Below are 144179 nucleotides of genomic sequence, written 5' to 3'. Positions count from 1 at the left end.
GCTTTTGATATTTGGGAAATCAGCCTAACCAGTTACAGGACAAGTGTTGGTCACTTTTTCATTATTCCTCAAAAAGTAACACCATCTCCCATACTTTTGGATGTCCTCTGCCCTATCATAGATCCATCTCCTAGTAGCTTACTCTACCCTCCACCCTCTTGAAGTCACAGTCATACCAGGGTGAAAAGGTAGCAAGAACTGAGGGTTTACAGGAAAAGTGAACTCATCTATAGACTGCAGGGAGAAGAGAAACCCTTCTGAAGGAAGGAAGATCCTGGCCTCCAGATCCTCAGTGAGGGTAACAATCATTCCAGCAGCTCCATTAGGGGTGCCAATTTGGGGAACTGTGTAATAGGAACTGAGGGAATGAGGAGGAGGAAGAAGAGAGGGAGGAGAAGGGGAAGAGGAGGAAATGGAAAAATTTCAAAACGTTCCTCTTTGTTTCTTATAATTATAGACTAGGAAAAAAACAACAAAGAAACTTGAGAAATGTAATGCATTAGTGAGGAAAGAGAAGAGTAAGTGAGCAGTGTGACTAAGTGCCAGCTGAGACCCAGAGCATGATGAGGGGACCCTGAAACTCTAAAAATCCTTAAAGGAGAAAATCTCCTTCAACTCTGCCTCAGTGAGGGACCCTGCCTTGAGGGAAAAACAGTTTCACCCTTGTGATCTAGGTGGGGTGGGCTCAGTCCTGAAACTCACTGAATTTAATTCAAATTCCAGCTCAAACTGAAACCCAGTGATGAACCCACTTGGGACTCCACTCACGGGCCCCTTCAGCTAAAGCTCCCATCATAAAAGAGCCAAACTAAAACCTTCTCTTTGCAGAGGTTCCAAACATGCTATTCTTACTATGCCAAAGAGCCTCTGTCCACTAGAATATTCTTTTCCAGTGCCACCCTCTCTTTATCCTCACCTATTTCCCTAACCAGACTTTATGCCTCTCTGTCAGGATAATAAACCTCTTTTATCAATCAAGGTTTTCGAGTCTGTAAATTCTTTTACAGAGAACCTCCACACTGCCAGAAGGGAGTCTTCAAAACTCCCTATCTTTGCACCGAATCCCAAAGGGTTGCAGGGGAGCCAAACCTCTCCACTTGGTTTCCCAAAGCTCGAACCTCCCACTAGACCTTATCATTTAACTCCCTGACCACCAGAGACCCTAATCTCATTTTGGTTCCTTAAATCTAAACCTCATCATTTGAACTCATTCTCAAAATAATATTTTTAAAAGCATAAAACCAAACACTGCAGAGGTCAATTATTTGTAATAGTTATTAAAATATTAAAAATTCTAATTCCCAGACCCCAGGTTAGGAATTTATGGTTTAATCCATATTAATATTGAAGAGGGAGGGAAACTGTTCCCTTTACTGAAGCTGTATTCCCTTTAAAATTATCACTGTGAGACTGTGCCCCCTTTCTGATCTCAGAGATCAGGATCTCCCAGGCTCCAAGAAGTCTAGAGAAGGCCCATCTTCCCAGGATAAGAGAAGCAATACTATTCAAGGGCAAATCAGCTCCCATAGATCTTTTTGAAATTGTAAATTCTCATTCAATTGAGAAATGCTGGTCTGATCAGTTCAGGCTGTCCCAGCTCCCCACCAGGATGCCCATGTAGCAGGCTTCCTTCAGCTCAGCTCCTTGCAGAGGGCCAAGCAATTTGCTAGGATCTTGCCCGCTGAGCATTCTCTCAGCGCCAAGATTCTATTTCCCAATAGGACTCTGCCACTATAGAAGTCAATCTCTTAGCAAACTGATTTCTACCCAACAAATTTTCATTTTGCAATTAATAATTCGGGAATAAGTGAATTCTTTCACTCTAAACCTGCGCCGATTAAAGGGGATTTTTAACAACTCTCTTATTGCCACTAACCTCATAGGAATTGAGGTCATTCAAACCTCATCAATATGACAAATCTTGAAAGTGAGGGAGTTTAGGATTATCTGTCACTTATATTTGCTTATAAAGGAGTTTGTCAGATCCCCTTCTGATGATAAGATAGCATTACATATATATGTGTATTTGCGGGAAGGATGTCAGCAAACTAGAAAAGGGATAAGAAAGAAGGTACCACTGAGTAGGAGAAAAGGCACAATTTTGCCAAAAACCCAGCCCTAAATGAAAACCACCTTTTCCTGCTCAAGGGCCAAATGTGGAGCAGAGAGAAACCTCAGCTAAGACATGAGTGAAAAAAGGTCAGATGGAAAAACCACAAGTACGTTTCTTGCCCTTATATCCTTCCTGTCAGAGGCAAGTGACCACATCCGTTTTATGCCCACCCTAGCCATCTCCTTTTTGACTGGTCTTTACATTTGCTGACCTGAACTGGGAGCTCGGTATCTGAAGTCGTCCTTCGTCAGGATGCAGAGGGCCTTCCCATTCATCTCAAACTTCTGCTCCATCGTCCGTGGGAGGGAGTATTCCTGTTCAGCCCATTTTAGCCAGTGAATCACATCCTCCTTACTCCACAGTGAAGGGTGAATTCCTGTAACCAACCACACACATAGATCAGAATGGGAACCATTGATGCCATGAGAATGAGATCATAGACTTGCAAAGGGACCTGAAAGGGTCTAATTCTGCCTCTTCAACTTTACGAAGGAAAAAGCAGAGGCCTGGAGAACTCACTTAAGGTCACATAGAGAGTATGTGACAGGATTTTAGGAAGTTTACATGGAAAAACCACAAATAGGTTTCCTGTCCTGAGGACTTCCTGCCAGAGTCCAGATAGCCTAGGAGTTCTCATTTCATGGATCCAGAACTAGAAGTGACCTCAAAGATCATCTTGAGCCCAATTCAAACGTCAGTGCTCTGATTCTATGTATGCTACCAAGCCGCCACTCTACTGGCTTTGAGTTGGAGATGCTGCCAGACCAGGGAAGTACTAAAGAAGGGGAGAGAAGAGTTCTTCTTGATGAAGTTGATGGGCCACCTTTCTTGATCCCTTAGTCAGTCTTTGGAGATCACCTCAAGAGGACTGTCCTCTTTTCTTTCATTTTTCCCCATCATTTTCCTTCTGTTATGTTTATACTATTAATTACTTGAGGTAATCGATTTCAAAATTTTCCTTATTTTATTAGCATCAGTGTGTCATAATGGAATGAACATAAGGCCTAACACCAGGGAAGACCTGAACACAAATGAGAATGACTTGCTCCAGAGTCAGAATTCGTACCTAAGTCCTTGGGCTACAAATCTAGCAGTCTTCACCACCTTCACAATTTACATGGAACCATTGCTTACCCAGAGTGGCAAACAGTTAATTCAAGCCTTCCTTACAGGTTCATATTCTGCTTTTGATGTAGGATGACTGTGTGACCCTGGGCAAAACACTGGACCTCTTAGAGCCTAAGCAAATGTTTAATGAACCTTAAAATGCTTGGAGAAATGAGAATTGTTATATTTAGCATTGTGTGGGCTTCCTTAGGCTGCTTCCCTTGAGGAGTACTTCATCTTCCAAAGAACCATAGAATCTCAGACAATTTTCTTGCATTCCTCTTTGTCTGTCATCCCAGCTGGAAATCACAATTGAACAAGACTCTCTTTTTTTTCTCTGCCACAAAGGATGAATACTAAACATCACACACTTCACATGCTGTGATTAAAACATTAGACTTGGAGTCAGAAAGACCTGGGTTCAAATATCACCTCAATAACAAAATGTTTGTTGATTGACTAAAAAGTGCTTTAAATACTACATAAGTTCCAGTTATATATACTACTCCACTGGTTCTGTTTCAGAGACAGGGACTAGTGATTCCAAAAAAAGAGGATTTGCCCCACTCTTCTCCCAAATTTCCCTTATTTTCCAAAGAGGGAAACAAAGATATAAATTTATTGATGCAAATAGGGAGATGAAGATGAGGATGTTGGACCCAGCCAGTTCTGCTATTGGGCCATGCATCTCTACCATGGTCACCTCCTTCCATAAGGGCAAAACCCTGAAACTATAAATAATGTCTTAAGAGTCCTTAATTTGTTCTCCCTAGCCACATGATTGTGCAATGCTGTAGGATAAATTAAGAGAGAAATGTAGGAACTGGGAGAGAAGAGGAGGAGAAAGAGGAATAACATCCAAGCACCACTTCATTATGAATCAAAAAATCATGTAAGACTGATTTTGTTGTTCTCATTTATTGTTTCCTGCTGTGAAAGTAAAACAACATGGTTAATTAAATTCTCAGTATTAGGAAGCAAGGGGTTGCTGGTTGGTAAGAGCAGAGGCTAGTGGATTGCTCCAGTTCAAGAGTTCTGAACTGCAAAGAGCTAAGCTGATGGAGTACCTGCACTAAAGAGGAACCAATATGGCAAACTACAAGGTGGGAAGGAAACCACACTGCCCAGGGAAGGGTTTCTAAATTGGCCCAAGTTAGAAACAGAGTAAATCAAAGTTCTAGCCTGGGAGATTGGGCTGAGAGAGGGTTGCTGCATTTTCAGCCTGGGTGAGATAGGGGGACCCAGAAAAAGAGGAGGAGGATGAGGATGAGGAGAAGAATTACAATAACAACTGAGAGAACCAGGAGAAGGTGCAAAGGAGGAAAGGAAGGGGATGAGGAAGAAGACCAAGAAAGACAGATGAAACAGATTATGGAGAAAAGGAGTTTATTTTTGCCCTTCCCCTAAATACATCTTCACAAAATTGAAATTTGATAATTGTTCTGTGTGATACTGGGCAAATCACTCAATCTCCCTGGGTCTCAAGGAGGTTCCTCAACTATAAAATGAACTAGATAAACTCTAAGCCTTCCTTCCAATTTGCAATCTGTGTTCAGATGTAGGAGGTGGGAAGGACAGAACAGGAAGAATTAATTCTATAAATTAATTTCCTATAGTGTGATGTATTCAGAGATACCACAGAGAGAAGAGATTCCTGCACTGAGTAGGAAGTTTAACCAGGTAATTTCTAAGGTCTGAATTATCTCTGAATATATAATGTTGTGACTTTCAGCTCAAAAATCTTTATAACATTTAAGTCATTTAAAAGTGGAAGACACTACTTCAGAAGGCCATGTAGATCCCTAGAGCTCACAACCTTTAGGAAGAGACTAGATGACCAACTTTCAGGGACATTGATCAATTCTACAAGAATTCCTGTTCAGATACAGATCAAACCAGCTCCAATATGCCATAAAAGCTTCACCTTCCCAATTGTCAACAGTTCATTTATTTATATTCTTGCTGAGAATATGAAAATTAATCATTATCTTTACCTTGTCTGTGGAAACAGTTAAGTATTTACCACAAAATACAACTAAGGTACTTTCAGGGGAAATTAGGTGGCACAATGGATAGAATGCCAGCTTGGAGTCAAAAAGACTCATCTCCCTGAGTTCAAATCTGGCCTCAGACAGTGCCTAGCTGGATAACTCTGAGTAAGTCACTTCACCCAGTTTGCCTCAGGTTGCTTATCTATAAAATGAGTTTGACAAGGAAATAACAAACTATTCCAGTATCTCTACCAAGACAACCTCAAAAGGGGTCACAAAAAGTCAAATGTGATAAAAAAAAATTGCCAAATAACAATAAAAGGTACTTTCAGAAGCACCTCAATGATGCATTGATTCCTGCATGAATCCTCAGATGATGTGAGGAGCATCCCAGCAGTTCCAATTTGATGTAAAATGGGGCACTCTGACTACAATATACTTCACTGTCCAGGAATAGAACTAGCTAGGCAATGAACTCCCCATTCTTAGAAATGACATAAACTTCAGGATCATCTATCTGTGAGGGATATTGTAGAGCAGATTCCTCCTGCATTGTATACAACATTAAGCTGCATGACTTTTGAGGTCATAAAATATTTAGGTCAGTGTAAATAAGTTGAAAGTTAAAGGCTTAAATGTCCATGATGCATAAAAGCTTGAAATATCGTTCTACTATAATAGGACTTTGAACTGGAAGGGATCAGACAAGTCATTTAATTATACCCTTAGTGAGGGTCTGAGAAATGAAGTGACTTTACTGAAAGGTTACATTGGCACCTAAGTTGTTCAATGGATAGAGCACTAATTAGAGTCTGGAAGATCTGAGTTCAATTTTTAATTTATGTAACCCTGAAGAAGTCTGCCTCAATTTCTCTCTCTCTCTCTCTCTCTCTCTCTCTCTCTCTCTCTCCTCTCTCTCTCTGTGTCTCTCTGTCTCTGTGTGTGTGTGTCTGTCTCTTTCTCTCTGTGTGTCTCTCTGTCTCTGTCTCTGTTTCTCTCGCTTTGTCTCTCTATTTCTTCTTCTGTCTCTCTCCCTCTCTGTCTCTCTGTCTCCGTCTCTCTCTGTTTTTCTGTCTCTCTGTCTCTATCTGTCTGTCTGTCTGTCTCTGTCTCTCTTACATTTTGAGTTGTCTTTCTCCATCCCAACTCTGGATTGGAGACAACTAACATTTGATATGGATATATGTTGTTGCTATTCAGTCCTTTCAGTTGTGTTTGACTCTGTGACCCCAACTTGGAGTTTTCTTGGGAAAGATATTGCAGTGATTTGGCATTTCCTTCTCTAATTTATTTTACAAATAAGGAACTGAGACAAATAGAATTTAGTGACTTCCCAGAGTCACACAGCTGAGTGTAGATTTGAACTCAGGAAAATGGATCTTCTTCCTGACCTCAGACCAGGTACTCTATCCATTGTACCACCTAATAGCTCCATGGATATATATATATATATGGAAGCATACAGTTTATACTTCCATATATCAGTTATTTCTCTGGAGGTAGATAGCATTTTTCTTCTTAAAGTCTTCACAGTTGATTTTAATTGTTCATATATATTACTCAGAATAGCTTAGTCAATCATAGTTACTCTTTGAACAATATTGTTATCATATACAACATTTTTTTGTTCTGCTTATTTGACTCTACATTATTTAATGTAAGTCTTTTCATTTTTTTCTAAAATCAATCTGCTCATCATTTTTTATACTACTGTAGTTATTCCATCACAATAACCACAACTTACTCAGTCATTCCCTAATTTATGGCCATCAAATTTATAGTTCTTTGTTACCACAAAGACAATTGCTATAAATATTTTAAAATATACAAATTCTTTTCCTTTTTCCTTGATCACCTTGGGAAACGGACTTAATCATGGTATGGCTGGATCAAAGGATATACACAGTTTTATAACTCTTTGGGCATAATTCCAGATTGTTTTCCAAACGGTTGGATTAGTTCATAGCATATCAGTGTCCCTGCCTCCATTTCTTTACCTATAAAATGGAGGTGATAACAGCATCTACTTCCCAGAGTTGTTGTAAAGATCAATCAATTATCAAGCATTTATTAAGTTCCTACTATGTGCTAGGTAATGGAAATACAAAAAAAAGTCATAAATAGTCCCTGCTCTGAAGGAACATTTTTGAATACAATTAAAATTATATATAAATAAGCCAGATACAGGATAAATTGGAAATGATGAACAAAGGGAAGGCACTCGCATTAAGGAGGATGAAGAAAGTCTTCTTGTAGAAGGTAGGGTTTTGGCCAGGACTTTTTAAAAAAGGAGATAGAAATAAGAGGGAAGAGAATTCCATATGCTATATGCATATACCTAATGAAAACACTCAAAGTTGGGATATGGTATATCTTATGAATAAATTCAACAAGGAGATCAGTGATGCTGGACAGCAGAAGGAGGGTAGCATAGGGAATAAGATGTAAGATGATTTGAAAGGTAGGAGAAGATTCAAGTTATAAAGAAATTTGAATAGCAGAGGATTGTGTATTTGATCCTGGAGATAATAGGAGTCACTAGAGTTTATGAAATGATGGGGGGAAGAAAAGATATAATCAGACCTGTGCTTTAGGAACATGAAATGAACTAATACTTGTAAAACATTTTACAAATTTTAAAATACTATATAAATGTCATTACTAAGAAGAAAACCCAGGATTTGAAACCTCTGCCTCCAAATCCAGTGTGTTATTCATTACATGACCTGACTCTCCTAAGATGTAGGAAGGCCTCCTCAGAAGAAGGCTAGAAGCTTCTTAATGTAGGGACCTTTAAATGTAAGGGTTTGTTTTTATTTTCTGCTCCTAGCATGGTGGAAGGAACACTGGACATATAACATGAGATCCCAACTCAGTTTTCTCCTCTCCAAAATGAGAGGGGTTGGACTAAATGATTTTCAAAGATCCCTTCCAGCACAATCTCCAATTCAATGATTTCCCCACTCACACACATTTGGTTTTCATAGCCCATGGAATGTTAGGGCTGGAAGGGATAATTCCACTCCCTTTCTATAAAGAGAAAGAAAATACTTATTCTCCATCAATATCATGCCAGGTTCATATATATCATAGGCAGTCAAATCCTCTAACAGAAAGAATTTTAATTTATCTTTTCTGACTTCATCTCCAAAGAAAAACTAAATAAAATGAGGGCAGATAATGCAAACTAGGGATAGGAGCCAATAGGTTTACCTTGGAGAGAACCAAATGCATTTATCTTTAAAAGGAAAAACAAATCATCATTGATCTCTCATCTACTCACTGAGTCTGCCTGGTAACTTGCAGATCTCCTCTTCTTGGATAAGTTGCATTCTAGACTCACATTTGGCTTGGAACTGAGTGACTGGGGGTGATGTTGCTGACACCTGAATGGAAGAAGAATTAGTCGACTCTTCTCACTAGAGAGAAATGAAACAGAACAAGACAGTTGATCATTAACTTACTCAAAAAAGTATTCTTTTTTTATTAATCTAACCCAGTAAGTTTTTTTTTTAAAGAAAAATAGCTACTTTGTTTTTATCTAATCCAAACTTGCTAGTATACATTATGACAAGACCCACTAGAGGACTCCTGGATATAAATTAATTTCCAATGCATAAAATCTTAGGAACAGAAAATATGGTTTGAAATACAGATGGTACTTCCCACTGAGAGCTTTTAGAACCCTTTAAAAAGTACACCAAAAAGAGCAGTCAAGGTAAAGACACCTTTACTCTGGTCTCTCCCTTCCCCCCAGCAAAGTGATACCTCCATTTATAGCATTTCAAAATCAGTTTAACCTAAAGAAGTGACCTAGCCACTAAAATAATGAAATTATAGACTCTAAAGCAAGAAGAGACTTTAAAGATCATTTCATCAAGGGATTCTTAACCTGGGGTCTGTGATTCAATAGACAGATAAACAAACTAATAGATAGATCTAGATACAGACAGATCTAGATCTATGTTTTCTTTTCTTTTCTTTCTTTTTCTTTTTTTTTTTTTTTTTTTTTTTTTTTTTTTTTTTTTGCTGAGGCAATTGGGGTTAAGTGACTTGCTCAGTGTTACACAGCTAGTAAGTGTAAGTATCTGAGGCCAAATTTGAACTCAGGTCCTCCTGACTTCAGGGCTGGTGCTCTATCCACTGTGCTAACTAGCTGACCCAATGTATGCAAATTTAAAAAATTTAATAGTATTTTATTTTTTTCAATTAAATGTAAAAACAATTTTCAACATTTATTTTTAAAAACTTTTTGAGTTCCAAATTTTCTCCCACCCTCCCTCTCTCTCTTCCCCCTTTCCAAGATGGTAAGCAATCTGATATAGGTTATACCTGTGCATTGATACACATATTTCAACGTAATTGATTTCCTTTGTAGTTCCTTTAATTTTATGCATTTGAAAACTTTGTTCTGAAATGGGACCTACAAGCTTTATTAAAATCATATGACTTTAGTGACACCAAAAAAGGTCAAGGACCCTGAAACTAGTACAACCCTTTCTTTTGACAGTTAAAGAAGTTAAGGTTTAGAGGAATAATGACTTGTCTAAAATCTCAGGGATAGGAAATAGCAGAACCAGCATTCAAACCTCTGTCCTTTAGCTCCAGATGTAATGTTCTCTCCACTCTATTCTGATGCTGATAAAGGGGTTCAGTATTGGGTCTTGTTCTTAGAAGCAGACAATCATTTGAGGCTCCTTGCCAACAACAAATAGCTAATTCAAGAAAAGTAAAAGTGAAACTAGTTTCAGATTAAATATCAAAACAAAACAAAAGCAAACTTTCTACTCTTTTAGCAAGAATCTTCTAAATTTGTACAAAAAGATTCTGAAAATGATGGGAACAAAAGGATTTGATTGGATAAGGATTGAACCTGCCATTTCAATGGTCAAATATAGTTTAGTGACATTTCCAATGTAGTTCCCAGGGAACTTCCAGGTAAGGAAACTTCTATTATAACTTGAAGTATTGTCAAGAGCACAAAGATTGAGTGACTTATCCAAGGTCACACAGCCAATATGCCAGAGATGGGCCTTGAACCCAAGTCTTCAATACCCAGGTGGCAAAAAAATCAACAGAAATGAATTTAGGGTTTAGTTTCAGTTCCTATCGAATTTTCATTCAAGTCTTTTGGTTGTGGTTTTGAGCATCAGTTTCATGCACAATTATTATTACTGGTTTTCCACTTAGAAATGAGAGTATTTCTCCAGGAAAGAAAAAAAAAATCATCTCTCCCCTGCAACGCTGACTGTAGGCCAGGTCTCCACCTGTTCTTGGATTGAACATATGCATCCAGTGTTTGCCTCCTTCAACTTCTGTCAAGTAACAACTGCTAAAGATAGGGAAATTCCAAGACTGCTAACTGCAAGGGAAATGTGATCCTAGGAGTCTTAAAACTTCTGGCAGGAATCAAGACCCTAAAGAAAAGTATTGGTGGTGAAGACTCTGAAAAAGACATAAATTATTGGGCAGTGGGGTGCAGAGGAGGGAAGAATATGATTAAGGGATGAGGGTGAATGCCGAGTGTGAGTTCTGATGAGTTAAATGGATTGAAAAATTTAATGGGTACTGGAAGAATTGGAGCAAAGTAAGTGAGGACTGGTGAAAGTAGAAAATATGAAGAAGCAAACTGACTGAGGCATTGAATAGGGATTGTGGATGGCAGAAAGGGGAGTGGTGATGCTATGTTTGAAAGTGGGAATGGATAGAAACTTAATAATATGGTTGACTTTAGAGTTAGAATAGAATTCTTAGAGATTATCTAGTTTAAACAGTTAATTTTGCAGATGTGAAAACTGAGGTCCAGAGAAGGGAGATTATAGAAAAAATAAGTAAGTAGTAGAATTAAGGTTCAAATCCACCTCTTCTGACTCCAAATCAACAGTACAAATGTTGGTGAATGAAGCACAGTGGGAGTGCAAAGAAAGAAGTTGGAAAAAGTGAGTATAGGTTCTATGGAGAGACCTGGATAGAGAATAGCTTCCTGTGAGGTGGCAGAGGAGGTTTAAGAAGAGGAAGATGAGTCTTCCTTAGGTCAGGGATCAGAGCCTCTTACCTGCATTACAGGTGAAGAAGTGGAAGCCCGACTTTCTTTAATGAAGGTTGTGCTGACTCTTGTTGCAGGGGAACCTTGGTCTTCTCTTTCTGACCCTATTTCCATCCAAATCCTTATTCCAGACCAGGAAAACGAAAGATGAGAGAGGGTAAGAAAACGATTTTGAAGCTGGAGGGGCGTAGAGACGCCGGAGCTCGCAACCGAGCGGTAATGGGTGCCGGTAGTCGCTATCCTTCCGGGAAACGAAAATGAAAGAGCAGGATCTCCCTTACCCCCCTCCCCTTGGAGGCGGAGGACAGGAGACCGGGACAAGACTCTTGCCCTCCCCCAGAACTTCCACATTTGCTCCTGTGTCCTACCTCTGTCGGGAGGGATTCACAGTGGGAGTTCGTTGAGCACTTACTCCCTTTCATTTCTCTCTTCCTGAAGCGCCTGTCCGAGGTGCTGCCCGACTGAGAAACCGCTCGACTAATCTTTCAATCTGAAGTTTCCAGAGAACTTCTCGCTACAGGCTGTCTTGACTATCTTGTCCAGTTTGTGTCTGGCGCATAGTAGGCACTTAAGAAATAAATTTTTAATTAAATAATTTAGAAGGACGGGATTTGGGGAAGCAAAAACGCGCATCTTGACACTAGAATGTCATATACATTGGGCATATACAAAGAAACTCCATTCAATTAATTCAACTTTTTTTCTCAATAGTTTTTTATTTTTCTGAATGTAAAGATAATTTTCAACATTCATTTGTATAAGATTTTGTGTTCCAAGTTTTTTATTCCTCCTTCCCTTCCCATATCTCCCCTCCCCAAGACAGCAAGCAATCTGATTTAGCATACATGGACATTCATTCCTTTTAAACATATTTTCATATTTGCCATGTTGTGTAAGAAAAACCAGATTGAAAGGAAAACAAACAAAAACGGTGAAAATACTGCGGTTCCATCCACATTTAGTCTCTACAGTTCCCTCTGGATGTGAATGGCATATTCCATCCTAAGACTGGGATTTATTCAATTTAATTCATTTGTATTCAGTACCTACTACATGCTAGTTGGGGAGAATCAAATGCACAAAGTACTGCATGTACAAAGACAAAAATAAAGCAGTCCTTACCCTCAAAAATCTAGCATCTATTAGTGAGATACCATGTATGTAGATAGTTATAGATAAGAAGTTTTTAGCTTGTTTTGCGGCATGGACTACATTGACAATTTAGTGAAGTGGATGAAACCCTTTTCAGAATAATGTTTTTAAATGAATAAAATGAAAGAATAGGTTTACAAAAGAAAACAATTATATTGAAATCATTATAAAATGTTAAAAAAAAAGACAAATTTGTTAAATAATTCACAAACTACCTGAAAATGTATTTAAGGATCTCTTGGGGTCTTAAGAACCCTCCCTACAGAATCCAGCTTCTTAAATTGTGGTAGTCAACCCCATAGGGAGTCTCCTAACTGACTGTAGGGGGGGTATGAAATTACAATTTATTATCAGTATATATCTATATACCCTGGAGTCATGAGTGGAAAAAGTTTAAAAAGCCCTGATATGGAATAAGGTAATTTAAGAGAGAAAGACACAGGAGGAAAGATCAAGAAAGACATCTTGAAAGAGCTTTGAAGGAAGATAAGAATTTTGAGTCATACATGATGAAGTAGTTATTCTTCAGCAGACCATTTCTACAGTATCATGATCTTAACAACACCTTTCAGATAAGTTGGAGAGTATCTAGAGGAAGGCCACCAAAACAGGGAAAGGCTTCAAGTCCAGGCCAAATGGAACTGAGAAGTTTGGTCTGGAAAAGAAAGCTATTCAGGAATGAAATAGATGGGCTTCCTTTGTTGTCTTTTTTGCTAGTCATGAAGTCATTCAAACAGGAATTAATGACCACTGTCTTGAGTATGTTGTAATAGGATGCCATGTTTGGATATAAATTGGACTAGATGACCACTAAGGTCGCTTACAGATCTAAAATTCTGTGATTTTTAGCGCATTTCATGCACAGAGTTTAGCTTATACAAAGGCAAGAAGGAAAGAAATAAAATATTGGAAACAGCTAATAGTCCAGTTTGACTTAAATCCAGAGAATAATGTGAAATAAGAATAGAAAGGCATATAGATGCCAGATTGTGTATAAAATGCCAGTGAAGATTTTGAATTTTACCATAGAAACAATAAAAATGTTTAAGAAGCGATATGATTAGATGTATATATTAGGGAGATAATTTAAGTAGATATGAGGAAAAATTGGAGAGGGAAAAGATTAAAACAATAAAGAGATTAATTAGTAATCTATTATAATTGTATAGGAAAGATCTGATGAAGACCTGAATTAGGGGGATGGCCATGTGAATTGAGAGAGTTGAATAGAAGAGAAATTGTGGAAATATGAACAAGACATGGCAACCTACTGAGTGTGAGGAAGGAATGAAGGGTAATGAACCTATGATGACTATTGAATTACAAATCAGATGATTGAAAGGGGATAGTAACCTCAACAGATAATAATTTTGGAGGATGAATAAATTTACTGGGGGGAAAAATAAGTTTCATTTAAGACATCTCCTGCCCTGCTTGGTTTCAGCTCCATAGTATAAGATGTCATCACTTTTAAACTCACTACCATTTTGCCTTGACTTTACCTCCCTCAGCCTCACCTCCTTTGTGTTTGAGGGTGAAAGGAAAGAGACCTAAACTCTTCCCAGTGCCTTCCTTTATGGAGGACTGAAACTAGACTCTCAGATCTCTCTGCTTTGCATATGCTGCTCTACCTGATATCAACTCATGGAAAAAGATGCTCCCATGCTGGTTATCACCTGGTGTTCCATCTCCTTAACTCCTACCCTTGTTTTCCCACTTCCTTTTGTGTGTTTTCCCCTCCTTTAGATTATAAGCTCATTGAGGGCAGGAATTGTCTTTCTTCTTATTAATTGTATCTCTACAATTTAACACAGTACCTGGCACATTGTAGGTGCTTAATAAATGTTTGCTGGACTAAATTGGGTATGTTTACAAAATATCCAAGTGGAAATATCCAGCAAGCAAATAGTTTATGAATTGTAGAGGATTAGAGTTCAGAAAAGGGCTTACTGCCATATGAATATATAGATTTGGGAGTCAAATGTTTAGAAATAACGGAAACCATGGAAACAGATGAGATCCCCAAGGGAGAGAATGTAGAAAGAAAAGAAAGGTGATGATTCAGCAAAAAACAAACAACAGATAAATGAATGAATAAATGAATAAGCCTGAGAAGAAATGGTCAGAAAAGTAAGAGAAAAGTCAAGAGGAAGGTGACTATCAAAAGATGTGGAGAAGTCAAAGAGGAAGATGATTGAAAAAGATCACACAATTAAAGGTAAAAGATTGTTATTAACCTTTCAGACAGTGGAGTGATGAAGTCAGAAACCAGAATGCAAGGAATTTAAAAGTAAGTGAGTACTAAGGAAATAATCATCTTGATTATTGTTTTGATTCTTATCTTCCTCCTTTACCCCACCTACCCGAAGCTGTATTGGGAAGTGAGAGAGCTGTTCAAACACCAGAGTGTCTCCAGAATAACATAGCCTTGCTATGTGCTTTGGATTTTCCAGTCTGATTCTGATTCCCTTGAAGACAGAAAATACTTTTTGTGTCCTTGTTTTTTTCTTTCTTCCTTGGGTTCCCAACTGTTCCTATGACTTCAATTGCTGTGATTGAGTCCCTGTCCATATTCCTCATCAAAGAAAAGAAGAAAATGAGACCTCCAGGGGAAATTAAGTTTACAAAAAGTTTACAACAAAAGTTTACAAAGCGCTTTCATATATTCTATCACTTGAACCTGAGAGTAATTTTTAGAAGTGATATTATTATCCTCATTTTACAGATGAGGAAGCTGAAGCTGAGAGATGACTTGGCCACAGATAATTCTATAGCTGTTATATGAGAAAGTCTTCAAATTTAAAAAGATTTAAAGTCTTCCTGACTATTATTAAAGTCAAGCACTCTATCTATTGTACCTCAATTCACAATTTTAAAATAAAATATTGGAGAAATACATCAATATATTCAAAAAATCTCTCAGCATAATTAAGTTGGCTATATGCCAGAGACACAATAGTTCAACATTGGGGAAAGCATTTAATTTAATGAATCCTATTAAAATCAAAACCACACCAAGACACATAATTATATCACTAACTGTAGGGGGAAAAGCCTTTGACAAAATACAAAATATTTCAGCTAAAAAAAATTCTACAAAGCATAGGCATAGAAAGAAGGTTTAAAAATTATTTTAAAAGTATATAAGTAAAACCAAAGTTAGCATTATATGCAATGTGGAAACACTAAAGATTTCACAATGGATATAAGAGTAAAATTAGATGTCCCCTTTCTCTAATGTTAATATAGTTCTAGAAACGGTAATAATATGTCAATACAAGAGAAAAAAATTAAAGGCGTGATAATCATAAGCAAAGAGGAGGCAAAACTATTCCTATTTACTGATAACACAACTTGAAAGATTCTGGAGAATCAGCAAAGAATTAATTAAAGAATGGCTTCAGTAAAGGAGCAAGATACAAAATAAATCCATAATATCTACATCATTTCTAAAATAGCAAATAAAATTAGGGAGGAAATGATAGAAAGTTGTCTTAGTCAAAATTGTTACAAAAACAACTAAATTGCTAAAAAATAAAACAAAAAAATTAACTTATTAATCTACCAAGGCATAATCAACTTGGATAGATACAATTATAAAATGTTCTTTTACAGAAGAGCATGTTACTTAAAATGCTCTTCTGAGCATTTTGATTGAGCCAATATTATTACATTGAATTGAATTTAAGTTACATTCTAATGGAATGAGAGCTTCTTCAGAGTAGGGATTGTTTCACCTTCTATATCTTGGTTCCCCAGTGTAGCACAGTACAGATATATAAGCCTAAGAGTCATTCATGAACAGATGGCTAAAGATTTTGAACAAATATGTATAAAGAAGATATGCAAATTATCGATTACCCAATTGTTCCAAATCACTAATAATAGAATAAATGGAAATAAAAACAATTCTGAAGTTTCCAATCACATCCAGAAAATTGGGAAAGATGACAAAAGGGGTAATCAATGTTGGAAGGATTGTAGAAAGAGAGGCACACTTAAACCCTGAAAGCAAAGCTATAAATTGGTCTAATGACACTGAACAGCGATTTAGAATTATGCAAATAGTACAGGACTATTTCTCATGTTCAGATCATTTAAGATGGAGACACTCGTGTGGGAGATACTTCTTGGAAAAGATATCTTGTATTTCCTTACCCTGTAGGCAGGAATAGATTTTTTTCCATTGGTTATGTAGCCAAACCAGGCTGTATCATTAAAATGACAGACTGAGACTCAGTCTTGCTTTCTCTTTCCAGCATTATCCAGCAGTATGAAAATCTTATTTCCTGAAACTTAGGTGCCATGCACTGAGCTAGATATGGGAGGAGCCACCTTCAACCCGCTTCCTTTTAAGCTCTGTGGTCTCAAGAAACAGGCTTGAAGTTTAGCCTCATTTCATTTGTCCTTTTCAATTCTAGTTGTAAATTGGAACTCAATCTCAACTCAAGACATGGTGATTAGGTTGTATGTTGATATCAGTCTCTCAGGGAAATCCAGAGAAACTAGGCTGCCAGACCCTGAAACTAGAGGGATTCCAGACTCAGAACTTGGAATAATCTATATAGGAATTAAATTAAGCTGTGAGCCAAATTCCCCATTGACTGGGATAGGGATACATACTGTGAAAGAGAAGATTATGTCACTCAGGTGTTGGGGGGAGTGTTTGTATGATTTTTCTTGATATACCATTTTAGTAAACATTCCTAAATCAGCTAACCTCTTAAATGGTTAATTAGAAATGGAGTGCAGTGGACTCCTAAAACTGGGGGGGGGGGGGAACACAATCAGTTGGAATTTAAACCACTGGCAGAGACATCAGTCCCTTTAATAGTTACAGAGAATCCTGCCAGAGAGATACAATCTAACACACCTGGTCTTTAGGCAGTGGGGATTGGGGAGGGAGAAGAATGGTCATCACTATTATTATACTAAGAAAATGACTCAACTGTCCATTCTCTTTGACCCAGACTGGCAAATATATGTTCCAAGGATGTCAAAGATTGAAAAAATTAGTCTCAAAATACAGGGTGTCCCAAAGGTCTCAGTGCAATTTTAACCTATTAAAATTTAAAAATCTTTCCATGATTTTCTGTATTCTTTCCCTTAGCTTCTCATAGCACCAGTTATGGAAGGGGATAATGGAGGATAGCCTTTAAGGTTCATTCCAGCTCTATCATATTTCAATATGATCCTAATACCATATTCATCATTTCTTTTGGCACAGTAATATTTTTTTACATTCATGTGCCACAATTTGTTTAGCCATTCCACAGCTTATGGGCATTCATTTTTAGTACTTTGCTACTACAAAAAGTGTATTACAAATAAAAGGTGTCGCAAAAGTTGCAGTGCAATTTAAAACTTAAACTAGAAACAGTAATAGCCAAAGTCAATTTCTTTGGGAATCGGTAGATTGAAGAGAGATTAGAGCAGGGTATGCTTTAATGGCACAGAGAGCCTTCTCATTTTATCTTGGTATGTTCATTTTGACCCTTCTTCTAATCAACCAATTCAGACAATCTATTCATATTTTTAATTGACAAGTTAATTTTTTGTTTGTTTTTCATTTCTTGTTTTATCCAATGCCTTCTCTCTTTTTAAAGGACATGTTCATGAGAAATATGAAGTCTACAAGCCCATTTGATTTCTTTCACTTCTTGGTTCTAAATCTTATTTTCCAATTTTTACTGTCCTTGTTTGACAATGGGTTTACTTTCAACTCTTTAGTTATTTGGCTGAGAATATTACAATTAAATGACTGTTAGCTATCTAAAAACTATGGTCTTCTGTCCTCTTGCCATCTAAGCTTCCTTCGGCATCCTGCTCTAAGAATAGAAACAAGAATAGTACATTCTGATAAGCATTACCAGAGTGGATCTGATCAAAGTTATCATTGTTTGCTTTCCTGATTCTGATGCAGGCTAGAGATAGAAAGGATGTGGATAAAAAAGGCAAATAGAATAGCACCATGAGGCATGAACTTGATCAATACACACATGAATATCATAACATTACCAACCTAAGAGGTAAGATATAAAAAATTATAGGTGCCAACACATCATGCTTCCCAGACTGCAATCCCAGTCTGTTCTCTGCATACATACACCCTTCTATTCTGACCAAGTTATCCAAATTTTATCTATACTATATAACCAAACAACTGTGGATTTCTGCAGCTTCTAATCACATATACACCAGCCATCTTGCAGCGATAACAAAGGACCTGGTTCCAATTTTGGATATTTGGGGTAATCAAAAATTTGCAAATGTGCTCAAATATACTGTCTTTTCTAACATGAAACCAAGGAGAAACCATTAATTAAATAACAAGGCATTTATTTAGAACACAATAGCAAAATACAAAACAAGGGAAAACCAAGTAAAACTATTCTCCATTTCCTCCCATCCAATAGTGTCAAAAATTGAGATTCTCCTTGGACAATTCAGATTTATAAAGTTGCATCATTGTTGGAAGACTTCTCACAGCTCAGTCATTTGACTGTGCTCCTTGACTTCTCTGTAATTTCATTCTCCTTTCACAGTTGCTGTTCATCTCTGAAGCTGACATTTTCTAGTGTCATTTTATTGATACAGAAACAGACAGTGAAGTTCAGTGACTTGCCCAGGATCCCCTGGGCAGTAAGTATCATAGCCAGAATTTAAACTGAGATTTTACTACAGTTCCAGGATTCATATCACTGACACATACCAAAATACTCCTTTTCTTTGTATCTATTATATACAAAGTACTCAGGGAGTTAGGAAGAGCAACACGGTGCAGTCTTTATCCCCAGGGTTTTATAGTTCAGTAAAGGGAACTTGTGTGTCTTAAAAAGTAGAGAAAAAATAGCTTAAATTTGAACTTTTGCTCTACATTGGACGCCTAGCCAAAAAGAATCTCAAAACCAAATGAGCTTTTCTAAGCAAAAATAAGACAAAATGAGCCACCGTATCTCTGACATCTTCTAGTTGAAGACCCTGTAAAAAGACAAGAGCATTGAGTTAGAAATTCAATATAATAATAAATATTAATCTTATTGTTACAATAATAAGTTTCTTCAGTTATGATTAATAAATTTCTTCAAAAACCCAAATTTATTGTGATTTTTAAACTAGTTTCTATTTGAAAAGCACTTGGAAATTTGGAAACTTTACTCTTCCTTTCCTCCTCAAAAAGATTTCCATTTTGACAATGAACATACTGATTCAAGATACTAAACATACTCAAGAAAAATGTCCCAAATGTCCAAAAATTGGTAAAAATAAAATTTCACATTAAATAATCTCAGCATTGTTATCTATACTGATTTCAAGATTTAGATTTTGTGGAAATAAATTGAGGTCCTATTTACACTATAAATTTTAAGTAGATAATAGAATCAATTATAAGAAAAGCTAAAGGAAAAATATTTAATGAAAAATGAATAGTTATAGTAGTGGTGGTGGCATGTCTGATCTATGCCTAAATTGTGTACACTGTTTCCCCAAGTCAACAAATTATGCTCAGAATTTCATTTGCTCCTACTTAAAATTAGGAAAGGACCTGAATCAAAGATAAAATGTGATCTCTGCCCTAAAGGAATTTACCACTTATTGGGAAGATATATTATATCATTCTGAAGGCAAAAGCAGAAATGATAAATGGCAAATGAGTATTACAGAACATTTATTCATTTGTACATCATTTGTAACAACTTTGATACAATTGAGAGTGAAATGAATACAAAGGACAGATCTAGGCAAATGCTTTGAGAAATTAGAAGAGAGAGAAATCATTTGGGGGGGGAAGGCAACATGTTTTAATGGATAGAGCAATGGACATAGAATCAAGTGGGACCAGGTTTCAAATCTTCCTTCAAACACTACTTGTGTGACCCTGGGCAAGTCACTTAATCTCTCGGTGCTTTAAGTTCCCCATCTGTAAAATACAGAAGTGGGAGAGGGGCAGAAATTTCAAGATCTTTAATTTGTCTTCCAGTTCTAAATCTATGATCCTGTGATCCTAATGATTAGTAGAAAAGGCACTTGAATTGGACCTTAAAAGAAGGGAGGAACTTCAAGAAAAAGTATAGGGAAGTCATTTCAAGGAAAGAAATTATATAGTAAAAACTTAGTTATCAGAGAGGACAGGATAAGAATACAAGAATACAATTGTGTTTGTTTGCTTTGGGGGTGGAGCAAAGTTAGGAGGGCAGGAAAAAGTAATAGTAATAGAAAGAGAAGTAGAGCCCAGATAAGATTCGCAGGAAGTATTGCATGCTCTCCTCCCCAAGACAGACCTGGAAAATAATCCTCCCCCTAAACAGACCTAGAAAATTCACTAGACCAAATCCAAGAAAGAGTCACTGTGAGTTATTTTCCAGCCTAATTCAGCATAAAGGGAAGTTTATGGTCACTAGATATGGGGTCTGGCTGGGGCATAGCCACAGTGAGTACTACAGCACAGAGAGAGATTATGCATTAGGACAAGAGGGCACTGCAATGGCAACAGATGTTTTGTTGCCCACTATTAGATCCCAGGTCACTGAGGCTAACTCCTACTAAGGAAGCATTTTGGGGCAAAAGAAATTATAGGCTCCAGGTGGTACACTTAGTGAAGAGCTTGTTCAGAAGCAATTAGTAATGGTATGGTTCAGATGCCAGAACTAAAGTGGGATATCAGTTCCAACTTCTGGTCCAATCTGCAACCTATAGAGGAATTAAGCAGGGACCAAAGGAAAACTTACTGTTTTGATATCATCAGAGCTCCCCAACTAGTCAATAGAGGCTAAATTCAGCAGCAGTCTGGTGGTGTTCACTCACAGACTCAGATCAGGAACTTGCACAATTAATTTGATGGTCGGGACAGGACTTTGTTCTGGATCAGATTACTTTGGAAATACTGAAAGTTTGCAGGTACCCAACCTAAGCTGTCCTTGTGATCTATAATAATACAATACTTAGTACCAAAGAGAGCAGCAACAAGAGTGACCTAAGCTTTCCCTTCAGAAGTGCGCAGAGCCTGACCCTCATGTGAAGTCAGAAAGTAGGCTAGGAAAATGAACAACAACAAAAAAATTCTACCATAAAATGCTATTATAGTGACAGCAATACTCAAAACATAAAACCCAGAAGAGAAGGACTCCAAAACATTTTCAAGCAAAGCCTCAAAACAAATAACCAAACAACACACAAATGAAACAAATTAAATTAGAATTCCTAGAAGAGATGATGAAGGAAGAGAGTTGGTTACAAATGAAATGAAATTAGTAAAAGAAAAAAATTAGAAAATTAGAACTATGGAAGAATCAGAAAAGGAATTAATGGCTTTGCATAAAAGATACACAACCTGAAAATTAGAAATGTGCTAAATAAAGGTCAATGACTTCATAATACAAGAAATATTAAGACAAAATCAAAAAGATGAAAAAAATTGAAGTAAATGGAAAGCAGATTGAGGAGAATAAAATTTAAAAATCATTACATTACCTGAATGTCAAAACCAAAGCTAGAGGTTAGACATATTTCAAGAAATCTTAAAAGACAACTGCTCATATCTCCTAAAACTAATGGGCAAAATAGAAATAGAAAAGATTCACAACTCTTTCTGATGTTCCAAAATGAAAACTTCTGGGAACATTATAGCCAAAATCAAGAGCTTCTAGTTCAAAGAAAAAAAGATATAACAAGGAGCAAAAAAAGAAAGAATCCAAGTACCATACAACAATAATAAATTTGTAATGGATCAACCTTCTACCCTCAGACTTTTTTAAGGGACTTACTGAAACACTGAATTTTACCAATTCTGAATTTTCACTTTTTTTCTTTGTTTAGTAGAGACACAATTGTTTTTGTTTCTCAAAAGATCTTTATTAGGCAACTAAGAGAACAACAAAACAGAATGAAAGCATAAAAAAGGCTAAATTTATGAAGCACAGATCCCTTATCCTAAAGTAATTTTGAGCCAGTAACGGGTTGATTTGACTGGCCCAATTAAAAGGGGATTTGCTTCATTCCCATTCCTTGTCACACTACCTCAAAGCTAAAATCCTTCATCTCTTAATCTAGATTAGTTTCTAAGCTTTGATCATTTGATCAAATAATATTTATGGACTCTGGTGTGATGCTTTTATGTCTCTTATTTTCTTTCAAGTAAAATAAAGACTATCCTATATTTAATGAAGTTTGAATGCTTCATGTTAGTCTAGCACCCATTTACATTTTCCTGGGAAATGAATCAGAGAATGATTTAGGAGAACCCCTAAACTCCATACTGAATCCAGTCCATGTAAACCCAAAGTTAAGGTTCTGAGCCACAATTTATGACACGGCTTCAAGTTAACTGTCCACCCTCACCTCACATCTCTCTCTTTCATGTACTTTATTTTTCAATCATACGGGGTCATTCCCTGACCATTGTTTTCCCCTAAACTAAAATTGACTGGTTCACCCTCTAAGTTAAACATAAAAAAAAACTCTTGAAATCCCTCCATTTAGGTCCAAATTCAGACACCACTTTTTTTTCCAAAAAGCCTTCTCTGACTCACTCTCCTCTGAATTTATCTCCACACATCTTACAGAAAGTTGCCCAAACTTCTTTGTTTTGTTTCTGTGAGGCAATTTGGGTTGACTTGCCAAGAATCATATAGTTAATAAATATTATGTGTCTGAGGTTGGATTTTTTGAACTCAGGTCCTTCTGACTTCAGAGCTGTTACTCTGTCCATTGCACTATCTAGTTGTGCCCCAAACTTCTTTATGTTATACTAGTGATAATTACCTTTGTGATTTGTGTATGTATCTTCATGCTCATTAGATTGTAAGCTCTCTAAGGATGGAGCTGATTCTTTCTTTGTACTTTCAGAGCCTGGCACAGTGCTTAAGTGTATTTCTAGCTTAATATGTGTTCTATTGAATTGCATAACACCATTGCCATTTTGCCATACAAAAAGTATTTCTAAATACATGAATAATACAGATAATTCTGACCAACAAAGAAATTCCATTTTTCCTTAAGATAGGTAGCATCATAGATAGAGTGCTAGACTTGGAATTGGGAAAACTGAGTTTGAATCCTGCCTCAGATACCTTACTAGCTGTGTGATCTGGCAAGTTGTTCAACTTCTTCCTCAGTTTCCTCATCTGTTAAATCAAGATAATTATAGCATACATCTTATTGGTCTGTTGTGAGAATTAAAGGAGATAAATGAGATTATAAAATACTTTGTAAACTTTAAAAAGCACTATATAAATGCTATTTACAAAAGAAAAAAGGGAACCCACACTAGTCATAGAGTTGACTATTTACAATGCAGTTAACAAAAAGTCTTTCAAATAGAAAAGCTCAAGACATTTCTGTTCTGTAGAATTTAGGGCACACTAGCACACATATAGTCCCTCAAAAAAGCTACCTTAGATTCAAGAGATTTTGTGCATCATAGCTCAAGAAACCATATCCTAATATACCCCATCAATGTGTTTACTTGCACTGGCCATCTAGAAGACACAGTTAAAAATAAAAGATATTTCATCAAATAGAAAAATAAATAGTTATAAGGCAAGATCTATATATACATGCATACCTGCAAATATATTATATATGAGGTATACATTTTTTTTTTTTTTTGCTGAGACTATTGGAGTTAAGTGACTTGCCCAGGGTCACATAACTAGGAAGTGTTAAGTGTCTAAGGTCGCATTTGAACTCGGGTCCTCCTGACTTCAAGGCTGGTGCTCTATGCACTGCACCACTCTGCTGCCCCCAGTTATACTTTTAAAGTCATTCATAGAAAGAACACATGTGATTCAGGAACATATTGTAGACACTAGATACTCATAGAGGACACAAGCAAAAAGATATATATATGTCAGAAGCCTATATGACCAGGATAAACATGTGTAAGGTTTACATAAAGGGAATACATGTATATACAGAGGGAATACATGGGGTCAGGATGTACATGTAGCAGAGGCAATTCACAACTCATATATTACTGTTGACATCCTTTTATGACATCTATAGACTTGCATAGAGTATGAGTTGGATATTCACTACATATACCTCTGATGACATTGTATTACTGTCTTTTAGGTGTCACTTTTCCATACTGTTATTAAATATTATTTTGTCATTGTTGTACTTCTCTTATGGTTTCCAAGCTGGTCTCTGCTACCATCTATTGGACTTCAGATCTTCAGAGACATCCATTAGACTTCTCTCATTCATTAAAATATAATGTCTAGAAAACTTTCTAACAAGGGCAGGCAATCAATGAAAATCAAAAGAATATTCCCAGGCTAAAACTGTCTATTCTCTCATTTGCTGAGCATTGATAAAAGTCTATGGTACCAGAAAATTAATTGATTTAGAATTAAAAATGTTCTTGTAATTCATATTCAAAACCTGATTATAAACCTGTGTCTACAAAATATTTTGAGGACTGCTGCCTAAAATCTCACAAGATTTGAATGGAGGCCAGAGCAATTAAAGTAACTTTATTTCTAATTTTTTAAATTGCTTTGCAAAGGAAGCTATGGCCCAAAACAACAACAACAACAACACCACCAATAACAACAACAACAAGAGATAAAGATCTGTGTTGCATTCCTTCTTTTATTACAAATATCTACCACTAAAACATTAATCTACTTCTTTTGTTTCTAAGCCTAGTCTAGCCAGTGCAGAAATGCTCTATATCTCTATAGCTGAGTGAATAAATGAACAAATGATTTTTATTGAATGAGGGATCTGAGAAGGTAACAAATTCTTTCTTGTGAAAAATAGTCATAATAAAGAAGGCTTTCTTTTTCTTAAAGTCACAGAAAAAGAAAATATAAACTCTTCAGCTTGGCAGTTTAAGGTTTTCCATTCTGTGGCGATAGCCTACAATCTACCTTTTCCCAACTTTATCTTACACTACTCTCTTCAGTTTCAATAAAATTGGACTAATAGCTGTTTCCTGAATTAGGAATGTCACCTCCTAAATTTACATAAGCAACCTCTCCCATGTTCATCTGTCCCTTCTCATTTCTTCGTCTTAAAATTTTTATCTTCCAGGGAAGGGTGACAGAAGAGAGAGCATGCATATTGGGGGAGGAGATTGTCAGAAGCAAAATACTTTTGAGGAAGGACAGTGTGAAAGGAGAGAGAAAAAAGAATACACTTAGCAATCAACAGTAATTGTGAAAAGAATTTTGAAGCAAGTTTCTCTAATGAAGGCCCCATTCTCAAATATAAGAAAAATCAAGTCAAATTTATAAAAAATAAGAGTCAATCCTCAATTGATAAATGATCAAAAGATATGAACTCTACCCAAAGGGCTATAAAACCATGCATATCCTTTGACTTAATAATACCCCTACTAGGCATGAATACCAAAAGAATCTTTTTGTAAAAAGGAAAAGGGCCTATATGTACAAAAATCTTTATAACAGCTCTTTTCTCAGGGCAAAGAATTGGAAATTGAAGGAATGCCCGTCAATTGGGGAATGAACAAAATATGGTATGTAATTATAAATGGATTATTATTGTTCCATAAGAAATGATGAGCAGGATACTCTCAGAAAAATCTGAAAAGTCTTCCATGAACTTAAGGAAAATAGTTCAAGAACTATGTCGTAAAAGCAATGTTGTGGGATGATCAGCTGTGAATGATTGCTATTTTCAGCAATACAATGATCCAAGACTGCTCTGAATGACTTATGATAAAAATGCTATCCATACCCAGAGAAAGAATTGATTGTGTCTGAATACAGATTGAAACATAATTTTTCCTAAAATTTTTCTTGAGAGTTTTTGGGAGGAGGGGAGTATAGAAGAGATCTATGTTTTCTTTTATAATGTGACTTTTAAGGAAATGTTTTGCATTACTTTACATGTGCCTTCTCAAGTGAGGTAAGGAGAAATGGAAAGAATCTGAAATTCAAAGTTTTAAAAACAAATGTAAAAATGGTTTTATATGTAACTGGAGAAAATAAAAATATTAGATAAAGCATACACAAAAAACTCTCATCTTCCTTCAAGATTCAATTTCAGGTCACCTCTATGTAATCTTCCCTGATTCCTCATACTTGTTACTGCTCTTTCCCTTATCAAATTCATATAGATTGATAGATTGATAGATAGACAGATAGAGAGATACACACACACATATATATGTATGTATGTATGTATGTATCTGCATCTGCAGTATTCCCCTAGCTGAATATAAGCTTCTAGGAAGCAAAAACTAACATTTTTTGTACAAATTACTTATTGAGGGATAAAACAAGTGAATAAAAGACTTGATGGGAAAAGTACTGGATTTGGAATCAGAAGACCTAGATTCAAATTCCAGTTCTGACATTGTCACTTTAAGCAAGTCATTCCTCTTGAGCTTCAGTATCCTTATTTATACAATGAGGAGGCTAGAATAAATTATCTCAAAGTTATCTTGCAGTTATATATCTATGATTCTAAGGTCTTCTGTTCTAAGGAGTTCATGTAATAGTATAAAACTCTAGCAAAATTAACAAGTACCCTACTGCAAGAGTTCACAAATTTTTTTGTATTAAGATTTGCATGATCTTCTAAGTAAAAAAAAAATTTCAACTGCACATAGGTATTTAATTTTTTATAATTTTGCTCTGAAATATGAAATAAACACTACATACAAGTCATAATCTAGACAAAGCCAGTTTGCAGGTAAAAGAGACCATGAAGCATGGGTACCTCTCAGTTACCAGCTCAAGCAAGCTATCAGTATGAATAATTAATGGAACATGACAAACAAAGTTGTTTAGACTGGTTCCAGCTTAATATGTCTACCTTTATAGTTCTGCCTGTATTGATCAGAATGTTGGTCTCTTACAAAATTTAAAGAGTACTAATTTACTATAACCAAGCATGCAATGGAAAGAAATATATGTAATTCCATAAAAAAATTGAGAAACTATGTAAAAGACAAGTAAGATGTGTTGGAAGTAGTCTGGCCTGCAAAAAGATGCTAGGTAGGTCACATTGCAAGGATGAGGAAGAATAGATGAAGTGCCTAACTATCAGAATAGATACCACAGGACTAAACATGGTCAAACTAGAGGCCAAACTTGATAGTGAGTAACATTTGAGCAAAATGGAAGAAGTGAGCACAAGATCTTCAGTTTTGGTATTCCAAGATTTGTACATAGATTGAAAAGAGCAACAACAACTTTAATATTAATATAGGATTGATAAATTTCTTATGCTTACCTTTTAACAAAGAATTCTACTTTAACAGGAAAGCAATCGAAAGAATGCTGTATTTTCTTTGACTCAAGCTATTCATGGTAAATCTTATAAATATTATACATACATAAATATATACTTTACATATAATATCTTATCCCTTTAAAATGTAAGTTCTTGAGAGGAGAGGCTATTTTTTGCTTTTCTTGGATCCCCAGTGCTCAACACCTAATAAATGCTTGGTGATTAATTTTTGGAAGCCAGCTATTAGAAAACAACAATAAGGCATAAGGTCAGGTGTCACCACCTTATCTGAATTGTGGGTATAGTACCTATTGGGAAATAATAGGCTTTAGAAAACTAGATTTGCTAAACTAAGCCATAAAAGGAAGCAGATGTCGCTCGATAAATTGTTCTATATTGTATATGGCAAGGAAACATATAACCCCATCAATTCAAAAAATAGGAAAAAGAAAAGACATTCCTGAGTTGAACAGTGATAGATAAGTGATGTTATCATTTCTCTCCATTTCCCCACAAAGAGGCAGTCTAGAGAAGGAATCAAAAATATCATTTATGAGTTCATCAACCCAAAACTTCAAATAAAAACAAGTTATCCACAGATCCATAGCAGGTTATTTTAACAGAAACTAGATGGTTTAGAGGTTATGTCTCTTATCTTTTGCACATCATTTACAGAAGACAAAACAGCTAGGAGACATAATGAATCAAATGTGTAAACTCTAAAGTCAGAAAGCCTCGAGTTCAAATCTAGAATGATTTGTGTGACCTGAACAAGTCACTTAAACCTTTTTTCCTGCATCAATCTCATTTGTAGAAATGGGGGTAATAATAGCCCTTACCTCTGAGGGTTGTTGTGAGGATAATATTTTTGACTTTGTTAGCTATTATTAGTAAGATGACCAAGGCTTTCTTTCCAAAATATATCCCTCGATATCCCTGTCAGATGGATTACTGGGTTTGATGAAACTTAGGTCTGTCTCAGAGTAATAATTTATGTGTTTGAAGATTATAGCTATGTAAAATGACTTTCCCTTCATGTTGAAGGAAATTTCAACAAAGCACCTTTTGTAAAATTTCTAAAAATTTCAGCAAAGCAGTTTTTCTAAGTAGTTCCTGGAAATTACACCAATTTTTTTGAGACATTTTCTCTTCACCTAATTTCCTTATCTACTTAGTAGCACTATTAGGGATGGTATGTATGATATCTCACCTCTTGAACCACTCTGTTATTGATTCCATCTCCAGTGCGTCTCAGCTGCAAAGCCAATCTCTGTAACATTTCCTCTTCATCATAGGTACAGCTACTGTTGTCTCTCAGCTGAGAAAGAGTATAATCACCTGTATGGGTAGATTGTAACCTGTTACGTTAAGTTTTAAACTTATATTGACTGAAATTTGCGACATGCTTTTAATGTCTAGAAAATCATCTAACTGTTATTTATAGTGACAATGAAACTATTTTGGAGAACAGGAGGAATGGACCCTCATCACTATCCCAATAATGCCCCAAAAGCATTTATAGTAAAACCTTGATTAACTGGAATGCGGAGGTAATTGAGTTTTTAGGTAATTTAATTCTTTGGTATTTGACTTTTTGCTCAATTAAGCATTAATAACTTACTGAGTCTTGATGTTTCTATTTCTGTTGAAAATATTTCTAATATCCATTTAATAATAGTTTTTGTTACCTTAGTAGGTATAGTATAAAGACTGAACTTATGATTTCATTAGAATAGAGAATTCCCATGTGAAGGAATTCTTTCTACCAAAGCAAATTAGCATCTTTACAATTGATTATTGCAAATCAGTCTTGGAGAGTTACCTGGTCTACTAGGAAATTAGGTGACTTATCCATAATCATACAACTAGTAGGTGTCAAGAGATATATATATACTTGAACTTGGGTCTTGCTGGCTTTGAGACTAATCCTGTACCTACTCTGCCATGCCATAGTATACTACAGATAATTTAAAATTCCATATGCCTCAAAAGTCATCATGACCTCAAATTATAATTACACAGAACAGATATACATATTTTATAATTAGCCCAATTACACATTGGACTGAATATTAACATACCTTGAAATTATTTTCAAAATTATATTTTTTGTCATTTACCTCTTTCTGATAACAAATGAGTTCAGAAGAAAAAAAGTTATGTTCAAAGATTCCAATTAATCAAGATGTTTCAATATTAATTATATAATTAAATGTGGAGTTTCCCTAGATTAGGTATGGTATAATGGGAATTAGCAGTCTCTTTCCTATAGGAAATTAAAATTAGAGACAGATGTATTGTCTTATTAGATTATAGATAGCATAAAAACCTTAAAACAAAAATCAATTGTGACCATTAAATCATCATATTCATTCTAAGTGTATATATATATATATATATATATATATATATATATGTAATATCTACTTGTGAAATCAGTTCTTTATTCATAACAGCAACAAAAATATTTTCCCTACACTAGGGATTGACATTTCTGAGAGAAACCATTTTCATCATTAGCCTTAAAATAGGATATGAAGACCTGCATTTATTATTATTTATATATACTATTTATGCACATCTTAATATATAGATATAGATACATATTATAATATAGTATTAAAATGTAAACATTTAAAGTGATGCCAATAAGGTTTTACAGCAAGCTCATCTGTACTGTTTTGTACATTTGGTTATTTTATACAATTTAATACAGTGAAATTATTATTTCCAGAAGGCTTGATCAAAAAGCACATTGTGGGAAACTGGAAAGAGGGACCCAAAAAACTTTTTTAGTTTTCTCCCATTAGTGCATAATCACAATGTACAATTAGGTTGTCTTTAATTGTCTTTTGGAAAGGCAACTAGAACCTGGCCCTAAGGGGATAACATGGGATCAGAAGAAACTGAGGTTACAAAAACAGAAAAGCATCAATTCAAATGAGAATACATGTTACATGCTTTTCAAAGCTTAAAGCACTACATAAATGCTATCTAGCTAATATGACAGCAGTGAAAATTGGTCATGGGAATTTCCAAACACAGCCAAAAACTAAAGAAAGAAGGCCCAAATGGAAACTCTGGTTTGCATAGTTGAGGGGGTGGGGAGAAAAGGAGTCCACCCATGAGTCATTCTTCTAAAACCCATTAAAAGGATGAATCAATTAATAGGATGACTCATTTCAAAAGTTAAGATTCCTTCATTTATTCTATTTAAAATAGAAATAAAGTTAAAAAACCTATAAGCTGCTGGGGAGCCAATCACCAACACCAAATTAACTGAGTTTTATGCTTTACTATTTTTTAAAAAGCAGCCTTTGAGGGTGTGAGGGATGTAGAGGACCCTTACCCAAAATGACTACTCAGAGATCACTCAAAATAGAAAGCAGAAAGATTGTTTATTAAACCTCCGGAGGATGAGCCCTTCTATCACGAGATAAGGGAAAGAGAAAGCCCTAGGTAGGAGGGCTAAAGGAGTAGTAAAGATACACAGCTTTTATACAAGAGATTACATCACAAGTAAGAGAGCACTGAGAAGGGGAGGAGGAGGCATCTAACTGATTGTTCCTCTCCGGAGAGATTGGAATGGAAGGTTCCTGTTTCCTGGAAATCACCTGATTTTTAGGAAACAGAAAATCAGACCTTCAGGTTTCAGATATAGCTGGCCAAGGCTCAAGTAAATATGGGCCTGCACATAATCAAGCAGATAGTGGTCAAGCTAATAGACTAAATATCAATAAATGTCAAATATTGATAAATGTCATCAGCTCGGGTTAAGTAAATATGTTTATAGCTGGCCAAGGCTCAAGTAAATATGGGTCTGCACATATTATACAGGTGGTAGGGGAAACACGGAAATAATGAAAATAAAATACAGAAAAAGAATTCACACATTCCTGTAAGTTCTTCACCTAATCTCTTTATTCCACACAAAAGTGGATTCAAAGAGGAAACAGAAGCACATATACAAAAAAGTTTATAACAGATCTTTTGGAAGTGGGAAAGAACTAGAAAGGAGAATAGTAGTTAAATAAATTATGGTATTATCAGAGTCATGATATGAGAACCAGGAGAATAACTTATACAATAACAGCATAGTGAAGAAAAACAAGAAAACCGATCAATACAGTAAATGATTCACTCGTATTTGAAGACTGATGATAAAATAGGCTATCTTCTTAGAGAGGATGAATTCACAATCAAGAAATAAAAGATGATTTTTGAACAAGCCAGTGTGGGAATTTGTTTGGCTTCACTGTGCATTATTTGTTATAAAGGTTTATTTTTTTTTAATTTTTTTTTCCAGTGGAGATGTGGGAAAGAGAAAAATGTTAACTGAAAAACAATTTTTAAAGCAGACTCTGGTTTACCTTTTATGGATGGCTTTAGATTAAAAATAAAGCAGATCCACTAGTCCCACCCACACGTTTTAGAGCAGGTGTTGCCCTTTTGTTGTCTCTGGTAAAAAACGATGCCCGTCGGGGCAGAAACGGTTTTTGTTTTTTCTTCGTATTTTAGTGCTCAGCACAGCACCTGGCACTTGGAAAGCTGTACTAAGTGTATTGATTGAATGATATTAAAAAGCACTCTTCACAAGGCAGACCCTTGTTTGTAACTTTTCATCATCCTCATTTATTATTGTCCCCATCCAACGACTGCAAGAGGCTTTTTTCCTTCCCTCCTCTAGAAATCCTTGCCGTTTTCATTTCCTGCCCTATCTTTATGTGGTTTGGGATCGTCTGGATGACGACAGGATCATCTATGAAAGGAAATATTAATCATTTTCAAAGAGTGGGCTCCTGACAGCGCACGGGCTATTTTCCCGCTTTATGGGAACGAGGGGATGGAAAACACTTAGATACTAGAGACACAGGCTTTCCTAAGGGAGAAAGGCTGAGGATGAAGATAGACAAAGGCTGCAGGAACTTCTAAGAGCCTTAAGAAGCCAAGCGGGAGCTTTGCTCTGAGCGAAAGGGAGCAAGAGGTAGGAGGAGATCGCTTTTTGTTTTGCTGTCAAATTCCGTTTGCAATTTTTGTGGGGACCTTTTGAACCGCCATCTCCGAGGAGAGAGACCTCTCACGCTCCCCAGGCGGCGGTTCTGACGGTTATGGGTCACATGGTCCAAGAGGGACCAATAGGGAGAGTGAGAAGTGCGCACATGGTCCAAGAGGGACCAATAGGGGGAGTGAGAAGTGCGCACATGGTCCAAGAGGGACCAATAGGGGGAGTGAGAAGTGCGCGCTGCCGCGGGGCTCCGTAGAGGAACTAAGTATTAGGGAGATTCAGCGCGGCTGCGCAGTAAAGCGGTGTGGAGGCGAGAATTGTAGGGGGGAGGGGAAAGGGAAGATGGAGTTGCAGGGTTGGGCGTCGGTCTGCGCTGACGCATGCGCAGATAGCTCCCCTCGCCTCCCACCCTTCCCTCACCGTAAGGGATGTTAGAGGGAACTAGAAGGCGGGGAAAGGCAACAAAAAAGGCGGGGAGGGAAGCGGGAGAAGGAGTGAATAGGCGGGAAAAGGATAAAGGGAAAGGTGGCGCCAGAGTACGAGATTCAGCTCCCTTTCCCTGTGGCGGTGAAGGGATTTTTCTTTTCTCTCGCGGAGTCCGTGGACTCCTGCAGACAGCAGCCCCTCAGCGTGAAGCGCTTTCCGCATCTCGCGCCCCGCGCCGAGCGCCCCCACCTTCCGAAACTTCCAGGGTAGAAACGGAGAGTAAAGGGGAGTAACCTCACTGTGAATGCGTTATGGGCCCTCATCCGATCACAAAAACAATAATAAGTGGGGGGAGGGGCGTGGAAGGTTAGGAAATCTGCCGCTGTCTAGCTCTTAAAGGTGCAGGTTCGCCTCTGCTGCCGTTCTTAACTGCGGCTCACTTAAGCGAATGGTCAGTCCCTGACAGCATCATCCGTGTTTGGTATTGGTGGGAGGTATTCCTTGGGGATGGGAATGAGGATAAAAACCCTGGGAGTCCCATTATCGCGCTATTTATCTACACAAACACAAGCTTCTAATCTTCTTTCCCGAACGCTCTGCCTTTAAAAGGGAAAAAAAAAATTAATAATATTGTGAAAATACTTAGGATGCAAAGTACCTTATTAGGTACCTAGAGAAAACAATCAGGGATGCTGTAAAGAGGAGGGGAGGGGGGAAGGGAGAAAGGATACGAGCACATTGAAAAAAAAATGCGAAAAGCTGTATGTACTATTCGTTCTCACAAATCCTTGGGTCTTATGGGGTGGAAGTACACCTGACTTCTTAAAGGTCAAGACAGCTGGAAGGACTGAGCGAAGTGGAAATGCCCAGGATACAGTTTGGGGGGAGGGGAAGGGAGTTTTGTTTTTGTTTTCCCAAGGACAGTGTAGCTAAATTTAGAGAGCTTCCTCCCTAGGTCAGCTTATAGCTAAAAATATAGTATATTTTTGACACAATAATTCTGGAAAACCAACTATTAGATTATGGTCAGCGTTATTGGAGGCAATACCTATATTGAAATTACAGAATGTTGAAATAGTACATTATACAACTCATTATTAATATTAGATAAAATATGCGATTTTTGTGCTTACTATGTACCAGAAGATTGTGTCTTTTCATTTCTAATATCTGAATAAAAAGTGTAAATTTTGGCTAATTATTTTATCTCCGTTAATTACAAATTTAAAATCTGGACTTGTAATGACTCAATTTTTCATTTTTCTTATGTTGCTGTTGAATGGATATAATTTAATTGAACTAATAACCTAATTATAATTATGCCACTTAATTATAATTATAATTCTGTTGTTGAAGGATCAAAGGTTTGGGCCTAATTTTGCAGTTATTAAAAATTCTTTCCTAAAGAAATTTTTCTTCTGATGCCTAAACTATATATAAAATTTAACTAAATTTATATAATTTGTAAATATACATTTATATATAATTATACATTTATACTAAGCTATACATAAAATTTAACTAAATCCTTATAATAGGATACATACTAAATTTAACTAAGCCTCTCAATGACTCTTATTCTTAAGAAAACACAACTTAGAATTCTGGTGAATTCAAAATATTTTCTTCTGATGCCTAAACTATATATAAAATTTAACTAAATTTATATATTTTATAAATACACATTTATATATAATTATACATTTATACTAACTAAGCTATACATAAAATTTAACTAAATCCTTATAATAGGATACATACTAAATTTAACCAAGCCTCTCAATGATTCTTATTCTTAAGAAAACACAACATAGAATTCTGGTGAATTCAAAATAAAGCAAAACTGTTCTGTCATAAAATTTATAGCAAAACGGATAAGACCAAGATAGGTGTTAGGTCTCTAGTTGGAATTTATCTTACAAAGAAATATATACATTCAAACCAAATGCAAAGCCAAACTCTATTAAAGAACATTTTGACATGCTTTAAAGCCTTAGTTTTGATGTTTTTCTTGTTTGTCTTTTTGTTACCATACTTGAACTTGATGTTAACACAATTCTGTGTTGCTTATATCCAAATTAGAAGTTAAATGGTATTGTTGTCATTAAACAATTTTTAGGTTTTCAACAGTTTTTGTTCAAGATTTTAGGACATTGAAAATGGGATATGTTTTCAACAGAATTAGTTTTGTTAGCTTACTTTTTTACCCTGTCAGATTCCTCACAAACCAAAAGAGAGAAAAAATTAATATAAATATTAATTAATATTAAATTATTAATATAAATATAATACAAATAATTCCTTACCTGTGTTTTGTGACATGTTTGAAGACTGGCTGTGTTCTGACAAGTTGGGTCATGTATGGCTTTTTAAAAATAGAATTCGCCAACAATGTTATATGTTATGATTTGTAACAATTTATTACTTTGTATAGAGCCACCATGTTTCTTTTTATTTGTTTACCTTCTCTTGTAAAATGAATTAGCATATGGTTTTGTTGACATGTGAAAAAGCCTTTATCCCTGTAAAAAAAAATTCTTGCTTTGGCAGACAGGATCTCTGAAGTTCTGCTATTGAATTGGTTTTTTTTCTTAATATCGAGTCTCTTATATTCTTCTAATGTAGTTTATTTTCATCTTTCCAATTCAATTCAGTTTAGTTCAATTTAACAAACTTTTTAAAATTGTCAATAATATGAGACATCATATTCATTAATGAAAATACAAAAATTAAAATGGCACAGTCCTTACCCTCAAGTAGTTTAGATTCTACTAGAGTAAGAGGCTTGGAGATTTACACAGAGAGATATAATAAGAATGGATAGAGTATGATAAAGGCAAAGAAAAGATCCAGACAAAACACTGAGAGAATTTAATGAGGAATAAAATAATTTCAACAAGGAAGATAAGAGAAAAACTTTATTGGCACCTGAACTAGGTTTTAAAAGGAGTGAAGGATTCTGAAAGACAGGGATAAAGAGAATATGCAATATAATAATGTAATATGGGGCTGGCACATCTCTACAAAGAAGACACTAAGCAGCTGCTTCTAAGGGAATGATGATGCTAGGTGAGAGAAGTACATGTGTGTGGACATTCTCTAACTGATTCCTACTAATACAACACAAGTTTGGGAAAAGCCTTTTTCTATTCTTATCAGTGTCTTCAGAAGGACTTGATTCAACTGTGGCTCCCTCTCTTCTTTGAGATATTAGAATTTGGGGAAGCAAAATGACTCTTTTACTCATAACACAAGAGTCCCTGTGATGTAAAGTTCAGAGTCCTAAATCTTTCAAAATTTAAAAACTTGCCACATGGACCATAGAAATCTGCAGTCTGCTTACATTGATGACCTAAGGAACACAGCAATCATTGGAAATGTCTATCAAGGCTAAAATTCAACAGAAGCTAGCAGCAATGTCTTTTTGGTATGTAGACTTGGGGGAAATCAGTGCTGTATGGCAGCTGAGCTAAATTATAGCTTAATTCATCCCATAGACATAAGGTAGTATATGGAGGAATTATGCCCCTGAGCCAATAGTGGAAAATGTTTGTTTGTTCTTGTCCTTGTTAATCTATGAATTAAATACCTTTTATTAAATTAAATTATTAAATATTAAATTAAATTAAAATGACCCAATATTAAGTGTCTAAATAGAATTGGAGAGCTAGTCACTGGGTCCCTAAAATAGATGGAACACAACTGGTCAAGGTTTGAACTAATGGCAGTAGACAAAAGGATACTCTTCCTGAGGAGGAAAATGCAGCCTGTCTGGCCCTCAGGACATTCAGGGAGGCTTCACTTGGAGTAGAATTGATTATTTTGCCCTAGGAGAAATTTTCTACCTAGGACTTTCAATTTTGGACACCATCCTGGATCCTAAGAAACTGGATCAGAATAGGATTTTTTTTTTTTCCCCTCATGTGTCAATGAATCCCAAGGAGGTAATTTTAAAAAATAAACAACAACAAAAAAAGATTTCCATCTGTGATTTCCATTAGTTTTTAAGTACTGATACTTGCTGAATTATTGAATTCTTAATTCCATACAAAAATATGGAATTTGCATGACTAGAATATTGGTATCTAATAGAGAAATATTCTTTTTTCTTCTTTTCGCACTTAAACATTTAGACTGCTTGCCTTATTGTGAGACCAAAATGCAGTGCAAATTTGTGTTATTTTTCTGATCAGCCTACATATAATGGAGTATTGTAAATTCATAGTGAATGAAGTGAAAGATCAGGTTCAGGAAATAGCTAATAGTTCAGTCTTCCTGGAACTTAAAACTGAAAAATTAGGAGTGAAGCTCAAGTTTAGGTTTCTTAAATTCTTTTTTAAAAATAAAAAGTTCGATTTCACTCTCTAGCTCCAGGCAATAGGGAATTAACTAAGATTTATTATTAATTTTTTTTAAACAGTAGTGGCATGGTCAGAGTGCATTAGATTATTTTGGCAGCGACATGAAGGCGGGACTAGAGTGAGAAGAGATTAGTGACAAGGCACCCAATTAGAAAACTATTATTTTATTCTTCAATGCTCTTGAGTAAGCAGTATTGGCTAGCCACTGAGGAGAAGGCTCCCAATTTTGCCAATCCTTCCTCTTATAATAGGATACATTTTGAGAGATATAGAAGCAATTTAAAAAACAAATCATAGTTATAGCAAATTGTAATTAGCTCAGGAAAGACTATTTCTGTTAGAATGAAGTTCTTTAAGAAATTATGAAATTGATGATTGGGTGAAGTGAAACTGGGCAATAAGTTGCTTTTAACTCTTAAGTTTCTGTGATTACAGTATGCTACTTTAGATTTGAAAAAAATATCCTTTTCTCTCTTTTATACTTTTATAACTTTTTACTCTTTTAACTTGGTGCACCAGAATCCCTGATTGCCCTTACGTGTTCTTTAGTAGTATAGTTGTCTATACAGTTTGTGTAGAGAATTTTATGTCAATAATGTATACATTTGATATTTATGTAGTATGCCTTTGCCACATCCACAGGTGAGGCTATGGAAACCTAGGAAGAGGAAAATAATGTTGATTTGAGGCAGAGCAGATAATACTTATCTAATACTTAGAATTCCCCTATCCCAAGTTTTCATGGTTTTGATTTTGAACTTGGACAGAAATCCAAGGATGATATTGGGATGAAAGACTCAATAGAGTAGCCACAGAAGATTCATCATTCAGAGCTGATAGAATGTGGGAACATGGAGCAAAATAATGGCCTTGAGCAGAGAATAAGAGTGGAATGGAAAGAAATCCAAGAGATTTCTGAGGTAGGTTAGAGAAACACACCTGGTCCTTAAGACCCATCTCTTTCATTGGTCACATATGCTATCCTCTATTTAATGGCCCAAACTAATTGCTATAGTTTTCCTTCCATAGCCCTACCCTAAATAGAGATGATGGAGAGAGGAAGAAGCATATTTTGTTTCTTAACATGTGCATCCAAGATTTCACATGAATTATTTTTTGGGTGTTTACTTTTTTGAAAGAATTTCAATAGTATTTTATTTTTCCAATTACGTATATAGTTTTCAACATTCATTTTTGTAAGATTTTGAGTTCCAAATTTCTTTTTCTTCCTCCCTCCCTTACTTCCTCTTCCCCAAGTCAGTAAGTAATCTGATATAGGTTATACATATATGGTCATTTTAAATATATTTCCATGTTAGTCACATTATGAAAAAAAAATCAGAACAAAAGAGAAAAACCATGAGGAAAAAAAGGCAAATAAAAAACGTGTAAATAGTATGCTTCCATCTGCCTTCAGTTTCCATAGTTCTCTCTCTGGATAAGGATGGCATTTTTTTTTTTTTTATCCCAAGTTCATTAGAATTGTCTTGAATCACTGTATTGCTGAGAAGAGCTAAATCTATCATAGTTAATTATCATATAATCTTGCTTAACTGTACACAATGTTCTCCTCATCCTGCTCATTTCACTCAGCATCAATTCAGGTAAGTCTTTACAGGATTTTCTGAAATCAGCCTGCTTATCATTTCTTATAAAACGATAATATTTCATTACATTCACATTCCCCAACTGATAGGCATCTCCTCAGTTTACAATTCCTTGCCAACACAAAAAGAGCTACTAATAAAATTTTTTGTATATGGGATCCTTTCCCCTCTTTTGTGATCTTTTTGTTTTTGTTTTTGTTTTGTTTTTTGCATAGGCAATTGGGATTAAGTGACTTGCTCAGGGTCACACAGCTAGGAAGTGTTAAGTGTCTGAGGTCAGATTTGAAGTCAGGGATGGTGCTCTATCCACTGTGCTACCCCTTTCTTTCTTTCTTTTTTTTTTTTAAATAAACCTTTTTATTTTCAAAACATGCACAGATAATTTGACAACATTGACCCTTGCATAGCCTTGTGCTTCAGACGTTCTCCTCCTTCCCTCCACTCTCTCTCCTAGATGGCAAACAATTCAATATATGTTAAACATGTTAAAATATATGTTAAATCCAATATGTGTAAACAAATTTATACAATTCTCTTGCTGCACAAGAGAAATCGAATCAAAAAAAGAAAGTAAATGAGTAAGAAAACAAAATGCAAGCAAACAACAACAAAAAGAGTGAGAATGTTACATTGTGATCCACATTCAGTTCCCACAGTCCTCTGGGTGTAGATGGCTCTCTTCATCACAAGATCATTGGAACTGGCATCCATCATCTCATTGTTGGAAAGAGTCACATTCATCGGAACTGATCGTTGTATAATATTGATATTGTCATGTACAATGATCTCCTGGTTTTTCTCATTTCACTTTGCATCAGTTCATGTAAGTCTCTCCAGGACTCTCTGAAATCATCCTGCTGATTATCTCTTATGAACAATAATATTCCATAACATTCATATACCATAACTTATTCAGCCATTCTCCAATTGATGGACATCTACTCAGTTTCCAGTTTCTAACCGCTACAAAAAGGGCTGCCACAAACATTTTTGCACATGTGGGTCCCTTTCCTTCCTTTAATATCTCTTTGGAATATAGGCCCAGGAGAAACACTGCTGGATCAGAGGGTATATACAGTTTTATAGCCCTTTGGGCATAGTTCCAAATTGTACTCCAGAATGGCTGGATCAGTTCACAACTCCTGGATGTTCACTTTTTAAATGGTATTCAAGTGGTTATTATAAAAAACTTGACAGCCATCAACCAAATTGTTTGTGGTAGCTATTAAGTGTGCAAAGAGATGGCGATTGGATCCAGGTCTTAGCAGGGAAGGATAATGTTTTCCTTTCAACACAATCTGGGAAGGGGACAGAATAAAGGAAGGAATTAAAGAATATTTGACCCCTCCATAACCTTTCAAGAGTTCATGAATCTCAATTTAAACTCAAGACTTAGATCATGTTTTCCTGCCTTTTATTTATGAATCTGATCATAAGAAGGGGGATGAGTCATCCAAAAAAGAAAATATATACTGTAAACAAAGAAATAGCCACTATTTCTGTAGATCAAGTTTGCTGATAGCTATGGGTTCCCTGCAAATATTCCCAGGGAGCTGTTTGAAAGAATATCCTAATCTGAGAAAGAGGAGGAAATCTTTTACACTGTTCAGAGCTAAAGAAATTCAAGTACTAATACAGTAGTGTCAGTTTTAGCAAAAGTGTCAATGCCTGGAGGTAGAATAGTCTGGAGCTAGAGATTGCCTGGCCTTGTACATTCCCCATGGTGGTTAGCCATATTCTGGGATTATAAAAACCTTTTAAAGGATTAATCAGTTATGTATTAATAATAATTACATATTCTAACCAGATATTAATGAAAAAACTAAATGAATATTAACAATTTAATTTGCTTAGGTCAACATTTTATGCTTTGTTCTACAATAAATTCAAAATGGAAATGTGACTTGAATATTAAAGATAGTACCATAAAAGTTAAAAGAGAAACAGTTTTGTTTTCATGGCTATGAGTAAAAAGAATATATTCTTAACCAAATAAAACATAGACACAATTACAAAAGTCAAGATATATATTTGCATGATATTGTAAGATATATAACTGCATGAAATTTAAAAGCTTCTGCACAAACATGGTGCATCTAAGTCAAGAAGAGAAGATTTCCCCCCAAATGGGGGAAAATATTTGCAGCAAATTTCTAAGATAAGAATTTGTTATCTAAATTATATAGACAACTAAAAGCAAATGAGCAAGGATAACAAATAATGGAAGTAATAAATGTTAGAGGAATTGTGGGAAGATAGGTATGCTGGTACATTGTTAAATCTATTATGTATGAGTACAACCATTTTGAAAATCAATGTATGCAAATACAGTGACTGAAACATATATATCCATTGACTTAATGATTGCAATGTATATGCAAGGAAATTATTAAGAATAAAGTCACATTCACCAAAACATAGAAGCAATTTTTTGCAGTAACAAAAAACTGAAAACAAGATAGATACCCATAGATTGGGGAATGGATGAACAGACAATGGTACATGAACAAAAAGAACCTATAACTGTGCTGTAAGAAATTATGAGTATGATGAATACAGAGAGTCGTAAAAAGACTTACATGAACTGATGCTGAGTGAAGTAAACAGGGCCAAGAAAAGTACATAAAACTGAAACAAAGAAAATGGAAAGAACAATCACAAAACAATTGAGGGTGGGTAAGAAATGTATAATTTCATGGAATAAGCATGGTTCCAAAGGAAAGATATGCAGATATGGGAGGTCCAGGAGTGTGATATATTGCAAATATTTTCATACTTTTTCAATGAGTTGAATGGTTTTTATTTTCTTCTCTTTTTTTTCTTTCAAAGGATTTTTGGTTAAATGAGATGGATTTGGGAGAGGAGAGGAGAGTGAGAACAATTTAGGTGATGTAAAAGCAAAATGTATCAATAAAATTATTTTAAAATTCATAAATGAAGCCTTTTTATTTCATCACTTTCATAGCAACTATCTAAAAGTTACAAGACTTTATAAGTATGAAATAAATCCCTTTTTAAAAAAATGAACATACTCTGTTCCATGGAACTTAAAAAATCATAAGATTATTGCAACTGGAAACCTTTTCTTTTCACTCAGCATGAATTGTTACTCATCCCCAGAACACAAGATGAACTGATTCAAAAGTAGAGTTAGAATAATAATTCACAATCTTTTTATTTTTCACTAAATGTTTGAAAAATAAATTCAATTCTTGATTATTTAAATCTTGTTTCCAAAGTGTTTTTTTTAAACTTTCTTTATCCATGGAGTAAAAATTACCACTATTTTAAAGAGAAGTTATGACTGTTAGTAGATGTTAGAGGTTACATTATAGAAATGACATTCTTCCTTACCCTTAGAAACAGAGTTTTAGCTAGTTCAACCAAGTGACTAGTGATTAATATCCCATTGGATATTCTTTCTTTCTTTTATTAGTGCTTATGATCAAGAGCTGATAGCATATTTGATATATTTAATCTGCTCAGCAATTTTATTGCTAGCAGTGTTTTAGTCATAAAAGTCACTACATTTGCAGGTATGCATGATCAGACACAACTCTTAACAAACTTATTACAAATTATAACAAACAACTCTATGACAACTTATTGATAGGAACATTGAATTAGAGATGTAAAGAACAGAATTCTTGCCTTGACTGTGCCACTGGCTGACTGAATAGCACATCATTTAACTTCTCTAAGCCTTAGCTTTGACATCTATATAAAAAAAAAGTGCCAAATTACACTCTTAAGTTTCCTTCTAACTCAAAATTGTCCTTCTATGCTGTGCATTCTATTGTGTCTTTTATATAACATTAAACCACAGAAGATATTTAATATTTGCTAATTTTTTAAATATATATATTATTTTAGGGAGAATTGTACTGTAGGTAATTCTTCTCATATATTATGAACATCCATATCCACATTCATAAGATATTCATATATGTATGTGTATTCATACAAGTTTACATATTATAAACATACACATATATTTTTGTGTATATACATATACATACAAAGATATACATACATTTATTACCTATCTATCTGCTTTTGTCTCAGATTCTATTTATAGGAGACTCTCTGCTCATTTATGAAAATCAATGCCTTGGTCTAGAAGGGGCACAGTAGTGTTGTCAAGACCATGAAAGTACCAATCTTTTTTTTTTTTCTTGAAGTTTTAGAATCTCTTCAAATTTCTCCAGTCTTCTTGGGCTCTGGATTCAGACCAGCTTCAAGAGAGAAGATAAATAATTGCCAACCCTCATTCAGGTTGCTAGAGGAAAAGATTCTGGGAAAAAGTCATCATAAGAGGAGCTGGCAGTCTTTACCATGTCCCTATCCCCAGCTTGCTGCACTAAAGATATCAGGGAACTTCCTCTTGTATGAAATTTGGGACTCTCTTAATTGAGCTGAGTTATGTGCCTCCTAATGAAAGAGCTCCTTCACTCTGTATTGTCTAATATATATTCTCAATATGTACACTTTCTCTGATTTCTTTTTTCTATGACTTGGCTGAATGGATTTCTTTGTTTATTGCTATGTACATTAATTGTGAAACTGGTTTTTAAGGGGAAAGAGGTAACGTTTTGTATATAAAATTTGGGGTTCTGTTCTCCCCATTAATTTAACAGTTATCAGAAGTTAGTTTGAACCTGAAAATCACATCCACTAGTCTAGACTAATAATATTTAAAGGAACATATAGATAAAATCCTAGCCTGGTATTCTCTTTCTCTAAGGAGAGTAGAGCAGCTAATCTTCTGGCTCCAACCACCTGCTTCCCTTACTAGCAAGAATTAAAGTCTTTCCTGGAGGATAGGAAAAGAAGCTAGAGATGTTAATTTTGTCTCCTTTTAAGCCACATGTCACAGTTCACTACACACCCACCCATGTTTTCATGTTTATGTGTGCATATTTGAACAAACACCCATATGTAACAGGACAGAGACAGAATATTTTCCTTGTGAAGGCACAAAATAATTTTATGCCAGTTCTCTAAAGTTGTGATCTCCAAACTTTCTAGATCATACACCTTTATCAGTTAAAAAAAGAAAGAAAGAAATTAAACATATACCTCAATATATATTTGAAGATTATAGATAAACATTTCTATTCTACTAAAACAGTTTGTTACTGTATTTTAGTGTTATTTTGAAACATATGCAAGTTGGAATACTTTAAGATGAGAAAAAGATGAAATAAAAATTTATTAATTGTACATTTTATTTTCACTAAAATAATTATTAATAATATTTTAGTGAGTGCAATGTGATTGAATATACTTTATTATTTTTGAAAATCTTGTGACAGTGATTTGAGATCTGGTTCTAAGTTTAGTTTATTTTGATATTTAGCTTTACTGATTGTCATAGGTGAAAAAGACACATCACAAATCATTGTAGATCTATATAGAAAAGGCACTTGGTTGTCTATGCTTACTGAATCATGTTATTAATTTTTCAATCACATCCACCAGTTCTAGAAAGGTTTTTGTTGGAATCTGGGTTGTAAATTTGTCTTCTATATGTTAATCGGTTGTTTTTACAAGTTAATCAAAAGATGTTGAGTTTTTAAAAAGTATATTAACAAATGGATTAAAAAGTTATATACCTATATATAATATTTAATATTATAATATAATATTTATGCCTCATATATAATATTTTTAATGTTAGAAAAATGTTTTCAGGTTTTTAAAGTATATAGTTATGAGTTTTTATAAATGATATGTCATTTTCAACAACAAAAGCTTAGATTTTAAATGAATGAATGAAGAAATGAATAAGCATTTTAGGTACTTACTATGTGCAAAGCACTGGATATATAAACAAAAACAAGATGGTCTCTGCCTTTCAGTGACTATGTTATTTTTTTAAAATAAATTTTTATTGATATTTTATGTTTCTTACACCACCATAGTTTAAGAGTTCACATTCTAATAAGGGGAAACAATACATATAGGAGAGTCCTGGTGCAAAGCAGATGGATAGATCCAATGGTCCAATGGCAAAGAAGATAATACATCTTTAGTTTTAATTTGCATTGATAACCATATTCACTTCTCATGTTGTATACTTTCATATTGCCAAAGACTTTGGCAAAGAACATCCTTTTCTGGTTTTAAAGTAGCTGTGGCTGCCAAGGAGGAAGGGATTTCAACACCTGTAAAGAGATTTGTCTTATCAGTTTTCAAAGGGATTGTTCTCCTTCATTATGACTGTAGGTGCTGGGCTGGAATTACGGCCAAAGAATTGGAGGTGCTGGGAGTTTGAGGTTCAAGAAACTAGGCTACCTTCATCTCTGGCAAATCAAGAGGAAAATGAACTTGTCCAATTTCTTTCAATGAAGTGCTATTGCATGCAAGATGCTAGGTGCAGTGATAAGAAAAAAAATAATTTCTGCACTAATTTATAATAACTTATAATTCACTTTGGAGACATTCATAGTATGGTGTGTGTAGAGAAGTGAACAAGGTAGAGTGTGATAAGAACAAAACAGAGATCCAAAGCACTTTGAGAAGGTTTTAATCATCAGTGCTCTTGTTTTGTCCTTTCTTGGCCTGTGGGCTTTCTTCTGATTGGCAGATGACCTTAACCATTATGGCAAGAGGAAGGCTAGCCTTGATCACTTTTGTCTCACTCCTCACTCTCTGGATTTCTCTAGGGCTTCCCTTTCTATTAGTTTCTCCCTCCTGCATCAATATGCCCTCCTGTCCAGACACCTTTCTGTTTTCCTTGATGTGTTGCCTTCCCCATTAGATTGTAAACTTGTTGAGAGTAAGGATCATCTTTTTAGCTTGAGTCAATCTGGAAAAATCAATGGGAAAAATCAAAAGTTACTAACAGTAGGCACTTAAGTTGAGCATTAAAGAGAATGATTTTAGCAACAAGAGAGTAAGAAAAAGTGTGTTCCATGGAGAAATGGCCCATGCAAATGTATAGACATAGAATACATCTGTGGAGTTAGGTAACTGTCCAGGTTGGCTGGAAGATAGAGCGCATAAAGAGAATAATGCAAAATGAGCTGAAAAGCAAAGGGCTAAAGACAAATTGTGGCTGACCCTAAATACCAGACTGTTCAGCATTTAAGGCATCCCTGAAGGCTCTTGAGGCAGAAATTTTCATGGTTAGATTCATGAAAAATTGATCAGAGAAAGGAAAGACTGGAGTCTGAGTTAACTGGACCGCTGGGTGGCGCCATAGTGCACAGAACCCTGGGCCTGGAATCAGGGAGACTCATATTCCTGAGTTCAAATCTGACCTCAGACACTTACTCGCTGTGTGATCCTGTCACTTAACCCTCAGCTTCCTCATCTGTAAAATGAACTACAGAAGAAAATGGCAATTCACCCCAATATCTTTGTTAAGAAAACCCCAAATGGGCACATGACTGAAAAGATTGAAAAACAAATTATCTGACAAAATGGTGATAAAGGCCTGAATTGGGGTAGAAGCAGAAGAGAAGAAGTAATGGGACAAATACAAGAGTTCTTATAAGAGCAGAATCCATAGGACTTGGTAACTTATTAGATATGGAGAGTGAGGGAAAGGGGAACCAAGGACCTAAAAACTGGCATAAGAAATTTGGGAAGAGGACCAAATTTAAAGGGAAGATGATGATTTTGTTTATGGAGCATTTTTTCTTAAGGTCATGATGACACATATATGCATCTCCCAATTATCCATGAGGATGGAGATCAGTAAGGCCCATCAAAAAGGTAGTTGATCAGAATGAAAAACTTATATCCAATAATTCACAAAAGGGATAATCTCTTTATAGAAAGGAACCTCAGAGTTTTAGGCTAGACGCTGTAATGAGAGATTGGAAAGGGCTCAATTCCTCAATCTTCCTCCCCTATATGAATAGTTTTTTTTTAAAGAAAGAAAGGTTGAGTTCTGATGGACCAGGCCATCCTCAGCAACAAGATCAACCAAATCATTTCCAATGGAGCAGTAATGAACTGAACCAGCTATGCCCAGAAAAAGAACTCTGGGAGATGACTAAAAACCATTACACTGAATTCCCAATCCCTATATTTATGCCCACCTGCATTTTTGATTTCCTTCACAAGCTAATTGTACAATATTTCAGAGTCTGATTCTTTTTGTACAGCAAAATAACGTTTTGGTCATGTATACTTATTGTGTATCTAATTTATATTTTAATATATTTAACATCTACTGGTCATCCTGCCATCTAGAGGAGGGGGTGGGGGGGGAGTAAGAGGTGAAAAATTGGAACAAGAGGTTTGGCAATTGTTAATGCTGTAAAGTTACCCATGCATATAACCTGTAAATAAAAGGCTATTAAATTAAAAAAAAAAAAAGAAAGAAAGGTTGTAAGAGAGACAAGAAAACTCTCAGGGAAAAGATTCAAATAAAGAAAAGGAAATGGGCAAACAAGAAGGGAGGAAGCTTCTAGTTTGATGAACAATTATAATGGATGAAAAGTTCCTGAAGAAAAGTCACCAGAAGGAAAAACTCACAAATTAACTAACAACAGAAATAATAAAAGACTCATCAAATTGGACAATACATACTCTAAAGGAAATTAAGGCAATTTAGTGTTAGCAAAAATAAGAGGACAAGAACAAAAACTAGAGAGGAGATTAAAGGAGAAAATCCACTACTCAAAGTGCTTATAGCCTATAGACATAGTCTGTAATTATATAGCCTTAAAACATAAGATTTGTGCATATAACCAGGAGCAACGAGCATATATTTAGAACTTGAAAAAAGGGAAGCAAAGTTGCAAGTGATCTTGACTTACCATACCACGTTGCATAGTAGGATTTGATAGGGTCCAAACCCAGATTCTCTGATGCCAAGTTGAAGGCTAATTCCATTGTATTGAATTATTCTTCAGAGTGATAAATTATATAATGTGATCTTCCTCTCCTAACTGCACATTGTTGTATTGGTGAAACTAAAGTGGACATCCAGGACAGCCTTGAACAGCTTTGAAAAGAAATTATAAACATAAACTGGGGGGGGGGGGGATATTAGCCATCCTCAGATTTTTGAAGTATTTTTAGAGAAGAGAGACATTCTATGTAGTTTCAGAAAACAATAAATATAGAGAAATTATAGAGAAACAAATTTCAGTTCAACATATGGAAGAACTTCATGATTAGATATTTGAAAATAGAATGAACCATCTCCCATTGTCATTGCCTAAAACCGTGCTTATTTATGCATGATATGCACTCCAGGGATGACTCTGCATGTGAAATAAATAGAACATTTCAAGGTAAGAGTACAATGTGTGCGATCAATAGCTAAGTTGTGTTGCATAGATTATAAATGCTACAAGAGTTCAGAGAAGCTTTCTGGAATGCCTTTAATTTCTCATATTGATGTCATGTGGTTTGCTAAAAAATCAATAACTCTTAGAGATACTGAAAAAGAAACAAAATAAGTAATGAGTTAGCAGTTACATGGACTTCTTCCAAGGCTAGAGATGGAATTTTAAATTGATTGCAACCTCTTTAGAATAAGAGTTTTTATGAGTAGCTACCACTTCAATAAAGAGGGAAAATAGCATGCTGGAAAACTAAGTATCTCAGAAAGAGAAAATTGCATGGGTATCAGTTATAGATAAAAGGAAAAGCTATTAAGAATCTTTTGATAGTACAGATGTTTCAGCTACATATTATATATTAAAGACTAGTGAGGAGGACAATTCCTTGTTGTTATATAAAGGGAATTTATATAACAACTCCTCTGGTGGTATTATTAGAGACAATTGGGGTAGAACATGGGTATAAAAATTTTTATATAGGAAATATTAATGCTATATAAAACATGTTGCCCTTTTTTTAAATGAGGTGGAACAACTTTAAGATTGTAGTTACAGAACTATTATAATATGGCCTAGGGTGTCCTATTTTATACTAGGCCTTGGTCATTCTCCATTGGTAATATTTGTCTGATATATGTATATAGATAGATAGATAGATAGATGAACCTACTGAGTGAGTTGCCTAACCAACTGCTTTTCAAAAGATAAAGAGTATTTTTAGTGATGCTACATGGTCATGAAGTATATAACAACATAATCTCCAAAGACTCAAAGGGCAATATGGTAAGCATAAGTAGATAGTAGCATATTACCAATTGTAGCTCATCCATAATAGGAGTGTCATGAAAGATATTATCTAGGAAATATAAGAAAATTGGAGGAGGGAGGGATGGAAAGTCTGAATGCCTACAGTTCAATCTACAGATTTCTAGAAGACTTGTGGAGGGAATTCTTAATATCTTTGTATTAGAAGTTATTAGCTGGCTAACAACCAATAATCATATTTATTATTTTTTTTTACCGTGAATCAAACTGGATGAGAGCCACCAATAAGAGCTGTGTCAAACACAGGACCCATGGGCTGCATGAGGTCCAAAATATCTCTGAGTGTGACCTGAACCAGATTAACATGTAATTGGGAAATGATTGACAAAACAAATAAAAAATATTAAAACATAGACTATATTCCATTTTAAAATGAAGTCATTATGTAGCTTGAAGAGATTCTTTTTTTTTCCCCCGAGGCAATTGTGGGTAAGTGACTTGCCCAGGATCATACAGCTAGGAAGTATTAGGTTGTCTGAGGCTAGATTTGATCTCAGCTCCTTGTACCCGCTTAAAGAGATTCTTATGGACAATTCAGGGCTCCCCATTTCTATCTGAGTTTGATACCACTGACCTATATGACCTGAAAGAAGGGAAAGTGTGTGTGTGTGTGGGGGGGTGCTCAGAACCAGAGTACAGTGAACAAAACTTTATACAAAAAGTGTGTTATAAGTTCTATTTCCTCTGGGACTTGTGAAGTTTTTCCTTTTCAGTTATCAGGAACCCAGATGGGAACAAAGTGATGATATTTAACCCTGAGCAGGTATCCTGAGATCCAGGTATGTGGGTACCTTCCCCTTAGTTCCTGGTTCTTACAACTCAGTCTTCCTCTTCAAGGCCTCTTAAGTGCAGGTAGAGGGCAGGGAGCTCTGCCTATCTTGCCCTGAAATTCTGTGCTTCTTCCTTAATCCCTGGAACTAGCTAACTGCACTCCTATGTCTTGTCCTTAGCTCTTAGCTTCACAGTAAAGAGAACTGAGCACCAGCCCTATGGTAGGAGGTCCTATGGTAGGAGGACCTGAGTTCAAATTTGATGTCAAAAAATACTTCCTGGCTATGCAATCCTGGGCAAGACACTTAACCCCAATTGCCTTGCCAAGACACACACACACACACACACACACACACACACACACAGGCAGAGACAGACACAAACACAGAGAGACAGACAGAGACAGAGACAGGAAAGGAAGGAGGGAGGGAAGGAAAAAGGAAGAAGGGAGTGAAGGAGGGAGAGAAGAGAACTGGAGCAGCAGAGAGGATCCTGGTGAGTGAGACAGGAATATTTTGATCTGAAGAGAAAATACAAAAGGGAACATATGATCACTTCAAGGAACAGAACTGAGTAGGGGAGACAGGGAAGAAAAAGCATCCTATAGACAATGATTTCAGTAGTAGAATTTGGGGGGAGGGGAATAAGATGCTGTGTGAGCACTTTCTAAATTAGCTGCCTTGGGGTAAAGCCTTATGACACTTGAGTTATAGTAAAGCTCTATGTAAATGTGAGTCATCCCTTCAGCTAGTCTAGGGAACAAGGCCCACAGCTGGTCTAGGGAATATCACAGAAAGAAAAGAGATACAATATGTCATTTACTAGAAAAGGGCCATCCAGTTTCATAATCAGTCATCAATATTTTCAACTGGCCAGGCCACTAAGCATAAGTGACATGCAAAGTCCTTGTAATTTTTAAAAGAATCTTAGAATCTGATGGCCAGAATTATGACCTTAGTTACTTAATATTACACAGCTAGTTAGGTCATTGATTCCACTACTTTTAATGATCCTAGCCCCAAATTAATCTCGGTGTTTGTAAGATCCCTATCATAGGCTGACTTGTCTTTTGATTATCTGGGGGCCTGTTATAGCCCATACTGACTTCTAAGCTGAAGAGGGAAGACTGTGGATATGGTAGACTCCATAATAAATATTTGCCTGGTGAATGAAAATAAATGAGGGGCTAAATATTATATCAGGAGGTAGTTATTTCTAACCATGTTTGGGGAGAAAGGGGGGGGGATCAAAATAAAGAATTTTGATTCTACTTTTACCAGAAAAAAGAGGACATTTGCAGAAGAGTGACTATAGTCTTATTGCCCAATGTATCCAACTATAGAATGGAACTGATGACTCTTTACTGCCATCTTTTGTGAATATCATTAGAAAACATTCTCATTTTTTTTTAAAAGAGGTTCTTTCTCCTCCAGGTTCAAATTTGATCAGTTTCCTTTGATCTGCCTCTGTATTTCCTTTTCTTTATTTTAATATGTTTGAAAACTATATTTATCACTGAGTCCTTAGCACAGTAATATAGTAACAGAAAATTAGACCTATTTCAGTGGATGATAAGATGTGATGATGGACTTATTAGGAGTTAGCAGATATAGAGTTTTATTAATAAAAGGACTCCCTTTAAATCTTATCTCTAGCTCCCTACAAATTCCTAGAGCTACTGTGATCAATTCATTCATCATCCTTTGACAAATATGTAAGTGAGTCTTACTCAATTTAGCTAGACTGATCCTAGAATGACATATATGGAGTCTATCACTGGGCTATAAAGGTAAGATACTACCCTGAAGCATCATTGTACTATGGGGTTGTTTAGATATTCTCAAAGGATTAGCCAAAAGAGTAAGCTCTGACTGATCCTGCAAAGTTGAAAAGGCTTCAAATATGAACCCAGAAATGTTCAAAATTTTATAATACTCAGGATCTAAAGAATTCTAGAATTCATTCAGTCTACCTTTCTGCCTCAAAACAAGACTTGATTTAAACTATTACATTAAGAAAAGTGTCTCTCTTAGGTTTACATATCTCCAGCACAATAATTCCATTCATATTCCACAATTTTATTAACTATGCTATCACTTTCCACTATTCTTACATTGATATGTGTCCTTAACCAGTACTAATAAAGTGGAAAGATGGAAGGGTTTGTGGAGAAAGACAATAAGTTATGTTTGGACATGTTGAGTTTAAGATGCTTTTGGAACATTCAGTTTGAAATGTTTAATAGATAGTTGGTGATGTGGGACCACAGCAGAGGAAAGAGACATGACCAAAAATAGAAATCTTGGATTTGAGATTAATCTGCATAAAGATGTAATTTATCCTATGACAGTTGATAGGGTCACCAACAAAGAGACTATACAGAGAAAAGAAGAACCAGTGTAGAACCAGAGGATAAAATTACAGTTAGTGGGAATGTCAATAAATGAGAAATTTATTTAAAGGAAATTGAGAAGGAGCTTATATAAAGGTAGGGGAGGAAAGAACTGGGAAAGAGCAGAGTACCAAAAATCTAGAGGTGGATGGGTAGTCAACAATGCCAAATGTTAAATCGAGGGCAAGGAGAAAAAATGCTATTAGATTTGGTGGTTAGAACTAGAAAGAACAATTTTTGTTAAGTAGTAAAGTTGGCAGTCAGTTTGTCCCTCTATCCAGAAAGTCATATCCTACAACAAAGAATAACAAAGAAAGAAAAAAAAAAACCAGGAAAAAACCAATGCATCAACCAATACAGTGTATTCCATACAGCTCTCCCTACTTCTACAAAGGTAAGAGGAAGGCACATTTTTCCTATTTTTGGGGGTGCCATACTTTATCATCAGGAGCAGTGAGGTGGCACAGTAGCTAGAATACTAGGTCTGGTCAGGAAGGATCTGAGTTAAAACCTGGCTTTGGACACTTACTAATTCTATAACCCTAAGCAAGTCACTTCACTCTGCTTGCTTCAGTTTCCTCATCTGAAAATGAGCTGGAGAAGGAAATGACAAACCACTCCATTATCTCTGCCAACCCCAACAAAAACCCAAATGGGGTTGCTAACAGTCATACATGACTGAAAGGACTGAACAATAACAACTTCATCAATTTATCATCACTATTCAATATCCTTTTTGTTGAGTTTTTACCATTTGCACTGTAGTCATTGTGCATTTTGTTTTCCTGGTTCTTATTACTTGTTTTTGCATCAGTTCATATAAGTCTTTCCATGCTTTTCATGTTTTCCATATTAATCATTTTTATAGGTCAGAGATATTCCATTATATTCATGTATCATAATTCATTTAGCTATGCCCAACCTGTGAACATCTCACTTTATTTATGGTTCTTTGCTTATACAAAAAGTGATGCTCTAAATAGTTTGGTGCATGTCAGTAAGTTAATTAAGTCAACAAGCATTTTTAAATGTTTGATATGCATCAAGAACTGTAGTACTAGGGATATAAAGAAAAGAAAAAAACCAAAAAACACACCCTATCAAAAACTAGTTCTTATTGTCAAGGGGCATATATTCTAATGGAGGCATATAAGTCACTAGCATGGGTGATGTGAGGTTTAAATGAGATAATAGATGTAAAGTTCTTTGCAAAATTTAAATTATTTGAATGCCAGTTATCATGATCTAAAGTAAGTTTGTGCTTCCTTCTGGGAAGATGTTTCCAGCCTGAGAAAGAATCTGCTCTGATGAAGTTATATGACCTAAGGGTAACTGAGTAGGAAGGGGAGATGATGGGGACAAAACCTCCAGGCCTTGGTCTGTGTCCCAGCACCTACAGTGTAGGGGTCTGTGCCAACCTGGAAATGCATGATGTTCCCTGCCTGGGCTTTCCTTCCTTCTCTCTGGTCACCCACAGTGAAGTGGCATTAGGGAGTAGCAACAGTTCCAGACTCTCACTGGTAATATTGGTAATATCTGTATTAAGCTTAAGAGACAGACAGACAGAGACAAAGTGGATGATGTGGTGGGGCCTCAGTGCATGGGAGAAGATAGTGAAGAGGCTCTTCATTACTATATAAACAATTAATTAATTAATTAATTTAAAATTAACATACAATCTTTTAAACATCATCATCATCAACCTATAATAAGCAGTTTTCCAGATTAATGATTATTTCATTTTCTGAATCTTTTACTGCAACTCCTGCTGAGCTCAAGCAATGTTCACATATGCACATACTGATAAATGTTTAACATTAAGAAAAAAGCATTCTTAAGCCTTTAAATTTAATCTGCATTATTAACATTTTTGTAAGCCCAGACAATCAACAAAACAATAAATCAATCGGTAATTTTGTAATGATGCTTAAAAATTGACATTGAAAATTTCACAATGGATTCTTAAAAGCTGTTTAGAGCTGGCTCTAGCTCAACCCTGAAGTAGATATATTGAAAATTCACATGGAATAAAAGTCATCTGAAAAGGAGAAGGAATTAGCAGCTATGGAGATCAGAAAAAATCTCCTAAAGAAGGTGCAACTTGAGCTAAGTCTTGAAAAAAGCTAGAGTAACTAGGAGGTAGAGATTCTTGATGGGGCAGAACCTTCTAGGTATGTGGAAAGACCTGTGTCAAGGCAGTGAGACAAGAGATAAGAACGGCATGTTCCAAAAAAAAGCAAATAGTTCCTGAGGTACCACCTCACACTTCCCAGATTGACTAAAATGACAAGAAGAAATAATGGTGAATGTTGGAGGGGATGTGAGAAAACTGGGCCATTAATGCATTATTGGTGGAATTGTGAAATGATCCAACTATTTTGAAGAGCAATTTGGAACTATACCCAAAGGATAAAACTATTTATACTCTTTGATCCAGCAGTGCCATAATGGGTCTGTATCCCAAAGAAATCATAAAAGAAGGAAAAAGAATCTACATGTGCAAAAATGTTTGTAGCAGCTCTTTTTGTGGTGATAAAGAATTGGAAAATGAGTAGATGCCCATCAATTGACTTGAATAAGTTGTAGTATATGAAAGTAATGAAATATTATTGTTCTATAAAAATTATGAATAAGCTAATTTTAGAAAAGGCCTGGAAAGATTTACTTGAACAAGGCAATCCCAATAAAGTTTGGATGGAAAATGCCATCTGCATCCAGAGAGAAAACTATGGAAATTGAATGTAAATCAACATATGCTATATTCTCTCTTTTCTTTTTCTTGTTTTTTTTTTTCTTCTCATGGTTTTTCTCTTTAGATCTTATTTTTTTCTCCCAACATGATTCATAAAGAAATGTGTAAAAAAAATGAATGTACATGTCTAAACAGAAAAAATGTTTTTAAATTAATTAATTTTTTAAAAAGCAAAGAGTTCACTGTAGCCAAATCACAGAATGTGCAGAGAGGGGTAAGATATAAGAAAATTAAGTGTAGGAAGAATATTAGTTATAAACAGCCTTAAATGCCAAACAGAGAAATTTATGTTTCCTTCTGCAATTAATCAGGAGCATCTGGAATGAGGGGGAGGGGGCAGAGGGAGAGAAAGGGAACGGTCAGATCTTTATAAAATTACTTTGATAGCAAAGCAGAGCCCTTGTCTCTTCTTAATACTATGTCTGATTTGGGGCTAGATACATCTCAGGCATGTATATAGAGGGAAAAAAGGGTTGACATTTTAATTGGGGGTATAGGATAAACTTAAGGGTAGTACTATATATATGCAGGTATGCAGACCCACATGTAAAATATGTATGTCCACATAGTTTGTCCAAATATATACACTTAGTCCACAGATGGCATGAATTGATATTTCTGGAATTTGACCCAGACCTCTCCAAGGGATATTGTGATTCCCACCTTGAGGGGAACAAGCAAAAAGCTTTATTTAGTTCTTGCTTCTTCCCTCACTCATTTTTTTTTTAAATTTCTAGAATTATATCTATCTCTTCAAATATTCCTAGTCTAGGGATATAATATTTAGGGGTTCCAAACGAAAGCATTTTTCTATCTCTTGGCTCTAAGTATTTTCTCTAATTGTCCTCCATAAATATAATGCTCTCCCTTTCCCACTCTTCCACTCTGACTACTGATCTCCCTGGTTTTCTTTATCTCAATTAAAATCTTACCTTCTGAAGCCTACCCTAATCCTTCTTATTTTCAGTAATTTCCCTCTGTTAATTATTTCCTGTTTATCCTGTTTATAGCTTGCTTTGCATATATTTTTTTGCATGTCTTCTCTGGGTCCTTGAGGGCAGGGACTGTCTTTTGCTTGATGACAGGTGTTTAATAAATATTTATTGAATGAATGAAAAAAGTTGCTTAAAGCTTTGGAAACATAAAGAGTTTTTCCTTTCAAGAAGCCTGAACTCAGAGTAGTTCTGGACTATAGAAAGTTTCTGGTAGGTAAATGTTCCTTTGAAAAGATAAGAAGTGCTTTGATTATTTATTCTATTATTTATAGAACTTAGAGTCTAGTTCTATGTGTTTTCTACTGGGGGAAATAAAATCTATCCTTTACATAATATTTTTTGGCTTGAGTTCTAACATGAAATCGCATATTTAGCGAACAGTATATTCAATGTAACACTTGGAGGATAATTTTGTTGCTTAAAGACTAAGCATCTTGCCAAAACCCTTTTTGGGGCAAGCTAGAGAAATTCCAGGTAAAACCTATACCAATTTTTAAAAAGTCACACTTGTAGGGGATTTATTTCTCCATGACAAGGAGCATTATCTTATCGTATGCTATGCCTTTAGAAAATTTTAAGCATCTTTATGTACAGGCATTAAGAGAAGTAAAAACAGGTCTGCTACCGAGTGATATAAAGTTGTCAGGAGAGATTAAGACAAAGTTGGTGGGAAGTGATAATTTAGGGTGTCTAGGATTTCAGCCTCCAGTAGAAGGATTTGAAAGTAAAATCAGAAGTATTCAATCATACATTAAAGACATTCTTGTCCTAATGAATCTGGAACATAAAAAGAAATTATAGTTAAATGGAAAAATGACTTGTAGATTCTCCTTGGAGAAATAAAGAAGCTTGTTGTTGATTATCATTGTATGTGGAACATCATTTCATGGGTTATTTGGATTTTTTAACCTTGTATTAAAAAGACAACTATGAAGACAATTATAATTTACTTCTATTACAGAAGATGAGAAAACAAAGAAATTCTATAAAGTACTCAGTAAGATCCCTTGAACTAAATCAATATTATATATATATGTGTGTGTGTGTGTGTGTGTGTGTGTGTGTATAATTTAATAGTATTGACATCAATGGAAAGATGGGCAATATGGAGGATAAAGAATTTTACCAAAAACTTAATATAAGATCCCCCAGAGTTAGGTCATTCTAATAGTATGAAACTGGAAGGAAAATAACAAAGATATGAAAAATAGAAAAGATCTATGAATATTTCTGTTATCAATTGTTTTCTCCACCAATGAAAATAGAGCCATCATACCTGGACTCTAATATCAAGAACAGGTGTTTGAGAGATCAAAAACTGCTAGCCCATATGACTAATTTCTAATCTCATAAACTCTTTTTAAAAAATTATACAAGCATATGTATATGTATATGCATATGTAAGCATATGTTATCCTCAATTATGTATATGACATCTTCAATTGAAATATAAGCAGGCAATAAGCTATTGAAAAGGATATTCTAATGCAGATATCTTCACAATTGCATAATTGAAAGGCATAAAGAATATAAATCCTATCATGTATATTGTTTCTTACCATTTAAAAAAGCATTGATTAAAAGATTCTTTTTTCAGTAAAGTATCTCATACATAAATTTTGATCATAAAAGGTCTCTTGAAACATAAAACAATAGACATAACTAACTTTGATAACAAAAGGGAGGTATATCAGAGATGGAAATTTTTGTCCCTAGGACAAGATGGCAGGCTATCTGGTAACTTCTGGTTCAAATCAATCCAATTCAGCAAGTATTTTTTAACTGCTATTATGTGCAAAGCATTGAACTAGATTCTAAAACTATCAAGACAAACAAAAAAGGTCCCTGCCCTTAAGGAGCATAGATTCTATTTAGAGAATACAACATGCAAACAGATGATAAGTAAAATAGGGAAATGAGCAGAAAGTGCACACTAGTGCAGAATACTAGTGGGAAATTTTAATAAATCCATTTTAGATCTAGGCAAATTCAAACAAAAAAAATATGTTAAGAACAGAATAGAAATGTTTAGAAAATAGAGATGATAAAAATCTAGCAATTATTGAATGGGAATAGAAAGATATTTATATACTGTTTGTGTCCCTTTGATAAAATTGACTTTGTGCTAAGACAAAGGCCTCACCAAAAATGTAAAAAGCAGAAACATTAAGCACATCATTTACTGATCACAATACAATAAAAAATATACTGAAGAAAGGACCCTTGAAGAGTGAATTACAATGACTTGAGACTAAATATATAATTCTAAAGAACTAAAGGGTCAAAGCACAAATTATGGAAACAATAGAAAATTTTAAAATTTTATATTTCTAAATGGTTTTAAATCAATGAATTGGATATGTAATTTCAAAAACTTGAACAGCAAATCTAAAATCCACAACTAAATAATAAGGTAGGCTTTTGGAAAATTAATGAAGAGATGAACAAAACTAAGGCCAAAAAGACTTTGAACTGATCACTGAAATTTAGCTTTTTTTAAAAAATACAATTGATAAATAGCTAAAAAGATTTTAAAATGTAAATTATGTAAAATGAAAAAGAAAAACTGGTAGTTGAAGTAGAAATAAAATAAGTTATCAAACTATTTTGTCCAATTATATGTTTTGGATAATAATTTCAATTATTTTAATTTTTAAGAACTACCATTATTTTCATTAGAATGAAACCTGGTTCAGAGAATTCCTGAATAAGAAAATTTATCCTCTACAAGTACAGATTGGAACCTTTTCTAAAACTAAAAAAAATTTCTAAAAATTAAAAAAAAAATAGTCTTCAAATATTGCTTAGGGTACTAAAAGATTAGGCGACTTTCAAAGTGTCACAAAGCCAATGAGCCTTTGAAATGGAATTTGAACCCAGGTCTTCCAGACTCCTATGCTTGTTCTCTAGTTACTGTGTGATGCCACCTCTCTTTTCATTATTATTTCTAAGAATTAAACACACAAACCCTGTTTTTGTGGGGATGTGAACTATTTTGACCCATGCCTACTGAATAGGGGATAAGAAAAGGCAGTTTGTAAAGTGATAATGTAAGTAGTGAGAGATAAACATGTTATCAATTTACACAGAAACTCTCTACTGGACAGAATCTACATTGACAAGCTTTATCTTTGCAAATTTTCCACCAGTAAAACTGCTAACAAGAAAGTTCACTTATATAAAGAAAAATGTATTTAATTTTTAAATCTGATATTGAGAACACTATGATTTCTCTTTAATTCATACAAATTAAATTTTATTTTAATTTTTGGGGTGTTTTCTGTTGAAGTGAGGAGAGTGACCTATATCCTTATCCTATTTATTGCCACCACAAACCTTCTGGGACTCCTCCCTTACTCATTCACCCCTACAACACAACTCTCAATAAATATCAGTATAGCTATCCCCCTTTGAATGGGCACTGTAGTATATAAAAGGTAAATTGGAAGGCCCCGTAGTTAGATATGTCGGAAGTGGGATATGAATCCACAACCCACCCTTGGTTTACAGAGACAGCTTAGTGACCACAATGGATAGAGCTGGACCTTGAGTCAGGAAGAACTAAGTTTAGTCAGCCTCAGAGGTTTACTAGCTGTGTGTGATCTGAGGCAAGTCACTTAAATTTTCTCCGTTTCAATTTCCTCATCTGTAAAATGGAAATACAATAATATGTACCTCCCAGGGTTGCTTAGAGGATTAAATTAAAAAAAAATTTTTTTTTGTGAAACATTATGTAAGTCTTAGGACTTACAAACACCAGCAATTATTATTATTCACTATCACTTGTGATAGCTGTCATTTTTGTAATTTTGTAATTTTTGTAAATCTTTGTAACTGAAAGATATGTTCAATCTTAAATGATTATTCCACTATTAGAGGAAGAAATGTAGATGATGATTATATTGGCTATTAAATTGAGCTGCAAGTCCTTAATTTGTTTTTTAGTAGATTTTTAAAATTGATTATATCGATTGCATTTCTTTTTGAACTGACTCGGTGAAAAAGCAGAAAATTCCAGCTCTGCTACTGTCTGATCTTACATTGTATATAATCTTAAGTTTTGAATGGAATAGAAGAAGGGCTTCTTTCTTTTGCATTATTTCTACTGATGATTTAATTTATACACTTGTTTGTAGTTTAAAACATTTAAATCTTATTTTTTTTGTAAAAAATGTAGCTTGAAAATGGCCGATATTCTACAGCAGTGATATAGGTCAACTTTCAATTTATTACATCAAGAGAAAATTAAAGTGAGCAATATTATACAGTGAATGGAAAATCAATCCATCAATTAATTCACTGCTCAAAAAGCATTTAGTTTTAAATCTAATTTAAATTTAGATTTCTATTCGTTGAAATAATAATGAAATTCAAGAAATGACATTTATGAATCACTTAACAAAAAAAGCGCAAAAAATTAGTCTCAGCGCTCAAGATTCCGGGCTCACATTTTAATAGGGGAGAGAAATAACTAGGTATGTACACAATAGATGGAAGAGTACCTCAAAAGGAAATCACTAGTTGTTGGAGGAGTGGGAAGGGCCCACAGAAGAGGAGTCTTGCAGGAAGCCCAAAAACCAACAAGAGCATCCCTGGCAGGGGACAGCGGTCTAAGCCCGGGAAGATGGGAGAGGGGCTGGTCTGTGAAAGGCATAGCCAATAGTATATAAAGGGAAGGAGAGGATAACTGAGATGAAATAGATTTTTTAAAAAAACAACGTCAATTTCAGAGCTCCCAGAAATGGGAGCCACAGACCACAAGAAGGTGAATTTCTTCCCTCTATGAAATTTCAAGTTGTAAACAAAAGCCCTTCCCAGCATTCTTAGCTCGCGAGGACTTTTACTTTGACACACGTCTGTGACTCAGCCGTCTGGCTTTAAGCTAGGGGCGGGGAGGGTGGCCACTGCAGCATAAACAGCGGGGACTGGGGCGCCGGACCGGGGCGCAGCCTTTTCCTCTTTTAAAGGGCGATTCCCGGTGCCCAGAATGACGGAGCGGCCAGGGGCCCGGCAGTGAAAAGTAAGTCACTGTCGGAGGGCGGCGGAGGGCGGGGAGGGGCCGGGAAGTTTCCTATTGTGCGCTCCCTCGCGGAGTCTTGCTGCGCGGTTCCGCCGGGGGACGGGGGCGCGGGGCAGAAGCGGAAAACCGAGCTGCGGTGCGAGGCTGGGCTCGCCCGGGCGCCTCGGAAGAGATGCTGATCAGGAACGCGAGAGCCCGACCCGCGCGCGCGGGGAGCTCTGAACAGGAAATCTAAGCAGAATATCGTTCGTATGCGGCGAAACTTCCTCGTGAGCCGCTGCTTAGCTGTAGGGGAAATGATGAGAAGTCACCGGAGTTTTACCTTTTGTTGTTTCCTTGGGTCCTGAGACATTGTATATGCACGGACGGATCTGATGAGGAGCCAGACTGCGTATCGGGGGGCCTCTAGTTCGCCGGACCCTCCCCTATCGGTAGCCCCCTTCTCGCCACCCCACCCCGCCCCCAGCTCCCACACCTTACTGACCTGTATCACCGAAGCCCCCAAGACGGGACTTCTAAAGTAGTTTTCTTTTAAACTTAAAAAACCAACTCTCCCCCCCCCTTTTTTTTTTTTAATTTTCATTGAAAATTTGTTATTTTCAGGTTAGCAAGGCCCGACTCTGCTTAGATCTCAAGTATTTTAGGTTTTGAGATTGCCTAGGTTAAATGATGCCATGGCTGTATATAATAGAAGGGGATTTGACAAATCCCCCTTGACAAAGAGCATAAATAAGATGACAGGCAGGAATGCTTAATCTGCGGATGAAAACAAACTTTTAAGTGCCTTATTTGCACTAATTTATTATATAAAACTACTATAGATACATTATGCACGTAGGAAATTAATTGTAAAGAGGGATAGGGACTGGACCCACGGGGACTCCCTTGGCAATTTCAGTACAATTTATAGTCCTAGTTATCTAAAGCGTGTAAAAGTTAAGTGACTTACTGATGGTCAGACAGAAGTACTGAGGTAGAACATGAAACCAGGCCTTTTTACTTTTGAGTCTAGTTTTCTATTCATTGTGGTCACTCTGTAATTATAAATAGTACAAAAAAAAAAAGAGGAATACCTAAAAGACCAAGTATTGCTAGGAAGCCGGTCTGGCTTTGATGTTTCTGGGGGCAAAGTTCACTTCTGGATTTTTAGGAGAATGGCTTGGAAGAATAAAGCATTCATGATGTGTTTCTAACCTTTATTTTCCTCGTCTCTTTGGAGCTTGATTAGAAGTCTTGACCCTCAAAAAGAAAAGGAAGTGGGATGGCCAGAGAAAAGGGGGGGGGGTCAGTACTCTCACGTACTTAAGGTATCCCCTGTTTTTCAGAGATGTTTGCCAGCAAATCCGACTTCTTAAAGCTCCTGCCAGAATTATCTCTGCTTTATACTATGTCTGATGCTAGACTGGGCACTCCCATATCCCCTAATCATTCTCATTTTAAGATCAAAGCTTAACCTTTAAACATAATTGATGATATCTGCCATCTCTGTTAGGATCTCTTTCTCTGTTACTGATCTCTCCAGTCTCAGTTTGGCCATTTTCTGTCATTCCTATAGTTAAGGGACTTGGGTTCAAATCCCATTTCTGACACTTAGCAGTTTCCTCATGTGAATGCTTCCAGCTCTAGATCTGTCATTCATCATTTTCAATTCCATTTCTTTGTCTCTGTCCTGCATTATTTCTGTAACCCCGAGCCTCATGATTTCTCTATCCTCTCCCATCCTCCGCCTGCATTTTGTTCTAAGGATGATTGCAGTTAGAGAAGTTTGGAAATATTTTTTGTCAGCATTATTAAAATATCACATACATTTGCAGTTCTAGACCCCAAGAAAAACATATCAGAGAACAGCTAAGCTGATTAAAGGTACTTTTGTTTGAGGATAGACTTAAAAATAGAATCCTACAGGCTAAAATGATCAATTATAAATTCATGAAGCACATATTTTGTTCACCACATCTTGAGATACTCAATAAGGAACCAGTCCCTTGAAGCTTGAAATCAACAGATTAAGGAAAAAAAAATTTAAGTTTAGATAAATTCATGGATTGTAGATTCAAGTTATTAAAGAATTTTTGTGTGGTATTCTTAACTTTTATGTTTGATATTATACAAAATCCATGCCCTATCCAAAAATGTCACTTTGTACCTCTTAACAGAAATTGAACATTCAACTAAACTATTAGTATAGTAGTATATTTCCCCCCCCCCCAAAAAAAAGAGTGGGTCTCCTGATCTTCTTATGCTCATGGGTAGTCCCACCCTGATTGGCAAAGGAGCTTTGACTTGCTCCTTTTCCAATTCGGGCTGGTTTATCCTTCCTTAGTCAACTGACTGGTTCCTCACCACTGAGAGCTCACATATTAAAACTGACTTTAGTGTGGACATCTGATCAGCATCACTGCAGCTCAGAACTCCCAAACTCAAGAGATCCACCTGTCTCAGCTTCATAGCAGAGATTATGAGTGTATACCACTATACCCAGCTGGTATGGCATTTCTTTTCTTTTTTTTTAAATTTTATTTTTTACTTTAGCTTTTTATATACAAAACATATGCATGAGTAATTTTTCAGCATTGACCCTTGCAAAACCTTCTGTTCCAACTTTCCCCTCCTTCCCTCCACCCTTTCCCCTAGATGGTAGGTCGTCCCATACATGTTAAATATGTTAAAGTATGTGTGAAATACAATATATGTATACATATTTATACAGCTATCTTGTTGCACAGGAAAGATTGGATTTAGAAATAATGTAAAAATAACCTGAGAAGAAAAAAACAAAAATGCAAGCAAACAGTAACAGAAAGAATGGAAATGTTATGTTGTGGTCCATACTCATTTCCCAATGTTGGTTTCTCTGGGGTAGCTGCCATTAGAAATCAATTGGAACTGATTTGGATCCTCTCATTGTTGAAGATAGGCCACTTCCATCAGAATTGACCATCATGTAATATTGTTGTTGAAGTGTATAATGATCTCCTGTTTCTGCTCATTTCACTCAGCATCAGTTCATGTATGTCTCTCCAAACCTCTCTGTATTTATTCTGCTGGTCATTTCTTACAGAACAATAATATTCCATAACATTCATATATCACAATTTATTCAGCCATTCTCTGATTTATGGGCTTCCCTTCAATTTCCAGTTTCTAGCCACTACAAAAAGGGCTGCCACAAACATTTTTGTACATATGGGTTGGTATGGCATTTCTTAAAAGATTGTGGAATGATGGAGAGAAGGGCTCCCTTCTTAAAGGGAGGCTGTCTTGTGACTTTCTTTTCTTGGAGACTAAGAGTTCATAGCTAGCTATTATGCAATAACATATCATTCCTAAAATCTTAAGAGATGAAAGAGATGTCAGGATCATTTCAGAGGATCCATATGTGAACAATTCACAACACAATACATCTGACATCCAGTCTACTTGAATAGTGACACAGACTTCCAAAGTAGCCCATGCTAGTTTGGGATAGCTTTCATTGTTGAGAAATCTTACCTTATATTAAATCTAATTTCCCATCATTCTTCATTCTGGCTTCTAGAACCAAGTAGAATAAATCAAACACTTCTCACAAATGACATGTGAATTATTGAAGATTAATTTTGCAAAACTTAAAAGTGCTATCTGAATGCTATTAGCTCCTGTTAAGAACAGCTATCTTTCTATTACTCTTCCCCTCTGCCTGCCCCACCCCAATCTTTTTTCTTCCAAGTTAAACCTCTTCCCAAGTTCTTTCAACTGATTCTCATTTGACATGATCATCATCCTCACTGCCCATCTCGAACAGAATAGAGGAGGTACACTGACTCATACCTATAGTAAGAGGCATCTAGGTGGTACAGTATCTAGAAGTCAGAACTTGGGGTCAGGAAGGCCTGAGTTTAAATCCAGCAAGTCACTTACCTTCTGTCTGCCTCAGTTTCCTTATCTGTAAATTGGGGATCTAAATATCTCTTTTACCGACTGCTTCTAAGGATCAGACATAATATTTGTAAAGCTAGGGGGTAACTGGGTGGTACAATGGATAGAACACTGGACTTAGAATTAGAAAGACTCATTTTCCTGACTTCAAATACAGTCTCAGATACTTATTAGTTGTGTTAACCCTAGGCAAGTTACTTCACCCCATTTGTCTCAGTTTCCTCATCTGTAAAATGAATTGGAGAAAAAAATGGTAAAACATTCTAGGATCTATGCCAACACCCCCTTCAAAATGGGTCACAGAGGGTTGGATACAACTTAAACAACTCAAAGACAAACAAAATTGCAAATCTAAAAGTTATACATAAATGTTAGTTAATATTAAATTGGTAAGATTAATTTTGATCCTTGTTCCAGGAAACAAGTGGAGGAATGATATGCAACAGAATAAAATATAATCAGGACACTTATTTTTTTCCAAACCAACTGCACAGTATAGAAGGTAGTACTTTTCTTACAATGTTGTGAGTATTAAATGAATTAACATATGTAGGATGCTTTGCAAACCTTAAAGTCTTATATAAATGTTATTATTATGAGTACCCTTTCCAAGATTTGGTGTCCAAGATGGAATTAAATACTCTAAGCAGGATGGACAACAATTGTGCAGTTATCCCTAGCTCTGGATAGTATCTGGCACATAATGGGTGCTAAATAAATGCTTGTTGGTTGATTGACAGTCTGTCTCTCAATTCAGTCTGAGATTGCATCATTAGATTCTAGCTGTCATAACACATGTTGACTTTTTGAGTTTGTATTTCTCTAATTCCTTTTCCCCCTCTAGATCCTTTGCAGATGAATTTCCTGCCTTTTCCATCTTCGATTTATGTAAATGATTAGTTGTGCCCAAATCTTAAATTTCATCTAACTAGTTGCAGCCCAATGTTCTAACCTATTAAGAATTATTTAAAAGTCTCAATATATCTAGCATGTTCACTATCTCTTAAAGGTTTGTGTCATCTATAAGTTTGATGTAGCCTGGCCATCTATGCCTTTCACTAACAAAAGTGTTAAACACCACAGATTGCTAGAGCATTAAACTAGAAACCAATGTATGCATCTTCTGTTTCCTTTCTAATAGTTTTACTTTTCACAAATGTCAGTTTGAGAGACTTCTGTAATAGCATATTCTAACAATGTTTCTGTGCTTAATTTGTTAGTTTTTTTTTTTTTTTTTTTTTTTACTTGACATAGGGAGGGGGATTGGGCTTGTGATAGCATTGACAAAGGAAACTCCTATAGTGAAGGGCTTCCTTTACCGAAGCAGGTTGGTGCCTTTTCTTCTCTTCTTTTCTGTTTTCTTGTCTTTCTTTTCTTGACACCTCTCCCCTCTTTCCTTTCCTTTCTTTCTCTCTTCCCTCTTCTCTCTATTCTTCTGTTCCTCTCTTTTCCTCTTCTCTCTTTCCTCCTTTATTTTTCCCCTCTCCTCTTCTCTACATTCTTTTGCTCCTTTCACTTATTCTTCCCGCCCATTCCTTCTCTTCCCTCTTCTCCCTTTCCTTTCTTCTCCAGTCCTCTTCCCATTACTTACACCTCTGAGGGTCACAAAGTCAGGAGGAAGTGAAAGCAGGATTTACAGACTTCAAGGTCAGTCATCTATCTACTGTACCACTTAGTATTTCTCTTCAACTGTTCTGTACTCCTCACCTTTAATTCATTGGAGCTGCCCTTTGCCACCACTTTAGTCTAAATTAGGTTACTGAATGATATTTTCACACATATAATTTACAGGATCATAGATGTAGAGCTGAGCTCATCCAGTCTACCCCCTTTAATTTAGAGATAAGGAAATGGATGGGAATGTAAATCTGGGGATTTTAGAGGATTACAAACATCATGTCCACAGTATGATATAACACAAAAAAGCAAGTTTCCAGAAGCCCTACAAATAGCAGATACCAGAGGTAGGATTTGAACTCAGATCCTCTGACCATATAACCAGTGCTCTTTCTACTGTATAATGCTGTTTCACTGTGTTTCTTTTCACATAATCTATACTTCAGATTTTCAGTTAATTGTGACTGGTTTTCTTATTAGTTAGTCTAAATTAGTGAAGTTTGATGTGTGAATGCTTTTTTTTTTTTTAAACAAATTTACTAATTTACTAAATTAGTGAAGAATTTTAGGGATAATGTTAGACTTAGCAGATCTGTAAATTCAGATGTCTCCTATCATTTCCCAGTGTTAGACTCTATCTATTATCAGGCTATTTGAAGTTAGGGAATTGATGGGAGGATGATCAATCAGTCAGTCAATAAACATTACTAAGCACTACTAATACCAGAGATTGTGAAGCACTTATGATACCAAAAGAAAAAAAAAAAAGGATCAAAAGACAGCCTCTGTCGTGAAGGAACTTACAAATTAATTAGGAAGATAACATTCAGAACAAATATTTACAAAGCAAGATGCTGTTACAGGATAAATAGGAAATTAACAGAAAGAAGATAGTAGAATTAAGAGGGCAGTTAAGTGGTACAGTAGAGTGCCACTGAGTCTACAGTCAGGAATAAGTTAAAATCTGGCCTCAGATACTTATTAGCTATGTGACCCTAGGCAAGTCACATAAGCCAGTTTGTCTCAGTTTTCTCATCTATAAAATGGGCTGTAGAAGGAAATGGCAAATTGATGGGTATCTTTTGCCAAGAAAACCTCAAATGGGATTACAAAAAGTCAGACACAACTGAAATGACTGAACGGCACTACAGGGGAAGTTTACAGTAAAATATGAGATTTTGGTTGGGATTTAAAAGAAGCCAGGGAGGTTAATAGTTAAAGCAGAGGAGAAGCAGCCAGAGGAAATGTTTGGAGATGAAGGTTAGATGATTTAGGGAAATTATTATGTATTTCTAGTGGCAAGGAAAAGAAACATTTTTTATTAGAGGAAATTCCAAATAGTATCTTAATCAAAGTCACTTATATATACATTATCTATGTGTATTACATGTACATTAAAATCATACTTAATGAATAGAAATCTTTTAAAATTACCTCCTCCCCTTATATGTCAAGTAGCCTTTTTTAGCATGGGACTGCACATTTGGTACTGCTAGCAAATACACACAAATGGCCTTGGCACCTTTACAGAGGAAATGTTTCCTGGAAGCATATATAATCCTCCTCCTAGCACCCAAGGCACCCGCAGCTCCAGCCTCAGTGGCCTGGCTGGCTGACAATACTCCTGTCCACAGTTCAGCCTGCATTGCCACCCTGACCTCATTGACAGGTTAGAACCATCACCAGGTTTTCTTCCAACTAAAGAAGAGATAATATATTTCTTTGAGCTGCTTTCCAAGTAAAAAACAGCTCTCAGGTTGCTCAAAAATAATAGATGAGTTAAGGCAGGTATAGTGAAAAGATATTGGTAACTCTCTGCAAAATGAGTTCCTTGCCATAGTGAGCCATTTAAGTTAGAGGCAAGTCAGGTAAACCATTTGCAGAGGATTGAAAAATATAAGAGCTTCTCACAGCTATTTCAGGAAACAAACAGCAAGGCTTGGCACACTAGCATCAAGCATAAGCATCTTCAGTGTATTTCAGGCCACTGGGAATGATCAGGTGGCTTCCTGTGGACATGGTCCAAGGGTTATAGGCTCATCCCTTAAGTCATAGAAACAGAATTTATGGTATCTGTAAGGGAACTGAAGAAGCAAAATATGTTTTCCTTTCAAACATTGGTTTTAAAGCCTTCCAGAGAAGATAATTTTCCCATATTGGGCAATTCATTTCTCTAGAAATTCCTCATATTGCTTTATTTCCTACATTTTGTCTTTAGCTACAAAGGGGGAAAAAAAAAGACCATCTTAATCTTCTGCTTCTTAAGTCTCTCTTCAGCTTTGTCTAAGAGGAAGCATTCCAGTGCTTCTAATCTCTTGTTATTGCCTGTCTTTAACCCTTTAAACATCATTTTGGGTTTTTTGCATCATCTAATAATAATAGCCAGTATTTATATAATGCTTTAGGGTTTTTGAAGTACTTTATAAATATTATCTCATTTGAGCTTCACAAGAATTCTAGGAGGTAGATGCTATTGTTAGATCCATTTTACAGAAGAGAAAACTGACGTAGACAGAGTTTAAGAGACTTACCCAGGGTGACTCTGCTAGTAAGTATCTGAGTAGGATTTTCACTTGTCTCCCTGACTTCCATTCCAGTGTGTTCTATTCACTGTGCCTTCTAAGTGCCTCCCAAATTCTTAGGATCATTTTTGTTGTGGGATATAGCTTTTGTGGTTAGGACATAGTTAGTGCTTAATAAATACAGATTGGTTGATGCCTGCCATATATCCTGGTACTTTTAATCTGATTAGGGCTGAATAATAAGGAGATTATTTAACTGTTTCTACAATCCATACTCCTTTTAATGCTTCCCAAATAACATTTGTTTCATTAATTACAATATTACCTTGTTTTGGGGTGGCAAGGTTTTAGGACCTTGGATTTTTTTTCATACCAAATAGAATCCTATTTGTAAAATGCTTAGTCCAGTGCCTGACACATAGTAGGTGCTTACTGCCTTCCCTGCTCCTTTATATGTAGACAGACAGTTGCTCTCCATTTTGTACAATATTTGCTGTTCAATGCAGAGTCAGTTCCAACTCTTTGTGACCTCATTTGGAGTTTTCTTGGCAGAGATACTACAGTGGTTTGCTATTTCCTTCTCTAGCTCATTTTACACATGAGGAAACTGAGGCAAACAGGTTGAAGTTACTTGCCCAAGGTCACATATCTTGTAATTGTCTGAGGTCCGATTTGATCTTAAAGCCTGAATCTGAAGTTAGTGCTGTCTGGCTCTGGTATTGTTTAAAGAAGGAGGTAGGAAGCAAAATTGGTTGTACAAGGCTTCTGTTTCCCTTGTCTGCTGCTCTTTATCTTTGTTATCAGAGTCATCGTTTTCATCAGAGATAAAAATAAAGAGCAGGAAATACTTGGAAGTAAAAATGCCCAGCCTATATAATGCGATTGCTAGCATTCACTACTCAGATTTTAGTGATTATTCAACCTAACCACCATTTGCACTTAAAAAATAGAATTTTATGGATATCTTTGATTTTTGCATCTCTTACATTTACCTGTGTATTCCTCTCTTACATCCTCTCAGAGAATAATTCTACAACAAATAAGGGGGGATTAAAAAAAAAAAGAAGAAGAAATAGAGGAAAAATAAGATCAATGCATTGAAAAAAAACCTCAAGTTATATATAATATTTCACATCCATGGGTCTTTCCTCTAATACTGCAAAAGAAGGGGGACCTAGGGTGAGGTAAGCATCTTTTCATATCTCTTCTTTGGGATTGTATTTGTTTATTAGAATTTCTTAATAGTTACCTTCTATTGTCTTGGCTTTGCTTATTTCACTCTATATCAGTTCATGTTACTCTTTCCATGTTTGTCTGATTTCATCATGTCCATCATTTCCTTCATTTCAGTATTATTTTATTACATCCATGTACCACAATTTGTTTAGCTTTCCTCAGTCAATAGGAATCTACTTTGTTTCCAGTACTTTGCTGCTACAAAAAAAATGATGCTATAAATATGTTGATGTATGTGGCACTTTTTTGGTGTCAATGACCTGCTTGTTGTATACGCCTACTGATAGAATCTCTACCTTCTGTACATTTTTGGCTGAATTTTCATGATCTTTAAGAGTGAAACAGCTATTTATTTTCGTCTAGAAAATAAGCTTTCAAATTTTTAATTTTAAATTCAATTCCAATTCAAATAATTTTTTAAAAATTATCTTCCCCAAGCGCAAGAAGAGAAAGATAAAGGGAGACCAGAATTCATGTGAAAAAGAGGTGTATGTTTTTAATGTACAACAAATTCAACATGACTTAAACAATGTGACTTAAGATTTCACGGGACTAGGTAGCCCCTGTATAATCTGACTTGATCTTGTGTTATCTGGAGTTTTGTGCTCATTTCTGTTTACTGCATTTTAGGGCTACTATGTGCCAAGCACTGTGCTTGGAGATATGGGTTACAAAAGATTTTGGCCATATGTGTATCCCACAAGAGAGAGAAAAACCTGAGTTCAAAGTCAGCCTCAGACACCATACTAGCTGTGTGACCCTAGGCAAGTCACTTAATCCATTTTCCTTAAGACACTGGAAAAGGAAATGGTGAACCACTCTAGTATCTTTGCCAAGAAAACTCTATGGATTGTATTAGTATTCTGTGATCCATGAAGAATTAGTCTTGACTGAATAGCAATTCATTACAAATGTGTCCACTACTATAGTAATTGTTGATTCTTCCCACATTGCTAGCACAATACCTGACACACAGTGGACACTTAATAATGCTTTCTTTCTTTCTTTTTTCCTTCCTTCCTTCCTTCCCTCCATCCCTCCTCTCTTGTTCTCCTTCCTTCCTACTTTCAGTCACTTTTTCCTTTCTTTCTCCCTTCCTCCTTTCTTCCTTCTTTTTTTCTTCCTACCTTCCTTCTTACCTTCATTCCTTCCTTCTTCCCTCCCTCCCTCCTTTTCTTCCTTTGTTCTTCCTTCAGAGTCCATGTGTATTTGTGGATGATTTCAGGTTTATGGGAGAAATGTTTCACAGTTACTGTTATTAATATGCTTGGGTAGCAACTTATTTCTCACAAAAGGTTTGCTTACAGAAGGAAAGAATATATTCCCCTCATTTAAGTTCTGGATTTCCATTTTCAGAGTGTTTTTGGCCAGACACTGGTTGGACTTTTAGTTGAGAAGGGAGAAGCAGTGTAGTGTACTGGATAAAGAGTTGATCCCTAAATCAGAAAGACCTGGATTCCAAGTTTTACCTTTAACTTGTACTGGCCATGTGGCTCTGTGTTCTGGACATCTCAGTGCTCTGGACAGGGAACTCCAAGACTTTAAGTTGGTCAGTCAGTAAGCATTTATTGACCACTTACTGTTTGCATCAAAGAAACAAAGAAAAGCAAAGACAGTCTGGATCTCAGAGAGCTCACAGACTAATAAGGGAAACAACATGAAGACAACTATGCATGATCAAACTATATATAAGATAAATTTAAAATAATCAACAGAGGGAAGACACTAGAATTAGGGGAATCAAGAAAGACTTTATGTAGAAAGTTGGATTTTAGCTGGAATTTGAAGGAAGCCAGAGAAACTAGGAGGTGGAAATATGAAGAGAGACTTCTAGGCATGAAGGCCAGCTGGTGAAAATGTCTGGAGCTGGGAAATAGAGTGTCCAGTTTGAGGAACAGCCAGGAGGCCAGTTGTTATTGAGGATGGGATGTAAGGGATAAGAGGTCTGGAAAAGGTAGGGTGAAGCAGTTTGTGAATGGCTTGGAACTCCAGACAGGATTTTTGTGTTTGATCCTAGAGGAGAAATGTTGTCAGTGAAGTTTATTGAATAAGGATGGGTGATATGGTCAGATCTGTACTTTAGAAAGATGGATTTGACAGTTAAATGGAAGATGGACAGGAAGCAGGAAAACTAAACAGCAGGCAATTGTAGTTATAGGCAGGAAGTGATAAGAAGGACAGCATGACAGGAGAGAAACTGCAGATCTGCTTTGGCAAGAAAGAATTTCCTCACTGGGATTACCTTTTATCAAAGAAAGCACAAGTCCAGACCAGAAAAAAATTAAGTATGACCTATGATCCCTTCTATGAAATTTGTGCTCCAGTAGACCTGCGATCTTATCAATTTAACATTTAACAATTAAGTCAAATCCCAGCTCATCTGTGTTATCTTCAGCAATTCTTATTCATGCCCATTTATAGATCCTGTACAGAAAGATCTGCCCACTTCCCAGACCTTTTATATTTTTTCTCAATAATATTTTATTTTTTTTCCAAATACATGTAAAGACAGTTTTCAACATTCATTTTTGTAAGACTTTGTGTTTAAAATTTTTCTCCCTCCTTCCCTTATCTCTCCTTCCCTAAGATAGAAAGAAATCTGATACAGTTTTAATATGTGCAATTTTTAAAAACATATTTCCGTATTTCATGGGCCTTTTAATAGTTTATGGATATTTGTGTAACACTCGGGATATCCATCTAGAGGCAGCTTTGTGGCACAGTAGATAGAATGCTAGAGTGGGAAGACCATAACCAACAAACTGCCTCATACTTCCTAATTATAGGACCTAAAACAAGTCTTAATTTGTCTGTCTCAATTTCCTCATCTGTAAAATGGGAGTAGTATTATCACTTAGTTCCCAGGTCTGATGTGACTATCGAATGAGATAAGATTGGTAAAGTGCTTTAAACTTTATAATTTAAGGCTGCATAAATTTAGGCTGTATAAATAAATGCCAGCTATTTTTATTCTGCCCTACCTCCTAACCTTATACATTTAATGTTTGCAAATCCTTTTCTTCACAGCTGTTCTATTCTCTAGAAAGTAAGAGTATCATTATCCCCATTTAACAGATGGGATAATTAAAAAGTTAAGTGGGTTCTTGTTGCTGACACAATGAGTGAGTTTCTGAGGCAGGATTTAGGCCCATATTTTTTCCCCACAGATTCTGCTACTCCATGTTACTTATTAAGGAAAAGCAAAATTTGTACCTTTGAAAATTATGCCCTTGCACTGTGGAAAAAAGACATGCTATTTTAGAAATCTATTGTGTGACTAAAATGTCGGCCTCATTCTTTTCTCTTAGAGAGACTTTCTGGCCAACCATCTGCAAGACCCACAAGCCAGGTTACACGAACTAACAGCCTGGCTAAAAGCAAGCTGATGATGCTACAAACTTGACCTTTTCATTATGGAAATCCAAGAAATGTACAATAATCAGCTTTTCTTGTATGGCAGAATAGTACCCATTATACCTAAATCTTCCCTTGCTGCATAGCTACATAAGAAATTTACCATTTCCTGGGAAAACTAAAAATGATTCTAGTAAGTAGGATCCTTGGTATGCTAATAAATCTTTTTTCCTTTGGTCTGGCTCTCCTCTTTTCACCTTTCCTCTCCTTGTCTCTCTCTCAGCTCTTCTATAAAGCTGTTTCTCTGGACATAGACTGATTCATCCTGAAAGTTAAGTGAAACATGGGCATCCATAAAGTATTCATATTCCTTGGACACCTCATCTTCTGCCCAGTGGGCTTGTTTCTAAAACATTTTTTGGGCCTTTGTCCTATTTGTAATAGGTATAACTGTAAGAATCTGAGTCAGTAATGGCCAAATGAAGATTCCTTTCATCAATACAAATTAATTCACCTTAGAGGTTGCCTAGAAGATTTCCATTCTCATTATTGGTACCTGAAGGTAGACCAAATGAGGTGAAAACAGAAAAATATCATCTCTTAGCCTTAAGGATTCCCTTGAAAAAGTCTAAGACTGAATTGCTCAAAATTTGGATGTCCAAAATTATACCCTTGACATAATTGTTGCCCATTGCTCAAAATGAAGGCAAGAGAAAAAGTAGATCCACATCAAACCCAATCTGAGACTCCAATTTTAAAAATTCATTTCTGAATGAGTAGTATAAAGCCAGTCCAATTTACTGCCTCCCAACCTTTGCATTTCTTCTATTTCCTTCTTACTCCCCTCTCTTCCTTTGTATTCCTATTCTGGACACCTCAAAGAACTTTCTTCATCTGTGATCTCCTCTACCCAATCTTACTACCTATGCCCCTTCCCTTCAACTTCAACCTTGCCTCATTCTTCCGTGATACCTATCCCCCTAACTCGTCCCCTAGCAGTTTCTCCATCCATGCTGCTAACATTGACCAGTTTGATCCTGCCTCTTGAGACTTAAACTTTCATAACCCTCCAAATGTTTTTCCATAGACTTTAGAATAGGAAAAGGTCATGGGAATGAGGTTGGAAAATTTTAAAATAATCTTTCCTCAACTTCAAAAACAGAATTTAAGATCTAGCTCTCAATGACACTTCCTGTTTCTTCCTTCTTGCCAAAAACACATTTTTCTCTCCCCAAGATTGCCAAGTAGTGTCCAATGTGCATAGATTGAAGCTCTTAGGTAGACGAACCTTCATGTTTTCCTTGGACAGCAGCTGATAATGTTAATTATAGAAGTCTTCTCCCAACTCTATTTGAGGATCTTGTAAATTTAGGAGGAAGCTCAGGGATCTTGTGGAACTCCACTAGCCCACTTAGTGGGATGTAAATGTCTTCTCTGATATGTCCTCCTCTGCCAAGGGATTTATTAGCACACTATGGAAGTTATTCACTATTATTCACTGCAAAGAGCTTTAGCTCACAGTAAATGGTACTTGATTATGTAAATATAGTAGGGCAAGATTTAAGTTAGATAGCAAATTGGCAGTATTCTACAGTCCTCTACAGCAAAAAAAGGGACTCCTATTCACAATATGAATGCCAGTGAAACAGATGACCTGACCCATTGCTGGGACCCATTGCCACAGATGCTGGCTGCTAACAATATCTTTCGTTGTTGCATTTCCAGGTTCCTCCAGTTTCTAATACCATCCCTCTAAGATTGCCTTTTCTGAATGTTGTTTAGTTGTTTAAATTGGTCCTGACTCTTCATGACTTCCATTTGGAATTTTCTTTGCAGAGATCCTAGAGTGGTTTGCCATTTCCTTCCCATCTCATTTTACAAATGAGGAAACTGAAACAACAGGGTGAAGTGATTTGCCCAGAGTCACACAGGTGGCCTTGCAAGCCAGGCCTTCCTGACTCCAGGCCCATTGTACCACCTAGTTGCCCCAGAGAGATTCTAAAAACAAGTAAAATTCAACATAAGAGTAACAAAACTATTTCCTTCTATATCTCAGTATTCAGTCTCAAAGAACATGGCAGAGTAGACAACTGCTCTGAGTTACTACTTTGAGAGTCTTGTCATTTTGTAGAGCAGATATGGAAGAACAAGGGATCTTTTGTTCTTGAACCTCACCTCCTCAGGAATTCTGTTTCCTTTATAGCTGTTGTTCTTGAGGCCATCCATCTCCCCTCCCCAAATTGTGTTACCTACTACCCTGTACACATTGAACATCTGGACCTTTTCTCTTGGCAACACCTGTGTTAATACTGTGGCCCAAAGTGCTGCAGAATTAAGTGAGCTCATCTCACCTCATTATTACCTTTTCACTTCCTCTTACATTTAATAAACTCATTTCCTTTCTAAACATAGTAGCCTATTCTGTTCAATCAAGATGGACATCTCTAGGCTAGACTAATTTTCAGGGCTTGAGAATGGTTGTTACCCCCAAATCCTTGATCTTTGACTTGTATTTGTGACCCATCAGACAAACTAAATGTACAAAGCAAGGATAGCATCATGACTAATGAAAGAATAATTTGCCTAGGGATTTGTCAAATAGCTACGTTTATCATCCAGAGTTGCATTTCTTGCAAAAAATATATGTGGTTAAAGGAAAAAAGCTTAAAGTAGCATTCTGAGGAGACCTAATCTCTTATTCCATGCATTCAAAAATAGATTTCATAGAACTCTTCCCTTTTCTGGGATTTAAATATTGCCTGATGATGGGCTTTCAGTGTAGTGGATAGGAGATAGCTATTCTACTTGGGGAGGAAACTGTAAAAACAAAAGAGAGAGTTATACACACACACACACACACACACAGAATATTCAGATTTGGCCTTCCAATATGATTGAGTCAATTCAAGGGAAGTACTTCACTTCTAAAATCAACCATCAGTTAGCAAAAACCCTTGGAGTCTTCCAAATTTCATAACCCCAGAATATCTCTAAGGTTAAGTAGAAAGAATCTAGACATAAAATGAGACATAGGGAAGTTATATCCCCTGTCCCAGTAATCATGCATCTTATGAATGTAACCAGGAGGAAATTCAGTCACTACCCTTAATAAGAGAAATTTGGGGCATCCCATAACAATGGAACTCAGGCAATTAACCAATGAAAGTACAGCATTCTCTAACCTCCATAAAAACAAAAACAAAAACAAAAATGTATGGGCTGATCCAGATAACCTTCCTTGTCCCATTATCCAGCCAAGGGACAGAGTATATATATACATTTGTCCACTGAAAAAAGTATAGCATATCTCCCTAGAGATTTGTAACCCAAATAGCCTTAAAGTTGAGAAGACTACATTGGATCCAAGCTAGTCACACCTACAAAGATGGAGCAGTTGATTTTCAGGATCTGAGAATTGAGAATCTGACTTTCTAGAGTTGAACTGTCTGCATAATTGTAGGATTTATTCTTAAAACTAGACTTCTTATGGGGAACATTTTCATCCTGGAGCATTTTCCCAGGGAGTTTTAATAATCCTAAGTAGCAGGATTTTTTTTTTCACATATGATAATTCAGAGCCTAATCTGTAAATGTCATGCTGCTGGAGCACATGTTCTTTCCATAAATCCTAGGTGGTTCTCCACTAATGTCCCCATCTCCAAATGAGGATGTCTCTGAATCATATGGTTTTCAAACAATCTCTCTAAATTCAAGACCAGATCTCAACAATCTACTAGAAGACCTTTCTCTTCACAACTCTCACCATATGATCATTTTTAAGGTGAATATTAAAAAGAGAGATTATGAAGGAAAAGACATACCATATTAAAATGATAACTTCATTCTTTTCCCTTGGAGGGGCTTTCCAGCTTACCAAGTCACAGGAACCAACAGCCTGATTGAGTAAGATGGAAACACAAAAAACTGTTGAGTCTCCCATTATAGGTCAAGCCAACTAATTAGCTTTCTTGTATGGCAGAACAATACTCCATAATCCAGTTAAATGCTATAGAATGCTGCTTTTTGACTGTATAATCTAGACCTTGCCCTATGTAGGGCATGCCCATATATAGGCAACATGGGTTCCGTTTCAGTAAGTGGAAGCTTATGTCCTACTCTTCTCAAAGGGAGCTAATGGATAATATTTAGACTGCAAGAAAGCCTTTGATAAAGTCATAGAGGGAAAGCTATTTTTAAAATATGTATTATTAGAAGCTTGGGGAAAATATTTCAACAGGGATAAAATTGGTTTAAATGCAATAAAGGATGGTCAGAGGGAAAAGAAACACTTTTCTAAGGATGTCACAGCTGAATTTATTTAAGATTTTCCCAGAGTGATTTGAAGGATGGCATAGAGAAATTTGTAGGTCTGCAGATGTTGTGACACCTAACACTTTATGACTCTATTTGGGGTTTTCTTGGCAAATATAATGGAATGGTTTGCTATTTCCTTCTCCAGCTCATTTTACAGATGAGGAAACTGAGGCAAACAAGGTAGTGACTTGCCCAAGGTCACATAGTCTGTGAATGCCTTAAGTAAGATTTGAACTCAGATCTTCTTGACTTCAAGTCTGGAATTGTATGCACTGTACACCTACCTGTCCCAAACTGCTAAAGCAATTTCTCAAAGCACTGTGAAATAGACAGAGAAATTAGCAGGTAATGTTCTTTATGGACAAATATAAAGAAAATTGCTAAGATGACAAGAAAAGATAATGATAAAAGGATAATCAGGCTGATTTTAGAAATCTGGAAAGATTTACATGAACTGATGCTGAGTGCAGCAAGCCAAACAAGGAAAACATTGTACAGCAACAAGATTGTATAATGATCAATTATGATAGACTTGGTTCTTCTCAACAATTCAGTCATCCAGGGCAATTCCAATAAACTTTGGATAGAAAACGCCATCTGCCTCCAGAGACAGACCTATGGAGACTGAATGTGATCAAAGCACATTATTTTCAGATTTTTTTCTCATAGTTTTTCCCTTTTGTTCTGATTTTTGTCTCCTAACCTGACTCATATGGAAATATGTAAAAAATGAACATAAAAAAATTTTTAAAGAAAATTAACCCATCATGATTTATTTTTCTTTAAATTATTATTATTATTATTATTTTTACTAATCTATCCTTCTGTTATCCATTTCCCCATTAAAGAAATTTTAGTTTAAAAATTCTTAATACAAAAATATATATTTTGGTTAAAAACAAATTCTCACATTGGTTGGCTCTAATAGTGTATGTTTCTTTCTGTATTTTAAATTTATCTTCTCTCTGGCAGGAGATGAATGGTATGTTGCATTTATATTCTTTTGAACTTATGGTTCATAATGGCATAGGACAGATCAGAAGCTTTCAAAATTTTTCTTTATAATTTTGTTCTTATTGTATGATTTGTTTTCCTGTGTCTGCTCACATTGCTCTGCATCAGTTCATGAAGATTTTCCTAGTTTTCTTTGAAACTGCTGATTTTGCCCTTTCTTATGACACAATAATATTCCATTACATTTATGTTGGACAATTTTTTTAACTCTTCCCCAGTAGGAGTTTCCCGATTTCCAATTTTTGGTTACCATGAAAAGAAAATATTTCTGTACATTTAGAAGATCCTTTCCATTTTTCTTTGATTTCTTTGGGATCTCATAGTGGTATGGCTGGATCAAAAGGTATTCCCAAAATGGTTAATGCCTTTTCTGCACTCCAAATTGTTTACCAAAATATCTACATCACCTTCACCAACAATACACTAGTGTGCCTGTTTTTTCACAGTTCTGCCCATATTTGTCATTTTCCTTTTTTGCCATTTTTGCTAAACTGATGAGTGTGAGGACTTCAAAGTTGCTTTAATTTGTATTATCATTATCATCATCATCATCATCATTATTATTATTAGTAGTAGTAATAGTAGTAGTTGTTGTTGTTGTTGTTGTTGTAGTAGTATTAGTAATGTAAGAGCATTTTTTCTTAGGCTTATTAATAACCATGCCATGCTTCTAATATGGTGGACTTAGCCATCAAAGCCCAGGTACCAAATCTCAGGCTCATTTTAGACTTATCCTTGAAAACAGTGTATGTTCCAAAAGAATGACATAATTCAGCTTGTCATCAAGAATCAAATCTGAAACAAAACTGAATGTGTTATTAATCTTGATTACAAAATCATAGTACTTGTATACCTAGAATACTGAATGTAATTCTAGTTGCCTGTTAAAAAAAAAAAAAAAAAAAAGCTAAGTCTAGGAACAAGAATAAAAAAAAAGTGTTTTCCATATGTAGGCAGATTGAAAGAATAAGGGACTTCAGAAATGATGAAAGCTGAGGAGAGAGATATGATTAAGGTTTATAGAATCCAAATTTGTGTGAAAGGAAGCATACATCCTTTTCACAAAATTCTTTGTGAAAAGAAAACTTTTGGGAAGGTTGTTCAGGGACAGATTTCACAGTGGGAAATTTATAAAACTATTACAGTGACAAGGTTTTACAGGGCATCTAGGTGGCACAGTGGATAGCGTGCCAAACTGGAATCAGAAAGACTTCTAGTCTTTCTTCAGGTTTCCTGAATTCAAATGCAGCCTCAGATACTTACTAACTGTGTGACCCTGGGCAAATCACTTAACCCTGCTTACCTCAGTTTAGTCATCTGTCAGATGAACTAGAGAAGGAAATGACAAGCCACTCCATTATTTTCTGACAAAGAGTGAGACTGACAGGGCTAAACAAGAAAAAACAGAGTTTTACAGGTTGATAATCTTAAAAATTCAAATTTAGGGGGCAGCTAGGTGGCACAGTAGATAACTAACCCTAAAGTCAGCAGGACCTGAGTTCAAATCTGGCCTCGGACACAACACTTTCTAGCTCTAGACCTTGGGCAAGTCACTTAACCCCAGTTAACTCAGCAAAATTAATAAATAAAATAAAAAAAAATTCAAATTTAGGTAAATTTCTAAGTCAACAAATTTGTATTATATTCCTGTATATAGAGATGTTGTGTAGCATGGTGAATAGAAAGCCAGACTTGAAATCACTAACACATAGATTACAGTTTAGCTTCTGATACATCTTGGCTCTGGGACTCTGGATACCCTAGGCAATTCACTAATACTGTAGGTTGCAGAAAAGGTGCTGCCTTGAATAGGAGAAGGAGTTTTCTTAATGGGAAGCTCTTTTTGTTGAGGTTGGGAAGGGACCCAAAAGGTTGGGGGTCACAGACCAGTGTCATGAGATATCTCAAAAGAACATGCAGGCTTGTACCCATATTCAAGTCAAGGGCAAAGTTTATTGTAATTGTAATACCATTTGAAGCAGGCTAAATTCCAAAAAAACTTAGCAAAGCACCAGAAGCAAAGAGACACATTTATCCAGTTCTTCATGTCATTGATATGCTAATTTTATGACCTAGTGGAAGAACTGAGGAGTGATCTCAGGAATTTGGTTATCGCTGACCAGCAGATCTAGGACTAAGGCCAGAAGACTTTAGAATCATTGACAGACACATTATTAGAACAATAGTCAGAGGCCTCAGGATCCCTAATATATCTTCCCTAAATCTAAAGGAAGAAATATTATTATATTCGTAGGCCAGAGGACTTTTATAACCATTGACAGACAGATTGCCAGAACAATAGCATAGCATTCAAGACTGGGGGTGGGCTTTGGCATCACAGATTACAAAGCCAGAAAACTTTAGAATCATGAACAGATTGTTAGGATAGATGCCCCTCCCCCAAGGTCAGGGTGACCTCCTTAGTGCTGGCTCCCCTGGAAGCTATATTATTTCCCCTCTTAAGCAGTTTGAACCCCAAATTGATTTGGTCCAAATGAACGGAGGTCTCATTTTCTGGAGCTGCTTCAAGCTGACAAGGAGTGTAGAGCTGTCCCTGCCCAGTGACTTTTGGACTGAAGAGGGGAGGCAAGATGGCAACTGCAGAATCAGTTAGCCAGTGGTATTCGGGGTGAACAAATAGTTGGAAGTTCAAAGCTTGGAGCCTGGAGGAGGAAACAAATCTTACAAGGAGGTTAAAAATACAGGGGCCAAATATAGGCAAAAAAGAATTAAAAGTTGGTATGAAGGTAACTAGAGACAGTAACCAGGAACCCCACTCAGAGGAAGACTGGGGGGGGAGGGGAGGTAGACAAAGCTGTCATGAATATCTCTCATCCAGACAGCTTTTCCTAGGATAAATACCAAGAAATGTTTTCTCCCAAATCTCCTCTTTTGTCTCCTTGATGGGGTGGATGCAGTGTTTGAAGCAGGAGCATTATACACAGTGAAAGTAGCACTCAGGTGACTTAGGAAGCAAGCACGGTAATGATTAAAAGGTGTTAAGCATTCAGTAGAGAGGATGACAGGTTCTAGTTGGAGACATTCCTTTTAACAGATCCCTCAGAAACATTGAAGTAGAATGGAAAACTCATCCTACAAAGAAAAGTATATCCCTTAGGTGCATCAATGGTACCTGAGGTCAAGTTTCGTGGTAGCTTTCTAGTTAGTTGTCCCCAAGGATAATTATAATTATATGATATTATACCAATAGGAATGTTAGTTCTCAGGAGGTAATGGAGGAGCTTCAAGGAAGGTAGTATAGAAGCACCATGAGTGAGTCTGCCAGAATAGTTTGGAATGGATATCTCACAATTATTTCTAGGGATGGTCCATAGTCATAATTACAGTGAGCCCTTGACCTTGACAGGTTGCTGAGGTGAAATTGCAGCAAAAGTGAGAGGGGTTGGATTCACTTGCTCCAGTAGTATTAGTGTCCCAACATCTAGGATGTAAATGACGAGGAATAAGGGTACAGATAAAGAAGTTGGACAGAAATGGGTGGGGTTTGTTCTCTCCAAAGGGTTAGTTCTGAGCAAAGGAATTCGCTAAATCCAAAGGCTGTGGTAAAAAAGCTTTATTGTTAAAGAAACAACAAGAGGGATTCTCTTGGTGGGCATATCATTCTCAAGAAAGAAGTGATCTACAAAGAGTCATTTTCTGAAGACCCATTTTATGAATGAGTCTAAGGGAAATCTCAGGTAAATGTGAAATCATTCCTAGAGTTGTGACTTCCCCCAAAAAAGCTTATCTTCCTCTGAAAGGATGCAAGATCACTTGGATTTGTAGATTAAAGGAGACATTTTTTGGTGATTTTACATAATTTTACAGGGCTCACTCAGATCAAACAGAATTTACTCTCATCATAAACATGGCCATTATGGGTCACAGTGACAGTTTCTGTATTTGTGATATAGGTGTTGAGATGTATAGGTAAGAGATTCTTTATAACAAGAAAACAGGGGATAGGTTAAAAGGTTATTCCCCTGGGTGGGGGATTGCTAGTACAAATGGGATGGCACCCAGGGTGGGGATGGTGACATTTGGGAATGGGGCCTTTGCAAATAATGCATCAGGTCCCATCTGTGGGTTGCCTTGAGGATGCTGAGGGCTCACCCAACAATCCTGAATGTCCCCATTGCCCATGGAGTTCCCTAGTCTGACTAAAGACTAAGGAGTTATCTCCCATTGGTGAAGGCCCACAGAGTGATACGAGGAGAACTGGAGAGAAAATACTAGGAGCAAAGCTCTCATCCTTGGAGTGTTGTTAAAGGTATATCTGGAAAAAGTAGAAAATAAGAAGAAAGGAAGGAAGGAAGGAAGGAAGGAAGGAAGGAAGGAAGGAAGAAGAGAAAGAAAAAAGAGAAGAAGAAAGAAAGAAAGAAGGAGGAGGGAAGGAAGGAAGGAGGGAAGGAAGGAAGAGAGAAAGAAAGAAAAAAAGCAAAGAAAGCTAAAGTGAAGGCGAGAAGATCACAGGAAATTTCACTCTTCTCTATCCAGTATGTTTCCAGTGTTTCAGGAGTCCTGCAGAAAAGTAGTTTCAGGTCCTCTATTGGTCAGTAATGTCTGAGGGAGAAGAAGTAACAAAAATAGCACTTTTAATTCTAGAAACATGAATCCAGCTGGGAGGAAACCTTCGAGTTTGAAGTTGGTGTAATCAGAATAACCTTATATGGTCCTTCCTAATGGGAGATTCTTCACCCAATTCTCTGGAGTCTCCCATCACAGTTTAAGTAAGGACTCACTTGAGGATGTGACTCATTTTCTCCACCTTCCCAGAAAACGGAGGCCGCCAGGCAGAATGGAGATGATAAATAATCTTGGGTACCTCAGCCACCTTTTAAGTTATTAGAGAAGAGAAGGCTGGGCCATTGTCGCCCTGCAGAATTCTGGGCAGGCCAGAAGAAGTTCCCACTGACTGGCCTCTGGGATTAGAAGCGGGCCTGAGGTGTTGAAGCCACCCAGAAGGAGAAAAGATGTACCCCATTTCTTCCCCAAGGGCTTGTTCCTGCAGTGTATGTGAAGAGTCAGGGATCTGGGGAATGAAAGGTGCCAAGGTCAGGGGCAAATTGGCAGCTGAATCTGCAAGCCTGTTTCTCTTGATCTGAAGTGAATCTCCATTCTGGTTTCCCTCACAAAACATAACAGAAACTTCCCTAGGTTCGTAGACAGCTTGCAACAATTGTAGAATTTCCTCTGCATATTTAATGGGGGAATTATTTATTTTTGCTGTCAAAAGTCCCTTTTCTTTCCATATAGCTCCATGAGCATGCAAAACATGTCAGTATAGATGTTCACATTCATTTCTTTTTTTTTTTTTTTTTTTTTTTAATTTAATAGCCTTTAATTTACAGGATATATATACATGGGTAACTTTACAGCATTAACAATTGCCAAACCTCTTGTTCCAATTTTTCACCTCTTACCCCACCCCCCCCACCCCCTCCCCTAAATGGCAGGATGACCAGTAGATGTTAAATATATTAAAATATAACTTAGATACACAATAAGTATACATGACCACAACATTATTTTGCTGTACAAAAAGAATCAGACTCTGAATTATTGTACAATTAGCTTGTGAAGGAAATCAAAGATGCAGGTGTGCATAAATATAGGGACTGGGAATTCAATGTAGTGGTTTTTAGTCATCTCCCAGAGTTCTTTTTCTGGGTATAGCTAGTTCAGTTCATTACTGCTCCATTAGAAATGATTTGGTTGATCTCGTTGCTGAGGATGGCCTGATCCATCAGGACTGGTCATCATCTAGTATTGTTGTTGAAGTATATAATGATCTCCTGGTCCTGCTCATTTCACTTAGCATCAGTTCGTGTAAGTCTCTCCAGGCCTTTCTGAAATCATCCTGTTGGTCATTTCTTACAGAACAGTAATATTCCATAATTTTCATATACCACAATTTATTCAGCCATTCTCCAACTGATGGACATCCATTCAGTTTCCAGTTTCTAGCCACTACAAAAAGGGCTGCCACAAACATTCGTGCACATACAGGTCCCTTTCCCTTCTTTATAATCTCTTTGGGATATAATCCCAGTAGTAACACTGCTGGATCAAAGGGTATGCACAGTTTGATAACTTTTTGAGCATAGTTCCAAACTACTCTCCAAAATGGTTGGATTCGTTCACAACTCCACCAACAATGAATCAATGTCCCAGTTTTCCCACATCCCCTCCAACAATCATCATTATTTTTTCCTGTCATCTTAGCCAATCTGACAGGTGTGTAGTGGTATCTTAGAGTTGTCTTAATTTGCATTTCTCTGATTAATAATGACTTGGAGCATCTTTTCATATGACTAGAAATAGTTTCAATTTCTTCATCTGAGAATTGTCTGTTCATATCCTTTGACCATTTTTCAATTGGAGAATGGCTTGATTTTTTATAAATTAGAGTTAATTCTCTATATATTTTGGAAATGAGGCCTTTATCAGAACCTTTGACTGTAAAAATATTTTCCCAGTTTATTGCTTCCCTTCTAATCTTGTCTGCATTAGTTTTGTTTGTACAAAAACTTTTCAGTTTGGTATAATCGAAATTTTCTATTTTGTGATCAGTAATGATCTCTAGTTCTGCTTTGGTCATAAAGACCTTCCCCTTCCACAGGTCTGAGAGGTAAACTATCCTATGTTCCTCTAATTTATTAATAATTTCATTCTTTATGCCTAGGTCATGAACCCATTTTGACCTTATCTTGGTGTACGGCGTTAAGTATGGATCAATGCCTAGTTTCTGCCATATTAGTTTCCAATTTTCCCAGCAATTTTTATCAAACAGTAAGTTCTTATCCCAAAAGCTGGGATCTTTGGGTTTGTCAAAGACTAGGTTGCTATATTTGTTGACTGTTTTATCCCTTGAACCTAATCTATTCCACTGATCAACTAATCTATTCCTTAGCCAATACCAAATAGTTTTGGTAACTGCTGCTCTATAGTATAGTTTTAGATCTGGTACAGCTAAGCCACCATCATTTGATTTTTTTTTCATTAATTCCCTTGAAATTCTTGACCTTTTGTTTTTCCATATGAACTTTGTTGTTATTTTTTCTAGGTCATTAAAATAGTTTTTTGGGAGTCTGATTGGTATAGCGCTAAATAAATAGATTAGTTTAGGTAATATTGTCATCTTTATTATATTTGCTCGCCCTATCCAGGAGCATTTAATATTTTTCCAATTGGTTAGATCAGATTTAATTTGTGTTAAAAGTGGTCTGTAATTTTGCTCATAAAGTTTCTGATTTTCCCTTGGCAGATAGATTCCTAAATATTTTATATTATCAGTAGTTACTTTAAATGGAATTTCTCTTTGTAACTCTGACTGTTGGATCACATTCATTTCTTTCCCCAATTCTAAAACTCTGTGAGGGCAAAAATGCTCTGAACCTAGTGAGGGGTTAGAACCTCCAATGGTTGGCCTAGGGTGAGCTTAGAGGCTTACTCACTTAGAAGGGCTAAGGCAGGAGGGTCACCCCAAAGACACCAAGTTTCTTCAAGAAATAAGCAAGAGGTCTGGGATAAAGTTCCAGCGACTGAGTAGAGACTCCTAGAACCTGACCCTGCTTTCAGTTTTCAGGTCTTAAAACCTTGGCCAAATTAGGGCTTCCATTTGAGGGCAATTGTGTCAGGGCCTTGAATAGAAACCTAGAGGGGCTTGGCAATAACTAAAGTTAGGGATAAAATTCAGCCATTCACAGGAAAGTACACAGCTTTTCTTTGAGGAAGGTTCAGGGAATGATTAATAGACTGATAGTCAATGTGGAACTGATAGGCAAATAAACTTCATAGCCTTGGATGAGAGAAGGGGGCCTGGAAGTTAGGGGTTTGTATGGCTGCAGCCACAGAAGTCTCTTGGGTTGGGCTGCAGATCAAGATACCACCCAGATAGTGGATGGCCAAGTTCTGTCCAAATGTATGGAGCCTGCCATAGAAGCCCTGAGCTACCTCCATGACTGCCCATGTTAATTGATGGAATTTGTCCTTGGATTTGCCCCTTTAAGGGCAAAAAGAAATTGTGAATTTTTATATAATGGTATACAAAAGAAAGCATCTTTAAGATCCAAAGTAGAAAACCATTTTGTCCCCTAGGATATTTGGTATTGGGCTCATAGCTTCTAGTCACCATTTGCTCTGATGATAGAAATTTGCTTTAAGAAGAAAAAAGAAGGGGCATGACTATAAAGGCATTAAAACAAGTCCTTTAGGCTTCAGTCTGAAAGCACATACATGACAGGATAAAGCATCCTTAGCTCTATTTGACAACTGATCATGCAGTAATAATTCCATCTCATAGCCAGACTCAGGAATAATCAGGTAGGAAACAAAGAAACAGAACTGGGAAACTGAGTCAGAAAGATCTTACCTTAAGCAGAGGGTAAGGTGGTCCTCCCAGCTCTTGGCCCAGATAAGATATCCACCTGTGACAGTTCAGGAAGGCATCTATCTGAGTAACTTATGACATGTCTTGCAAATGGTGGGTTACTGACAGTGATCAGGCAATCAAATTCAAAACTCAAAAGTTACAGTCCCAAGAGATTTTATCTCTAATAGCAAATTCTACTAATTGCAGCTTAGGGCTACAATCATTATTTTTAAAAGTTTACCAGGACTTATACACATATGAGATTTTGTTTAATGTGTTTTATATATTTAAACCTATCCTATCATATCTCAAATAACACATTTCCAAATAATTTTACATAGACATAGAAATCATTTATCTGTTGGTAACATCTAAAAAACCCATAAGGTTATCAAACATGAAGCAATTATATCCAATAAATGAATAACATTCACATAGCATGTTTTAAGGCTAAGCATTTTTGCAGTCATGTGATCTACACAACAACAATTATTATTTCTCTTTACAAATCAGAAAACTAGGCAGAGATAAAATAATTTGCCATAAATTACATACCTAATACATATCCACAACTGAAACAAAGAATGGTGGTCTTACCAAATGCAGAGGCTGACTGGCTTTCTCACCTTACATTGTTCTGCTGGGTGCTGTCAGGGTATCGGGATTCTTCCCAGGCAGTTTCTGGAGAGAACCTGCTGAAGGCTGGGGTGACTGGTACCAGGATTTCCTTTTGATGGTAGTTTCAGGTGCCAGGGTTCAAAGAATGCCAACCATTGGGCCTTATCCCCACTTTCCCAAAACTAGGTTGGAGAGGTGTTTGGGCAAGGTTGTATGGGATCCCCATGGCTATTGCTGCGTCTCCTATTTCTACAGGGGAGACAGAATTTGAGTTTCCCTGCAGTTCTTTAGCATTCTCTTTTCTTAATCTGGTCTGAGATAAGAGTGATGCTATTCTTGTGGCAGTGCAGAGAGTTGTGGGAATCTCCTTTTGGTTGGAGGTGCAGGTCCAACGTGAAAAGAATTCAGGAACCCGAAATATTAGTGGCAAAAAAGGAAGTTTTACTGGCACTGAGAAGTCAGCTTTGATAGGAGAACTGACTTCCTCAGTGGCAAAATTCCTAGCAGAGAAATAAAAAGGTTATCATTGAGAAGAGAATGTCTTCACAATGGGCAAGAGTCCTGGTAGGCAGCTTTGTCTTTTATGGAAGTCTGAGGCTAAAACTTTCAGTTGAAAAGAAAGCCAATGCCCCCAAACCTAGATACTTGGAGTTTCAAGCCACTCAATATCAGACCCAGATCTCCCAATTGAATGAAAATCCCTTTGATAGTTTCCTGAATGAGAATCCGGCTACCAATACGGGGAGGGGGTGATTTACCTTAGAAAAGCCCATCCTGGAAAATATGCCTTCTTCTAGACTTTCTGGAGTCTGGGAGACCAGGAATCAAAGGGGACACAATTTCAGAGTGATTGTTTTACAGATTAAAGGGTTCACAGTTTCACCCCTGTCAAGAGGAGTTAGCAAACAGACAGGTGGTGGACTATATCAATCCTGTTAGCAATCCCCATGACTGAGATACACTCAGAACTTGGGGAATGCTGTCTCCCCTAAAAGCTATATTCTGTTACTTTCACTAATGAAATCACAGATCCAGTCTCTTTCCTCTAAGGAGTTTTTATTCTACTCAGGAAAGGAAAATTAAACAACAGTTTAGAAGGCCAAAGGACTTTATATGCATAAGGTAGTTTATGTTTTAATGTCAAAAGTATACATAAAGTAAGTGCTAATTAGGCTTCAAAGAGGGGTAGGATTTCTTTGGGCTAAAGTGGCCTGAGGAAAAATCTATAGAAAAGACTGGATCCTAACTGAGTCTGGAGACCATTCTTAATTTTACAAGTACATCCCTAACCTTTTGAAGCTGCTCTAATGGAGGATAAGTAACGTGTTGTTCCACACCCTCTCCTTGGAGATACTATCAAGAGTCTGAATATGAGACTGGGTTGACTATGAATCTGTCCCACTGTCCCTTTTGGAAGCTAATTTACTTCTTCCTTTTTTCTTCCTTTTCCTTTTATGGCCAAGAAACCATATATTACAGTTTTTGCTACTTGTCTTCCCAGTTAAGAAGCTTTTATTAAAAACTTGTTATGGTCACAAGATGTGAACAGAGAGTTGGATTCAGAAATATGAAGGTCCAAGTTCATATTTGGCATCAGATAAATACTAGCTCTGGGATCCTGGGCAAATCAGTTAGCCTTTTTTGGTCAGTTTCTTTTTCTGTAAAATGGGGAAATTAGTATCTATCTCACTGGGTTGTTGTGTGAATTGGTGAAGCGTAGCGCTTTGCTAATCTTAAATTGTTATGTAAATACAGGCTATTATTTATACTGAGTAGGTAAAAGGTTACCTCCAAGATGATAACACTAGCAGCTGGAGAGACTGATAACAATGTACTGCAGAAGATGAGATTTCAACTGACTGGGAAGCCAGAATGTGGAAGTAAGAAAGGGAACTATAAAATCTCTCAACAGTCACCTCAGAGGCCATCTAATTCAACTTCTGTCAGATTGTAGCTTTCAGACTCTTTGCTAACTAAAATGGTTTGTTAGTTTATAAAAAGCTATTATTATTATTTTTTAACTATATGTAAAAAACAAAATTTCATATTCCTTTTTAAAAATTGAGTTCCAGAAAGCAAGTAATTTACTACAGATTACACATATGCAGTCATGCAAAACATTTCCATATTAGCCATGTTGCAAAAGAAATCATACTCCCTCCCAAAAAAGAAAAATAAAGAAAGCTTTAAAAATATACTCTGATCTGCATTTAGACTGCAACAATTCTGTCTCTAGAGGTGGATAGCCTTTTTCAGCACAAGTTTTTTGGAATTGTCTTAAATGACTGTGTTACTGAGATATGTGTTACTGAGAATAGCCAAGTCATTCACAGTTGATCATCATACAATTTTATTGTTACTACATACAGTCTGCTCCTGGTTCTGCTCACTTCACTTGCATAAATTCATATAAGTCTTCCCAGGTTTTCTGAAAGCATCATTCCTCTCATTTCTTATGGCACAATCATATTTCATAAGATTGTTTTTTGCATCATTGCTTTACTTGCTAACACTATATAAGAATCTAATGAGATTGATTCTTATCAGTCTACTGGTCAGATGCAATTAAGGTTCTGTTCTACCTACCTATCTAGAATATTTGGACAGGTCAGAGAAAGGATATTTAACTAATTTTTTTCCTAGTTTGGCTGAGGTAAAAATAGCCAAAAAATTATGACCTTTTCAGGGAAATAAAATGCAAATAAGGGGAAAATGGATTTTGATGTCTACAGATTATTTGTATTTCATGCTAAAAATAAATGTACTCTCAGAAAGAATTATTTAATATTTTTAGACTTGCAGTGAATATATTCACACAGGTTTAGAGGTGAGTGTACATATATATGTATATGTGATGTGGACTATCTTTCCTTATCAGGAAGAAGCCCATCTGGAAATTACCAGATATAAACAATTTCCAGACTATCTTATTGGTATAGAGTGATTGTTAAAATAGAACTCCTTTGTCCATCCCTCAAACCTCTGTGTATTTTTAAACAACCTTCGAGATATTGATTAGCATATATTTAGAAAGGTCTGCCTGGTGCATTCAATCTTACTCCTTGATTTCTCCCACCTTTGGGCTCATCGGCACTTCCTCAAATCCTTGGCCCTCCTTCCCTATTGAATTTGCACCTTTACACCTGGAAAACCCCCAGTGCTATATTTCCTCTATAACGGATCTGTTTCTGATAATCTTTGCTAAGTTTTTTCAGAACTAAGTCCACTGTGAGGTCACTCCCTTCCTCCTCATAGTGCCTTCCCTCTAAAAGTGTCTTTCTGCTGCTTTTCAGCCAGCCTCTGGTTCAGATCACTGAGGGCTTTTAGTTATGTTAATTCAGCTATATTTAGCACAATAGGCCAACTCTAGTTAATTGAGAAAAAGATAGGAATGTTTTAAATTTTAACTGGTCAGATGTCCCAAAACTTTACCTTTTCAATATTTGGGGAGTGAAAACAACCCTAGAAAGCCAAAAACAATCCTATACTCCAATGGCCTCTTCCATTCCTATTCCATCCTCTTAGCCAATGCCCACAGATCCACGGTCCCAGAAAGTGGGGTCCACACCAGAAATGGCAAAACTTGATCTGAATAACTTTGATGGCATAGCCCCCAGTTTTTGCTAAGTGAGCCTTGGAGAAAAACAACCCTAAGAATTCACTAAAGACTCTGCTACAGAATAAAATAAGACTTAGAAAGTAGAAAAGGGGAGGGATCCCCTTACTTTCAGATGAAGGAGATAATGAAGAGAGGCCTTCAGATGAAGGCCAGTGGGTTTTAGAGCACCAAATGTTTGCTGGCCTCCAGGTCATAGCACACCTTAGGAGGAAAAATTATTGGGGAATTCATTTTGATGAGGTGCAAGAATTGGGGTGGGAGATCTCCTCTGGCTGGAGGCACAAGTCCTATATTAAAGAATTCATAAACGCGAAATTTGTGTGGCAAAAAGGGATTTATTGGCACTGAGAAGCCAGCTTGCTAGGAAGACAGACTTCTTAGTGGACAAGGAATATAGCAAAGTGTGGGTTACATTGAGAAGATATCTTCAACAGTGGGCAAGGTCCTATTTAGGACTTCTATGAAGATTCTGAGTTCATAGTTGTCGTTTATTAGCTCTCTGAGGCTTGGGGCTTCCATTCAAAAATCAATATTGACAATTGCCTCGGGCCTAGATCTCCAATTGAAAAGAGATTACTTATTTTGGAGTTTGAGCTACTGGGAGTGGTTCCAGGCTAATCTTCAACTCAATAGAGGGTACGATCATGTCCCTGGTCAAGATTGCCAACTGAATGAGACCACCCAACTGGGTTCCCTGAAGAGTGGGCCTCCGCCAGAGACCCTGAGACCCAGGAACATCCCCCAAAAGGGGAACAACCCCAAGGCTCACGCCAAAGATCATTTCCCCCCAAAAGATCTCAGTCCACTTTTGGTAAGGAGGAGGCCATGGGCTTTGAGCACCAAATGATGAGGTTGAGATAATAGTACCTAGTTTGAAATAACCATGTGACAAATTCACAATAACCATTCTCTTTGCCAAAAGGAAGGTTTATTTAGGAGAAGCGTTTACAGACACAATAAGAGACAAATAGACACCAGAAGTAGCAAATATGTAATAGAGTTGGGATAGCATATAGTTAGCTAGGAAGAAGACAAATTCCCCTGGGGAACTCACAATTAATCAAGAGAAAGGAAGTACTCCATGAAGTGAGAGAAAGCCATTGACTGGCAGGTTAGACTATCCAGAGCTAGCTAGAGTAAGGAGAAAGGTGCATTAAAAGGAAAGCACTCTGAGGGAGAGAGAGAAAGTGGGCTTAGTCCTGAAAAGGGCTTAGCAAAGATCTTCATCTTAACCAAATCTTTTATAGGGAAAATACAGCCTTGAGGGTTTCCCAGGAGTAAAGGTCTGAACTCAAAAGGGAGGGAGGAGAGGAAATGCCAGGGAGCTCAAAGATGGGGGAATCAAGGAGCCAGATGGAATGCACCTGGTAGACCAGGTGCCAGAGCTGTGTAAAGTTATGCTAATCAATATCTCAAAGGTTGTACAAAGATGTACATAGATTTGAGGGATAAGCAAAGGAGTTCTATTCCTATAATCACTCTATACCAACAGGATAGTCTGGGAATTGGTTATATCTGATAGTTGCCAGATGGACTTCTTCTTGACAGGGGAAGATAGTTCACAGTTCATATATGGTAACTTATTCAGCCATTCTCCAACTGATGAACATTCACCCAGTTTCCAGTTCCATGCCGCTACAAATATTTTTGCACATGTTCTCCAGTATTTTTAATAGGAATGGGTATTGTATTTTGCGAAATGCTTTATCTGTATCTATGGATATAATATTTCTTTTAATTTAGTTATTGATATACTCACTTCTGCTAATAGTTTTCCTAATACTGAATCAGTCCTGCATCAGTGCTATAAATCCTAATTGATCACATTACATGTGATATATATATATATATATATATACATATATATATATATAATGTATGTATATATATACACATACATACATACATACATACACATTATAGTGTGTGTATTAATAATAAGAATTAAAGATTTACTGCATACAACTTCCCTTTGTGCATTCCACATTCCAATCAGACTGGTCTTGATCTCTCCCTCTCTTCTCTTCTCCCCCTCTCCCATGCTTTCCCTTTCTACCTTTCTACCTCTCTTCCTTTCTCTCTCTTTTCCTCTCTTCCTGCCCCTCTTTTTCTGTTTCTCCCTATCTCTGTCTCTGTGTGTCTTTCTGTCTGTCTCTTACCCTCTGAGTTTGATTCTCTCTTACTTTCCCTTTCTTCTACCCCTGTACAATCATCTCTTCCTTTTTTATATTTAAATAAATTTGTATTGATAGCTTTTGTTTTTATGTGGCCCAGATTTCCCTATCCTTTTTTTCCTTCCTAAAGAACTATCCTATAAATAAATAAGTCTTTAAAAAGAAAAAGAAATAAATCAGCAAAATCAGAGTGTGTATCCCCCCAGTATGAAAACATATGCAGTGTCCCACACTGATGAAACTCCTATATCTAGAAAGGAATGTACAGAAGTGTCTTCTCATATACATGCTGCTCCTCATAATTTACTTTTTATTATTTTGTGGTTATTGGTTCCAATTACATTATTGTATTCATTGTGTATATTGCTTTCTTGGCTTTGCTTACCTTCACCACATAAATTCATTTAAGTAATTTCTCCCTCTTTTTTATTGATAATGTTCATCATTTCTTATAGCACAGTAATGTTCCATTCCATTCATGTGCCATCATTTGTTTATCCATTCCCTGATAATGGCAATGACTTTGTTTCCAGTTCTTGGCTAACACAGAAAGTGTAGCTACACATATTTTGGTGCATATGGGATCTTTTGTTTTATCAATTACCACCTTGGAGCATAGGCCTAGTAATGAAATCTCTATGTTAAAAAGATTAGGTAATTCCATATTGTTTTTCAAAATGGTTATATTGATTCACAGCTACAGCAATGTGTGTGTGCGTACCTATTTTCCCATTTCCACTCCAACATTGACTATTTCCATCTTTGTCATCTTTGCCAGTTTGCTGAATGTGAAGTGAAATATTAGGGCTATTTAGATTTGCATTTATCATATTATTAGTGATTCTTTCATCTGATTATTAATAGTTTGCAATTCCTCTTTTGAGGACTCTGTTCATATCCTTTGACAATTTATCTAATGAGGAGTGCTTTTTATATGTATATGATTTGTACTGATATAAGTTTTTAAAATTTTTATATATTTATATGTATATGATTTATGTTAGTTGCTTATATAATTGGATACCAAATGTTTATCTGAGATAAAACAAAAATTTCCCAGTCAACTGAAAATTATCTTCTACTAGAACATTAATTTTGTTTTTACAGAAGCTTTTCAATTTTGTATAATCAATAATTATTTATTTAACATTTTCTAATTTCATCTTTTATTTAGCTAAGAATGTTTCCTAACTAATGTTTCCTAACTGAATACATCTATTTTTTTATGATTTGCTCTTTAATGTTCAGATTGCAATTCTACTTTTTATCTCCACCTCTTAAATTTTTTTCCTTTGAGCCATAACCTAGGTATGGCTTTACCTGTGAATCTCTTATTTTTAGCTTCTTTTCTTCAGTGAGCCCCTCCCTTTTTTTCCTTTCCCAGCCTCTACAAATTAGAGGTGATTTCTCCCTCCTTCAATTTCATACCACTCACATACCAGCTTTCCTCTGCACTTTGGATATTCCATTTTAACAGTATAGATAATTGTTTACATGCCTTATACTTCTCTATTAGACTGAGCTCTGTAAAGACAGGGATTAAGTCTTTTTGCATGTTTTTTATCTCCAGTATTAACCTAGCATATTGCACACAATAAGTGTATTTGTTAATATTTATTGAAATATTTATCAGTGTCTGTTGATTTCAGAGGCCTATAGCCTCCTGTGGCAACAAAAAGGAGTATATTTTATTGCTGCTTTTAAGGGATTAAAAATCTAGTTCAGACAATAAAAACATCTCACAGGAAATACAAGAGAATAGCTGAGACAGATATAATATGGTAGTAGCAATGGTAGACTTAGAACATGAAAGAGATGGTTAGGGAGAGTAGGAGTCTAGGGTTTGTGTTGAGCAAATGGAGGAAAGGGTGGTGAAAATAATGTCTTTGATGATTTTGAGGACTGTTACTATGGAGAAAGAACAATGAAGACAGCTGAAGCTGGGGAGCTGAAGGAACTTAAGAAAGAACTGAAAGGTGGGGCTGACTACAAGTGGTTCGGCATAAAAATATCCACAAATTGACACAACCCTTTGTCTAGCTTAACATTCTGTAACTTCCCTAGTGAGGACTCAACCTTGGATCTTGCTTTATTCTTGGTGAGTCATGTCTGACTCTTCATGATCTTTTTTGGAGTTTCTTGGGGGTTTTCTTGGCAAAGATACTCGCGTAGTTTGCTGTTTTCTTCTCCAGATCATTGTATAAAAGAGGAACTAAAGCAAATAGGGTTATGTCACTTGCCCAGGATCACACAGCTAATCAGAGTCTAAGGCTAGATTTGAACTCATGAAGATGAATCTTTTTGACTCCAGAACTAGCACTGTGCCTCCTGGAGCTGGGTTCTAGCTACCAGATCCCTCCTACCTTACAGACCTAGCAATAGCTTTTGTGCTTTAGAACCTCCTTTCTGCTCTCTCCCTCTTTCAGCTACATGATTCATCAATTAACTGGCTCTTGGTTTTGTTCACAATTCTGATGCCCACTTATTTGTAGCTCAAACATTTTTTTTCACTCTTCTTTTTGTTGGTCAGAACCATGAACCTGGGATAAGAATACAGAATTGAAGGGGAAGGAGAAAAAGTCAGGAATCATGTAAAAAACAGTTGGAGGGAAACTTAAATAGAGAAGGAATGTGACAGGAGATTCTATTAAATCCTGTGAATTTTACCATCTTTTCTGTGGAATTAAGATTAGTCATTGAAGTTACTTCTAGGTTCAATTGTTTTTTAGTAATTTTAAAGTCTCCATTTATTTTTCTCTTGATTCCATCTTATTTGTTCTGCATCACTTCATACAAATCTTTCCATGTTTCTCTGGATTCCATGTTTGTCTTTTTTTATATTATAATAATTTTCCCTTACAAATGTAAGAGAAATGCAACAGTTTGTTCTGCCTATTGATCTGCCTGATCAATAGACATACACATCATTTCTGTTTTCTTCCTTCCTTTCTCCTTTCCCTCCTTTCTTTCTCTTCCTTCTTCCCTTCCTTCCTCTTTCTTTCTCTTCTTTTCCTTTCTTTCTCTTTTCTCTTCCTTCCTTTCTCTTTCTTTCTTTCCTTTCTTTTCTGCCTTCCTTCTTTCTTTCTTTCCTTCTTTCCCTCTTTTTCTTTCTTCCTCCCTTACTCCCTAACTCTTTCTTTCTTCCCTTTTTTCTCTTGTGCCATAGACGATCAGAGGTGTAGAAATAAAGGAGACTTAAAAGGTCACCTAGCCCAATTCTTTCATTTTACATTTCAGAAACTGGATTCTGAGTTAAGTGACATATCCAAGTTTATACAGATACAAAGTATCAGAGGTAGGATATAAGCTCAAGTTCTCTGACTTTGAGTCAGTGTTCTTTCCATTGTACATTTCTGCTACTAATGTTTCATCATATGGGACTTCTCTTTCTACTGTTGACCTCCTTGCCCAGAATAAAGATCACTGGGTAAATAGTGTAGTTACTTTTCTAGTATTTCTAAGATTGGTGGGACAAAGTCATGGTTCCAGTAATTATGTTTTAATGTGCCTGCTTTCTCATAGCTCCTCAAATATTATCTGTTTCTGCCATTTACCATTTTTGCCAATTTGATGGATGTTAGATAAAGCATCAGGGTTATTTTAATTTCCACTCAGCAACACTTCCCTTAGTCATCAACAGTTTTGGCATTTATAATCAGGACATAATTCAGGTTTCAATAGTGACTTACTATTTGTATGACTGTGGACAAGTTGTGTAAGCTCTGTCTGCCTCAGTTTTCTTGTCTTTAAAATAGAAATAATAATAGCTCCTATCTCTTGGGGTTGTCCTGAGGATAAAAAGAGATTATGTTCCTAAAAGGTTTTGCAAAACCTAAAAGCACTAGGTATTAATAGCAATAATAATAATAATAATGCTCTTTGGTTTTTTCAGTCTCTGGTCAAGGCTGACATGAGACAATGCAGTTGTGTGATGAGTATAGATCTTTAACCCATTGTTACACTAAAGAAAACACAAAAACAAACCTCACTTATTTCTTGTTCAAGTGTTGGAGGTAAAGTAAAATGTAATTTCAGTTACCTCTTATCAGAGAGGTGATGAATTGAAAATACTTTCGAGACTCCTATGTTGGTATAGTTAGATGATCATCAGTAACTGATCAAGAACTTGGTAATTTTCACTTTGTATTAAGGGCCTTCTTGCATTAGTCATGAATCTACCATATGAAAAGTTTCTAATAATTATTATAATAACATAATAATAATTATAATAATATATTAAGTATTGATCCTAATATAGCACTTCTTTATTTTGGACTCCACTAATTTGAAATTTATGAAAATTCAGATGTGTTAGGGGTGGGCCTGATGCTGCTATCCTCTTAGTTCATATTTGATGTTGGGACAAAATGAAGCAATCCTAGATCATTAAACAGTTAACAAAGGAGGTTAACTTTGGTCTAATATAGAAAGGATAAGCAACAATTACACTATGATATTTAGTATCTTATAGACCCAGCCCCAATTTTCTCTATTTGGAAATGTGTCTGAGCAGCAGGACAGAATATGGATCAGATCCAACTTTTTCAGACATTGGAGAGGCTTTGACTCCCCATGGGTGGGATGTTTTATGCCTTTAGCTGACCTAGAAATCACTTCAGAACAGCCAGAGGCTACCAAGAATCTACCTCAAAGGAGGCAGATCCTAAGGGATGATTTTTTTTGCCTTAGAGTAATCTACAGGAGGAGAAAGGAGGCAGCAGGAGGCATGTGACATGACTAGCATGGACCTATCCCAGATAGAGTGCCAAGACTAGCTTTGTGACTCTCTCCTAATCATTAATGTCAAAATAGCCACATCTTGGTGAGGAAGTCCCTGGGAGCTAATACAGGGGAAGAACTGATAGGAACTTGCAAGATTCCTGAGGAAGATCCTCAGAAGGGTGGAGGGAGTAATTATGGTAAAGCTCTCACTCTTTAGCCCCAGTAGGACTCAAAATTGAAAGATGTCAGACAGTGAGCTATCAGAGTGAGTGGATGATAGGGCAACCCAGCCACATAATGGAAACAATTCATATTTCCCAGAATGGGGCAGAAACATTTCCTACTTCTGTTGGAGAAGGTTTTGAATAGTTCACTTGAGAGAGGCACATTTTTTAATGTGTCACCTGACCCTTTTTCTTCTTACGTAAGTGTGTGATTGCATTGCTCGGTAAGTCACTGCAATCACCTAGTTGATCAATTGACAAATAATTATTAAGCATCTAATTAATATGTGTGAGGGGTAGATGTTGGGTGGTGCAGTGGATAGAGGGCCTGTCCTGGAGTTAGAAAGGCTCATCTTCATGAGTTTTAATCCAGCCTTTGACATTTAGTGTGATCTTGGGCAAGACACTTCCCTCTATTTGCCTTAGTTTCCTCTTGTGTAAAATGAGCTGGAGAAGGAAATGGCAAACCATTCCAGTAATTTTGCCAAGAAAACTTCACACAACTGAAACAGCTGAACAACAAAATGTGCCAGCCACTGGGGGGAAGGGAATAAGCATTTAGTAAATATCTGCTATGTGCCAGATACTGTGCTAAGTGGTTTGCAGATCTCAGTAGACCCTCTGCACTAAAAAGAAAAGGGTTTGCTAACAGCATTTTTTAGGAGAATACTTAAAATTGCTTTTGGAAAGTGTTTTCAAGTATTCTTAAATATAGTTCTTGTTCCATTTTTAGCATGAGGAATTTTTAACTCTTAAATTTTAGTAATTCAACTCATAAATGGTTTAGGAAAAACATTTTTTTCATTTACATCTTGTAGCCCATATCTTCTATTTTTGGGCCAGAAATAATTCTGTTTTGAGAGAATAACATTTAATAAATGAATCTATAGCTACTACATTAAAAATAAAAAATAGATTAAAAGATACTTGTAAGGCATACTAGCTTTCATGGCTTGAGAAATTTGAACTTGAAGGATTGATCTTGAAGTACTGTGATGTGAATTTAAATCCCTCCCATGCCATTTTCTACCAATATGATTTTAAGCATCCTTTAATAGTCTTGAGTCTAATAATCTCCCTTACTTTTAAGGTGATATTGAGTACCCATGAACAATTGATTTTTTTCTTATTGTTTAGATCTGACTTTATTTTGTCTTAGCAGATAGATTTCCAAGTATTTTCTTACCTTTAAGATGAAGGATGTTGGATGAATTCACTTGGTATATACCTTCCACCTTTAAATATATGATCCTGTGATCCTTCCTCTCTTTTTCTCTTCACTCTTCCCAAACAACAATACTTCCCTACCTACTAATGGTGTCTAAAGTTGGAAACTAGGATAGAATATTTGTGCTTTCTAGAAAAGATTGAAAATTGTACTATCTTTTGGGGGAAGCAGGGAGAGGAAAAAAGGTGGAAATAAGAATAAGTCTATTCAACTTAACAACATAAATTCCTAACTTCCATGTAAGGTATTTTCTGACATTAAAAACTGTGTGCCTTTATGAAATTTAATGTCAAAAAGTTTCCTTCGTTATATACTATATTTTTTGTATCTTAAATGGCTTCATTCCTTTTCTGCCCTTAGACTTAGTTTTGCTGAAATATCACAAGAACACAGAGATATCTTCATCTCATGTTGGGATGCTAGAACTTATTCTCTGCTTGTAATATAATGCTTTGTACCTAATATATGCTCAATAAATGTTTGTTGAGGGTTATTAAGGATAAGGAAGAAAGTACATTTGAGAGTGTGACACATTAAGCTCTGTATAAATATGATTCACACATTTGCAAAATATTCCTTAATTTTAGTCAACATATCCAAAATGGGACTCATCATTTTCTCCCCCAAAGTTCCATTTCTACCAAGCTTCACTAATTTCTTTTAGGACACCACTATCTTCCCAATCAAAGAAGAACCTCTTCTTTCCAGTCACAGCCCTCATTATCATTTGCCTAGACTAACAGGATTTCTTTCTGCTATATTCTCATCTCCACAGTAGCCAAATTAATTTTCCTAAGACATTTGCCCTGCTCAAAAATAGTTTGTGGTTCTCTATTTCCCCTACAATAAAATACAAATTCCTTCATTCTTCCTCTTCTCTATATCTCAGGATGCTTGGCTTCAAGATTCAATTCAGAGACTGTCTCTTGTGTGAAGCTTTCCTGATTCCTCTCAGTTTTTAGTATCCTCTCTTTTCTGACAATACTTTGCATTTACTTATCTTGTGTGAATTCTATCTCATATCATCAATATAACTTAATCTTTCTGAGAGCAGATATGCTGACCTGAACTTATGTCTGGAGTGAGGGAATATTATTTTGAAAAAAAAATTGCCTTAGTATTTTCAAATGGTTAAACATCTTAGTGTCACTGTGGAACCATTTGGATTATTTATGTGAAAATTGTTTGTAAAGGTGCTAAAAAAGAAAAAAGGCAATAGCACTTCAAGGATTACAAAGTACTTTATAAATATTGTCTAATTTCATCCTCCAATCATCACCAGAAGGGTTACTGCTATTGTGGGTGTTTTTATTATCTCTATTTTACAGATGAGGAGATCTGGTCAAGTCTGAGCCAGGATTTGAACTAAGGTCTTCCTAATTGCAGAGTCTAGTTCTCTGTCAACTGAGCAACCTTGGTGCCAAGAAGTTGGTAGACTTATTAGCCATATTTATATAGACATAGAGCTTTTACAAAACCCTTTATAGTCATGTGTAAATTAGTGTACAATTTAGTTCCTTATTCCTGGATAGTATGAAGCATGTGGACATCAACAACTTTGCTGTAATAAGATCACCAAAATGTCAAATCAATGGAAAATACTTCTCTTGCACAAACATGAGTTTTTAGGTATATGAGGTCACATTTTATGCACCATGGGAAACTATGAACCATATGATTTCTAAATCATTCAATCTTTTGTCTTCTAGGATTTTTTTCCTGGTCAGGTGGGAAACTCAAGTTACAGAGTCCAAGGATGAACATTCATCGATCCAGTGAAGGTGACAGAACAATACGCCAGGAATCTAGCTACTTAGTGGAAAATATCCCAGGTTCATCCCAAGAAAAAGAAGAGAATTGTCTGACATCATCCTGCTTGCAAAATCCTAACCTCTCCGTGTGTCCCAGGAATGATGGTATGGTAGCAAGACCTTAATTATCTTAGTTCTGGGTGCTCTCTGGCATTTGATGTGGTGTCAAGAAGGGCTTTTTAACTTGTGGTCATACTAGCTGGTAAGAGTACAGAATTATGACAATTCTCCATCAAGTTTTGTCTAAACAAATACCTAAAAGATACAATTAGCTGAAGCACAAGTGATTTTTTTCCCCTACTTGTTTTATATATTCCTTTGTTAGCATTCTAAGCTCCATTATGCTTGTGTAAATTTGTACCCAGACAAAAGAAATAACTGTAACCTATTTTCTAAAATCAGCATACCTCATAGAAAGACTAGGTGTAAATGATGGGAACTCTAAACCAGCTTGTGACCTAAACTAGCTTATTCTCAGAAATTCCTGGAATGAGCCCATCCTGTTCCTATAATCATATAATTGGGTCAGTTCTTCCAGACTGTCCTGTTTGCATAGAATGACGTGAAGCTGGAGTCCATTTCATCTATCCAACTTTTCTTCAAACTGAAACTCTTGCTTAACATATTTGAGACAACCTTTATGGGAACTCAGTGCTCCTACCCCTCCCCCCAACTGTCTTTAAGACAGTCTCAACCTCTCAATACACATTCTTGTCACTCTCTAGATCGGGCCTTTATTTCCTTGTCCTTCTTTTAGCTTTAAAAGTCACATCTTCCAAAAGCAAGTTGTTAATCACCTGACTCTGCATTGCTTAGTCATGGTTAATTAAGACCATGAGGTATTTCACGTAAATAAATATCAAATCTCTGTTATCTGTGATGGATTTTTATGTCATAGTTGTTCCGTGTCTCTAATCAGTATGGTCTCCCAGATTTATTTCATATTATCACTTCTGTTGCTTTTATTTTCACTTCATTGAGATTATATGGGACTCATCAGAAGGAAAAGTTTGACCTGTAGGCCTATGCCAACCTGTTTTCTTAATCATTAGCATCTATTCTGCCTGTCTGAAGACCAGAGAGATCAAAATAATTTTCATAGTAAGTCTTAGTTCTCTAGCATTGAACCAGTTTATATTGATTTTATTAGTGAGGGATGAGGGAAGGGAATGGGATAGAGTGTAGACTCAAGTTTTATAAATTCCGAGATTAGGTTAGTAATTTTTGTCACTATTTCAGATCCTTTGGGTTTTGTTTTGTTTTGTTTTTGCAACATTTAGCCTGGTTTGTGCAGTTCACCCAGTTATTTTTGGGTGCAAATAAGTGGTCTCTTTCAACCCAGAGTTTATAGGAAAGGAATTCCTAACTATAATCTGAACACAGCTTCCTTTTATTCCAAGATGTATGAGGAAAGACTTATTCATTCACTCGTTTAAAATTCAGTAAACATTTGTTGAGTATCCTCCATATATAAGATGTGTTGCTAGGCATTTAGTCTACAAAGACCAAAAAAAGGGGAAGGACAGCCCTGGCCACAAAATTATTATATTCTACATATAATATCAGATCAATGTGTCAAGTATTTATTAAAGCTCCATTATGTTCAAAACCTTGTGTTAGCTGCTAGAGATAAAGAGACAAAATCAAAAGCAGTTCATCCCTTCAAGGAGCTTATAGTGGTTGGGAGTTACCTGAGACTTAAATCATTTTGATATGATTTCATTTTGTTACACATGATTCAAATACCAGGCTTTCAAGAGATGAAACCAGATTTAAGTTATTTTCTCCAACTTTAGTTGCTTCTCTGTCAATTGAGTTTTTAATTTCCTGCCATGAATATGTGTAGATAGCAACCCTTACCCAAATTAAAATCAAATATTCTCAAGGTAAAAATCAAAAAGGAATCTATTACAATCTCTTGCAAGAAAGGGCAACTCTCAACAGAGTGTCAATAGAGGAGTGCAAAACCAAAGTACAAACATAAGATAATATGGACCCTAACCAGAAACCCTTATCCCACGCCCCCCCCCCACTTTTTCTCCCATTGTCTGAGGGAGTCCAGGCTAACACCCTAAATGGGAAATCTATCCCAAACACAAAAGAATACTAGAAAATAGCAAATTCTTTACCCATTAAGTAGTTAAATGCTAATTAAGAGGACCAAAGAAAGGGGAGAAAAATGTTTGAACACCTACAGCCTTTTCGTTATAGCTTAACTTGTTATTGCAAAGTCTCAAGTCACAGTTAGGGCATAGGTCAAGACCACATTCTTATGAGTCTCAATTTATTCCATTCAGACACATTTCATAACTCTTATTCTGTGTTTTTAAGAATGTATATTACTCTAAGGACATAAAAAGGACAATTAAATAACTATTAGAGATATTGCATCAGTTTTTGGTATGGACAAGTCAAGTCTTTTAAGAATCATTCAAGGCTTCATACAACATAGCGCTCAAGAACAAAAGAAAGAACAATTCAGAATTTAAAATGATGCCAAGAATTGACAAGCTATTGCTATGAAACAACCTAATTAATGCCCAGAAAATAAACAAAAACCTTTAAAGGGACCTGGCTGCAACGTGGGGTTGTTATTGATTCTTCTCTTGAAGTTTGAACAGTGATGAAAAGCTCAGTTTAAAAAAAACAAAACAATTACCAACTATTGGTATACATAAAGGGGGAAAAATGCTTTTCATGGTCACTACAATACAAAGACTGCAGTAATGAAGATTGGAAAAAGATAATTTTTACTGATGAAACTCACCTTCTAATTCAAGGCAGTATCAAAATTGTTATCAGAAGTCCAGTTGAATCTCTTCACCAGATCACAATGCAAAATAACTATCTCAAATTCTTAGGGATATTTTTTTACCTTCAGAGAACCTGCAAGTCTTCTCCCCATTGAGAGAATGATGAACTTTGATAAATATATTGATATAATGAGAAATAGAATTGTTCCAGAATTACAAATATTCTAAATGGAGGTAGAATACTACCATGTAAACTTCCACATATCTCAATAGGTTAAGAAATTTTTCTAAGAGATGAAGAAAAACATACTTAAGATTGCCTGGGAATTCATCTCATTTCAATTCCATGGAAAACCTATGGGCTAGACTTGAAAAAATTAACGGTTTGCTTAAGATATGCTCAATAACCAATATGATGTGTTGTTTTACATGAAAAATTAAAGAATTTGTGTCCAAATCTTGTGAATTCTATGCTAAATCACATAAAATAAATAATTTCAGCAAAAAAGAAGACATTGCATATTAAAAGGTTTTTTTTTAAATTTAAAAAGTTGTGAAGTTTATTGTATAAGTTTAAATTGTGTAAAATCAGTTATCTTACTTTTGTCTCAAGTAATTTGTGTATGAATGTTATTCTGCTGAAGCAATACAATATATAAACAGATAAATATATACATACTAACCTAAGGACAAAAAAAGCATTGACAACTGAGGAGAAGGGGGCTCTCAAGAAAGCTTTTAGAGGTGGCCCATGAACTGAATGTCTAGGGATTTTAAGAAACAAAAATGAAGAGGACGTACAGTCCAGTTTCCCTGTGAAGGTGGGAAATCAAATGTTCATTTTAGGGAATAGCAGTTAGGCCTATTTGACTAGAATATTAAAGGCCTGAATGGCCTATTGAAAGAAAGTTCTGAGCAAGATTATGAAGGATGTTCAGTGCCAAGTTGAAGAGTTTATATTTTATCCTAGAGGAAATTCCAAAAGGCAACATGACCAGACTTGCATTTTTAGAAGATTATTTTGGCAGCTATGTGGAAGATGAGTTAGAGAGAATAGAGACTGGAAGCCAAGCATCCAATTAGAAACCATATGAAAAAATGCTGTAAATCACTAATAATTAGAGAAATTCAAATTAAAGCAACTTGTTGTTCCATCTCCCACCCATTAGTTTGTCAAAAATGTCCAAAGAGGAAAATAAAAATTATTGGGAGAAGCTAGTATATTGTTGGTAGACTTGTAAATTGATTCAGTTATTCTGGAAAGCAATTTGGAACTGTTTCCAGAAAGTTACCAAACTATGTATATCCTTAGACCCAGCTATATCATTGTTATGTCTATTTCTCAAAAGACTTAAAAGATTTTAAAAGATAATAATAAAGGAAAAGGACCTAAAAATGCAAAACATTTATAGCAGCTAGATGAATGTGAAACTGATAAATTATCCTGTTGAGGGATGGCTAAATAAATTATGGTATATAAATGAACTGGAATTGGCAAATGGCAAAATCATCAGTTTCAGAAGAAACATGGAAGACTTCTATGAACTAATTCAGAGAGAAGTGAGCAGAATCAGGAGAACATTTTATATAAGTACATTATTGAGAAAATCATCTTTGCAAGACTTTAGAACTCTGATCCACACAATGATAAAATTACAAGTCTAAAAGGATGAAGATAAAACATACACCATTCCACTCCTTCCAGGGAAGTGATTAACCTAAAATATAGAACAAGTCATGTGTTTTTCCGACATGGACTATATGGGAATTTGCTTTGCTAGACTACACATATTTATTGAGAGGTTTGTTGTTCAGATTAAAAAAATTTTTTTGACTGAGTGATAGGAGTCAGGGGATGATAGTGAGAGAGACAGATTAATTTTTTTTAAATTAAGTAAAGGAGCCAAAAAGGTGGGGGAGGGGGAGATGGGATTCAGAATTTGATTCTCACCAACAAGTAAAGATCAGTTGTTGTGGGAACAAGAATAACTTCAAAGGCTGAGAATGATACATCACTCCTTCATTAGCTTTCATTCTGTCTGGTCCACTTGCCTGAGAAGCTCTCTCTCCTCATTACACTCTCTGGATTCCTTCAAGACTCAGCTAAACTTGACATTATGCAAAAGGTCTTTCCTGTTTCCTCAGACTGCCCTTTCTTCCTCCCTTAAGTTATTTTGTATCTATTTTGTAAGCATCTTGAATATTCCTTTTTATGTATGTACATGTTGTCTGTTCCCATTCGAATGTAAGCTTCTTGAAGGCAGAAACTAATTTTTTTTTTTTACTTTATAAGTAGCACTTATCATAGTGCCTTACTTATAATAAGTGGTTAATAACTATTTTTTGATTGATTTGTTATATGAGTAGAAAGTGTGAGGTATGTGTGGAGAAAGAGTTGAAAGGATTTAGCAAATGGCTGGATATGGGGGAGGGGGGAAAGGTAAGAGAGAAAGAATCATTGAGGATGACTCTAAGGTTGTAAACCTGGCTGACTAGTAGTATCTTGGTGACTTCAATCAGATTACAAACATTTGGAGGAGGAATCAGTTTAGATGACAAAGATAATTAGTTCTGTTTTGAATTTGTTAAGTTTAAGGTGTCAGTGGGACATCAATTTCAGATTTCCAGTTGATAATATGAGACTGGAGATCAGGAGACAGACTAGGACTGAATATTAAGATTTTAATCATCTGGAGAGAAGTAAACATTGAACCGTGGGAGCTGATGAGATAACCAACTGAGAAAGTATAGAGAAAAGGGAGATGAGATCTCAGGATGGACAGGCTTTAGAATTAGAGGGCAGGAAGTAGATGATGATTCAATAAAAAGAGATTGTGTAGGAGCAGACAGACTGGTAGAACATGTATTTAGATAAGCAAATAGAAGATAATTTGGAGATAAGACATTAATTATAGAAGAAATGGGAAATGGTTTCACACCTGACTTTAAAGGGAATGGAAAATTCTATAGGGGCTTGAGTGTTGTCTGTATTAGCTGAGAGGAGATGAATGCTAGGGTGGAGAAGGGAATTATGTGCATTCCAAACACAAGGAACAGTTTGTGTAAATGCAAGGAAGTGGGAAATAGAATACTGAGTTAGGAAGCCAGTTTGACTAGAGTGTTGAGGATATAAAAGGAAGTAATATGAGATACCTTTGGAAAGTTAGGTTGGAGTCAGAGTGTGAAACTCAAAATACTAGGCTGAAGAATTTAGATTTTGTCATAGAGGCAATGGAAAGAAACGGAAAGCTTTTGAACAAGGGAGTGATGTGACATTTTGCCAGCTATCTGGAGGAAGAGTTTTAGAAGGGAGAACTAGAAGCAAGGAGATCAATTAAGAAGCTATTAACAGTAGTTTGGCTGTTAGTAATTAGGGCCTGAACAAAAGTAGAAGCTATATGAGTAGAGAAAAAGGGGAATGATTAAATGTAGAAGGAATGAAGGAAAAAGAAGAGTCAAGTATGAGTCCAGTGCACCTGGATTGGTGGGAGGATGGCAGTGTCCTCAACTAAAAATGTATGAGAGAAGGAAGGACAGGTTTAGGTAGAAAGAAAATGAGTTCTGTTTGGGCATGTTGAGTGTGAACTGTTGATAAGATATTTGAAGGAGATATTTCCAGGAAGTTTGACAAATAAGACTAAATTTTAGGGGAGATATATTAGGTCTGTTTACATATGTAGATTTGGCAGTTATTTCTGTGGAGATGATAATTGAAGCAAAGGAAGTAAAGAGGTCACCCAGGGAGACTGTGAAAAGTGAGAAGTGGGTCCAAGACACATCCATTAAGTGACAAGTAATGGTAAATCAATGAAACAGACTGAAAGAAATTCGAGAGAGGAAAGTATGTCTAGAAGGAGGGGATGATGTGCCAAAAGCTTCTCAGAGGTCACAGAGGGTAAGGACTGAAAAAAGATCATCGAGGATTAGAGCCATGGTAGCAATCATGAAAAATGAAAGTTCTTTTTATTTTATAGATCTCAGAGTATAAGGAAAATCAAAATGGTGATTTCCCTGCCTTTCTCTGATTTTGGAAATCTGATAGCTTATTATATATTAGGGATTCAAAGAGATCTTAAAGAAGGGAAAGGGATCCACATGTGCAAGAATGTTTGTGGCAGCCCTTTTAGTAGTGGCAAGAAACTGGAAACTGAGTGGATGCCCATCAATTGGAGAATAGCTGAATAAATTGTGGTATATGAAGGTTATGGAATATTATTATTCTGTAAGAAATGACCAGCAGGATGATTTCAGAGAGGCTTGGAGAGACTTACATGAATTGATGCTGAGTGAAATGAGCAGAACCAGGACATCATTATATATGGCAACAAGATTATACGATGATCAATTCTGATGAATGTGGCTCTCTTCAATAATGAGATGATTCAAACCAGTCCTAATTGTTCAGTACTGAAGAGAATCAGCTATACCCAGAGAGAGAACTATGGGAAATGAGTATAGACCACAACATAGCATTTCCACTCTTTTTGTTGTTTGCATTTTTGCTTTCCTTATCAGATTTTTTTCTTTCTAGATCCAATTTTTCTTGTGCAGCAAGATAACTGTATAAATATGTATACATATATGTATATATATAAACACATATAAAGTACATGTTAAATATGCTAAAGCATATTTAACATGTTTTGGACTACCTGCCATCTAGGAGAAGGGGGGGGGGAAGAAGGGGAAAAGTTGGAACAGAAGGTTTTGCAAGGGTCAATGCTGAAAAATTACCCATGCATATGTTTTGTAAAAAACACAAAACATAATAATTAATTAATTTAAATTTATAATAATATATTAGGGATTGTTCCAAGAATGAATGGGATACCTCCTGAGTTATTTATCTCCCTGAGATTCCTTCAGATCCTGAGATTCTATGATCCTATGATTTGGCAATTAAAGTGTCATTGATAGCCTCACGGAGGGCAAATAACAAAACTGAAACAGTTCTTACTCAGCAAGCTTACTTTCTAATTCTATCTATCCTCCACCCTAATTTTAGCATCTATATCAACTACAGAGACATTGGTATTTGTGGAAAAGAAGAATAGCATCATCTGCAGTCACAGTAACAACTAATTCCTTGAATTATTTGGTATCCATGACACTGAGATAGCTAGGTAGCACAGTGTATGGAACTTCTTCACCCCATTTGCCTCATTTTCCTCATCTATAAAGTAAGCTGGGGAAGGAAATGTTGAGCCATTCTAGCATCCTTGCCATGATAACCTTAAAAGGGGTCACAGAGTCATACACAACTGAACAACAATAGTAAACCATGACATCTTCCTCCTCCTCCCAAACCTTCTGGATCATCTAGGTCACCTAGAGATCATCTAGGGCTTCTTAAATTTTTTCTATTCATAAAACTTTTTTTGCCCCCAAATTTTTTACATATACATATATATATATATATATATATATATATATATATATATATACATACCCATATTCAGTTACAAGATCCCCTATGGGGTCATGAACCACAGTTTAAGGAGCTGGGGTTTAGAGCCATTCTCACCAATTTGGACCTGTGGGAATAATGGATAAAAACTAATATCTTTTAGAGACAATTGGAAAATCACATTTTAGATACAGCTGAGAGTCCAATCAAATCGAGTCTTGATTGAGTTGATTGAATTAGCTCTTTCTCATTTTCCATAGTGATGTTTTGTGTTGAGTCAAAACTATTTACATTAATAACCATTTATTAAATGCTGACCATATAAAGAAAGAAAAAAAAGTCCCTTCTCTCACAATCTAATGGTAGAGGATTGGAGAAAAGATAACATGAGAACAATTATATATAAACTATATATATATATACACAGAATGAGCAGGTAGGTGTTACAATGGATAGAATGCTAGGCTGAGAGCCAGAAAGACCCAAGTTCAAATTTAATCTCAGATATTTACTAGCTGTATGACCCTGAACAAGTCACCTCCCACATTTGTCTCAATTTCCTCATCTGTAAAATGAGCTGAAGAAGAAAATGACAAACTGCTTCAGCATCTTTACCAAGAGAACCCCAAAATGGAGTCAAGAAAAATTAGACATGACTGAAGAGTTTATCATCAAGTTTTTTGTTTGTTTGTTTGTTTGTTTGTTGTTGTTGTTTTTGTCATGGAAACATATTCAAGGACTTCCAAAACCATTAGCAGTCCAAGTTGATCAATGAAATCTTAAACACTTAAAATGGGTCCCCCCCCTTTTTTTTCTTGTGTAATAATAGATTTGATTTTCAGATCCACTTTGCCCTGAGGCAATGAATCTATTACATTGATATCATTAAAAAAGAAATTTTAAAAATTTACAAAAATGAACAACCTCTCATATTTGTGGAGAAGGAAAGAATTTATGGCCAAAGAAGAACTAGAGTACGTTATGAAATAGAATTTTGATTACATTAAATTAAAAGGGTTTTGTACAAACAAAACCAATGATTAGAAGGGAAGCAGAAAACTAAAATTTTTTACATCCAAGGGTTCTAATAAAGGCCTCATTTCTAAAATATATTGAGAATTGAGTCAAATTTATAAGTCATTTTCCAATTGATAAATGGTCAAAGGATATGAATAGACAATTTTCAAACAAAGAAATTAAAACCATTTCTAGTTATATAAAAAAATGCTCTAAATCACTGTTGATCAGAGAAATGCAGATTAAGATAACTCTGAGGTACCGCTACCCACTTCTCAGATTGGCTAAGATGACAGAAAAAGATGATAACTGTTGGAGGGAATGTGGGAAAACTGGGACAACAATATATCGTTGGTGGAGTTGTGAATTGATGCAACCATTCCGGGGAGCAATTTGGAACTATGTCTAAATGACTATCAAACTCTGTATATCCTTTGATCCAGCAGTATTTCTACTAGACCTGTATCCCAAAGAGATCATAAAGGAGGGAAAGGGACCCACATATACAAAAATGTTTGTGGCAGCCCTTTTTGTAGTGACAAGGAGCTGGAAACTGAATGGATGTCCATCAGTTGGAGATTGACTGAATAAATTATGGTATGTGAATGCTATGGGATAATATTGTTCTGTAAGAAACAACCAACAGGATGATTTCAGAGAGGCCTGGAGAGACTTACATGAACTGATGCTGAGTGAAGTGAGTAGAAGAGAACATTGTACATAGCAACAAGATTATGTGATGATCAACTCTGATCAACATGGCTCTTTTCAACAAAGAAATGATTCAGGCCAATTCCAATGCTCTTGTGATAAAGAGAGCCATCAGTACCCAAAGAAAGGATTGTGGAAACTGAGTGTTGTAGATCATAACATAGTGTTTTCACTTTTTTTGTTGTTTGCTTGCTTTTTGTTTTCTTATTTTTTTCCTTTTTGATTTGATTTTTCTTGTACAGCATGATAATTGTGGAAATATGTATAGAAAAACTGCACGTTTAACATATATATTGGATTACTTGCCATCTAGGGGAGGAGGAGAAGGGAGGAGAAAAATTTGGAACATAAAGTTTTGCAAGGGTGAATGTGTTTTGAATAAAAAAAAAAAAGCTATTAAAAAAAAAAGACGCTGTCATCTTATTTACTGCTACATTTTAAGATTCTTGATACTTTACCATCTGATTTGAAACTGTCCCAGTGGGTATGCGACAAAAAAACCATTCTGTATGTTGTCTCCTAGAATTCATGGTAGCCCCAGATCCCCTACTGTCAGTTGCCTATAGTTCAAAGGCAAATGATTCTATCCAGAAGACTGAGGAGATAAGACACTGCTACATCTCCGGTCCTCTGTGGATTATCTTGAACTTCATTACAGACTTGGAGTCTCTCCCAGAGTCAAGATGCCCTCATTTTGAAAGTAGACTAAATCTGACTAAAATGACCCTTGTGCAACTTATTTCATCACAGCTGTTCTTCTGGGAAATATTCCAGCATCATTACCCTTCTAAAACCTGACTGAGAAACGCATTTCATCTTCTCTTTTGGACAACCCTTGTCTTTACATTCCATGTTGAGGTCATTATCTACCACATTGTGCACCCAGATGGCCAGAGAGAACCACCCACATGTTAGGGTAGTCCCTTTATAGTTTCAGGAATTACTACTAATCAGTCAATTAGCATTTATTAAGCACCTACGATGTGCCAGATATTATGTTAAGTATTGGAGATACAAAGAAAGACAAAAAACAGCCTCTGTTCTCAAAGAGCTCACGGTTTATAATAGCTTTTTATTTTTCAAACTAAAGATAGTTTTCAACATTCACTCTTGCAAAATCTTGTATCCCAAATTTTTCTCCTTCCCTTCTCATCACCTCCCTTCCCTAGACAGCAAGTAACTCAATGTAGGTTAAACATGTGCAATTCTTCTAAATATATTTCCACATTTATCATGTTGCACTAGAAAAATCAGATAAAAAGGAAAAAAATTAGAAAGAAAAAAAAAGCAAGCAAACAATAAAAAAAGTGAAAATATATGTTGTGAACGAACTCAGTTTAATGGAACAATCAGGACTAATTGTCTACCTTACTTCTTGTGAATTTATTTTAAGAATTTACATTCATACTAAAAATAAAATTATACTTTCTTTCTCATTTCTTCTCATCCTTTAGAAGTTACTTCATTCTTCTAGCAAACTACCTAGAAGTGTTGAAAACTGTTCCAGATAGACTTGCTTCACATTCTAGATAGAGTTCACCAAGGCCAAATAGATTTATTTGTACCACTGACCAAAACCAAACCCCAAATAATCCTTGAAGGTTGAAGGTTTGGTTTGATTCTTTACCTAATCCAGCACATCCTCCTGGGGACTAGGGAAGCAGACTGTCTAGTGAAGCGAGTCTGGTGGCCTTCTGCTCAAGTACCCTAGTATATGTTACCCAGTGAATTGAGAGCATGGCTTGAGAAAGCCATCAGAGATCCTCTTCTTCATACATCAAACCCCACCACTTCCTTCATCAGGAATTGATGGCCAAGAGGAATTTGTGGTGAAGGAGGGACTTGGCTCCAGTTTGTAACACCAGTGTCCTATGGGCTGCGAAAGCTTTGGGCCAGCTGGACCAGTTGGGGAACTTTTTAAGAACCTTTGTATTCTTGAGCTTATGCCTCCTGGAGGCCGCTTAGAAAGAGGGCCACATCCTGGCCCTTGTTCTAGCAAAAGTTTAAGGGCTTAGCAGGAGTGCTGGCAGGTGGGGCAGTGCTTACACAGCAAAAGTGCCAGCATGCCCAGGTGTGCAAATACACCACTGGCAATCCTTATTTATAGTGACTCGATTCCCAGTGTGACTGATTCCTGATCTCTGTAATTCCTTGGCTCCAGGGCTTTTATCTCTGAACTTCTCTTGGTGGCAATCATGTTCTTGGTTTCCTGCTCTCCCGCTGATGGATCCCCCTTGCTCTGTTACACTCTCTCCAGTGACCTCTTGCATAGCATTCTCATAACCCCCCCTGGCTTCTCTGGGACTACCACTGATTTTTGTGTATATGTTTGTGAGTCAGGTTTTCTTAGGCTAGGCTACTCATTAGTGGGTCTATCTTCCACTTGTGTAACTTTGATAGTTTTTCAAAGCATTTAGGAATGTTTGACCTTACATCAACCCCTTGAGATGGAGGTATTATTATCCTTGTTTACAGATGAGGAAATAGAGATGCAGAGAAGTCACTTAATAGAGCTACTTAGAGATAGACCTGAGATTAGATCAAGATTCTTATTCCCAGTGATTCTTTCTATCAGATCATGTTCCTTAAAATAGGGTCCATCCACTTGTACTAGGAAGAGACAACGTGATTCCATGAAAAGAGCAGTGAGTTTGTAATCAGAGGACCTAGATAAAAATCTTACCTATGACCTTTACTACCCATGGCAAGTGACTCCGGGCAAATTCCTTAAACTCTCTGGGACTCCATTTTCTCAATTGTAAAACTAGGGATCAGACTAAATGACTACAACTCTAAATCTATGAGCCTAAGGTGGTATTCAGGATCCCAAATGTTTCTTGTTTACCATATTACATTATGTTATATTATGTCATGTTGTATTATATTATGTCATAGATGATATCATATAAAGTTGCATATCATACTGTATATCATATTATGTCATATCACATCATGTATTATATTTGCCATATATTATTAACTCATCACCATTTTTATAATATATATAATCATATTATATCATGTTTATATCTTACCTACTTAGAATATTATATTTCTACTACATCCTAGCTTGAATATCTAGATTATTATAACTCAAAAGTATATTACATTATCATGTCATTTTATATATCTAGATTATTTAATAACTTAGATATATACTGCTTTCCTCACAACTTTCTAAAGGAAGTAATATGGTTATAATCTCCATTTTACAGATTAAAAAACTCAGGATTAATAGAAAAGTTAAGCTCAGATTCAGGGGGAAGTTACCAATATGTGGCTGATGATGATATAGATAAACCATTTCTATTTTTAGCATTTTTTCCTGAGCATTTCTTTTAAAAAAAAAAAAAAGGAAGAAAAATATATCAAATTGCTTACTGTATCCAGGAAGGAGGAGTTGAGGGAGAAGAAAATTTGGAAATAATTTTTTTAAATGAATGTTTGAAAATTTTAAAATACTATTTTCAAAATGGAAGAAAAAGTGATTTGAGAGTAATTAGTGTCATTATCCTGCTTAGAGAATAATGGACAGTAGATATGACTTCCTACTTCCCAAAAAAAGTTTGTTGCTATGTAAGAAATTGGGGTGATCATGTCTGTAACTCCTCCCCAAACCTCAAAAGCATTATAATCTATAGGTCTCTTTCTGTGACTCCAATTATATTTTTTCTTTTCTTTAATTTGCTGTGTAACAAGAACATTTCCCTTGTACAGCATCTGAACACTTTCTTGGTTTTTGTTGTTATTGTCTTAGTTTGTTTTGGTTTTTTGAGACTGGGTCTCACTATCTCACCCAGGTTGAAAGAGCAATTAGATGCAGGAGATTTGTTTCCCACCCAGGTCACCAGTTCCACTCTCCTTAGGCATTCAGGTGTTTCTCTACCTCCCCCCCTCCTGGGGGACTCCCCACATTAATGCCAGACTGGATGTGGACAAATGATGGGCTTTGACCCTTCTGTTATTCAAAACTTCTGAGGTCAAGTGAGCCACCCATCTCAGCCTTCCTGGAGCTGGGATTCCAGACACATGCAAACACTGCCAGCCAAACCTTTCTGTCTGATTCCTAAAACAAGATTCTTCTTCTTAGACTTTTACTCTTAAAGTTTGCTTTTGGTTTGTTTATAGATCTGTTATTTGATTACACCTCTCAGCCAGCCAATCATCAGTTCTCCAACATCCCAGCCCTTCCTGAAGATATCAAAGGCAATTGCTTTCAGACTGGAAATAAGAGGAGCCATGAGTCCTTCACCACTCCAGAACGATTTGGAAACAGCAGTTCAGGCTTCAATTGTAACTCATACCCCCATGCTCCAGAGAAGGTGACTCTCCTTGTAGACGGCACTCGTTTTGTGGTCAATCCACAGATATTCACTGCTCATCCGGACACCATGTTGGGAAGGTAACAGGTTACCCCCAAGTTCGTTCTATTCTTTAGAGTGGGAAGGATGGTTATGCTCAGAATGATACTAAAGCCAGCTCAAACCAGAGCCAGTTGTTAAATTCAGCAAGGATTTACACCTCATTAATCCAAAACAATACAAATTAGAGCTTGATATAATGTATTGTTGTCTAGTCTTAAGAAAGTAATGAGAATATGTTAATGATGCAAATTAAACTTAAAGGTATATGGAGTACCTGGTTGTTAAACAATTATTAGGACATCTTTGGTCATAGCTATTATTTAGTCTGTCTGTAGAAATAGTTAGACACTTACTTGCCTTAAAGAGACTAGAAAAAAATTAATACCAGTCTTTTTGAAAAATTATTTATCTGGGACAGCTAAATGGCACAGTAGATAGAACATAAACCCTGAAATGAGGGGGACCTGAGTTCAAATTCAGCCTCAGATAACTAACACTTCCTAGCTATGTGACCCTGAGCAAGTCAGTTAAGCCCAATTGCCTTCCCCCCCCCCCCCAAATTCCTCTGTAACAGACTGGTTCTGTGTATTGTGTGTTGCCATGTGTTATGAGTATGTATTACGTGCTATATGTGTACAGGCATGGAGGGGGTTTTTCTGCCCATACACAAAACCTGTGTCATTGAAGAAATTCCCTAAAAGGAAAATAAAATATAGTTATAATGGTAGAAAATAGTCCAGAAACACTAAGGCTTATTCTCTATCCCCATCCAATCTCTTCTTCAGTAGGGAATTTGATCTTCATGGGATCATAGATTTAGAACTAAAAGGGACTTTGGCAGTCATGAAGTCTAACCTTTTTGCTTTACAGAGGAGGAAACTGAAATCTACAGAGGTTAAATTATTTAAAGTTAAGTGATTTATGTTAAGTGATTTATCCAGGGTAGTTAGGAAAAATGCCAATATTCAGACCGTAATATTTTACAACTCCAGCACTTCTCCTACTACCCCTCCTCCTTGCCTCCCATGTTTAGTTGCTTCACAGTCAAAGATGGCCAACTTGTCTGTGGTCCAGTGGTATATGCAAGGAGGATGTGTAAGGAAGAGGTAGCCCCTGAATTCTGCGGGTCAGGTGCTGGAATAGTCAGTATAGCTCGTGGCTTCATGCTGTTTAACTGAAAAAGGGAGAGTGAAACAACAACTCCAAGAAGTCAAGTCAGCAGTGATTTACTAAGCACCTACTATGGGGGCAGCTGCTGTGCTGAGCACTGGGGATAATAAGAAAGGCAAAAATAGGCTCTACCTTCAGGAAGCTCACAATTTCACATGCAAATAACTGTAAACAAGATTTATGCAGAATAAGTTGTAGATATTCTTCGGGGCAGAGGGAGGCACTAGCATTAAAGAAAACTGGGAATGGCTTCTTGCAAAAAGTAAGATTTTAACTAAGACCTGAAGGAAGCCAGGGGAGATACAAGATTGAGATGAGATTTGTGGAAAAGACAGTGAAAATGTCCAGAGGGGGAATTGGAAGGTCTTTTTGGAGGAAAAAGCAGTGAAGGCCTGGAAGGGTAGGAAAAGGGCAGATTCAGAAGGGTTTTAAAAGCCAGCCAAAGAATTTTATATTTGATCCTAGGGAACTGCTGGAATTTATTAAATAGGATAGTGACATGGTTAAACCTATTTGTTAGGAAGATCATTTTGAAAGTTGAGTGGAGTATAACTGAAATAAGGCAAGCAGGCTATGGCAACAGTCTATGCTGGTGATACTGTCAGAGAAAAGAAGGGAGTATAGACAGGAGTTGGCAATAGGTTGAATATGGGGATGAGAGATAGTGAGGAGTTGAGGATGACAACAAGATTGTGAGCCTGGATAGCTGGGGGGATGGTGGTGTCCTTCTTAGTAACAGGAAAGTTAGGGAAAAGGAAGGGCTGGGTGGGGAGAGGGGAAGATGAGTTCAATCTGGAACTTTACAAACAGACACACATACACAGAGACAGAGAGAGACAGACACAGAGAGATTGAGAGAGAATCAGAGATACAGACAGAGACAGTGAGAGGCACATAACACAATCCCAGAAAAGCGTCCCTTGAAATTCCTAGAATGTCATTTGACATGCAACAACCCGAATCAAGTGACAAAGATGAGATTTCTCTTTCTGAGAAAGCCCTATGGTTTCTAAGTAAACAATCACATTTTAATCTAGAAAAATGATCAGCTTCTAAAGGAGGTGGTTTGCCCAGCCAGACCACTGCTTCTCAGCACTGGTCAGTCTACCCTGTCATTTTCTAAGCTGCCAAGTTATGTGAAATTGAGTTTCTACCACCTGCTGTTTTGTTGGCTTCATTTAGGGTTCCTTTATTATCTGTTAACTTTGTTAATAAATCATGTGCTATTTGTCCTTTTAAAGAACACTCCCTATAGATTTGTCCCCTTCCCTGTTTGCTCTCTTACATTACATCTTTTATCTTACTTTTTAAAATTTTCACATTTTTACACCACATCCTTTTCTAGATATAATCCCACCCCCAACGTTACCTCTTAAAGAAATAACTTTTTTTCTTTTTTCATTGATATTCTCCTCTGTACTACATTCTTTGGCTAACTGAAAAAAAAATTTAGAAAAAATTTCCCCACTCCTGCCTTAGTTCTCTGTTTTCTGTTATAATCATAATTTTGGGGTCTGGTTAGCTTTAATGGTTAGAGTACCTATGAACTTTTTTAAACATCTTGATAACCATATTTAATGTAGTTGGTTTTCTCTGTTATTCTGTGTATTTTATGCTTTTGAAAATAATATACTCAGAATATGTTTTTTCCAATGCAAAAAGGACCTAAAATTCAGAAAAGCTAAGAACTATAACAAAGCATTAGAAGATTTAGTGCTAAACACCTGAATTATTTTGAGGCAACAGATTTGTTAATTGGATTCATGATGTTAAACTAAAAAATTACTTTTGAGAATTCTGGTCTAAGTTGGAATATTTCATTTTCAAAATTGCCCAAGATTTCAGTACTATTTTTTTGTGCATTTCATTATTAAATATAATTCCTAGATTATGAAGGGGGGAAAAAGAAGCTTTAGTGCTAAAAGCAAATTTAGAGATTACCAAATTCAGTGTTTTGATTTTATAAATGAATCAACAGATCTAGAGAAAAGAAGTAATTCTCCAAAAGCCACCCTTAATCCATATCAGAGCCAGGATTAGAACAGAGGTCCTCTCATTCTGTATACTTTTTATTATAACATGTTGCAATTGTAAGTGATAATCCCAGTCCTGGACAGTGGGTCTTGTAAATAAACAGGTGCCTTTGGTCACAAGAATTGAGTGATGATGTGACTGGCACTGCTTTGATTCAGTTCCACGACTAGAAAAATAACAAGTGTGTCTCCCCAATGGCAAAGAAAAGTTTTTAAGTTCATGCACAATCACAACATGTTTATACTGTGTTATTGTTCTTATACACGACATCCCAAAAGTTTATATTATATTTAAAACTACAGATTATCTCTTTGATGTTGCTATATAGGATATCTCACAAATCCTAATGCAGTTACATGCTTAACTTTAGTAGCTAAACTATTATTGTGTCTCTATGTCTCATCTAAATTTTGTGTCTCCTCTGTCAGCTAATATAATAGGTGATTGATAATTTTTTTGTAAACTGAACCCAGATATTATTTTTTGTTTTAATAAATGAATCAGTTTAAACATGGAGCAAATTTAAATATTTCCTCAAACTTTTGAAACAGAACAAAGCTAGAATATAAAAACATTTCTTTAGGTTCAAGTTACTCCCTCTCAGTGTTGGCTAAAATGTGTTCTTCATTGGTACAGTGCATACCACAAAGCATTCCAACATTTAAAGAATATATGCCAATGAAAGTATTACCAAAACATACTATTGATGGTACAGCCCTAGTGTGAATGTGACATCTGCCAGTAACACTGTGAGTCTAGGACTGGATTAGATTTAGATGAAGGAGAGAATAAAGTTTATTGGTAAAATGGCTGACTAGTTTAATGGGTTAGAATCTTTTTGTTGGGGAAATAATGGTCCTGGGGGGTTTTCTTCCCTATTAGATTGTGAATTCTTTAAGGACAGAGACTTATTTTTGCCTCTTTTTGTATCCCTAGTGCTTAGCATAGTACCAAGCACATTATTAGGCACTTAGTAATATCGATTGTTTAGTTTACTCATAATTCTAGCCAACTGACTTAAAATGTGCCATTTTATTGAAACAAAGACTAAGTAGAATTAATTAATAAGAAGACATTGACTCAGGATTAGAGTTCCCCTAGCTTTTTATTCTGGCTCTTATTAGCAGTGTAATCTTAGAAAAAGCCATTTCCAAGGCTTGTCTTAACCCAAGTTTCCTCATCTGTGAATGAAGAAATTAGATCCTGTGAACTCTTTCAGCTTGAAAATTCTATAAATCTGTGATTTTTTAAAGAGTAAGAATGGATAAGGGAATAAGACCCTTATTATTTAAAAAAAAAATGATTCAGAGCTCATGTCCTACATGATCAAGAGAATTATCTTCCTATAGACAACTAATATCTCTCTAGAATGTGGTGTTTTTATTGACCCATTCTGTATGCAGAACACTGCACTGTACTCAGGGGTGATAGAATGATTAGATCCCATCTTAGTGCAGTTTATTAGAAGCATATAATCTAACAAAGTGCTGTGAGAAGTCTGAGAAAAAAGGTTTTTACCCACTAGAGAACTGGGAAGATAATTGTTGGTGAAGGTGAATTGTTGGTAAATTAAGCTTTAAAAGATGGGGAAGAATAGCCAAGAATGTATTCATGGGGGAAAAAAAAACACACCAAGCATTTATCAGATATTTATTATGTATGAAGCCCTGTACTGAATACTGGGATGGAAGAAGGGCACATTACAAAATTGAGGGTAGCCTTTTATCCTCATGGAGTTTATATTTTAATGTAGCATTTACTCTGGAGCTATTCTCCCTAACATGCACTTTCCCTGGGCTGGGTTCTGAAAATAAGCCTGCCTCATCTCTCTTCAGGGTTTTATGGGACCTTTGGGTTTTGGGAAGATGTCTTTCTAATATTGAAGCTCACAAGTCCCCACCAGTGTGCTTCTTGCATTATTCATCCATTGATATGAATTAGCCAGATTTAGTTCATTTTTAGAAATGGGCATTAACTAAGTTGGTTTATTAAGAACAGTTGGTATAAAACATTCCCCTCCAAAGTCTATGGCATTCTCCCACAAGTACATATAAAAACCAAGGGGAAGTGAATTTAAGTTTGGTCCATATTGGCAAGAGATAATTCACAGTTCCTCATTCTTTTGCCAGAATCCTCAGGCTCTCCTTAGATGTGGAGTAATTGTTTGCTGGGCTCCCTGCAAAGATCTGAAGCTTCCTTTCTTGACTGTCTAGTTTGTCCTCTGTTCCCAATGCAACACATACACTGCCATTAGTCACTGATGTTCCTGGTATGTTGCTTAGGACACTAATGAGTCTAAATCCTTTGACCTTTTGAAAGTTTCAAATTTGGGAGAAAGAGAAGTGGGAAGACAGACTTTCATCATTATCCCTTGAGGCAATTTCTTATCGGTGGCTTGGCTAGAATTACCTTCTTCTAGTGACACTAAAAATTGAAATGTTTGGGTTCTAAACATCTTGTTTTACAAGACACACAGGACTTGACTGAGTCCTTTGCGGGGCATTCCTGCATTTTATCAGTGGCTTGCAGCAACTTCCTGAAGAATATAAACTCAGTCTGTCCATAACCTCTATGGATTCAATAGAGGTGTTCTCATCTGATTAAGCTAGCTACTTTAGGTGGGGATGAGATGATTGAGTCATTGACTGACTTACACTAATCAAGGCATATAACATAAATAGGGAAATGGTGATTTGGTTGGGGAAATTGTAGGAATGTCGACTGGAATCAAGATGAGTTGATTGACACTATATTTCCAGTAGCAATGGCAGTATTGATTGGAGGAACAGGTGGGAAAGATGATAGAGCAGATGGCAAGGAAATGACTTAGGTGGGATGAGAAACAAGTTGGGGGCCATGTCGGTTTGCACTAATGCACTTGTCAATTAGGAGAGTCTGGGCGTAGGGTAGGAATTCCAAAACTCTCTGAGAGAAAGGAGTTTATTCCAGATATGAAAAACAACGTACATAAAGCCATGAACACACAAGGCATACTTGGAGGAGAGGTGCAAGGGAAGGGGAGCTGTCTAATAGAGTATAGAATACATGAGAAGAGTAATATGAGGTAAGGCTGAAAAAATGAGGAGGGTGTCAAATTGTGGAAGAATTTGCAGCTGATTTATGGACTTCCTTTTCTTCTTATCTATGGCCAGAATCCTCAGGGACTCCAGTTTTCCTGCTAATAGCTCCTCTTGACAAAGTGGCCATATAGTTCTTCTGACATCCTTATATCTTAGCCCTACACAGGAATGGTTCTATCTCGACATGTCTTTGAATTAGGTCACATAACATGTACGCATGTATGTAAAGTAAACATATAGGTATGTACAAATGTGTCTGAGGCTGAATTTGAACCTGGATCAATTCCAGGTCTAGCATGTTATCTACTGTGCTTCCTAGCTTTACTTTGTAAGTTAGATGGAGTCACCGAAGATATTTTTGAGCAGAGGAGTAATATATACTTATATATGAGGATCTGAGGCAGCTTAGTGATATAGTGTGTCCCTGGAGTCAGGAAAACTCACTTTTCTGAGTTCCAATCTAGCTTCAGACACTCACTCACCCTCAGTTGAGTTTGCCTCAGTTTCCTCATCTGTAAAATGAATTGGAAAAAGATATGGCTAACCACTCTGGCATCTTTGCCAAGAAAACCCCAGTTGGAAACAATGACTGAACAGCAAATTTCACTGACAACTAGATGGCACAGTGGATAGCATGCTAGACCTGGAGTTGAGAAGATCCAAGTTCAAATTCATCCTTAGACACACATACACACACACACACACACACACACACACACACACACATATACACATGCTAATGCTACCAAATTCATTGGGAAAAAAACACCTGAAAGAACCACAGGGAGAAGGTCTGGCGTTATTCCCATTCTAATGAGGGCCTCAGCTGGACTCCTTCAAGAGCTTTCCAGGAGAGCCCTACCAGCATTCTTAGAAAACATCGAAGGGGGGATGAAGTCCTGGTGCACAGGGCAGTGATCTGGAAAGCGTATGATTCAGGGATCGTGTTATTTCTGACCTTTAAAATGCAGCCTGCCTGGGCATGAATGCTAACCACTTGTAACAACTAGATCACGCCACTCCCTTCTGCGTGATTGGTGGGAGATGGCTATGATTTATGAATTAAGGGAAAGGAACAAATGGGACCAGCTCATCCTCTCTGTACTTAGAATTTGTGTCCCCAGCTCTCCCAGCCCATGCCGAGAAGTATCATGGAAATAATAGAAAGGGAATATTTGAGGTACCTGAGAGGAAGCAACAGGGGCAGGAGGAAAGATGTAAGCGAATGACCAGGCTTCCCTGCTGTTCCTGGATCTCTCTGAGATCATATAGAGAACAAGGCTGGTCCAAGTTCAGCCATGCAATTTTTGCCATTGCTGGCCCCTGCCTGCCCATCTGCTTGCCAACTATGTCTTCCCCTGCCTTACCCTGGCACTACCTGACCCGGAATTTACACAAAGTCATTCTTTGGGGTTCCCAACCCCCAAATTGGTAACTCTCTTTAATACAACAGCAATATTATGAAAAGAGCAAATTAACTTAGAGATAATGGTTTTGTTATTCAATCAATTGTATCTGATGTGTTGTGACTCCATTTGGGGGTTTCCTGGCAGAAATACCAGAGGGGTTTGCCATTTCTTTCTCCTGCTCATTTTACAGATGAAGAAACTGAGGCAATCAGGGTAGAGTGATGTGCCCAGGGTCAAAAGCTAGTGAGGTCATATTTGAACTCAGTTCTTCCTGACCCCAGATCCATTGTTCTATGTACTATGGTCTTATGATTGGATCATGTCACCTCTCTGTCCCTCAGTTTCCTCCTCCATAAAATAAAAGGATTGAATTTTAAATTGGACAGACCCAAGTTCATATCCAGCCTCAGAAACTTGCTAATTTTGTGACCCTGGGCAAGTCATTTAATCTCTGTCTGCCTCAGTTTTCTCCTCTGTAAAATGGGGATAATAATAGCATCTACCTGTAAAGCCTTAGGCAAATTTTAAAACACTATATAAATGCTATAAATTGTCCAGGGTGTTCTCTCTAGTTCTAAATCATGATGATCCTTTGATTACATTAGTCATTTGCCTCCTTAGAAAAGTAGAGAACAGGACCCCTTAGAAAAAGGCATGAGACATGTAAATTTTGCCAGACATAGAAGGAAAGATTAAGACCATAGAATATGTTAAGCAGGGCTTGCTATAGAGCAAGGCCTGAGTTACTGCACAGGGGCACTAGGTTTTTTTGTAGAATCCAGGACAGAGAAGGTAAACTTCATACTCTGAAGAATTTCTCTCTCTGCGTATGTCATTTCCTGGGGCTACCCCCATGCTGGTTCATTCCTATCACTCCCTTCGTCTTCATAAGCCAGGCTTTTGAAGCAATTAGTCCTTAGCCATGGTATGTCAGTTCTTTCCCCTTGTTCTCCGAAAGACTAACCTGGAGCTCCCTGATGTCTGGCTAGGGGATAATGGGGTCAGAGAATGGAGTAAAGAAGAAAGGGATCATCTTTGCGATACTGGGAACATTAATAATGTTGTCTTTTAGGATGTTTGGACCAGGAAGAGAATATAATTTTACCCGGCCCAATGAAAAAGGAGAATTTGAAATTGCTGAAGGGATCAGTGCTACTGTGTTTCGAACAGTGCTGGTAAGGAACCTGCCCTGTTTCTTCCTTCTCAGAAACTGCTGGGTTGACCCCTATGAGGGCCTACTTCAGTCCAGTTCAGTAGTAATCCTATAAGGTTTCAGTTCAAGATTCATCTTAGAGTTTTTTATCCTCACTTTCAGCCCTCTTGGTCTATGTGTCCCCTCTCCCCAACCTGATTAAACAGCCAGGCCAACAGGAAGCCCTTTTGCAATTTTTCCACTTTATAAATCCATTTAAGCATTACCTAATCTAAGTTATTGATTTGGGTATGAATTGGGAAAAAATGGATTATTTCTTATTTTCTATGACTACATTTCCTCCCATCTGTTTTCAGGATTATTATAAAACTGGAATCATTAACTGTCCTGATGGAATTTCCATCCCTGACCTTAGAGACACCTGTGACTATCTCTGTATTAACTTTGACTTCAATACCATCAAATGTCAAGATCTGAGTAAGTAACAAAGAAATTATTAGCTAGCTAGGATTTATACAGGGTAGTTAGGTGGTGCGTTGGATAGAGCACTGAGCCTGAAGTTAGGAAGATTCATCTTTCTAAGTTCAAATCTAGCCTCAGACACTATGTGTGTGAGCCTGGTCAAGTCACTTAAGTTCTCTTTTGCCTATCTGGAAAATGACCTAAAGGAGGAAACAGCAAACCAATCCATTATCTTTGCCAAAAAAAAAACCCAAATGGAGTCATGAAGAATCAGGCGTGATTGAAATGACTGAACCTCAACAGCAATGGGCTGGGCACTCTACTCAGCACTTTATTAATATTATCTAATTTGATCCTCAAAATAACCTAATGCAGAAGTTAAATGTCTTGTCTGGGATATAGCTAATAAGTGTTTGAGGCTCAATTTGAGTAGTTAGAAGTTGGTATGTAAGAGTGAATGCCAAGTGATCCATGGACTAGATTAAGGATGAACTCAGATCTTTCCAACTCTAAATCCAGTTCTCTCTTCATTGCATCATTTAGCTGCTTATAGAGATCATAAAGAATAGAGTTAAGCTTTGAATCTAGGTCTTCCAGATCCAAGTCTAGTAGTCATCTACTTTGCCATGTACCTGTCTATCTGCCAATTACCAATTAAGATTACTTTGTTCTTACTTGAAATGGACTGAGTCTTCCATATCAAACTCTGTGTTGGCAGATTCCCACAACGGTTTGTTTTATCACTCAATAAGTTATTGTGGGGTATTAGAATAAACAAGAGCCAGGAAGTTTGAAAACAATGAATCAAGATGTGACCTCACCTCTGGACTATCTAGCCATAAAAAGAAGATAATTTATGCCTTCTATAAAGTGTTGTCAGGATTTGCTAATATTTCCTTAATTGGTTACATTAGAAATGAAAACTGCAGTAGGATGGTAGGAGAGAAGGGACTTACAAGTTGAAATTGTTTGGGATGGAGTAGGAAGGGGGTCAAGTATATCATATATGAAGCTAATTAATCTTATTAATATGGAGGAGAAGCATACATATGATATTGATGGAAAGGCCCTTAGAACTCTTAATTTTCTGCTGGTTTGGTACTGACCCTAGGGAAGTCTCTTCATTTCTCCACATTTCATTTGACTCTTCCCTTGGGTATCTACTCCTGGGGATTCTTTCCCCTGAAATGAGGGTTGGTACCATTTTCCAGAGGGACCATTAATGAAATGATTCCCAGAGGGTGTTGAGTAACCAGGTGATCTTTAGACTGGACTTTTGCATAGATTACTCCCACTATTTCCTTCAGTCATACTCGTGTCGTGCTGAAAGTCATACAACCATATTGGTGGAACCAGTTTTTGTTAACTCAGCCATATTTGTTAGCTCATCTCAATTGGTCCCTTAATACAGCACGGCAGTGTTCTTATCCTTTCCTAATTGTTCCTCTGCCTAATTCCCCACAGCAATTCCAAATGTTCTCTTCTGTCCCTCCACTTCTCTACCTCTTTTCTCTTTTAGCAAGTAGGTGGTATGGTAAAAAGCTTGTTGTATTCGGGATATGGAAGACTCCTATTCCAGTCTAGCTTCAGACACCTCCTAACAATGTGATCTTGGGCAAGTCACAAAATTTCTGCCTGCCTCTGTTTCCTTAAAAGCAAAATGGAAAGAATAATATCACTTATTTCCCAAAGTTGTTGTAAGAATCAAAAGAAATGAACCAAAAAGTACTGTATAAATGCTACCTATTATAATTACTTATTTATCTTTTATTCAGATTGTCTCAGCTCCTAAACCCATACAAAATCCAACATCTAAGATGGCAACTAAGTGACAAAGTGGGTAGAATATTGAACTTACAATCAGGAAGATCTGAGTACAGTTTTTGCCTTTCACTAGCTGTATAATCCTGGGCAAGTCACCAAAAGGCCACAATTTTGTTTATCTGTAAAATAGGGCTAATAATAGTGCCTACCTCCCAGGGTTGTAGGGCCATAAAATGAAATGATACTTTAAATTTCTACATGAATTTTATTATTATTAGCAGAAACCCTGCTTTTTTATTTTACTGAGAAAATGAAAGCCATTGACCATGCATTCCTTCTTGCTGTCTCTGTAGCTCAGAATCCTTTGACAACACCCCCCATTCTCTTCTCAACTCCAGTATTTGATAAAAAAAAAGTGACCCTTCCCCTTGCCAAGGGCAGCCCTTAAATCCTTTCTTCTTCAATCTATTTTGCCAAAGTGCCAGCATTTTCATCTGCATTCTCTCTCATCTTCTTCCCTATTTGCTAACTTGTTCCCTACTGTCTACAAACATGCTCAGTCTCCCTCATCACAAACTCCTCTAAGAAAAAGTTGTTTATATTCCTTGCCTCCTGTTCTCACTTACTTCTCAATCACTTCTAATATAGAAGAAGAAGGAAAAGAGGAAAGGGGAAGGGGTAGGAGAAGACAAGGAAGGAGGAGAGGAATTAAAAACATTAATGTAGCCCTTTAAAAAGATTTGCAAAAAATAATGGTTTGGTCATATATACTTATTGTGTATCTAATTTATATTTTAATATATTTAACATTTACTGGTCATCCTGCCATCTAGGGGAGAGGTGGGGGGGGGGGGTAAGAGGTGAAAAATTGGAACAAGAGGTTTGGCAATTGTTAATGCTGTAAAGTTACCCATGCATATAACCTGTAAATAAAAGGCTATTAAATTTTAAAAAAAATAAAAAGATTTGCAAAATGACTTTATGTGGATAATGAGTATCATATTCTAATTACATGGAAATGGATGTGTGATTGTACTTGAAAAAGAAAATGTTTAAAAATTAAGATATAAATGGTTTACAAAGTACATTATACATATTAACTATCTCATTTGTGAGATAATAGCTTCACTCTGTGAGGCAGATGCTACTATCACTCTAGAAAATGAAGCTAGTTCCTATTCTATGGCCTGTTTCCTTATAGAAATGTGAGGAGACAGTCAGTAAATATTTAGTGTCTATAATGTGCCATATACTGTGCCCAAGGCTGTATTGATTGCAAAAGAGGATTTGAATGTTCATTTTCTCCCCTCAGGTGCTTTGTTGCATGAGCTTTCCAATGATGGAGCTCACAAGCAGTTTGATCACTACCTCGAGGAGCTGATCTTACCCATCATGGTGGGCAGTGCCAAGAAAGGAGAGCGGGAATGCCACATTGTTGTGCTGACTGATGAGGACTCCGTAGACTGGGATGAGGACCACCCTCCGCCCATGGGGGAGGAATATTCTCAAAGTAGGAGCTCTGCATATATTTTCTTTTTCCATTTTAAACATAATTTAAACATAAACATAATTATATAAATAGACAATTTAAAAAATTTATTGTGTATTTTTGGTAGGTTTCAGTTCCAAATTATGTATTCTCCCTTCCTTGCTACCCCCCCCAGATGCTAAGTAATCTGATATAAATTGTACATATAAATGGTTTCCATATTACTTATGTTGTACAAGAAAAAAAAAAAGAAAGAGAAGGAAGGAAGGGAGGGAAAGAAAAAGAAAGAAAAATAATATATTTCAGTGTATATTCAGATGCCATCAGTATTTCTCTAGAGGCAGCATTTTCTATCACAAGTCCTTTGGGGTTGTCTTGGATCATTGTATTTCAGAGATTAAGAAATTCATAGTTTTTCCTCATTTTATATTTAGCAGGGGTCCTCAAACTATGGCCCACGGGCCAGATGCAGCAGCTGAGGACGTTTATCCCCTTCACCCAGGGCTATGAAGTTTCTTTATTTAAAGGCCCACAAAACAAAGTTTTTGTTTTTACTATAGTCCGGCCCTCCAACAGTCTGAGGGACAGTGAACTGGCCCCCTATTTAAAAAGTTTGAGGACCCCTGATATTTAGTAATGCTCTCTATATCGTGATTAATCCTAAATTCTTCCCTTATCCATAGGCGTCCTTATTGGTGAGGTAAACCATTCCTAGGAAGGAATTTGCTTATGGTCTAAATTTTTTTTTTTAGGTCTAAATCATATACCCATTTTGATTGTATCTTGGTATATACCTTGTTTCTGCCATATTGTTTTTCACTTTTCCCAGCAGTTTTTATCAGCTTGCAAAGTTTAGTCCCAAAAGCTTGGATCTGTGGGTTTATCAAACACTAAATTACTATTGTCATTTATTACAACATATTGTACACTTAATCTATTCCACTGATTCATCACTCTATTTCTTAAACAAGATCAGATTTTTAAAAAAATAATTACCACTTTTATCATTCAGATTGAAATCTGGTATAAATAGGGCACTGTCCTTCAAATTTTATTTCATGGATTCCCTTGATATTCTTGGCCTTTTGTTCTTTCAGGTGAATTTTGTTATTTTTTCTATATCTTTAAAATAATGTTGGATGATTTGGTTGAGATGGCACTGAATAAGGAGCTCTGCATATATTATAAGAATGCCTGAAGGTCAGGAGGATGAATTAAACTAGTTTAGGATAGTCATAAAATACTAACAGCAGAAATTTGAACCCAGCCAACCTGTGAACCAGAAATCAGACCCAAACACAATATTTTACCTAATTTGTTCAGTTGACTATATAATGAATGCTGGCTGGAGGATCTCTATTTCTTTTGTGGTACTTAGAATATTACCAAGAAGATGTTAGATCCATTGTACATATATGGTACTAATATTGATAATAGTGTTATTTTCTTCCTGGATTATTTCATGATCCCATAATTTAGAATTTTAAGGTTATCAGAGACCATATAGGCCTGCTAGTTCACATACCCATAATCATAATACTACATAGTCATAAGAATTCTTATTATAATTCTAAGAATAAAAATGATTTTTTGTTGTTCAGTCTTATCTAACTCTTCATGATTCCATTTGGGGTTTTCTTGGCAAAAATATTGGAGTGTTTGCCACTTTTTTCTCCATTTCATTTAACAAATGAAGAAACTGAGGCAAATAGGGTTAAGTGACTTGTTCAAGGTCACACAGCTAGTAAGTGGCCAGATTTGAATTCACAAAAATGAGTCATCCTGACTCTAGGCCTTGCATTCTATCTACTGTGCCACGTAGCATCTACATAATGCTTTTAAAAGGTTTGCAAAATGACTTTATAAATATAATGATTATCATATCCTCATTTCTTGTCTCTTCAGTGGATTGAGAATAGGCTAGAGAGAGAGAGTATTTAAATAAAAAAATAAAAGGTTTACAAAGTACATTATATACATTATTTATTTCACTTTGAGATACTTGAGGGAGCTTCTCTTTGCCCAATTTCCACATGAGGAATTGAGGCTGAGAGGTTAATTTGCCCAGAATCATAAATATCTAGGTCTTTCTGTCTCTAAATTTGGTACTCTTATCTGCTGCGCCATATAGGTGCAATATCATTTCTAATTGGTAATCCAGCCCCTACTTAAATATTTCCAATAACAAAGTGTCATCTCCAGAGGCAGCCCTCTTAGGACTTTGTTACTTTGGGGTAACTTTTATTATTAGGAAGTTTCTTATAGTCAGTTTAGTTCAATCATTAACTACTATGTACAGAATATTGTATTAGGCTCAGGGGAAGGTGCAGGGTTGAGATTGACTTTACAGAGTTTATATCTCACTGGCTGGTACTTAAGGAATAATTATAATATGTAGGAATATATGAAAATAACATTCTGTATCAAATCACTTGCTGTCTTGGAGAGGGAAGCAGTAACGAAGGGAGGGAAAAATTATAAAAATGAATGTTGAAAACTATCTTTACATATATTTGGGAAAATAAAATACTATTGAAAATTTAAATAAAAATAAATGTTAAAATTGTCTTTTCATGTAATTGGAAAAAATAAAATACAATTTAATAGAAATAAATATTTGCTAAATAGGATAGCTGTGTGAGAATTGGGGTGAATACTTGGAGAATTATTTTTTTAAAAATCAATAAAATTAAAAAAAAAAAACAGGTTCTGTGGAAAGCACTGAGACTGCCTCTGTTATCCCTTGCTCTATGACAAACTTGCCTCCTTTCCAGACATGCATGTTCTTTCTGTTTTCCATATCACTATTGTTATTTAATCATATCCAAATAATTGCATGCAAGTCATACTGGTAATATAATACGATCTACTGATCCCTACCATCTGTCTTTTTCATTGACTTTTAGGTCACCTGCCATTTCTCTCACTTGGAGATATGGTATTTCATAATTCATAGTCATATAAAATAGAGAGATCAAGAGGCTATCAAGAGAGACCTGACAGATACCCAAGTCTCTGTAATCTCAGCATTTAATGGGAACAGGATAGGAAGGATGTTCCGAGAAGCCTCACTTCCCCATGATTAACCCCTGGTTTTCTCTCTCTAGTTCTTTATAGCTCCAAACTCTACAGGTTCTTCAAATACATTGAGAATCGAGATGTTGCAAAAACTGTATTGAAGGAACGAGGACTAAAAAATATCAGAATTGGTATTGAAGGTAAGAAAAACAAAATTCTCTTGTGATTCTGACTTAATACTTTAACTTCATACATACTACCATGTAACTCAAAGAGATCATACATAAAAGCATTTTCATAAATAATGTCTTAGTAGTTAAGTTTTTTCTCTTGCCAAAATTTCCATTTTCTTCCCCTCCCCCCCATTTTGTGTGTGCTTTAAAATAGCTAAAAACAGATAACCTTCCCAGAGTAATAATAAATAGTATTAATGTAGCACTTGAAGGTTTGCAAAGTACTTTACATATGAAGAAAGAGATGAGCGAATTTCCTACATCTGGGCTAGATAACGGTTGCATTACTTATCCCAGAAGTTTGTTGTAAGGATTCAAATTCAGATTCCATGATTCAAAATCCAGCATTCTTTCTGGTACTATCCTGATACTTTAAAAAAAAAAAAACAACTTGCTTTGTAAACAGTAAAAGCATTCTATTTAAAATGTAAATTAGAAGCAAGACCTTTAGGTATCTAGATTTTTCACTCATGGAACATTCATTTGAGCAAGTAGGTGCAACCTTCATTTTAAACCAAATGACTGAATCAGGAAGATTAAGGAGAAATGCGGTGGTGGGAGAGGGAGTCCAGCCAGTCTAAGAACCCTGCTTCCCTGTGAGTCAGGGTGGACGTGAGGCTGTCTGAGGTGGAGCATAAGGGGAGGATAGAGATACTAGGGAGAACAATGGCCAAGCCTATGAGGAATCCTGCATCTCTCTTTCAGGTTATCCCACTTGTAAAGAAAAAATTAAGAGGAGACCAGGTGGCCGGTCAGAAGTCATATACAACTATGTGCAACGCCCTTTTATCCAGATGTCTTGGGAAAAGGAGGAGGGAAAGAGCCGTCATGTTGATTTTCAATGTGTCCGAAGCAAATCTCTCACCAACCTAGTGGCAGCTGAGGAGGATGTCTCTGAAGATCAGGAGAACCTGATGCACCACCCTCCACAAGTGGATGAACTGGATCGGTTAAATGCTCCCCTATCCCAGATGGCCCCTAATGACTTTCTGGATTAGGGCCAGCCATTCATCCAACCACGTCTATAAAGTCCTTTTCTTCCTGGGATGCACTCAGAGTTTGTCTCGCCCTGAACATGAGACATACTTTCTCCCTAACTCTTCCCCATGTCACCAATAATATTAAGCTGTATTCTTTGAAGCAAGCTGATGCCCCCTAAGAGGAAATTAATAATGAGTATTGACCACTGAATCACCAAATATTCTGTAGTGATCCTGGGCACATGGGAAGCTCCTCAGGATTGGTGCTGTCCTGGAATAACTTGAGAAAGCTGATAAGGAAGTTAAAAAATCCCATTTCCTCAAATAGCGAAACATTTCCTTCCCTCCTTTCCATTCTTTTTCTCCCTTTTCCTTGCCAGGTACACACTTCAATTTGGGGGGGGGGCAGCTTCTTCAGTTGCAAGGGGACCAGACCACCATCCCATTCTGCTACATAGTACCCATGGAAGACTGCTAAAGAACGCACCCAGAATTCAGCTCATCTAGGAGGAATGAGGCCTTGTTTACAAAACATTTGAGTTTTCAGAAGATAATCCTTCAAGAGTTTAAGTTACATTGTCTTTTTTAAAAAAAAATTAAATCAACAAAACATAGCATTACTTATCTTTTGATAAAGTATAAATGGCATAGCAATAGGATTTATGCTCTTTTTACTTTGAAATATGGGGATCTGAATTGATTGGGCTTTGTGGAATGAAAATCAAGATGAATGAAACCATCCTGATAGTTCACCCGTTCCCCAGTCAAAATAAAAATTCAGAAATCCCAAGTCAAGCCATTGTCTTTGCCTGTAATTCAGGGGATGTGGCTAGAATGAATGGGGCCATGGCTAGAGGCTCTCAAAATATGGTCAGGAATTTGTTTATGAGGCCTCCATTATTCAAATGAAAGAATTTTAGGATGCCTTTGTAGTTTAGTACCAGAGATGGAGAAGGCCAGGATCTCAGGAATCAGTAGATATAGCCCTGTCCTGGTGCTAGGTAAAGGAAAACAATCAGGGATTTGGACTCTGGCTTGAATTCTGCAACCCTATTCATGAGTTTTAGATGACTCTCACTCCCATACCAAAATCCATTCCAGCCTTCTGGAGATGTGACTGAAATGGTCTTATTATCCAGATTCTATCCTCTGGATCTTGGTGTGGGTGGGGAAGTAACAGCACATTCAATTTTGGAAGTAGCCTCTCACCTGTTCACTCAGGGTAATAGAAGATGCCAGGTGAGAAGAAAGTATTAATGTTTGTTGTGGGTTTTTTTTTTTTTTTAATACAAGTGTCACCTTCAATGGCTCAGGGTGGAGAAAATTACCTTGATTTTTTTTAAAAAGTCAGTTGACTTAACCTCATGCTAACCCAGAGCCTACTTTCTTTCCCTAACTACCACACTCCTAGATCAAATTCCTCTGATGTGCAACTTGGACAGTGGGTCTTAGACTATGAATATGACCCAGGAGATAGAGAAGGACACAGTGTTGTAAGTACAGCTAAGTCTAGATTTGTGCAAATAATAAATCTCCTGAAATGATTGAATTATTTAAATTCACACTGCATATTTCCATTGGGCTGGAACCAGTGACCCTATTTTACTTTATTTTAACTTCTAATCGTGTGAATTTGAATAGATGCCGTTCCAGGAGATTCTTTATTCACATTAATTAGTATCTAACTGTTTATATCTCTTTGTAACTAGGAACCAAATGGGATTCCAGAGCCAAATATAAATGGTTAGGAGTTATCTTCTGTTGTTGTATGTTATCTGTGCTACTTTTCTGGCATTTATTGCCATGATAGTCCCAAGTTGACTATAATTTTAGCCCTTCACAGTCTGTTTCTAAAATTCATGTTACTTTGACACTCTTACACCCTTTAAATTCCTTTAAGACACTACAGGACGAGGTACTCTCCTCTCATTTGCGATTACTTTGTAATCCAAGCCAAGAAAATAGTAGTTTTGTACACAGTATACAAAGTGTGCACACTTTGTAGCAGCAGTTGTCTCAGAGAAAAAGAGTAACTCTTCTGAACCCAGTGAGTTCTTAAGTAGAACTATGTTTACTACTTTTTGTGACACATTGATGGTTGGTGATGTCAAAATCCAAAATGCATCTTCTCAAGATATTATTGGGGCACCATTGGAAGGATAGACACTGAATTGCTTTTCCAGTGGAGGTGATTGATTCTGAGCCATCCATGTGCCCTTCTCCATCTCCTTTTTTTTTTTTTTAATTGATGGCATACATTTGTGAATCAGCTGGTTATCATTAGAGCTACAGCCTGTGTGAGGAACCATGTTTCCTCTGCATGGAACTGATTGGCACATCCTAGAATTAAATCTACAACTTTGACCTCATTAGCACTAAATTCACATCAAGATATGCTCAAAAATGGTGCTTTCATTGTGTTTCTGAATAGGCAAACTCATCATTGCAAAGACCATTCAGATTCTACAGTCTTTATTTGTATATTTTAAGACATTAATGAAGATTTATTTTCTTGTTGAAGTACATGTTTATCCCCGCTCAGTATTTAGCTTTTATGTTATTAATATAAAATGCAAACACTCCAAAATGGAACTCCTACTTTGGTGTTTTTTAAAAGGTACAACTATTGCATCTATTGGAAGATGTCAGTGCTATTTGAAGGATAGCTTTCTTGGGCCAGCTTCATTATTTTCCTAATTGTTATTGGTATGCACAATTATCTAGTCCATGGAGCTAAAACAAGTTGGCATAAACTGAGAGAAAACTGATGTTGTGATAGAGGTTCTTCCAAGAGATAGTAGTTTCTTCTTATTGTTTGTTATTTATTCAGTGTATCCCTGATGGGGATAGTTGAGGGATTGATAGTTGAGAAACTCTGGGAGTTCATTTGGGTGAGGAAAGTGGTATTCTTTTGTCACTAGATTAAATGCTAATGACTGTCGGTAGCAATCCCTGGTTCATCAAGTTAATTGTGAGATATCAAAAGATATTCTCAGGGTCAGAGTAACAATCCTCTGGGCGGAAAGTCATCATAAAAAATTCTCTTTAAATCTTTCCAAGCTATATAGCAATGTCAGAGATAGCAAATGGAGAGGTGTTGGTTCCAGAGCATCTCTTTAAGCCCAATATTAGGCTCTGGGGTTGGAGAAGAGGTGTTTTGTTTCCTGGCATAAATGGGGAGAATCTGATTCTATTTCTTTTCTAAGTGCCTAAATAAGTTAGTCAGGTTTTATCATACCTGAAGACAGATTGTTTCCAAAGAAGATGTTTTATTTGCACTCAGACTATCTTTCTTCCTTGGTGGCCAAGGTGAGAATTTTAAAGAAAAATGATAGTTCTCTTCTGTTTGTTATTACGTTATCACAAGCTTGGGCATATTTTCAATATAGGGATGAAGCAAGAATAAGAAAGAGTAAATGGGGTAGAAATTTTATAATAGTGAACACTTCCATTCTCAGTTAATCACGGGATCATAAGACTCACACAGGCTCATGTTAGTGTCCTTCAGTGTTTGAAAAGTCTCATCCTACCAGGTTGCATTTTGACAAGAAGAAAGGATGAGAGTAGTTTGCGTATGTGTGATTGAATTTCTCATTCCTGCTGAGGGAAGAGAATTGGGGAGAATTTTTTATTTAAACCCTCCAAGATAGTTGGGAATAATGAATTCCACACTTTCATATGCAACAGTAAGAATTATTTTAAGCCTCACTCAAGACAGAAATGTAGACTGATGTGGATGTATCAAATCACTATGGAAAGAGACCTAAATGAATGTGGTACAGTTTACAAATAGGATTCTTAGCATGTTGATCTAGAATCCTCCATTAGGAATGAGCAAACAAATCTAAATTGAAATATAGGAGTTAAATCAAACCATTCCTTAAAAGTATAATGTAGAGCCCTTTACTTAAAAGAAATCATGTCACAGAAACAAGAATTTTGGAGGGGAGTGATATTGGTGGCAAACACTACTCAGAGAAGCTGAGGCCCAGGAGTTCTGAGCTGGGCTCAGCCAGTCAGGTGTGCATGCTGTCAGATTCTAATGTGGTAACGGGGAGAGAAGGATCAAGCTGCATTAAAAGGGAAAGATTGTCCCAGGTTAGAAAGTAAAGCAGGCCAGAACTCTGGGAAGATCAGTAAAGGAACTGGCAAAAATATGGCAGACACCTCTCTCCCCAGCCCTAATATCAAGGGCCAGCCTTTTTTTTCATGTGTTAAAAAAAATAAAAATTAATTATTTAACTTTGCTGATCAAGATACTCTGATTAGGATGGGCCCCAAGAAAGTGTTATCTTTAAATGCTATCTTCTATTAACAGGTGGGATTCTGGTTTGGTTTCCCCTGTTTTATTTTGTATTTAGTTTTAATGTTGCACTTGTTCACTTCCTGCAGTGTTTATGAGATCCTATAATCAGGATGCCTTTTTTCTATAATAAAGTTATTTCTGTGTGCCTGAGTAGTATTTTTTCTTTTGTTTTTATTTTTGTTTTTTAGGAAAAAATGAAATTAAGCCTCTAATGGTCATTTATTTGGCCCCCTTGAAATGTCTAACTACCTATACATCAGAACTTTCTTTCCCAGTGAAATAAAATGAAATCATGTCTGTAGATCATTTTGTAAATGCTAGCTTATCATTAATCCCTGTGTGCCTTGAGCCAGTGGTTCTCAAAATATGGTCTAGAGAATCCTGGGGATCTCTGAAACCCTTTTAGAGGGTCTACAAATTCAAAAATAGTTTTTATGTCCAATATGGTAAATGTCTATAAATATAACCCAGGTAAACAAAAACGCTTTGAAGAGATCCTCAATAATTTTTAATAAGATAAAGAAACTGAAAACAAAAGTTTGAGAACCACTGGACTCTATGCTGTCATAACAAGTTTTCTTCTCAAACTTAGTAGGTCCAGATACTTCTCATGGACTTCTGCTCTGTGTACCTTCATTCTCAAGACACACACCCCACCTCAAATAACTGAAGTTAGAAGTTTAAAAGGGGAAATGAGGCATGATTATCAAACATTTGTGACTGCCAACAAATCTCAAATAAGCTGATGAAGGGTCGGACACAAAGGAAACCATTGAACAACTACAATGAGAAAGAATTTGTAGACAAGAAGCACTGGATTAAATTCTAGATCTTCTGTGTGACTTAGAAGCAGCAAGAATAATGGACTCAAGCTTGGCTTAGGATCAGGAAATCTGGGTTCAACTCTGATCTCAGACATTTATTCTCTATAACAAAGCTTCTTAAACTGGATCATGACCCAATATGGGGTCACCTAACTGAATGTGAAGGTTGTGAAATTATGATTTATTATCAGTAAATGTTTGATTATACACCCTTGATATAAGAAATTTCTCTGGTAAAAAAGGTCACAAGTAGGAAATTTTTAAGAAGTCCTCTTCTGTGTGGCCCAAGGCAAGCCATTTACCCACTTTACTTAGTAAAATGGAGATGGCGCAGATACTTGCTGATTTTTAACAACTGTCTTATAGCCATCAACAGCATCACCACCGGGAATCGAGGGGATACAAACCTTATCCGAGTGCCTCACCATTTATTTCTCTAGCTCGTTTTACAGATGAGAAAACTAAGGCAAACAGGATTAAGTGTTTTGGCCAGGGTCACAGAGCTAGTAAGGGAATGAGGCCAGATTTGAACATCAGTCTTCCTGACTTCAGATTCAGAATTCCATCCAATATATCACCTCTCTGCCCCCAATCCATCTAACCACATACTTACCATGCTCTTCCTTTTACTATTTCTGTCAATGGCACCAACAATTCACCAGATTAGAATTATTTTTTACTCCCTCTCTTCCCACATCTAGCCATTATCAAGCCCTCTCGATTCTACTTTCACATTTTTTTATGGTCTATTGTCATCTCTTTTACTTAGTATAGGCCCTCATTACTACCCCTCTAGATTGTTACAATCTATCAATAAATATTAATTTAAGTGCCAACTATATGCTAGGCATGGTGCCAGGGGCCAGAAACTCAAGTACAAAAAAAACAATTCTTACTCACCAGGGCCTCTGTAAAGTGATGTGGGGGTAGAATATCGGCCCTGGAGCCAGGAACACCAGACTTATCACCATTGCCTCACTCACAAGCTATGTGATCATGGACAAACCTCTGTTTTAAAATAAGGATAATGATAGTGAAGAAGGGACCTGAAACTCTAAAGCTCCTTGAAGGAGAAAATTTCCTTCAAATCTACCTCAGTGAGGGACCCAGCTGAAGTTCCCTTCCTTTCAAGACAAAGAATTTCATTCTGTTATTCTATTCAATTCTATTCAAATTCCAGCTCAAGCTGAAACCCAGCTAGAAGATGAGCCAACTTGGGACTCCACCCACTAGCCCCCTTCAGCTTGTAGTCAAAGCTCCTGTTATAAAAGAACCAATCTAAAATCCTCTCTTTGCAGAGGTTCTAAACATGTCAGGCTATGCTTGGGATGCCAAGGAAACCTGTGTCCATTGGAATATTCTTTTCCAGTGCCAACCTCTCTTTACCCTCCCCTATTTCCCTAATGAGACTTTATGCCTCTCTGTCAGGATTTCTAACCTTACTCCCAATCCCTATAATAAACCTCTTTTATCTATCTAGGTTTTCAGGTCTGTAAATTCCTTTACAGAGAACCTCTGCACTGCCAGAAGGGAGTTCCCCAAACTCCCTACCCTTGTGCCGAATCCCAAGGGGGTGCAGGGGAGCCAAACCTCTCCATTTGGTTCCCTGAACTCCGTACCTGCCACTAAACCTTATCATTTAACTCCCTGACCACCAGAAACCCTAATCTCATTTTGGTTCCCTAAATCTAGGGATCATTTGGTTCCCTTCTAAAGGGAACCCCAAAACCTAAACCTCATCATATTTTTGGTTCCCATGCCGGGAGCCCCCAAAACTAGACTTCCCTTCATCATATTTTGGTTCTCTGATTCATCAACCTCATCAATAGCATATATCCTCCACAGTTATGAAGATCATATTTGTAACTTCCTTAGCATTTTTTCTGGCATATAGTAGCTACTTAATAAGCGCTTGTCCCCCTACACATATACACCTCCCAAATATTCATTTATTTTTTTCTTATGCCTAAACCTGATCATATCACCATTCCATTCAATGGTTCTTTCTTACTTGACTGACTAAACTCCTTTCCCTGGAATTCAAATCCTGCTTCTCTCCTTGAAAAGCATTATTTCATACACTATTATCCACATATGCTGCGCTCTTACTCTGTTTTACACATAGTCTTACAGCCTGCTCATGTTGTTTTCCTTCACCCCTATGCCTGGAAGTCCTTCTTCCTCCCTGCCTCCATCCATTCATCCTTTAAAATTGAATTCAAAAGACTTCTCAGAAGTCCTCCTGGATTCCCCCAATTAATAAACATTATGCACCAACTGCATACCAGGTACTATGCTGAACCCTCTGGATACAAAAGTAAAAGACAGGCCTTGGTCCCAAGGAACTCAGCCTCATGGGAGACATCTATGTGCAAAGAAACTATATATCGGATAAATTTGAAACAATAGAGGAAAGACATTAGAATTAAGGGGATCAGGAAAGGTTTCTGTAGAAGTTTTTTGAGCAGGGACTTAAAAAGGAAGACAAGGAAACAAGGAGGTGAAAATGAGGGAGAGCATTCCAAGCAAGGAAATGCTGAGTTAATGAGGGACATTTAAGATATATGGAAGAAAACTAGGAAGTTGGGGAAGAAGGGAACAGGTTATGGAAGCTTTGAATTTCCAAGGAACTTATATTTATTCTTGAGGTGGCAGGGAGCCACTGGAGTTTATTGGGGGTGGGGGGTGTTGGACCTGCGTTTTAGAAAGATTACTTTGACAGTTGAGTGGAAGATGGGCTGGAGTGAGGGGCCCTGTGGCAGGCAGAGCAAACAGCAGGCAATTATAATAGTCCAAGCATGAGGTGACTCATGATAGGTTTGCCCTACGCTTGTAGCAGTATCAGGGAAAAGGAGGAATATGTGAGAGATGTTACAAGGAGAGAATGTGAGTATTTGATAACAGATTAATAATGGGGGAAGAAGGGGTTTGAGATGAGAAGAGTTGAAGATGACACTATGGTGGTCAGTGTGCATGAGTGAAAGAATGATGGTGTCCTCAACAGTAATAAGTTGGGGGGAAGGTGGGGATGAGCTCAGTTTTGGACATTTGAATTTAAGATGTCTTTGGGAGATCCAGTTCAAGATATCCAATAGGCAGTTAGAGATGCAAGACGGAGGTCATCAGAGATTGGGGGTGGATAAGCACATTTGAGAATGATCAGGATAGAAATAACTGAATCCATGGGAGCTGATGACATGACCAAATGAAATAGTATGGAGGGAGAAGGTGCCCCAGGATAGGGTCAATGTTTGGCAGGCCTGACTCAAAGATCCAGCAAAAGAGACTGAGGGGAGATCAAATAGGGGAACAGGAGAGCACCTAGAAAAACCTAGAGAAAAGAGAGTATAAAGGAGAGAGTGATAGACAGTGTCAAAGGCTGAAGAGATCAAGGATGATGACTGAAAAGAGCTATTAGATTTGGCAACTAAGAGATCATTAGCAACTCTGAAGAGAGCAATTTTGGTTGGAAGATGTCAGAAATCAGATTGTAGGGAGTTGAGAGCAAGAGATTGGAGACACCAATTGCAGATGGTCCTTAGGAAGTTTAACCACAAAAGGAAGGAGAGATATGGGATGATAGGGAATTGATGCGGGAAAGATTCCTTTCTTTGTGATTCCCAATTCCCTCCCTTTCCTCCCTCCTTCCCCCAGTTAATGGAATTACCCTTTTGACTCACAAATCCTGATCCCTTTGTATTCCAATAGAAAATCCGGGCCTGTCCCAGCCCCATCAGCATCTGAGCCAACTTTGGGGCTACACCCAAAAGCCCCTCGAGCTAAATTTCCCATTATAAAAGGGAGACAATGGGACCCCCTCTTTGCAGAGGTCCCAAAAATGCCATGTCAGGACTTTCTGTCCACTGGACCCTCTGTCCGGTGCCCTTCTTATCTCTACCTTCGCCTATACTTTAACCTTGCTTCCAAATCCAATAATAAACCTTTTATCAATCTAGCTTTTCCGGCCGATAAATGCTTTTATTGGGGACTCGCGCTGCTACTAGACCTCATTTACTGCCGTATCCTTGTGCCAAATCCAAGGGGATTGCAGGGGAGCTCCATTTGACTCCCTGAACCCTAAACCTGCCACTAGACCCCAACTAAACCCTAATTTCATTTAGGTCCCCAAATCTAGACCTCATCAGAATGAGGAAATGAATGGTTCAAAGGAGGGTTTTCCAAGGATAGGGGCGACATAGATGTGTGTAAAACAGAGGCATGGAAAGAAGCTGGCAGTCAGAAAGAGAATGAAGATAAGTGAGAAAGTGAGGATGAGGAAGGGAGCAGTCTGCTGAAGAAGGAACAGGATCAAAGTGGCATCTAAGTGATATGCAATGAGGGGAGAGAAAATCATTGCCTTCATTTTTTTTCAGTAAAATATGAAGATTCTCAAACCTAGCCCAAGAGCTCACATTTCATTTGCAGTCCTCTAGCACACTTGTCAGAAACATTTTTGTCCTGTTTATTCATGCAATTATACACCCCTACTAATCAGATACATGCATTTGTTGAGTGCTTATTAAGTTCCAGGCACTGTGCTAAATCTGGGGAATACAAATTCAAGTAAAAAGACAGTCCCTGCCCTGAAGAACTTTTTATCCTAACATAAAGAAGTACTGGCTGGCAACAGGGGAGGAAGGAATGGTACCTGCCTGGGGACTATGTAGCACACCAACTCCTTCCCCACCCTTAATACTAGTGCTTTCTAGGCCTGGAGAGACTTATATGAATTGATGTTAAGTGAAGTGAGTAGAACCAAAAGAACATTGTACTTAACAAGGTCCTACAATAACCAATTCTGATGCACGTGGCTCTTTTCAACAATGAAGTGATTCAGGCCAGTTTCAATAGACTTGTGATGAAGAAAGCCGTCTGCATCCAGAGAGGAGACTATGGGGACCAAGTGAGGACCACAACATAGTATTTTCACTTTTTGTAGTTTGCAAGTATTTTTTCTAATTTTTTTTTCCCTTTTTCATCTGATTTTTCTTGTGCAGTGTGATGTGGAAATATGTATAGAAAAACTACACATTTAACATATGTTGGATTATTTGCTGTCTAGGGGACTGGGTGGGGAGGAGGGAGAAAAAATTTTAAACACAAAGTTTTGAAAGGGTGAAAATTATTTATGAATATATTTTGAAAATAAAAAGGTTTTTTAAAAATAAAAATACTAGTGCTTTCTCTCTGTTGAAGGAACTTATTTTGTGTATGTTTGTATAGCATTTGCATGTTGTCTTCCCCATTAGATGGTGAGTTCCTTAAGGGCAGGGACTAAATAAATGTTGAATGACACAAGGCATCAAGGGGAGAGTGTGATGAAGCACAACTGAGGTCCTTCCCAAAATGGAGGTCCTGGGGAGGAAGCCACAGATGAAAACCTCAAGGCAGGGCCCGCCATTTCTTATCCTCCTTGGTACCAAGTCCATAGTAGGCGTTTAAAAAATGTTTGTTGAATTTACTTCACCATATTGGGTAACATCTCACTATAATTAGGATTCATTCAGAAGCTTAAGTTTCCCAATCAGTATGTTTAGACAAACCACTATTTTAAGAAGACCTTGACAATTCATTAAGAGTAGGGTTTCTTCAAACTTTGGAAGGCCCAAGGATGGATTTCAAGGTAAAGGGGAAATGGTCTGTGAATCTGAATGGGAAATAAATTTTATCTGTAATTTCACTCACCTTTAACTGAAATTTAACATTTCCTTCAGGTATGAATTTAAGTAACCAAACATTCTCTGAGAAGAGGTCCATAGGCTTTACCAGACAGAACCCCTGGTCAAGGGGCAAGAATGATTTTCTTCCTAACTCTTTCTTGCTTCCTTTCCCCCTTACACTTTCCTGCTCTCCATATGAAGAGCTCTCAGTTAGGGCAAGATAAGTATCAGGACTCATAAATATTAGGTACGCCAAATGACAGATAGATTTCTCCAGCACTGCTCTAATAGACCAGAAAACTTGTGTAAGCTACTTTTGCCAAGATCTCAAGGTTAGCAAAATATGTCTGTATTTAAAGAAGAGAAGGGAGAGGGGCCAGTGGCTGACAGCACTCCTCACACTGATCCTGATGTGGTCACTGACATAAAAAATAGATTAGTAAACTACATGTCAAATCTTCAGGACAAATGCATAACTTAAAAGGAAGCTTATGAGCTGTTGTTGTTAGATAATTTTTACAGGTG

The 144179-nt window shown here is 36.5% G+C and overlaps 2 protein-coding genes across 3 annotated transcripts in view; one reads left to right on the top strand and one right to left on the bottom strand.

Moving 5' to 3' along the window:
* The window catches only part of ETV7 (ETS variant transcription factor 7), a 21054-nt gene extending 9372 nt beyond the window's left edge, over positions 1-11682 (bottom strand). The window contains exons 1-4 of the mRNA XM_023502962.2: positions 11267-11682; positions 9801-9926; positions 8495-8630; positions 2325-2489 (exon numbers count right to left, since the gene is read on the bottom strand). Of these exons, the coding sequence (XP_023358730.1) occupies positions 2325-2489; positions 8495-8543 (214 nt within the window). The 5' untranslated portion in view covers positions 8544-8630; positions 9801-9926; positions 11267-11682. The remainder of the gene's footprint in view (positions 1-2324; positions 2490-8494; positions 8631-9800; positions 9927-11266) is intronic.
* A 49237-nt stretch (positions 11683-60919) lies between these two features.
* KCTD20 (potassium channel tetramerization domain containing 20) lies at positions 60920-137320 on the top strand. Of its 2 annotated transcripts, none has more exons than XM_031964975.1 (8): positions 60920-61075; positions 101719-101925; positions 115837-116110; positions 124838-124940; positions 125275-125395; positions 128457-128654; positions 131741-131851; positions 132590-137320. In XM_031964975.1, the coding sequence occupies exons 2-8, from the start codon at positions 101766-101768 to the stop codon at positions 132880-132882; spliced, it is 1260 nt and encodes a 419-aa protein (XP_031820835.1). In that variant the 5' UTR covers positions 60920-61075; positions 101719-101765; the 3' UTR covers positions 132883-137320. The 2 variants fall into 2 exon arrangements, with proteins under 2 accessions (XP_031820835.1, XP_031820836.1); XM_031964976.1 differs by lacking the exon at positions 60920-61075 and adding an exon at positions 61175-61506.
* The last annotated feature ends 6859 nt before the right edge of the window (positions 137321-144179 follow it).

Source organism: Sarcophilus harrisii, chromosome 4 (assembly GCF_902635505.1).
Source record: "Sarcophilus harrisii chromosome 4, mSarHar1.11, whole genome shotgun sequence".
Lineage (NCBI taxonomy): Eukaryota > Metazoa > Chordata > Mammalia > Dasyuromorphia > Dasyuridae > Sarcophilus > Sarcophilus harrisii.
Note: the sequence above shows the minus strand (reverse complement) of the source record. Positions and strands in the feature narration are given on the sequence as shown.

Excerpts from the sequence above, each read along its gene's own strand:
- KCTD20 (XM_031964975.1), top strand. The coding sequence starts at position 101,766 with ATGAACATTCATCGATCCAGTGAAGGTGACAGAACAATACGCCAGGAA. Across the intron at positions 128,655-131,740 it reads GGGGGAGGAATATTCTCAAA|TTCTTTATAGCTCCAAACTC; the intron begins GTAGGAGCTCTG and ends TTCTCTCTCTAG. Across the intron at positions 131,852-132,589 it reads TATCAGAATTGGTATTGAAG|GTTATCCCACTTGTAAAGAA; the intron begins GTAAGAAAAACA and ends TCTCTCTTTCAG.